Genomic DNA, 142,530 nt, shown 5'->3' with positions numbered 1-142,530 from the left:
CCATTCCAAATGATGTGGGTGACTAATGGGAAACCATATATAACTTTTAAAAAAAAAATACTGGACATAAAATCCAAAGAAAGATTTGTTTCCCTGCAAAGCATGTTTGTTTTTGCTAACGCAGGCACACACAAACACACAAAGTGCAGGAGGATGTTCTCTTTGACCTCTCTGGAGAACAGCTCTATGACCTAAATGGATTCCCAGACGCAGCTCTTAGGATCATTCGGGGTGTTAATAATGCATCAAAGCTCGGCTACAAGAGCACTTAGCAAGAGCTCTGGGAAGAACTCCCGTCTGCTTGCTTGAGAGGAAGAGCAAGCACACAGAGGCAAGCACCATAGGAAAGAGTCCAGTAGCACCCTTAAGACTAACCAACTTTACTGTAGCATAAGCTTTCGAGAACCACAGCTAAATTCGTCAGATGCATCTGTAGCATAGGTTTTTTAAAAAAATTCTTTATTTAAACGGTAAACATAAAAAGTATAAACAATAAACCTAAAAGATAAAAAACACAATATTCTAACGACACGCTAACAATACCTATAGACACACAATAACAAACTAGACAAATAACTAATGATAATAAAGGAAAATACAGTTTTAAAAGTTAGGGAAAGGAAAAGACTAAAACTAAACTACCAATTGAGTTCTGATTTTCTCCACAACAAATATATATTGTTTTCAAAGTCTCACTTATACTGCGTTAAACCTAAGAGGCCTCTTTTTTCTGTTGTTTATGTTTCTTAATCCATAAATCCAGATATCATCAAGTCATTATTATCTATTTCATGTAGAAAGTCTATAAACAGTTTCCATTCAGCCACAAATGTAGATAATGTCTTTTCTCTAATCATGAAGTAAGTTTTGCCAGTGATGCAAACTCCAAAACTTTTATCCGCCATTCCTCCATAGTAGGCAATGTTGGAATTTTCCATTTTTGTTCATAGAGTACTCTTGCTGCCGTAATCATATAGATACAAAGTTCCATAACAAGAATCACAGCTCTCTTCATCAGATGCATCTGTAGCATAAGCTTCCAGGAACCACAGCTCTCTTCATCAGATGCATCTGTAGCATAAGCTTTCGATGCATCTGATGAAGAGAGCTGTGGTTCTCGAACGCTTATGCTACAATAAAGTTGGTTAGTCTTTAAGGTGCTACCGGCCTCTTTACTATTTTGCGACTACAGACTAACACAACTGACTCCTCTGGATCTAAGACCCAAACACAGAAGGTGCGCACCTTCTCCCCTCAGAGCCAAACTACAAGTGACATCTTACACAGGTTGGACACTAGTTGGCTTCCCTCAAGTTTTGATGGGAAATGTAGGCATCCTGGTCTTGCAGCTGTAATGGAGAGCCAAGCTGTAAAACCAGGATGCCTACATGTCCCATCAAAACTTGAGGGAAGCCGACGAGTGTCCAACCTGTGTAAGGCGTCACTTGTAGTTTGGCTCTCAGACAAAAGGGCACAATTTGTTGGGAAGTTCTCCTGCACCCACCCAATTAAAAGGAATGGTGGTACACAACAGGACATTCCAGAGGTTGCAAACCTGTCAGGAACTTCACTGAACCCATCTTGGGCCCCAAAACTACATAACACATGAATGCACCCAGTCACCACTAGAGCAGCGTATCTTGTGGCCTGATCTGTTTTTTGACACTTTGCAGGAGCGGGTCGAATTCTGTGGTTGCCATTTAGAAAGACCAAGAGCCATTTCTGGATCATGACCAGACTAAGCAAGATACCACTGAGCTGGAAAAATTCAAGATAAAGAAATAAACTGATCTTGTGACACCTTAAGTATTATTAGATCTATTGCAGCCTAACCTTTCATATACTACAGCCCATTTCCTCCAAAGCATAACAAACTGAGTTCAGAAACACAACAAATCTCCTTTTAATGTGACACAAGACTCTTGCACACCTGAGTTATGGCTCACTCCCCAAAGAGTGCATAATTCATTCCATCGACAGATAATTCATACATGCAGTCCTTTCCAATAAGATGTGGTCAACGCGGCCCTCGTTGGGTGGAGCCTTGAGGGCCTCTTCTCCCTTCCAAGAAAAAGAAATGAGAAAAAAAAACAAAGAGCACAGGAATCAACAGCACTGAAGATACTGATTGCACGAGACACTTTACTGGAGTTATCTGAGATCTCGTTATATTCTAGCAATGCTGTGAATTTTAATATGTATGGAACTGAGTCCTAACCCAGGGATTCTTTAGTTGTACATTACTTTTTGTTTGTACATTAGTGGAAACCTTTGTGGTTCACCCAATTATTCTATAAATAATGTACTTGTTATATATTGGTGTTATTTACTCCAGATTCTTTGGACTGTATTTGTAATTTTGACTCATATCTAATATAAACTTGTATCTTAGACTGGAGTAATGAGTAGGTTATGGTGGGCTTTCCTTTTGGGGTATTGGCTTATTACTGTAACTTTTTTGTGTTGAGATCTCAGAAGCTAAGTAGAGTCGGCCTTGGTTAGCAATTGGATGGGAGACCTCCAACGAAGTCCAGGGTTGCAGAGGCAGGCTGTGGCAAACCACCTCTGTGAGCCTCTTGCCATGAAAACCCCACCAGGGGTCGCCATAAGTCAGCTATGACTTGAGGGCACTTTCCTCCACCACCGTGAGATATCTAATCACGAAGACTAGAATTACAAAAATTAGAGGAAAATGCAAAAAAAAAGGTCATTGCGAGGAAGGTATCTGACTAGATATGAGATGCCAAATAGTGTGGAGAGTGGAATTACAGAATTAGCACACAGTGCAGTAAGAACAACACATAGCACAAACATTGGCGTTGACTACAGTGCACGTCCCTGTGCAGAAACACCGTCCTGAGCCATTCCATTAAAATACAGCCCTATTCCCTTTGCAGAAATGCTCTCCTGAACAACTCTGTTTCACGGAATGACCAAAGTGTGGGAGGCCACAGGCAGGCCACCACAGAGAACGCCCACGTGCAGGCCACTGCTCTGGTGAATAAAGCTGTCACATTGGAGCATAGCAAGAGAGGGCTTTGTGTAGGGAGAGTTCAATAGTGCTCTCACACCAGACTTTTTCTGCAATTTTTCTGTAATTCCAAATGGGCAGTCTTGTTGGTCTGTAGCAATAGTAGTGGTACCTTAAAGACTAGCAGAATTTATTCCAACCAAAGCTTTTGTCAGTGAGAGCTGACTTCATGCAATGTGTGTAGGGTTGGGAAATTACTGGAGATTTGGGGGTGGAGCACGGGGCAGGACCTCAGCAGGATATAATGCCACAGACGCCACTCTTCCAAAGCAGCCAGATCTCTTTAGTCTGGAGATCAGCTGTAATTCCAGCCTGGAGGTTGGCAAGCCTGCATGAGGAAATCCAAGTAATGCCTAAAGAGCCAGCTTGGTGTCGTGGTTAAGAGTGGCAGGACTGTAACCTGGAGAGGTGGGTTTGATTCCCCACTCCTCCATTTGTAGCCAGCTGGGTGACCTTGGGTCAGTCACAGCTCTCTCACAGCTCTCTCAGCCCCACCCACCTCACAGGGTGATTGTCCTGAAGATAATTATAACACACTTTGTAAACCACTCTGAGTGGGTGTTAAATTGTCCTGAAAGGTGGTATATAAATTGAACGTTATTGTCGCCATCACCATCATCATCATCTGATGAAGTGAGCTGTGCTAGAATAAATTCTGCTAGTTTCAAAGATATCCCTGGTCTCCTGCTTTATTGCTTCGCATATAGAAAGCTACCACTTCTGGGTAATGGATTCCAGCATTCATTTTGCACCTCAACATGTTAGTGTTCTACCCGCAGAGAGAGGCTGACCGTCGGGGACGCATTCAAACAGTCAACCCGTGCCTTCGGAGACTGCACGGTCCCCTGAGCGGATGTGGGTGATGGCTTTTAGACGCCTTCCCGTCCTTGACTCTTTTGTGGCCCATCTGAGGGGGAGTTCCACCCAGCTTTATTAACTCACTTTCCATCCCTGCCTTGGGCTGGCTGGCAAGCATTCAAGATCAACACGGCCGGCTGCCTTTTCCGCTCGGGAGCTAAGAGGAGAGCCTTCGGCAGGGGGCCGTGCCAGTGGCTGTGGGTTGACTGCTTTTCACCAGGTGCCTCTGGAGTCTTTCTCGCTACTGGTGGCAAAGGAGCCCCTCAAGGCTGGGAACAAAGAGCAGATGAACACAGCCGGGGCCCTGCAGGCCAAACACTCCCACATTCCAGAACCTAGTCTCTGAGAGGCTCTCTGCACAAGACATCTTTCACGGGGACGCTCAAGTGTCTTACTTTCTGTATGGCCTTATATTCAAGCGTACAGTTTGGTGTAGTGGTTAATAGCGGCAGGACTCTAATCTGGAGAACCGGGTTTGATTCCCCACTCCTTCGCTTGAAGCCAGCTGGGTGACCTTGGGCCAGTCACAGCTCTCTCAGAGCTCTCTCAGCCCCACCCACCTCACAGGGTGATTATTGTTGTGGGGATAATAGTAACATACTTTGTAAACCGCTCCTGAAAGGCGGTATATAAATCGAATGTTGTTGTCTGTCTTTCTAGCAGTGCATGTGTATCCACAATGGGAGAACAAGCGTAAGATCTTTCAGTTGAGCGTCCCCATGTAAGATGCCTTGTGTAGAGAGACTCTGAGAGGAGCTAACCTGGATATGTCCCAGCATCGGACATTCAGAGATCACAGCCTTATCTATCTTTCCTTTTTGCTGTTACGGTAAATAAACCAGGATAGCTCTATTGTGTAGATTCTGCAATTCAGCACGTGCCAGTTGCAACACAGGGCAGCATCGCATTCAGCAGCCCAGTAATCTCAGCTTCCCTTTCCCTTTCTTCCTCCCCCTTTCGGCTTCCTTTAAACTAACATGAGAGCCTCCAGTCCTTTGAAAGGGGAAGGAAGGCGGTGCGGAAGGTAAAGTCCCATCAGGAAAAGCCAGACGTTTCTGCTCTTCAATAGCAGGGCTTTTTGAAGGCCTTGTCAAATTCTCAGATCAAATTAGAAAACAGATGCTGAGGCTGCCTTCCCTCCTCTTGAAAACGTGTTCAGTGTGACGCACTTCCAGGCTGACTTTGATCATTCTCTCATCGCATTCCATTTTTGAAACTATAGACATGAAAGGGAGGGGAGGGTCTAAAAATGTCTTGTTATCTCATTTCTTTTCAGTTGTGAATGCCCGCTGGTGGGTGCCAGGTTTTTATAAAATTGCACATGTGCAAAGACATCAGTGATTCAAACTAATTGGCAACTATTATCTCACTATGAACACCGAAGGGTAGGATTTTATTAAAACATGGCATTGATTCATGACAGAGTTATATAATTTGTCACTGATTTGTCTATTTAAACAATTGCCTGCTGAGCGAAGCAGTTATGCAGCAAGGATGGGGCGGCAGTAGAACTTGACAGAGCAGCATGGGAACATGCATGCACTGTGCTTCACAGTTAGGAAGGAATATACAGGGAAGCAGCGCACCAAACCAGCCATGAATGGGTCGCTGGACAAGCCATGCAAACAGTGAAAAATCGGCTCCCTGACAGCAACCAGCAAGCACGTCATGAGCCAAACTTGCAGGTAATTCAAGCATCCCTAGCTACGACTGCATCTGCCTGTCAACACAATCCTGCAAATAGGGATGCCAACCTCCTGGTGTGGCCCGGCAATCTCCTGGAATTCCAGCTGATCTCCAGACTAGAGAGATTAGTTCCCCTGGAGAAAATGGCTGGACCCCCAGTCACTTCAAAGGCTCTGGGAACAGCCACGTGCCCTGCTTATGCGGGAGCTCCACACCTGCATCAGAGTGTAAACAGAACTTCAGACCAATGTTTGGGGATATTATTTAAAATACTATATAATTCCACAATGGGATTTTGTGGCAGCCGTGATGAAGTCTGTAACAGTGAGTGACTAGATGAATCGTCCTTATGTCCCCAAGAGGAACAGCAGGCAGAAGAATCTCTGGCTGCCCCGGTCCTGATTGGAGAAGAGGGCAGCCAAAAGATGCCCCGGGAAGAGGGCTAGCAGAGCCTACAACAGCATGAGGCAGGGGCCTGCAAAAACTGCCAATCGACGGAAGCAGAAGGATGGGAGGGTTGGAAGAAGAAGAGGGAAAGGCAGCAGTTTGTGAGAGGCAGAGAGGAAGAGGGACAGGAGCTACAGGGGTGGGAAAGGCTGAAGTGCATGTATTGATTTGATACGGGGCCACGGTATCAACTTGGTCATAGATCCAAAGGAGTTAGCCGTGTTAGTCCGTAGTAGCAACTTGCTCTGCTTTCAAGAAATCCAGATGTCCGGGTTACGGATTTCTATCGTGAGACCCCGGGCTGCTACTGGAGACACCCGTTCTCATCCCCAGCCAAAGGTCACCTTTTCACCCCCAAATATGTGTCACCTCCCTTTTAGTCCTGCCCTCTGCATTCCTAGCTCTTGTCAAAAATACTTCTAAAACTATAAAATAGAAAGCTGCGTACCCCTGCATCCTCTGGTGCCCTGTTTTTGCAATGTACCCTGATGGGAGAACAATGGGTGGGTTTGTTGGCTTAACACAGATTTCCAAGAAAGCTTGTCGATCATTCACAGTGACATACGGGGATCGAAAGGAATAATCCTTAATGAATGGGTGGTATTATTATTATTAATAATGAATAAAGGCCCAGCTGCACTGCAATCTGGGCATTTACTTTGCATTAAAATAAGTTTTCCCATGGACCGGGGCGGGGGGGGGGACACCCTCCTACACCAGGCAGCCCTGAAATAATCTCAATTAGAGGAGCACAGATCCTTTTTAATGGCTTGTTTCCTTTGCCGTGGCAAACCTCCCTGCCAGCTCCAATTAGCTAATTGCCTTCCAGTTGCAAACTGATTCAATAGCCGAGTCCCTTCGTACCAAACAAGTCTCGCCTTCCCCCCAACTCTGACAGCAGGACTAGCAGCATAGAACCTTCAGCAAGGCTCTGATCTCATAAGAGCAACTCAGAGGAGCATGCCGCTCCCGTGAGCTGCAGGGCTGCCACGCAAAGAGCTTTTCAGTATTACCTGTCACACAAACATTTCCTGCAACCCACTGGCTGATATGCTCTTCGTGCCAGTAGCCCCTTCGTTTTGGCTGGCACAACACAGCCCACTCCCTAAAACACCGGCAGACGGAGCGCGTCTCATCCAAGGCACATTGGTCACCCTGGGAATGTTCCAAGTCAGCCTGATGCATCTTTGCAAAATGGCTCAGAGCCGGTCGTCAGCTCCAAGGCTGCAGCACAAGTGCAGCCTGGGCATGCAGCCGCACAACTAGCTATGGTTTTCTATAGCAAAAGAAGTTAAGTGAGGTTTCTGCATGCCACTTTACAACCCAAAAGACTACAGACCCAAAGGGAAGGACAAAGGGAAGGACAAGGAGCCCCAATAGCTAGTCTGAGAAATCCTGGAGAAAGAGGGAAGCTTCCAGGTGTCTTTTAAAAGCAATTGAAGAGGAAGCGACTTGCAGAGGAGGTCTAAGGCACAGGATTATCTGCAACAGCTGCCCTGCTGGGCTCTGAGCTGGACAGGCCTTGAAGGCCTGTGGCTCCACCTTCCCAATGGAGAGGGAAAGGAGAGCAGCCCCCTGCCACAACATGCCCCTGCACCATCTGGGGCTCAGCGTTACTCTACACGTTACTTCTTTTACAAGCTCTCCAGGGAGCCAACCCGTACTCTGCACAATTGCACATCAGCTCGGCTATTGGCTTCTATAAAAAAGAGGGGAGGCATTTCCCCATTTCTGCGGCTCCACATGGAGGTATGATGTGCAAGTGTGGCAGCAGAAAAGAGAAAATTCTCCTTCCCCGCACTGTTTTTGCACGGAGGGGGAAAAGCTTGGGGGAAAGGCAGGAGTTCTTCCCCCAACAGCAGCTTCCCAAGCCCATTTACACTCCCAGGTTTTCTTAATAGAAACCAATCCCCAAGTCAACGAGTGTCTGCACAGAGCATGGGTGGGATCCATGAAGAACTTGTAAAAGAAGTAACACGTAGAGTGACCCTTGGGCAGCTGGTTCAGCGCACACCTGCCCTCAGCAGCTGACTCAAGGCCTGCCCTGCTTGGGCCTGGGGTGGCTCCAGAGGGTGGGAACGAGGGCTGGGCCCGTGGGGGGCAACAGAGGGTACAGCGATTGTGGGCTAGGGTTGCCAGGCCCCCTCAATCTCCCGGCGGGGGACAGGGGCCTGGCACTGCAGAGCGCACATGCGCCCCCCCCCCCCAGGCACGATGACGTCACTTCAGGGGTGATGTCATCACGCGGCCCCGGGTGCTGCAGAACGCGCCTGAAATGGGCCATTCTGCCGCAGATCAGGCCCATTTTTGAGGTGCTGTGGAGTGCTGGACCACTTCTGCGCTCTGCAGCGGCTCCGATCTGGGCCAAAACAGGCCAATCCCAGCAGCTGCGGCACACAAGAGTGCGCTGCGCCACAGGGGAGCGCACAAGGAAGGTGCACCCCCCCACACACTGCTCAGGTAAGTGGGTGCTAGGTGTGGGGAGCGGGGGTGGGAGATCCCCCGCCCCCACCAGGGGTCTGGGATCCCTATTGTGGGCACTATCCAGGACTTTGGATCAGGGCCCCCTGAAAAAAAGGCTTGAAGGAGAAACTCTGGTCATAAAATCAGATATCTACCTTTCTGTTATAGTAAAGATTCCAGTAGCACCTTTAAGACCTTTAAGATGCATCTGACGAAGAGAGCTGTGGTTCTCAAAAGCTTATGCTACAATAAAATTGGTTGGTCTTAAAGGTGCTACTGGACTCTTTACTATTTTGCAACTACAGACTAACACGGCTCACTCCTCCGGATCTCTCCCCACCTTTCTATTTACTTCCTTTGCTTATGCCCAGCCTTTCTCTCCAAAGAGGTCCCGAAGCAGCTTCCATCCCTTCCCTCTCCTCCATTTTATCCTCAGAACAACCCTGTGGAGTAAGTTAGGCTCTGTGTGTGTGTGTGTGTGACTGGTCTGGGGTCAGCAACAAGCTTCCATGGCAGAGTGGGGATTCGGTCTCTCAGGTCCTGTTTCGACACCCTACCCGCTACACCAAACGACCTCTAGGATGCTGGGCAGCAGGCGCCTTGGACAATGCAGGATGATGGGAACAGAACAAAAGGCATCTCAGCTAGCAGCCTTAGTAGCAGGAAGCCCTCCTTCTCAAATTCCCACTGCTAGGGTTGCCAACTCCAGGTTGGGGGTTTCCTGGAGGCTTGGGGGGAGCCTCAGGAGAGACCTCAGCATATAACTTTCTCTCTTTCTCTTTCTGTTTTTATGTATTTATTTGATGTCATTTATAGTCCGCCTTTCTCACTGAGACTCAAGGCGGATTACACAGTGTGAGATCAGTACAGTCAGTATCAAGGACATTTCCATAAACAATGAATCATAGAATCACAGAGTTGGAAGGGGCCATACAGACCATCTAGTCCAACCCCCCGAACAGTGCAGGATCAGCCTAAAGCATCCCTGACAAGTATTCATCCAGCCTCTTCTTGAAAACTGCCAGTGAAGGGGAGTTCACCACCGCCCTAGGCAGCTGATTCCACCTTTGAACTACTCTGACCGTGAAAAAGTTTTTCCTAATATCCAGTCGGTACCTTTTGCATGTAGTTTTAGCCCATTGCTTCGGGTCCTACCCTCTGCTGCCAACTGAAACAGCTCTTTGCCCTCCTCCAAATGACAGCCTTTCAAATATTTAAAGAGAACAATCATGTCCCCCCTCAACCTCCTCTTCTCCAAACTAAAGGCCTTCAGCCTTTCCGCGTAGGGCTCAGTCTCCAGACCCCTGATCATTCTTGTCGCTCTCCTCTGCACCCTCTCGATTTTGTCCACATCCTTTTTGAAGTGAGGCCTCCAGAACTGCACACAATACTCCAGGTGTGGCCTGACCAAGGCAGTATAGAGAGGGGCTATGACCTCCTGCGATTTCGAATGCCATAGATACAAGTTCACAAAGACATAGCATTAGCAGGAATCCAACACAAAGTTGAAGAAATGCCAAAACAGAACATAAGCAACTCTAAGACTGACATTAGACAACATGTCACTACCCAGTAAGATCATACTTGAAGCACAGGCAGCACATGGGAGCACATACTTAAAGCAACAGATGGGACGAAAGACAGCATAGTGGTGAAGTTTATGGTCCTTAACTTGTTCGTGAAGCATCTCTTTGAGACCCCCTCCCTACAATACCGCCCTCCTTTCTGAGTAAAAAGCCCTTTTGAATCATTCGGTTTTGCATCGTTTGCAGAAAGCCGGGAGAGTGGGGGCTCTCCTGACCTCCTCAGGCAGGCCGTTCCACAAGGTGGGGCTACCACAGAGAATGTACCTGTACTGGCAGCTGTTGATTTCACCCATGTGCAGGGTGGCACCTGCAGGAGACCCTGTTCAGGTGAGCAAAGCTGCCGTGAAGGGACATAGGTAAGAGAGGCGGTCTGTAGGTATGCTGGACCAAGGCCGTGAAGAGCCTTGTGTGTGATACCGAATACCATAAAAACGACCCTCCAAAGCAGCTGTTTTCTCCAAGAGAACGGATCTCTGCTGTCCGGAGCTCAGTTGTAATTCCAAGGGATCTCCAGGCCCCGACCAAAGGTTGGCGACCCCACCTACCCCACATGGCCCTAGTCTGAACTGGTATGACAGAGAACCCCAAGTCCGTCTGTTCGGTCCCCGTGGGAGCTGCCCCACAGAACCCGCCAAGGCAAGGAGTCCCACAGACCCAGGGGTCTGATGTTCTCCATCTCCCCTCCACCCCGGCTGTTATCCAGCCAAGCTCCCTGTGGCTGAGTTTGCCATTGGCCAGGGTCGCACGTTTTATCCTCTCACTGGCTTCACAAACCAACCCAGCTCATCAGCTTTCTTGACACCACAGCTAAATGCTTGGGGAGCCTGCCCGCCACACGCCGAGCCCTGCAAGCAAACACCCCCTTGGGCACGGGGGCTCCACGTGCAGAGCACCACTGGCCGACCACAACCTCCCGAAGCCAGAGGCTCACATTCAATCGCCCTTCTCCTGATCGGAGGCGACAAGGAGCCATGCGGCAAAGGTCAGTGCCTGACGCCTCCGCTCCAGAAAGCTCGGAGGCAGAGCCGGGCGTTCTCCTGCTGCTCTTCCCTCCCTTCTCCCCAGTCCTGTTTCCTGTCTGTTCCGCACAGGTGAACGGCCCCATGGAACTCTAGGGCTGGCCTTGAAAGGGGAACCCTGCCAAAATGAATCAGCCAAAGGCCCCGTTGCCATGGACAAACATCCCTGGGTTTTCTTTCCGACCTCTTTACATTGTCTGTCGTTCTCTGTATTTGGAGCTGGAAGGAATTTCCCCAGGCTAGACTGACTTTGGGGTGACACTTTTTGTTTTTTGTTCTGTGGGCCTTTTATTCAGCCACTTCTCTGCCCATAACAATCCCCAAATGCCGCCAAGAAGAGGAATCCCAAGTAGGGGTGCCAGCCTCCAGGTGGTGGCTGGAGATCTCCCGGAATTACAACTGACCTCCCCTGGAGAAAATGGCGGCCTTGGAGTGTGGACTCCGTGGCATTATATCATTCTGAGGCCCCTCTCCTCTCTGGACCCCGCCTTCTCCAGGCTCCACCCCCCCCCCCCCAAATCTCCAAAAATTTCCCAACCTGAACCTGGCAAACCTAATCCCAAGTGAAGGGGACTGAAAGAGAACTGGCAAGCCGTCATTCAGGGCATGAGCATGTGGAAGTCCTCCATCGGGCAGGCCAGGCTCTTGTGCGCTGCCCACACCCTCTGGAGAGCGAAGGGGCAACCAAACTCAGGCTGTGATGGCATTCTAGGCCCTGGATCTATTCTAGGCCCTTATACATGGATCTCCCTCCCTGTGAGGTCTGGCCAAGACTATCAAGAAGGCCCCCAATAACAACAACACCATCAACAACAACAATAATATAAACCAACAAACTCTGATGTGGTCTAAACTGGTAGTAACCGACCAGGTAAGATGTTATCGAGAATGCAGTGGGAACTCTGACTCCACGGACAGCAGCAGTGAAAAGGGCAAATTCCATGTGTGGGATGATTAGAAATAAAACGGCCTGCATCATAAAAGCCAAGAACATGTAATGCATTTTGTAGGACCAACCCAATGACAAATAACAGCACCATAAAGCCTTTTTAGACACCTGTGGAACAGCCACATTTGGGATACTGTGTACTATTGCGCTCATCCCATGCTAAAAAGGGTATTGTTCAGCTGGGGAAAGGGGCAGAAAGGAGCTAAGGAAAATATCAACAGAAAAGAGTTTAAGACTTTAGGCTACATTAAAAAGGGGGGACATTTTAAACTATGCATATGGGGAGGAAAGCATAGAATTTTTTCTTCTCTTAGAACACTAGGGCCGTTTCCAGATGGCTTACCTGCCTCCGGAACGTTGCGCCATCTTGCGGGGAAAACGCGAAATATCGCATTTTCTCGCGCGAGTTTTGTGCGACATCGCACGACATCGCGCAAAACTCGTGCGAGAAAACGCAATATTTCGCGTTTTCCTCGCAAGATGGCGCAACGTTCCGGAGGCAGGTAAGCCGTCTGGAAACGGCCTAGAACTTGGGTTCAACAATGACATTCATAAGCACTAGGTTTCACATAGACAAAAAAATTACTTCCTCACTCAATGTGTAATTAACTTGTGGAACTCCCTGCTGCCAGACATACTTAGAGACATTAAATTCCAAAAGCTTCTCAAAAGGACTAGAAACATTCCTGGAGGATGGGACTGTAAATAATGATCAACCAGGAGAGAAGGCAAATTTCAGGCCCAGATGCAGAAAACCTCTGACTAAAAGATGCTGGGAAGCAAATGGGGAGGTGGGATTGTTCTTTTGGTGAGCTTCCCAGAACAGGTCCCTGGAGACCGACCAAATACATTTTCTGAATAAATGAATATGGTGGGAAACAGGATGCTATAGAACAGGGACCTCCCCTGGGCTGATCCTCTTACATTCTGATTTTAGGGGCACTAAAGAAGCGGAGTACAGCCCAAGAGCTGTGCTCCAGTTGCGCCGGCAATATAGCAGAGGATGCTCCGTCAGAACTCTCAGGCTGCCCTTCATGCCCCGGAAAGAGCTAAAAACATTTAAGGGAAGGAGGGAGTTGGCAGGTAAGTTGAAAAGCAGGCCCACCTTTCACTGCAAGGAAGTTCACCCACACGCTGCCACGTCCTTCCAGAGAGGTTGCTGATGCCGCATTCTTCTCGGTACTTCTTTTCCGAAGCTCTGACAAGCTCTTTTGCAACCCAAGAGAGAAGAAGATGAACTTGTCAAGCTGTTCATTGACATAAGCATGAGATTTCAGCTTCTGGGAACCCTTATTGTGCCACAGGGGCCCAGACCAATGGGAAAGCCACAGTCACACACCACAGCAAATCTTCTGTCTGATGATCTGGTGAGAGGGAAGCCCGGTTTGGAAGAAAACAGGCAGGCAGCAGCTAGGGCTCTGATGGTCTCTCTACACGTTATGAAGGACCTAGGGACGCTCAAGTGAACCTCATTTCACTTGTCCCCCCTCAACTTTCCATGCACTCGCTCGTACAGTCACACTTCAATTTGCTCCATGTGAATACATTCACACATTCTTTATCAGTTCCTCCTCAACTGCTAACAGTATCCCAGTTTCCCCCACATCCATTCTTTGAAATGCAGATCTTGACACTTTCTCACACCTTAAAGAAATGCAAATTGGCAAGTCAAAGGAGCCTGCAGGACTTGTTCTTGTAGCAAAAACTGAGCTGAACTGGTGCTTCGGAATCACTTGCAGATGCAGTCACACAAAGGGAGCTCCCATGAAAGCGGCATTCATGTGCTCTGAGCAAGAACAGCCTGCACATGAATTGAGGAATACACATACAGTCCTGCACTTGAGCCTCCCTAGGTACTTAATAGTAAAGAGTCCAGTAGCACCTTTAAAACTAACCAACTTTATTGTAACATAAGCTTTCGAGAATCACAGCTCTCTTCGTCAGATGCAGGTGCCTGCTCCGAAGGATCAGTTTCCAAAAGTGCCACAAAATTCAGTTTCTCTTTAATATCATTACAAAGGTAAATGAATGGACAAACCATGAAACAGCATTTCAAAGCTGTGGAAGTATGATTTGAAAGGGCCTGCTGTTCGCAGAAAGGTTGGCACCAAAAGCATCAGCAGGGGTTAACCTTTGTGGAGGTTCATATGGGAGGAGGCGCATAGTAAGTGCGTGTGCAAATGAAACAGGTATATGGGAGTCAGGAATCTATTTTAGGGTTGTCCAATTTGACCAGAAATTATTCTATTCTATATTAAAGGCTGGAGTTAAATCTGGGGGGGGGGGTCTGGATATTTCGGTGATGCTGAGCACCACAGCCCAAAGATATGATGTTTATCAACCCACATCTGTCCGTGGCTCAGTGGTAAAGCATTTGCTTGGCATGCAAAAGGTCCCAGGCTCAATCTCCAGGGACTCCAGTTTCAAAAAGAGCAGGTAGGAGGGGAAGTTAAAGAACTTTGCCTGAGATCTTGGAGAGCTGCTACTGGATAGAGCAGACGATGCAACCTTGATGGACTGGACCCGCTTCTCGCTCTTCTACTACTGACCCACATGGCGACCCACCTGAAACTGCCTTAGTATGAGTATCCTCTGCTGCTCCATACAACAAAGGGCCAGATTCAGGTAGATCCATGATCGGATTTCCCTGTGGGATATTTTACAGCTGCTGTAGAGATGGGCGGTGGAGGGGAATCAGGTTGGCAGTGCAGAAATGGGGAGAAAGTTTACAATCCTAAAATAGAAAAATGTCCAGCAGCACCTTTAAGACTAACCAACTTTATTGTAGCATAAGATTTCGAGAACCACAGCTCTCTTCGTCAGATGCATTTTCTGTTTTGCGACTACAGACTAACACGGCCAACTCCTCTGGATCTAGTGCAATCCTAAGAACACTTTCCTGGGAGTAAACCCCATTAACTAGGCTTGAGTAAGATTCAGAGTACACCTGCTTAGGATTGCTCTCTTTATCCTTTGCCCTGCGCTACTTTCCTGGGGCAACCCTCCCCACTTTAGAGTTATCATCTGCCCTGCCGGGGGGAACATACAGGTTCCCCTATATAGGGGAGACACTTGATGGTAGATGTCTCTGGCTTTCCACAGCCAGTACTTGGGGGAGGTGGGGGGTGGGGGTGGCAAGACCTGGGAGTTGTTCTTTTCCTGGGTCTTTCCCTGGGACTCTTTCTGCCGGGTGATTTCTGTGACTGCACAGTGCTTTGCTGATGACAAAAGGACGCTTGGACACAAAACTCCAGTAGGGGGGAATTTAACCAATTTCAGAGACCAGGCATGTCTACTGGAGCCTGCAATTCTTCTTTATTTTAAATAAAAGTTTTTGTTTTTATTTAAATAGAGAATAAACAAATAAAATTTAATATAAACAGAACATAGAAAGAACAGAGAAAGAAAAGAAAGACAAAAGAGGAGGAAAAAGAAGAAAGGAAGAGGAGAAGAAAAAGAGAGGATATAAGAGCCTATAATTATTCTTTAAAGGGGGAACTGTGGAAGGATTCAGATAACAAGGGATGGCCAAGGGGCCAAAACGAAACCCTGGGATGCCCAGAACGAGGCCCTGAGTAGGTGCAGCAGAGAGGACAGACGGTGAAGAGACAGCGGTCAGACAGAGACAAATATCTGAGGCAGAGGGAGGCTGGAAGACAGGCACTCGTTCCTTCAGAGTCTTTGCAAGAAGGATCGGGGCTCATGGTGGCTGTACACTCACACACCACCCCAACTTTGGCAGGTTTTAGTATCCTTTTTAGTATCCTTTTGAAAATTGCCAAACTTCTCTGATGAGTTGGGACCCCAGAAATGTGTGAATATCCCTTGGGTGCAAATGCGTGGGAACTATCCCCCTCCAGAAATACTGGACAATTTCTATCCACAGTTCTGAGTGGTAGATCCAGAAGAGTTAGTCGTGTTAGTTTGTAGTATCAAAATAGAAAAGAGTCCAGTAGCACCTTTAAGACTAACCAACTTTACATTGCCCGCATAAACTTTCGAGAACCACAGTTCTCTTCGTCAGATGCATGGAGGGTAAGAAGCAACTGGTCATATATATATAAGTGGTGAGGGGAGGGGGGGAATAGATGCAAATCAGTTTACTTCTGATAATGAGATCAGTTTGCTTCTGTTAATGACATCAGTTACTTCTGATAATGAGATAACCATTCATAGTCCCTATTCAATCCAAGCCTGACTGAGTCAAATTTACATATGAATTCCAATTCAGCAGCTTCCCGTTGGATTCTGTTTTTGAAAGGTTTCTGTTGAACTATGGTGACCTTTAAGTCCTTAAGTTCTGAGTGGTCATCTTCTTTTCTTTTCTTTTCTTTTCTTTTCTTTTCTTTTCTTTTCTTTTTTCTTTTCTTTTCTTTACTACCCTCCCCAGTAGAGTCTTACATGGTGACTCTCCCCTCTTCCTCTCCCCCATTTTATCCTCACAACTTCATGCTGAGAGTGCATGACCGGCCCAAGATCAACCAGCAAGCTTTCACAGCAGAGTAGAGATTCAAACCTGAGTCTCGCAGGTTCAGCTACACCATGCTAGCTCTAGATTTGAGGCAAAGTGAACAAAGCCTCCCTCCAGACTCACATGAGTTGTAGTGTGCCAGAGCCCACTTCGTCAGATGTAAAAAGTGGTCGGGGAAGTTGATAGCTATTCTGGCATAAAAAACACATGGGCTTTTGAGAAAGTTCCATTCAGTGGGACCAAAAGGCAAAGGAAAGGGGGGAGGGGCAATACCATACATAGGATTGCTCCTTCCACCGACCCCCATGAAACCCCTTACCTTTACTTTGCCTTTTGGTCCCATTGCATGAAACTTTTAAAAAGTTCACACCCATGTATCTTTGTCTGCAGATTAATAACAAAAACTCAGCTTCCACACAAGAGTGCTGATCAATCATTCTTCCAGGTTTCCCTGTGCCTCACAGTACATTTTCCAAAACATTATTTTGGACAATAGTTCTGGGAAGGTCCTACTCAAAGAAAACTGGCTACTTTAAGAATTGTAAGGTATGGATTTGCCAACCTCCCCACCCTCATCTGGCACTATTCCCTCCCTGTTTCCCTTGCACCCGCCATTCCTACCCCTCCACCAGTAGGTACGCAACTATCGTGCTCTGTCAGTTTGTTAAAACAGGTTAAAAGCCTGCGCATGGCAGAAAGGAGAGAAGCGTGCGCAGAAAAGTAAGTGGAGGAAAGGCTTGGAGAATTTCCCTGTGCAGAGGCTCTATCGCCATGGCAAGACAGAGGCTCTGTGCAGAGGCTCTATCGGCATCTCCACATATCGCAGCGCTATGAGAGAACAACCGGGGATATCGCACCACATGGAAGCCACCCGTGTCGGTGTTGTCCCATTCCTACAGCAGCCAGAGGGCACCTTTTCAGACAAAAGAGACATTTTTCTAACCCTACAGACTTTGGATGAGACGCGAAGCAACTGGATTTTAATCATGGAGTCTAGTTAAATATTGAGAAAAATTCCTAATTCTTGGAACAGTTCTGCGGTGGAACAACTCGTCTCGGATGGTTCATAAACTCCTCTTGACGGGAGGTTTTCAAGCCAAGGTAGGAAATGTTTCAGGCATCTCAAGTCCTGCTTGACTAGAGGACCCTCTGGGTTTCCTTTGCAGTCCTTCAGTTTGACTTCCTAGGAATAGATTCTTCTCCCTTCTTATTTATTCTTGCAGGGATGGAGGATGGGTCCCGGGTTCCACCCCCCCCAATCTCTTAGGAAAGGAACAGGCCAAGCCTCATGGACACCTCCCCACCCAACGGGCCCCAAAAATCTAGGAGTCAGGCAGGGGACTCACCTGAGCATCACCAGATCCCCAACTTCCTCAGCGCTGGACTGAAATTTGTCCCAAGTTCAGATGAAAAGGGGGCAGACCCTCCTGGTGGCCTCCCCCTCTTCTGGAGGGAGGCTTCTGGCTGGACAGACAGGCCGGTGCCAGAGTGCTCAGCGAGAAGTTAACCCTCTGTACACTTCCCAGCGTCCTTCCAAAGCTGCAGCGCCCTTAACCCTTGCCCTGCCTCTCCTTCGAAGTGCAAGTCAGCAGCAAGGTCCATAACTGGCATCATAAATGTTCCAAGCAGGATTGCACCGAAGCTTGTCCTTGAACATCACCGTGTCCGTGTGGAATATGCGTTGTATGCACTCCTTTCTTTTGTACTAGTATCATCGCTGGTTAAACAGGCTGGGCAATACAGACCAAGCCCTAAGCTAATGCACTACAAGACCTCGCAACACCACTTTACTGTAGACTGGGGCTGCCAAGTCTGGATTGGGAGATTCCAGGAGATTTGGGGGTGGAGCCTGGGGAGGGCTGGGTTTGCAGAGGGGAGAATGCTGAGCAAGGATGTGATGCCATAGAGCCCACCCTCCAAAGCTGCCATTTTCTCCAGGTCCAGAGGAGTTAGCTGTGTTAGTCTGTAGTAGCAAAATCGAAAAGAGTCCAGTAGCACCTTTAAGACGAACCAACTTTACTGTAGCATAAGCTTTCCAGAACCACAGTTCCACATCTGATGAAGAGAACTGTGATTCTCGAAAGCTTACACTACAGCAAGGTTGGTTAGTCTTAAAGGTGCTACTGGACTCTTTTTGATTTTCTCCAGGGGAACTGATATCTGTAGCCCAGAGACCAGTTGAAATTCCAGAAGATCTCCAGGTCCCACCTGGACGTTGGTAACCCTCCTGGAGACTGGTGGGATCAGTGTGTTCATGGGCCCCCCACCCTCTATCTCATGCCCCCTTCAACTACTCAAGCAGACAGTATGCTGAATATAAAAACCAGGAGAGGCCCATAAAGCAAGGGCAGGCAGGAGGGAATGGAGCCACAGAGGACACATTTGGGCTGGTGTACCAACTTCATCTTGAGGAATGCAACTTGGGCCCAGTTAGCTACGCACCGGTCACATCCCAGTTTGACTACCATGCTGCACTTTTGTGGGACTGCCCTTGACAATTATTTAGAAGCTACAAACATCAAATAAGGCTGTCCCAGAAGCTGTCAATGGTACAGAATGCAGCAGTTAGATTTCTGACCAGGATCTCGTACTGACAGCCAGTTTGGTGTCGTGGTTAAGAGCTGTGGGACTCTAATCTGGAGAACCAAGTTTGATTCCCCACTCCTCCACTCGAAGCCAGCTGAGTGATCTTGGGTCAGTCACAGCTCTCTCAGTGCCCTTTCAGCCCCACCCACCTCACAGGGTGTTTGTTGTGGGGATAATAACATACTTTGTAAATCGTTCTGAGTGGGTGTTAAGCAGCCCTGAAAGGTGGTATATAAATTGAATGTTATTATTCCAATGTTATTGAGAATGGATTCTAGCGAGAGACAGAGAGAGAGAGAGAGAGAGAGGCCATTTCCACATGGCTTACCTTATTCTGCATAATAGCGAAATCTCGCGAGAAGACACTGTTATCACGCAAGAAGACGCAATAACAGCGTCTTCTCGTGAGATTTCGTGCGAGATTTCGCTATTTTGCAGAATAAGGTAAGCCATGTGGAAATGGCCAGAGAGATATTTTTGCTTCAGGCTCCTTACTCTAAGATTTAACTCCTCTTCCAGAGACCCTGTGTTACACAAAAAGTGCCCTTCTGTCCATACACAGATTCTTCAGAGCAAAAGGAGGAGACAGATAAGTGCTTCTTTCAATAGATCCAGAGGAGTTAGCCGTGTTAGTCTGTAGTAGCAAAATCAAAAAGAGTCCAGTAGCACCTTTAAGACTAACCAATTTTATTGTAGCATAAGCTTTCGAGAATGCTTATGCTACAATAAAATTGGTTAGTCTTAAAGGTGCTACTGGACTCTTTTTGATTTTGCTTCTTTCAATGATTGTATTGAATGTTGCAATATGGGTACCCAGTTTTCAAAAGAGCCATGAGTACCAAAGAACATAAAGCTTACAAGCAGTTTTAAAGACTTTTTTTTTTCAGTACAAAAGGAACTACCGGCTGAACAATTCGCAATTGGTCGTTACATACATCTGGGCCGATTCCAGACGGCCCTCCCCATCCCGAAACGTCGCGTGTCGTCGCGCGGAAAACGTGAAATATCGCGTTTTCTCGTGCGAGTTTTGCGCGACGTCGCGCAAAACTCGCGCGAGAAAACGCGATATTTCGCATTTTTCGCGCGACGACGCACAACGTTTCGGGATGGGGAGGGCCGTCTGGAATCGGCCCTGATCTCTACAGTTCTTTCAACTGGCTACTTCTCAGTTCTCAAACTAGTCTCGCAATTTTGCATCTATCAATGTAACTTTTTCATCCTACCTTTGGGGTGGGGGGGTTCTCTCCACCATTGCACTTGGTTAATTTATTTCATTATTGTTTTGTATGTTGATTTTAGTATTGTTGTTTTCTTATTTTTATTGATTTTAACTTGTTCACCGCCCAGAGCCCCTGAGGATGGGTGGTATATAAATTGAAATATAAATAAATAAATAAATTTGGTTACTATCCTTTGCTGACTCTGAATTTCTCACTTCTTGCTGACTTCCAAACCTTAGAATCAAGAGTTACGGATTCAGTGAATGTGCTCTTCTTATTGTATCTTTTCCTCTCTTCTCATGCGACAGTAGCTCAAAGAATGTGGCCTTATCTTAAGTTTCCTAAGCAACTGAGAAAAGAGAAACATTTTCGGCGTTAGTTATGTTCTGTTTCTCTCTGAAAAACAGCTTTCAGCAAAAGTTGAACAATATGTGAAAAAAAAGAGGAGAGTTGCAACAAGGCACTTTGCACTATTAATTCATTCTAAGAATATATGTGTATATGAAAGTATGAAATTCTATGAAACCCTTATAAGAATATTAAATCTTAACTCTACACCTGGAAAGAGGTTAAAACCCTGAAAATTCAGGACAGTCCAGAAATCTGGCGACTCTGTTGCCCCCTTTATGGTTACGTTCTCCTGAACTTATTGACCATTGTGCGGGGACTGCCCTATTCAACACCTGGCTGCTTGCAATGTGCAAATTCTGCAAGCCCGTACCCCAGGGAAGCGTATGGGTTGGGTTGTTGGTGATGCTGAATCATCTCACAAACCATGTCCAACCTTGCCGGTTGGCCGGCCTTGACCTAGATGTTTGCCGTGACAGACAGTTTTAGGTGGGAAGCCGTTTTGGTCTGCAGTAGAACAGCAGGATTTGAGTCCAGCGGCACCGCAGAGACCAACCAGATTTTCAGGGTATAAATTTGCAAGACTTGGAGCTCCCTTCTTCAGATACCATGATGATGCCAGGACAGACAGGCAGTCCACAAAGCATCTCTAAGCAGCTGGCTTGCCCCTCTATCCCTCTTCATTCCCTCCCGTGCCACCTAAGGGCTGAATCCAGACTAAAGCATCCATCAGCAGAATGGAACTCTTCTGGCACCTCCCCTCACACTGCAGAGCTCTGATATGCACAAAACTCTGCTCCTGGGGAATAGGGGACCCCGAGAAATTACATGAGAGGGCTCTGCAGTGGGAAGGGAAACTGGCAGAAATTGCCAGTTAAATCTGGATCCAGCCCTTAAAAGACTATGAAGATTCCTTCAGACACCAAAGCCTGACACCCAGCCTGGCCAGGCCACTTTCTGCTAACAGACTTCCTCTCCCTAGAGCAGAAGGGGCAGCTGCTACTGAACAGCCACCCGCCACTCACGCCCCCCCCTCCTGTCTATCACTCAGGGGATGCAGTCCTGGAGGAAACTGACAGCCAAGCTAATTGTTCCCCTTTTTAAAAAATGCATTTTCATTTTCATTTACATTCACGGAAAGAAAACAGGCCCTGTGGGGCAGAAGGAGGAAGAGAGTCCTTTGCTTCACACATAGTGAAGTTAATAACATAGGATCATAGGGGTTGAAGGGTTCCCTAAGGCCTTCTAGTCCCCCCACCCGGCTGCATCAGTCCATTTATCCAGACTACATCAGACTGAAAGAACAAACCACACTGGGGAAGAGCACAGCTTCGTAGCAGCACACTAGTTGCCCAAGCTCAACTGCTGGTTGAAGGGCAATTCGCAGGTTGCAGGCGTGAATTTCTGCTTTCAAGCTAGCAGAACCTGCTGCCAACCAGACTAGACCAGGCATACGCAAACTGGAAACTAGGATAATTTTTTTAAAATGCGGGCATTTCTATGCCGCTTATGTCATTCCTGTAAAGATCTGCCAAGTAACCTTCAAAAGACTCCACTGTTTTTAGTAAGAGCTTTATTGATAAATTGCTAGTATCATGACCTTACTGAGTTCATTGTCAGGAATGAGGGTTCAAACAGGTATTGGGCATACATATCATTCAAAGACTAACACTCCCCCTTGGCTAATCCCACCCCTTTTCCTAAAAGGTGGCCAATTCCACTGGGAACCATCTATGCAGAGGATGAGACACAGGGAGAGATGACACACAGGTTTTCAAGGTTATGTAGACTTCCTTTCCCATAGCCCAGATGCGAGAGCACAGTCTAGCAGAGATAACTTCGGGAACAGACGTCCACCCTGTGGGAGCGTAAGAGACAGCTTACAGAGTCAACTTACAGTTCAGGCACTACATAACAGATAAGCATAACGTCCAGCCCCACCCCTTAGGTATGGGTAGGGCAGATGCTGCCAGCATTTGACAATTCCATAAAGTATATAAATCAAAATTGTTACAAAGGTAAGAGGGCTATATTGTGATGGAATGACTCAGACAGGTGCTGTAATAAAGGGAATGGGACTGTGGATGTATTATCTGTTTGCTGTGTGTGTTATCTTGCTCTCGCTGCATCGTTTTCTACTTATTTTTCTGCATTATCTCATGCTTATGCTTTGTGTCAGGTTGCTGTAATCTTAGTGCTATGGTTTATTTATTAGATGTCTCCTTGTATTGATTGCATCGACTTACTCTGTGTGATCTGCCTTGAGTCTCAGTGAGAAAGACAGACTATAAATAATGCAAATAAATAAATTCTTAACTTTCACTTCTTTCTCAGTGTGAATGTGTGAACAACAAGGGCTGCAAAACCGCTTGCCAAACTGAAGTTCATAAAGCTACGGCCTTGCTCTGGAGCCTCTCTGTTACTGGTCTCTGCTCTCGTGCATTTAAGGAGGGCGTGGCCTGCAAATGTTAGCAAGTGATTATTCCTGTCCTGATTTTCAAATCAGGCCTTTACTGCTGCTCCTGGGTCTGTGTGATGATGTCACTTCCTGGGAGTGATGTCATCATACTGCCCCCAGAGTGTGCATACGCAAAGTGTATACACATGGTGCAAAAAAAAGGTGAGTGCTGGGTTCCTCCTCCCATTGGGAGGGTAAGGGGACCTGGCAACCCTACACCCCCTGGCACAGCTACCTGTCCTGACTGGCAGCAGCTCTCAAACTGGAGAGCTCTCTCCGATTGGAAAGTTGGAGCTGGGGTTGCTCCCCGATTTCCAGAGGAAAAATAACAGGTTGGACTTGAGCGGGGACAGCTCTCTGGTGGCTGGCTGAACAAAACTGGCAAGGGAGTTCTGAGCATTTCCAGGGTTTCCAGAAGTTGGCACACAAACTGCGACACACACTTAAGCTAATACAAATGATTTCTCAAGACAATCTTCCATTCTCAGAGCAGCTTTCCCAGTCAGATTTTCAGTGTGACCAAAACAAGCACCTTCTCCACTCATATGACAGGAAGGCACACACACGGGCTGGGTCAGAGACCAGCTATTTCAGAACAGATGCTTAAAACAGGACTTCAGGACAGAATAAAAAGTTGCAGACAAACTTCAGGAAATTCCAGATACAAATACAGATCCGGGCTGTTTCCACACGGCTCCCCGCTGCTTGTAACATCCCGGAAGATCGTGCAAAAAACGCGGAAGATCGTGTTTTCTCACGCAAATCACGAGCGAGAAAACACGATCTTCCGCGTTTTTTGCGTGATCTTCCGGGTTGTTACGAGCAGCGGGGAGCCGTGTGGAAACGGCCCAGGTTTTGAGATCTCTCCAGATACAGACACACAGAAGCACAATTGCAACGGAGTTCAAGCAGCCTCTTCACGTCTCGACTACATACGTGCATGCACACAGTCTCTTCCCAAACGGGACAAACAAACACAAACTTCAGAAGCAAACAAAAAGCAAACAGATACAGGCAGATTCTTAATTCTCAAAATAGTTTCAGTAGTGCACACAAACGAACGGGCTTTTTCAGAACCATCTCCCAAGGCAGACCAAAAAAATAAATAAATAAACACAACCTTCCCAGAGGGACCAGCCCAGACACAGATTTAAGAGCAGAGACAGGTACCATCCACAAGCACACAAACAAAGAGAGACAAGCGCACCAATGGGCTAATGTAAGCGTGCAGTTTCCTGATTTTTTCCTTAAGCAATTTTTTCTTCTTCTTCCAACCCAGTATTCAGTTCCCTTCTACAAGGACAACAAAGTTCACAGTCACTCACTTCACACATTCCAACGGATGGACCAGGGCAGGCAGGACGTTCACAGACCATTTCAAAAACAAAACTTTCCACAAAGACACACACAGAGGTTCCAGTCTGGACGGGGGACCCACCCAGGAGTCCAGGTGCCTGCAGGGGACACAGAAGGTCCAGGGTATTCCAGAGGCACGGAAGGATTCTAGTCTGGAGGGGGACCCTTGCAGGGGTTTGCAGGAATCCAGGCACTTACTGAGACAAAGTAGGATACAGAGGTCCAGGCATGTGCAGAGACACAAGAGGAATCCAGGTCTGGACAGCCAGAACTAAACAAACAACGGTAAGGATTCACATGCCCCAGTAATAGCACATGAACAACATACTCTCACTCACAAACGATTAGACAGAGCAGTTAACAACCCAAGACAGACACAATGCCTTTCATGCACAGGTGTGTGTTTTTTTTTTTTCAAAACGGAGACTTCCCAGGAACGTAACATTGAGAGCCAAACTACAAGTGACGCCTGACACAGGTTGGACACTTGTCAGCCTCCCTCAAGTTTTGATGGGAAATGTAGGCATCCTGGTTTTACAGCTTGGCTCTCCATTGCAGCTGCAAGACCAGGACGCCTACATTTCCCATCAAAACTTGAGGGAAGCTGACAAGTGTCCAACCTGTGTCAGGCGTCTCTTGTAGTTTGGCTCAGAGAGAGAAGAGATGGAAGGGCAAGGAAGGAGAGGAGGAAAGGTTTCAGTGCAGTGGAACAGGCACACGTGTGCGCACACAGTCTTTTCCAGGCAAATATACACAGACCAGCGAATCGGCAAACAAGTAATTTCCTCCTCTCTTTTCCCATTATGTCACCTTCCCCAACACACGCACTGCACACTCGGACACCCAGCCAACAATCAAAACAAACATGATTAAAAAACAGATTCAGCTGCAGACGAGCGCTCCCAGAAACAAACTTATGGAACTTTGTGGCTGGGCCAGAGCCAGTTCCTGCAGGCGGAAACCCCTCCCTGCTGCAGATTGGCAATACGCTGCTCCCCCGTCGAGGAGACTGACCTAAGGATTCACATGCCCCAATAATTACCTGATATGCCAGCTTCCTGGCTTGGTCCCTCGTCACAGGACTCTAACTGAAGATCTACGCCATCTTTTGAAAGCACCACTCCTATGAGTGAGCTCCAGAAATCCGTGGGCAACTGAAAACAGTTGAGGTGCACCTTTTTCTCCCGTGGATCCTTGGTCTCACTCAAACAGTAGCGCCCCCTTGTGGTGTGATCTGGTATCTTGGTGGAACCTCCACTTGAACCACGCAAATTCATGGCCTGTTCTGCCTCAGGCCCAATTCAGAAAAGGCAGACAGAGTCCGATGAGGAGAGGAAACTGAGTTACTTTATTCAAATAGAGGGAAGACCGTGGATACAAGGGCAATAAAAGCCCAGTAAAACCAACCGTTCTTCAGAGGTCTGAGAAACATGACATCAACTTTTATCACCTTGGGTTCATTATGTATTCAGTAAGTTATTGGTTGAGTTAGTTACGCGTACATATGACTTCCATTGGTTTAGCATAATTAGGGGTTGTTCCCTTAATTAACACTTGTAAAAGTTGTTTATCATTTCAAAGAACAAACACTCTTTCTTTGGCAACTCTGATAACAGTTTAAGTATCCATTGGGCAGACGTGTGTCATTTTCATGACTAGCCCGGATCTGTTCCCATCCTCGATGTAACTAGCAGGACAACTACCCATTGTTAATTTATCCCATTACATGATACAGGTGCTGGGCAAAGAACATTTCACAGCGTTCCTGAAACAAAGGCTTTAATACAAGTGCCCCAATCTATGGCAGGATGATGGCCATCTATTGCAATGCTGCCAATGAGGGAACTGAGATTCTACAGGCCTGGATCTTAATTGTTTTGTTCTCACAGATTCTAGAAATGCAGTTTCATTTTCTACTTTCAGCACTTTTGTTAGCTTGCAAGGACAAGAAAAAGATGGGCAAGGGGCTCCTCTTAGTGTGGCTGTGTAAAGACAAAAATCATAAAACATGATTACATCTACATTCATATAGTCATCTTTCTGATACATGTTTGCGCTATATCTAGAGTTGCATAAAATATCACTCAGGGCCTCTGAGGGCCTCTGCTTACTACTCAGAATTAAGGGGGGGGGGTCAGGGCTGTATCCCACAGTTGCCAGTCTCCAGGTTGTGTCTGGAGATCTCCCAGAATTACAGTTGATCTCCAGGCCACAGAAATCAGTTCCCCTGGAGAAGATGGCTGTTCTGGAGGGTGGTCCCTATGGAATTATACCCTACTGAGGTCCCTCCTCACCCCAACTCCACCCTATCAAGACTCCATCCCCCAAATCTTCAGGAGTTTCCAAAGCTGGAGCTGGGAACCCTAACTGTACTAAAACTATACTCCCACTGCCTCTCTTCCACCTAAATCTTTGCTCCACAATAACTTTACACCATACTCTTTATCCAGAGTCTTTCAGGTGTAACCCCGCTAACAATTGCTATGCTCTCAATGTCCCTGTGTTCTTGGCAACACCATGGTCAATCGACCCTGAACTAAATACCTGTTTGCAAACTGAAGAGCCTTAGACCATCAAGTATTTATTTACTTTATATAACTTTGGCATAATCCTGGGCCTGTAGGCCTCAAGGAAGGCTGAAGCCTGGGGTAAATTTTCAGTAAACTTAACTGACAATTCTCCTGCAGGCCTACATTTCCCAAGATCCTTTCAAGTGTTTGGATTGGATGAAAGGAAATTGGAGGGAAAAGGAAGGCCAATCAGCGGCAAGGAGGCTGGGCCAGGGGAGAGCTTATATAAGGCTCCCCAGAAGGGCGGGAAGTGCTCTTCACCCATGAGCTGCCAGGCAGAGATGTAGCTCTCAGAGGAGAGGAGTGCTTGCTTGCTTGGGTGGGTGGGTTGGACCCAGGAAGGGCCAGGAACAGTAGGGAACACTCTATTAGTTGTTTTTAGGAGACTTTGTTGTTGTTTTTTGCCAGCTCCTTCATATGGTCGTTTCATCCTGCTTGTTGAAAAGTATTCCTTGTTAAATCTGTTGCTCACAAGGGCTCTTTTTTTCAACCACTTGTTTGGTGGTTGCCCGTCTTGGAAATAAAATAGGGGTTTTTTTAAAACTCTGTAGGGGTTCTCAATGTCTGTAGCTCAACCAGTCATCTGGCAATGCCCTCCCCAGTAGAGGAGTGCTGCTTGGAAGGGTGGAGGAGATGGGGGTAGCCTAGCCCCTCATTGAATGCCCAGAGCAGAGCTGTGGCAGCCAGTCTAATGCCCTTGCCTGCTTCATGTCTGAAGGGGGCAGGAGGCAAAGGGGTGTCTTTGTGGAGCTGGGGGGGCTTCTTTTTTTCCTTTTTATATTTATTATATTTATCTCCCCCCCCCACTTGTTTAGTGATTGCCTATCTTGTAAATAAAGCCATTTGTTTTACTCTGCTGAGATTCTTGCATCTCTCCCTTGACTGGTCATGTGGCTATGTACTTCCCAGTAGAGGGGAACTGCTTGGAAGGGTAGAGGAGATGGTCTCCCTCCACTCCTTGTTTGGTGATTACCCATCCTGTAAATAAAGCAGTTTGTTTTAGTCTGCTGGGATTCTCACATCTCTAGGTCAACTGGTCATCTGGTAGTGCCTCTCCCTGGTAGAGGGGCGCTGCTTGGAAGGGTAGAGGAGATGGGGGTGCTCTGGGATCTCCCTTGTTGAACTCCCAGAGCAGAGTGGTGGCAGCCAGTCTAAGGTCTTTGCCTGCTCCAAGGCTGAAGGGAGCAGGAGGGAAAGGGGAGTCAATGGGACCAGAGGGCCTTATTTTTTTTGTATATTTATTACATATTTTAATCATTTATCCCCCACTTGTTTAGTGATTGCCTATCTTGTAAATAAAACATTTTCTTTTACTCTGCTGGGGTTCTCATGTCTCTAGATCAACTGGTCATCTGTCAATGCCCTCCCCAGTAGAGGGGTACTGCTTGGAAGGGTAGAGGAAATGGGCGTGCTCTGGACTCTCCCTCATTGAACTCCCAGAGTAGCGTGGTGGCTGCCAGTACCAGGCCCTTGCCTACTCCAAGGCTGAAGGGGGAAGGAAGGAAAGGGGTGTGTTTGTGGGCCTAGAGGCCTTATTTTTTTCTTTTTAATTTATTATATATTTATCCTGCCAATGCACACTTGTTTGGTGATTGCCCATCTTGTAAATAAAACAGTTTGTTTTACTCCAGTGGGGGTTCTGACGTCTCTAGCTCAACTGGGCATCTGGCAATGCCCTCCCCAGTAGAGGGGAGGGGTGCTGCACCAAAACTGTTGTTCATCCTCAACTTTGTGGTGCTGCCACTGCAAAAACATGGATCCAAAGCATGAATTCTCATGGATCCACAGGATTTTTACATGGGATCACCAAACACTGTCAAATCACATATCCTGTCCATAGCCACAAATTGCGCCACAAAAATATTGCATCCACTGCCTTGTGACACCACCATGGTACAAAAATGCAGTTCCAAAGCATGGATCCTTGCTTTAGCAAGCATGGCAGGATTGAGCTCCACAGCTGTATTGTGGGGGCAATATTGTCACTGAAGTTGTTCTCTCCTCTGAGTGGGGTACTAATCTGGTTGAGCTGTATATGCAGTTATTTTTTTTAAAAAACATTAAATTCAGCCCCTTCCATATACTCAGAATACTAATAGAGGCAATACATATTTTCTTCCAAATATAATTTATTGGTTAAAACTGATTTTAATGACTAATATTGTGACAATTGTCGTAATTGTTTTTTCCTTGCTTCCTTTTTTGCATTATGCAGAATGCACAAGTATGTTTGGCTTCTTTTATTTGTAACATTTGATGCCTTCTATTAAGTGTAATCTGTGATGAATCTGTGTTTAAACAAAGAAAAACTTTTTAAAAAAAATCAAGTTGTGTGAGTTGGCTTTGCTCTTTGAAGTTTCTTATATCATTCTTTGTATTGCCTCTTTATTTGCAGGTTACCTGTTACATAAGTGATTCTTAACATTTGATATCTGACATTCTGCCAATTACTCTGTTAAAGAACCTGGGTCCCACCATAATAGAAACAAAACATCTATTCCCTCCCCACCCACCCCCCACCCCGAAGGACGTTTGATATGTTTATAGGCATGCCAATATTATATTCATCATGTATGGTAAGCGTGAATGACATAAAAATTGAGATGGCCCATGAGGTGTGCAGGTGAACCCAGGAATTGAGGGAGAACAAAAATTTAGTATTATGAAACCCCTGTTTGCATATCACTGGTTGAGAACCATTGTCTTAGATGAGCCATAATTGCTCTGACACTCCCTCTGGTGGGGGCCTTTTCTATTGCTTTGAAAGTATATGGGAGAATAGTTTCTTTGTCTTCATTTGGTCTGTTCTGATTGACATGAATTGCCTACCCTGTAAACAGATCTTGATATTCTTTTATGAGTGCTCCTACTTTTAGTTAGCATGGTCTGGTAATGAAAATACATGCTTAGCCAGTCAGATTTTCACAGACTGCTAGCTACAATATTTATTTATTTATTTCATTTGTATTCCGCCTTTCTCACTGAGACTCAAGGTGGATTACATAGTGTGAGGTCCATACAGTGCGTATTGGAATCAGAATTTATTGCGGTCTTTAGACCAGCATAACAGGAAACAAAGAACTGCACTTCTCAGCATTTAGTTTAAAATCTACTAAAAGCTAAAAGAGAGTATTTACATACAATATTTTTTTAAAAAAATTATTGCAATAGTATGGCAGAAAAACTATTTTAAAATTATGCTTGCCCACTAATATATATTCCCCCAAGTAATGGTAGCTTGATGTAAATTTACTACTATTCGTTATTGTCTCAATTTTTTTGCCAAGCTTTACAAATGGCTGCGGAAAATTTTGTGGTTGATATTGTTACATGCCCTTTTTCTCCCGTAAGCAACATTTTTACATATACTTTGTTTGAGCGGCCTGGAAATCTTTCAAGTAGGGGAGATATGTACTTTAAACGGATCGATTGGTGGAGAGGGCAGTGAAGTAAAATATGTTCTGTTGCTTCCACCTCTCTTCTGCATGGGCAAAGTCTCTCCTCCCAAGGGATTGTGTACCGCCCCTCTACATCCACTGTAGGGAGGGCTTGCTATCTGGCAAGGAAAAAGGCTCCACTGTTCAGGGATCTCTAATCGCAATAAATATTCTGCTGGGGTGACTATATATTTAACTTGTAATGGAGCCAGGAATGTTAGCGAGCTCCCTACGTCACACTGGCGCCTGATACCAAAAACCCTTTGCTTCACCTGCACGTTTGCTTGATCATATCCCTTTTTTAGAATTGTTTGTAGAGAGAATCCAATTGCGGCCAATTTGTCAATTACAGCCTTCTCCCACAAAAATTTGAAGCTATCCTTAATAATCAGGGAAATTAATCCTTTTGGGTCATAGATTAACCATTGGATGATGGAAGCGAGGGCCACCCAAGCCAAAACTTTTATCATGCCAGTCTCTCAAATGGCAGTCTTGAGATTTTTGTTCCAAAGGAAATAGCACCTTTGACCTTAGCTGACCCAGTTTTGGCCATACTGATGTGTGAAAACGGCCATAGTTTAGGACCAACATACCTGAAGGACAGCATACTCCAAACCCTGACCTTGTTATGTGCTATTGTATCTAAGCATGTGGAAGTGAATGCATACAACTAGTAGTGGAGATATAGAGGAATTATATACTTCCAATTTACCACAGATCTAAATCTTTTAAGTCTTTTGGGGATTTCTTGTTGCTTCATTAGGTATTCTAAGATTGGGTACCAGCTAGGTATAAAGTCTCTTGATGTCACCTGGGGGTCTATACGTGAGAGATTATCTGTAATGGCAGACATATTGTAATTGTCCCATCGTTTTTTATGCCATAGAGAAAGATCTGGAGCATTTACGTTTTTCCAGCAGGTGACGGTGAAACCTTTTGTCATCTTGAGTAGTGTTATTTGATAGTCTGTATGTTTTAATAAATGAATGAAAAATATATTTGTGTTTCTGGTTGAACCTCATTGGCAGTGATGGATACAAAGAATGGGCACCATTTCTCTGTGAAGTCGGTTGGTTTGGGGTGTTACTTTTTCAATTATGAAATGTTCCCGTACTTTATTATACCAGTTTGTTAATGTAGGTGTTTTTTTGTAATTTCCGTTTTGCTGCTATTGTTGTTTTAGCAGCTACTAATAGGGTTCTTATGAGGTCCCGTCTGATACGTAGAATTTTAATTTTACCCCAGTGATCTAAGAAGATTATTTCAGGTTTCATTGGAATGATATAGCTTGTTATTTGCGTTATATGTTTGAGAACTTCTTTCCAGAATTTTTTGATGAGGTTACTAATAAGTATTGTGACTGAAGGGCAATTACAGTGGTTCAACAATCAACTATTTATTGATCAATAATTAATAAAGGGAACAACTTCTGCAGCCATCTCTAGCTGGCTGTAACTGACTCCCGTCCTGACTCCCTCACTCTGAGGAGAACTAGTGACTCCACCCCAAAAACTACAGTGGCTCCAACAGTCCAAATGCATAACAGTTACATTTCCACCAGCAGTGGGCATGGGAGCCTAGTTCTCCACACCCCCTCCAGGATAATGGAGGTTTCACTGATGTTATTAGTGTCATTTTCTGAGTTGTACAGTACCATTGATTCACAATTTTATAGGTTTTTAATTTGGTATTAATTACTTGCAATTTTAATAAGTCTGAGTTGCAAATTAAGTTCCAGTCATCAGCTAATGTGGGTTTTAAAATAATTTCTTACTGTGGGTTTAAATGTAGGTCTCAGAAAAAGAGGAGAGTTGGATAAGTCAGTGGAATGTGATCAGCTTGGATAGTGGCTGTAGCCTAGCGGGCAGAGTGAACCACAGTTTTTAGTTAGTTTCTGGGAGAAAGTGTTCTTTCAGGCTTGAGCTGTCTGTCTGAAGTTGTGAGAAAGTCTTATCAGGCAAACTGTGTGTGTGCCTAAGTCAGTTTGTATGTGCCTCAGATAAAGGATTCAGGCTTTGATAATCAGCCCGTTTGGGGCCATAATTGTCCCCCACGCAAATCGCAGGAGCGCTTCTGTAGCTGGTGCGATGACGTTACTTCCAAAAGTGATGTTGTTGCGCCCCCCGGGAGCATGTGTGCTGCACTTGTACCCAGGCTGCTTGCCGATGGTGGGCGATTGCAGGGCGACTTGCAAGCTCCTGCTGGTCACCAGCGACTGGCAGGCAAAGGAGCAAAATGATAGGAGTTTGCTTTCCACAAGTGGGCACTTGAGAACTTTATTTGTGCCCCACTTGGATAAACAATGTTTCAGTGCTGCCTCTTTACCCTAAGCAAGAAGTGGATTTGTAGGGAAGAAGGCAGGTAAAGGAAATTTACTTGCATTTAAAGAAACATACACTTAAAACTTTAAATCATTATAGTTTCTCTTAAAGATCAAAAAGGTTTTCCAGCCATTGGAAACAAAAACAGAAACTTGGATTGGCAATGGATGAGTAGTTACAGAAATTATTCTAATCATATATAATTTAGTTTGAAATTTATGGACACTTTTCAACAATTTAATTTGGAATGAATTTTTGAACACACGAATACTTGAAATAAACAGATGTATTATAACGAGCAATAATTATTATAAGCAGAAAATTAATACTACAAATAATGAACATCAGAACTATAATAATTACAGTAATATTTCTTAAAGCAAAAGGAACTGCAATATTAATAAATGATAATAAAATCAATATAGTAATAAAATATTAAATATAATAAAAAGAGCATAATAACAGCAATAATATTTATAAATATACCAAACCCAACAGTATAAAGATACCATAGATTCTTTATCATCTAAACAGAGACTGTAATACAGCCCTCACCACTATTACATCTTGAGATGTATCAACATCCACTGCATAATGCCTAATAAACGTATCTGAGGAAGACCATGTAGCTGCCTTGCAAACTTGGGATACAGGCACACCTCTCAAGAAGGCTGAAGAGGATGCCTGAGCCCTAGTTGAATGTGCCCTGACATGGAGCAGGCATTTGACGTCTACCTGCTGATACGCAATTCAAATAGCAAACACAATCCACCTGGAAACTGTTTGTGCCAAGGCACACTTACCCTTATTAGGGCCTCCATAACACACAAATGAGGATCAGTAAGAAACCCGTGTTCTGTGCAAATAAAATAAGACTCTTAGAGTATATGTAGAACAAGCGCGTATATTGAATGAGCATAGGAATCCATGTTATAATGAGATTATTATTCTGAAATGGTTCATTTGTTACGTTTTTTTTAATTATGAAAAATTCAGACCATATTGGTGGTATAGTCCACTGGTTAAATATCATTGACAAAAATGTTAAATTTTCTTGGGAAGGGAGCTTACAGCACATCAACTTTTTAGATGTCACTGTCTATAAGTACAAGGACTGTAAACTAGGGGTGTACCCTTTTAGGAAACGTACAGACGGGTTCATGTTTGCATTTCCCCCTTTTTTTTTTTAGAAGAAATATACCCACCAGTCAGTATTTAAGAATTAAAAGAAACTCCACGAATTGCAAAGATTTTGAACAAGGGAGCAAAAATTTGAATGAAACTTTTTTGGCAAGGGGTTATCCCAAATGTGTTGTCGAGTCTGCTATAAGGCGAGCCACTCATACTCTGCGTGACTCTTTATTAACACCTAAGACTAGAGAGTTGAGTTCAAGTTGAGAGTTCAATAAGGTGGGCAATTGACTATACTCCTCTGTCAATTAAAATTAGCAAGATCATTAATAAGCACTGGTACATCGTTAGTGATTTACCAGGGTGTGAAAAGGCTCCTATGATTGGGTACTGCTGTACCAGGAACTTAAGGGATATATTGGTACATTTAAATTATCTAGAATCTCTGGATAAGCCTACGGGGCATTTCCCCTGTAGGAATTGCAATATATCTGGGTTCTCAGTTAAAGTATCAGCAATTTAAATCCCAGAACAAATAAATCATTGTATGAATTAACCTTTTCCACTTGTCGAACTGCTAATGTTGTGTATGTAATCTTATGCCCTTGCCAGATGCTGTATGTGAGCAGCACTACTAGACCTTTAAAAATAAGGATACAAGAACACAGGTCTAGAATTAAAAATAAAATCATGGACACACCCCTGGTTTCGTTGAGTGCCATTCGGGCAACAATGATTTCAAATTTTCAGTGTTAAGCATAATTAAACCTACACATGAGATGGACATATATCAAAGATTGTTGCAAAAAGAAGCTGAATGGATTTATAGATTAAATACGTTGTCACCGAATGGTCTGAAAATTGTGATTGAATACTCCTGCTTTTTATAAATGTCATTTGAGATGTCTGTTTAATGTTGCTGACTTGTTAATTGCATACAGGTTTATATTCATCAGAATCACACCAGCTCAGTGACATATACTTAATCAGTTTATATCTGTACATAGTAAAAATTTATATGTATTTTTAAATACTAGGTAAGAAAAGATACGAAAATTTATTTAAATATATTTTTTTACAGTGAATGTTATAGTAATTTGTGAGCCTTTGATAAAGTTGAAATACAAAATGGGAATCTGGAAGCCGGCGATAACCATTAGGCTCCGGCCAGCAGCAGTAGGTTTTCTACATTATCTTTTGCTTACTTTTTGAAGATTTATCAGCCAACTGTGAGGCATCCATTCATCTATAAGGGAAGAAAAATCAAGGACAAACAAGTAGGTTTTTCTTACTTACCTCTTAGAACTTGTCTGGAACAGCTCTTCACCAGTTGGATTTTGGGACTTAGCGCCTATAAAAACCATTATGTCTGTTGGAACTTACTATATATGAGTATTTTGTATTTATATATTTAATGTTAAGAAAACTTTTAATATTCATCATATTTATTAGTCTTTACTAGACATGGGCATGAGCCGAAAAAATTTAACGAACCAGTGAACCGCAACAAACTTTTCTCATTGCCAAACCGGTTCGTGGTTCATGGGCATCAGAACAGCCCGTTGGAATTAGAGAGCCCATATTCCCGGGGAGTGTTTAACAAGCTCTCCTCCAGCCAGCACCCAAGTGTGGTCAAGATTGCAAAAGGGATCTTGGAGTTATACCCTCTCCAATCCGAGGCCCCCAGGAAACTCCCACTCGATACAACTGGAGCCACCAGTTGACGGTCCAGTGTACAAGGGGTGTACTCGAAGGCGTGCTACCTCTGCTTAGGGCGGGGGGCCTGGCTGCTCGCTGGCAGCACCCCCCATGTGCTTGCCCGCCAGGCCTCAGAGGAGCGCGCATTTATTCCCGGCACAGGCCGGAAGGTGGGTGGTGACGGCAGCTGCCGGGCCTAGCGGGCATGGGGAGGCGGTGGCATGCCACCTCCCCTCAGGGCGGGGGGGTCTGTCCGCTCGACGGTGGCACCCCCAATGTGCCCACCTGCCAAGCATCAGATGACCGTGCATTTATTACATGACCCCGTGAGGAGGCGAGGGGTCAGTGACAGGCTCCAGCAGTGGAAGGTGGCTGAGGGCATCAGTGTGTCCGATGGCCTTGCCGGGACAGTAGGAGAGCTGGTAGTCATAGGCCGACAAGAAGACCGATCAGTGCAGCATCCAAGGAGACATGAGTTGAGGCGTTTGCTGGTCAGACGCGAAGAGGCCTAAGAGAGGTTTGTGGTCGGTAGCAATCTCGGAAGTGCCTGCCGTAGACATAATCGTGAAACTTCTTCATGCCGGCAACTAAGGCCTGAGCCTCCTTGTCAATTTGAGTGTAGTTGCGCTTGGCTTTGGAGAGAGTCCTTGAAAAGTATGCGATGGGGGCCTCCCACCCATCTGGCAACCAGTGACTCAGGATGGCGCCAATTCTGTAAGGCGAAGTGTTGCAGCGAGGATGAGCGGCTTTCCTTCATCAAAGTGCGTGAGGACAGAGTTGGAAGACAGGAGCTCCTTGACAGCAGCAAATGCGAGGGCATGCTTCTTGCCCCAAGCCCAGGGAACGTTCTTCAGCAAACGATGAAGAGGCTCGGCCATCGATGCCTTATGAGGCAGGAAGGCATGATAGAAGTTGAGGAGGCCCAGGAAGGCTTGCAGCTCCCATTGCATAAATTCTGCCAGGGCTTCTACCACCCTGTATCAAACATTTTTATCTCGTGTCTCCTCCACACCTCTCAGGCAGAGCACGTATTCTTTCTCCCTTAATTCCAGTAAAGCTAAGTTGTCTTGGTGCTTCTTTAACTCTTTGCCCGACACTGATATTTTAGAGTCCAAAGTCTGCAACTGATTATTCAGCTCTTTTACCTCCTCAGAGGTTTTCTTAACAACACCTTCTATATTTTTAATTTGCTTAGTTTAGTCTGTTTTGAATTTTGTGAAATGATCTTCCGTTTTCTTCTCAAAAGAATCGAGTTTATCATTTAGTCAAGACATTTTTGCATTAAATTTGTGGATGATAATGAAATTTCAATTGAATGTTTTCTCGTGTCTTGTGCCATTGCTCCACTAGATGGCTCTATAAGACCTTTACTTAAACTCTTATGCCCAGACCTCCGACATCACCTGTAGTAGTTCGTCATTATCATCCTTGGTATCATAGGCTGCTTGCAATTGGGCAAGTGATGGCGGAGATAGCCATGGCCGCCCCGAGGATGTTGAAGGTCTCAGATCCAAGTGTTGGAAGACCATTGGGCCCCCCGGCCAATGGCAGTGGCACGGAGAAGATACACTGCAGGCATGGTGATGCTGATCTGCCAGCAACCTTCCAGGATCCATAGACTGGTGTTTGGATCTATGTCGACTCCAGCAAGGGGGAGGGGGAATCAGTTTCAAATGGCCTCAGATCCAAAAGCAGCGTAAGTTCTCTACTGGAATCTCTTGCCCAGTCAGGTGGATCCTGTGTCAGATGAGATTCGATCTCTTGCAGCTCGCCCCGACACGGATCTTTCTGAGGAGTGTAGATGTGACAATGGAGTCTGAGGAGGGACCAAAATCACATCATCCAGCTCTGTAGGAAGTTACAGGGGTTGACTCCAAGTGGACTTCGACTCTGATCTCGACTTCAACCTTGACTTTGGTTCCAACTTCGACTCCGATTGAGACGTATGTTAACCTTCTTAGGCTTTTTCATTGGAGGCTCAGAGGAATGCCTCAGATCCGAGGACATGCAAGAAGCACTAGGTTTTGCAGAGACGAGTTCATAACTTGCAACTGAATGCGAAGAGGCCACGGAGCCAGCCCTGGACTGGCGATCGGACATTACTGAAGGCTGCATTATTTTGGAATCCGGCATAGAGGCCTGCTCCTTAGTGGCAGGTGGTTTTGCTGCCGAGGAATCAGCGCCAGACAACCCAAGCTCCCAGAGAGCAGCTTTAAGCCATAAGGCCCTTTCATCACTGGCCTTCAGTGTAAACTGCTGGTATATGGAGCAGGCACCAACACTGGTCTTCACCAAGGCAGAGGAGACACAGCTTGTGCTGGTCTAGATGTGTCATCTCAGTGGAGCACTGGGAAATTTTTTGAACAAGGCCCATGCCTGAGACATAGTGAGGAAACACAGATTCATTCACGCAGCGCCGATATCACCAAAAATCAGTCCGAAATCCAAAGAGCAAGTCAAACACAGTCCAGAAATCCAAAGAAGCCAAAAGAATCACAATATGAATCACAGTTGAATGGAGCAAAAGAGCTAAGTTCCTCTCCTCACAGTGGCTCAGAGAGAACTGAGTGAGGGGGGAGGGTCGCTCTTCCGAAATAATTGCATGCCCATTTAGATGGGAAAATGGGCTCCTATGTGACTTCAGAGAAGCGACCCCTAATGGAACTTGAAGAAGCTATGAAGATTCTTCCAAGCAGCAAGCCTGTGCGCATGCACAGTCCCAATGTGGGACTGCACAGAAGAACGAGCTGGCAATATTAATAAATAACAATAAAATTAATATATTAATAAAATATTTAATATAATAGCACAATAATAGATAATATTAATAAATGTAAGAAGAAGAAAACAATAATAAGTTGACAACTGGAGACCCAAGATCTGCATTAATAATCTGAGAGGGTGGTGTTAGTCCCTCCCTTACTCCATTTTTCATTTCTTCTCTGGACAGGGTCAGATAATGCCTAACTGCAGTGCTGGAGGGGGGGGCAACCTAGAAAATAATGTTAATTAGTATTAATATTCTCATTTATGTATTCTGGACTACTGATAACCACCATTGAAACAAGTGGTATTAGAAAAATGAAGTGTTATTCATTGATTCCATAAAAAAAATTGCTTCCTGTTGGTGGGAGTAGTTTAAAAATTTGAAAATTGAGAAAATAACTTTGAAAATTATAATTTTTAATTTTTATAAAATACTCACAGAACAATTAATCCAATTCATCTACTACAGCCCTTGGCCACTGGGATGGCCCAAGCCCTGGTGGTGTGGTGGAACCAAGAAATAAAAAAGGAGTCTGAACCCAGACCTGCGAGGAGAAGTGGAAAGACTGCTGCCACCGAGACAGACGCAGGGACCAAGCTGCTTTCCAGGGAGCAGCTTGGGGCTCATATTTCAGACTCTCCTAGCTCTTTTGACTCTTAAGGCCTGTGGGGACCCCTTGAGTGAAGGAAGCCGGGATGGTAGAGAGACAGCAGGAGGATTGAATGCAGGTGGGAGGCACCACAGACTTTTTAGGCCCTTTCTTCCTCCTGCCACGAGTAAAGAGCATCCGGAGTATGGATCTTCTCTTTTTCAATTTCTTGGGCTCTGTAGGAACAAAAAAGGAACGCTGACTATTCCAGAGTATGTCACCTACCCCCACTCCTTCCCCTTCAGTTTCCCTGGGAGGGTCTCTTGGGTTGCAAGGGGGAGATTCTTTGAAAACCAAGCCAGTCTGAAACTGGCAAAGAACCCCAGGGATGTTTTTAAAAGTTTCATTGAAATGATTCCACTCAAAATAGAGAAACTTCAAAAGGATCACTTACTGTAACACTCCAGAAGGAGCAAAGCTAAAGGGAGCGCCCCCTCTTTTAGCATTTTGAATTGGGAAATGAGAGTCCTCAACAATGTGACTCACATTTAGGAGCATAAACACGGGAACTGATTGAAGCCAGTGTAGGACATCACAGACCCAGGTTCAAATCCCACTCACCCAGGGGCGGCGCAAAGGTTTTTGGCGCTCGCGGCCAGCTGGCTGGGCGCCCCCCCCCCCGCCGTGCAAGCGTGCTGACATCACACGTGACGTCATCACGGGAGCGTGCACGCCACTGCCAGCTTGATCGCTGCGGCAGGCAGCTCTGACAGTGCATGGGTGGCCCCCGAGCTCTCCCGCTCGGTTGCCTGCGCCACCGCAGATGCCTGCCCACTGTGGCTGCGCCCGGCTGGGAGCGTGTGCTGGCGGCGGCGCGGGGCAGGAGGGCTGGGAGGCTGCAGCTCTGTGGCACGTTCCCTCCGGCACCCCGCGCCTGAGGCCACCGCCTACCTGGCCTCAATGGGCACGCTGGCCCTGCACTCACCCATGGAGTTCACGGAGTCCTATCGCAGCCTACCCTACCTGACGGCTGTTGTGAGGAATAAGAAGTGTACAGGGGAGAATAATATATTCTGCCTTGAGCTCCTTGGAGGGCAGACAGAGAGAACGTTAGATTACCTTCTTCTGAGTTCATTGGAGGTGGCCGGCCAGTGTTTGGGGGTGTCTCACTCTGGGTGATGCTGAGTCAAGAGGAAGAGTCTGGAGAAATTTCTTCCAGGCCTGAGAAAGAAAGGCCATCTCTTAGCAACTACTGATGCTCCAGGAAATACTTCATTTGGATAAGCTCCTGTTACCCAATACTGCCTGGAATAGGCTTCCATTTCATTGAGTGTTAAGAATGACACAAGATATGTCCGCAAAGTCTGCTTTCATTTTTTAAAAAAGCCTTTTTTTCTGGTTGCTGCCAGTGAATGATCAGGTAAATGGCTCCCTTGATTAAGTTGTCTGCTCACCATGGGATCGGTAAATTCATTCTTGGCTAGGTCGTCCATTGTGGGATTTGCGTCCCAGGACATTTCTTCCTCTGCCCTTTCTGAGCTGCTACCGTAGTTGTTGGCGACATTTGTGCCCTCTTCCAGCTCCTCCTTGAATTCTGAGATTTCTGAAGACGTGGACACATCGTTCATTACCTGAGCCACTCCTGCAGTTGTGCGCTTGTGCCATTGCTGCCTGAGTGCAGGATGGACTTCACAGCAATTCTGGAGTCCCACTACACTGGAACTTGGAGGGGGCATCAAGCAGTGGGAACTTGGGGTGACAAAAAGGATTCCAATGGCCTGGGGCTTGCCTATACTTTCCCAATCAGAACAGCTAGTGTCTTGCGCATTTTAAAAATAAAATACAGGCAGAGATTCCCAATAATTTCACTTCCCAACCTAGCTTCCTGTTCTCCTCTGCGATTGTAGCATGTATGCAGTCCTTCCCGTTACAGTTTAGCCTAAACAACATCCAGATCAGTTCCCCAAACTGCAATACTCATATTTGCTTGTTTTATCCCACCTTTCTGCTAAAATAGCCATCGAGGTGGCTGACAAATCCATACAATAATGTCAAAGCAATGGAAATCAGAATGAAAAATAAAAATAAACCTGCCAGGAAAAACATTCTACATCATAGGCAGAGCAGCTTTTAAGTGGTGGACCTAATAAGGTTTGCTCTAAGGAAGAGGTATAAAAGCCAGAACAAAACCAAAAAGATGCACCCCAAAAGCTCGGTTAATATTCTTGAAATTTGGATTGAATATTCACATAATATTTGTCATGACCTTTACTTTCCTTGGGGTAGATGTTTCTTTTAATCTTTCCCTTAACCCTCTGGGTAGTCTGCTGCCACCAGGAATATTTTATTCCAAGATATTTTATTTGAATTTTCCCTTTGGTAACGTTCCTAAGTGTCAGGCTCCTTCGTGGTTCTATGTGGCCCTGAGGATAGGAATGGGATATAACAATGACAGCTACTCTGGGAGATAACAAAACAAAATAAACTTTTATTTAGTCAAGCGTATCGGTTTCATAAAAGTAGTTCTCGGTTCTTAAAGTTACTTCATTTACTCTCATTCACACAGATCTCTTCTAAGGCTTCACACACAGTTAGCCTCTTTCACTAGACTCAGTAGTTCTCACAAATACTTCAATATACTCAGGCAGCACATAGCTAGCCTCTCTTTCTCTGACTCTCATTCACAGAAATATTAAACCTGCTCAGGCAGCACACAGCTGGCCTCACTTTCCCTGAGTGTCCTTTCACAAACATGCTCAGTTCAGGTTCCACACAGGTTATATTTCTCCCATAAATCCTCCAACATACTCAGGCAGCACACAGCTAGCCTACTTTCTTCTGACTACCTTTTCTCTCCCTCTCAGTCTAAACTCCATTCACTCCGCCCACAATCTCAGTCAACCAATCATATCGCTCACTCATTCCTCTCTTTCACCCCTACTCTTCAACTAGCTCAAACCAAGCATTTAAAGATACATGCACCCATTTCTTGAAATCATTACAATATTTGTTACAATTTAACATGCATTGGTCTTGGAAAACAGTCTGGATCTGGAAGGCTGATCTATAATGGTATTTGGATGTGACAGTTAACACACCATTAAGTTTTTCACCTTTGGGATATCGTTAGCCACTTCTTGCTGAAATTAGTATGTGTTCGTCATACTCACCCCTCATGAAAGGAAGGTTTGAGGCTGGCTCAAGTCAGATTTGAAAAAGAGAAGCTTGCGAATAGTCATTTTTTTCTATTCCCTTATCGAATGCTTCTTTGATTCTGCACAGAATTGTCTTGACAATACAAGTAGGATAAATAAAGTCAATAGGTGTCCATTGGTAGGCAAATAACTAGATGGGCTTGATGAAAACTTCTTGGAATCCTGGTCCATGGTAGAGGATGGGTCTGAACCCACTGAAGTTGTATGGATCTGAATGGAACTGCAATTCAATTTTGAATGTAACAAAAGTTTCCAGGTTTGTTACGGAAGTTTCTATGAGGTCATTAGCCAGGTTGGAAGATGGAAGGCTATGATTGCTTTGACTCAGATTGTTGTTGTTGGTTTGAGAGCTCCCAACGGAGGTTCCTGATTCCATGGAGGTCTCTGGACATCTCTCCTGCTTGCTTCTGGGGCTCTGAGCATCAGCTACGGTGGCACATGTGATGGTCCAGAAGATGGCTTTCACTAGCTCATCTGCCAAATTATTAACGTGTAAATTCAAGGTGGGGACCTGTTAGCTGAATATAACGTCTCCTGTTGTGGGTGATTCCTGTTCATGACTATGGAAGCTCAGAGGTGATGGAGGAAGGAAATGGTCATCTTGCCAAATGATGACTTGGCCGTGCTGGCAGGAGGCAATGCTCAGCAAGCCACAGACCTACTGACACCTTATTGGACTTCTTCCTGAAGAAAAAGTTCCAGAGTCTCCATCACCAAGAAAGCCTATTGTTACCCCCCTGCAGAATTTCAGAACAGAGGCTCGGCATCACTTTCACAATTGCATGGCATAGCCACCATACACAAACGTGAGAGAGTCACAGTAATGAACTACAGAAGAAAACTAGGCCATGAACTACTGACTAACAAAAGAAGTAGTAAAGCAATTGAAATTAATAGTGTAGTTTTTTACGTTGTTGGCAAGACCACAGGAAGCACGCAGGTACACCAAATTTAAAGGGGCCCAAAGTCTAACTCAGAAGGACAGGACAGGCTATTACAGAATGAATTACACCTGTTATACAAAAAGCAATACAAACTGTAATGTGCTTATGAGCAGTTATATTCAAAGTGCTTTGTGCCTGTTCCTTAAATAAACAGTATTCTTTATAAAATACTGTGACCCAACAGAAATAAGGAATAAACAATATCAAACTTAATATGTGACAGGGTCTTGGCATCCCCTGCTATACCACAGAGGCTTAACAGCCCCTGGCCTGCTTGGTAAGAGCCTGGGCTAAGGACTGGATTCTAATGCACATTATGCTCACATCATGTCAGAATGCTTAGGCTTGGCCTGACCTCTTGGAAGCTGGTGTGAAGGGCCTGAACTCTAACGTTGGGAACTGTGGCTGCCTGCTCTCTCCCCCTCTCCTGGGAAAGCAGACAGAGCTTATCTGTTTGTCTCTAACTTTCAGCCTGAGAAGAACCATTGCCTCCATGGATACTTAACCTTGGAGCTCCTGAACTTTCTAAAACATTCTTTCCTCTTTGCTTTGCTTTGTACTGTAATTAATAGGGGGAATCTAGCTTGTAGCTAATGGGGGTGGGGGCTGAAGAACTAGGCTGTAGTTAGAAATCTTTATACGCTGGAGGCTTGCTGCAAAGTGTTATTCCTAATAATGAACGTGTACTGGATTGCTGAACTTATAGGCTATCAATAAAGCTTTAACGCATGCAGTTTTGGACTCACGCAGTGAAGTTATTGAGATCTCCCTGGCAGAACCTGACACTTATGCACCATTCTAATTACAAAAAGTCATAATTTGATTTATGAAGCAGTTTCTTCTGAAGTAGTCCAGATAAGGCTCAGTCATAACTGCACAGGGTGAGCCAGCAAAAATCTTTCCGTTTCAGCATTCCTTCTTCATGGCAGTTACGTGCTATAAATAATAGCAGTCAAATTATATGTAAATATTGCCAAGAATAGCATGTTTTTTAGAGTCTGAAATAATACATTGTGGATGACCCTTTAAAGTGAAGTTCCTCTCCAAACATCTACTATTCAAAACAAATCTGTCTCCCATATGGAATTTTGCTTTAACCTCAAAAATTGACTGAGGTAAATTTTTACGTAAATGTATAGGGTGAAATGATTGAGAATGCAAATATGCATTTTTGTCCGTTCTCTTTTGAAATGGATGTACACCCAAAGTTACCCCCCTGCAGAATTTCAGAACAGAGGCTCAGCATCATTTTCACAATTGCTCAGCACAGCCATCAGGCATTGAGGGAAATGTGGTGCAACTGTGTTTCATGGGAAAGGCTCTTTACCAACGCCCCCACAACTGGCAAATGACCACCATACCTACAGCATTTTTGACTGACACAGGAAAGGCCATCACTCAATAGCGCAGGGAATGGAATTTTTTTTTCTAGCCACCCTACACCCCCTTCCCATAAAGATGTACATGCCTCTTGTGTTCTAGATTGCCCTGAGCTTTCTCTGGAGGCCAGATTGGCAAAACATTCCCCCTGTCCCTGAAACTCAGGGGACATCCCAACATTTCGCGCTGAGAGCCACATTGAGAAATGATGTGGTGGGTTGAGCCAGGATGGGCCAGGTCTGCCCCATGTTTTTTCCACATCTGCCCCAAAGTGAGCAGAGTCCACCAGCAAGGAGGAATGGGAGCCAATTGCTCCCCTTCCCCACTCAAAGGGCCTGCTGGGATAAGCATAGCAGAAAAGGAGGCTCCTTGTGAGGGTGGGGTTGTCCTGCCAAGGGGCAGGAGGTTCTTTTGATAGCAATGAACACACTAGTGTCGAAGGAAAATAATTTTATTACACAAGGCAAGTTCAATAATCAAAACAGAGCATATACATAAAGACCCAATGACGGGGAGAAACATATAGCATATAACATAACAGTATATATATCATAACATAAAGCAAAGATGCAACCTGATGAAATCACAGTGCCTCTTCAGTCACCGGGGGACCCTCAGGCAGGAACAAGGCAGACTCCACGGCCAAGTTCTGTCCAGCACGACACTGGCACTCTCGTCTGTACCAAGTCCTTACTAAGATGGTTCTCTCTCTGACTTATATAGTTAAAGCATCTGTATACCCACCTGCAACATCACCCTCCCCAGAAGAGCGATGATTAGAGGGAAGGTGATTAGTCAAAGAAGGAGAGCACTCCAAGGCCAAGGAATGCTTTCAGTGCCAGGCTGCCTTGATTGTCCGAGGCCAGCTGATAAGATACATTGCCTGGCACCCAATCAAGGTCTCATTGCTTGGGCCTCCCTTCTTAATCCCCCCACTACTCTTGTCTCAGGTGCTTTACTTACACTCCTCTAAGCATTATACCCGGGACAGGGAAAATACCAGCCTGAGGTCAAAGCTTGTGTCAGCAGAAAATGGAGCAGGCTAGCAAGGCAGATTCATACGTAGTATAAAACATACATTAGAAGGCATATATAGGCCAAAGATGTCTCTTGAGGCAAGACGGATGGACTATGGCACCACTACCTCCTCAGGCCATTTGTCTTCTTCTCAGACCCTTAATTTGCAGAATCACGTATTTTTTTGTTTTTGGGTCCCTCAACAGCGATATCCCTATCAAACTTAAACAAATTTTTAAGGGGCAATAATGATTTGCATGTGCACATAACAGACATTTCACTTTTTTGCGCATATGCATATGTCATGCCTCAGGTGGGGTGAGCCACCTTACGCTGCCACCACTCTGGGATTTAGGGTCCCTTGGAAAGGCCCAGAGTACCCTCCCAACCCTTCGGACCTCTGTAGCTTGGCCAATAAACAGGCGTGAGGACCCGGCAGAGTAACAACAAACAAAAGGATTTATTTACAAGGAAGTCAGTTAATATCAAAAAACAAACAAAGAAGCAAGGTACATTAGCAACAACAGATGCGTGAAAGCAAAATAAGCAAAAGGCCCTAGCGCAACTGTCCCTCTGTCTGCTAGGCCTGTCTTCTCACCCTACCTGGATGAGGGCCTCTCCCCCTAGCAGAAACCTCCTCTGGCCTGTTCCCTGGGAGAAAGAAAAACAGGGTTTCTCACCTGTAACTGTTGATCGTCGAGTCTCTTCTGTGCAGACACACATTGGGACTGCGCAGGCGCAGGCCAGCTGCGGAGAAGATTCTTTTAGCTTCTAGAACTGTGACGGGGACGTTCGGGCCCACCGCGCACGCGCGCCAGTGTTCCCACCAATTTTGAAAGTACAAGTACCCGAACGTCCCCGGCATTCCCTCAGTTCACCTGAGCCGCCGGAGAAACAATTGAGTAAACCAAGCACTCACAGCGGGGCAGGTGGGAGGGAATGTGTGTCTGCACAGAAGAGACTCGACGATCAACAGTTACAGGTGAGAAACCCTGTTTATCGTCGTCGTCCTTCTGTGCAGCCCCACATTGGGAGAATAGCTAGCATCTCACCAATGGGGGCGGGTGTGAGTGTCTATGTGAACAAAGAATGCAGAACAGCCGTGCCAACAGCGGATTCACGGCGTGCATTCACGTCTATAGAATAATGTTTGATGAAAGTGTCAGCGGTAGACCACGTTGCAGCTTGGCAGACGTCCTGGAGCGGCACTCCTCGCAGGAAGGCAGCAGAGGCAGCTTGTGCTGGAGTAGAATGAGCAGTAATCAACAATGGGCACCGGACTCCAGCTTGCTGATAACAAAGTTTAATTGCAGACACAATCCAGCGAGAGATGGACTGGGCAGAAGCTGGCGAGCCCTTGCGAGGGCCAGAGTAACACAAAAACAGGGCAGGAGATGTCCTGAAACATTTGGTGCGATGTAAATAAAACAATAAAGCACGTTTCACATCCAATGTGTGTAGAGTACGTTCCTCTGGGGAAGAGGGTGTAGGAAAAAAGGAAGGGAGGACCACCTTCTGTCGCAGGTGAAATTTGGAAACCACCTTGGGCAGGAACTGCATACTAGTGTGGAGCATGACCGTACCGGGGAAGAACTGCAGGAAGGGGGGGTCACACCTCAGAGCAGACAACTCCCCTACCCGCCTGGAGGAAGTGACTGCTACCAAAAAGGCTACCTTCTGCGTGAGCAGAGGCAAGGGACAGGTAGACAGGGGCTCAAAAGGGGAGAGCATCAAACGGGAGAGCACCAGGGTCAGGCTCCATTGAGGAATAGGATGGGCCCTAGGAGGAAAGGACTTTAATAGGCCCTTCAGGAACTGTTTGGACAGCCAATGTGCAAACACAGTCTTCCCATCAATCTGCTCATGGAAGGCAGAGATAGCAGCCATGTGCACTTTAACACTGGAGAACGCCAGACCTTGGGAGCACAGGTCCAGGAGGTAGTCCAGAATGACAGGTAGCGGGCAAGTGAAAGGGGAAACCCCTTTGGGGGCTAACCACCTGGAGAAACGTGACCACTTCCTCTGGTAGGACAACCTGGTAGATGGTTTTCGGGCATTCAAGATCACATTAAGCACCCTAGTAGAGAGGCCTACTCTGGGGTGCAGAGGAGCCAGGCAGTCAGATTTAGCACTGCCACATCGTGATGCCACACCCCGTCCCTGAGTAGCAGGTCTGGGGCGTGTGGCAGCGGGAGACACCGCCCCTGTGACAGGGAGAGTAAAAGGGGGAACCAGTCCTGGCGAGGCCACCGAGGGGCAATCAGGATACAATGGGTTCGGAAGGCTCTGATCCTGGAGAGGACCTTGTGAAGGAGTGGGAAGGGCGGGAAGGCATAAAAGAGCCCTGGAGACCAGGGTATCTGGAAGGCATCCCCCAGCGAACGATGGCCAATCCCGGCCCGGGAGCAGAACAGGGGAGCCTGTGTGTTGTGGGTTGTGGCGAAGAGGTCGACGAGCGGGGTGCCCCACATGCGGAAAACCACGTGGAGGTAAGCCCTGTTGAGGGACCACTCGTGTTGGGGCAAAAACACCCTGCTCAGCGCGTCTGCTGCTGTGTTGCTCTCCCCAGCAATATGAACGGCCTTGGGCAGGACGTTGTTGGCAATGGCCCAGTTCCAGAGCGTAGTCGCTTCCCTGCAGAGCTTGAGCGAGACCGTTCCTCCCTGCTTGTTGAGATAGTAACAGGCCGTGGTATTGTCCGACAGGACCTGCACCCTCTTGTTCCGAATGACATCTGCAAAAGAAGCAAGGGAGTAACGGATCGCTCTAAGCTCTAAGAGGTTAATGTGCATGTTCACCTCAAGGGAGGACCAAACACCTTGAGCAGACAGGCGTCCACAACGCCCTCCCCAGCCTAGATTGGAAGCGTCCGTAAAGACGGTGACCTCCGGCAGGAAGGGACCAAAAGGACAACCCTTGGACAAATTCTCAGGGACAGTCCACCGCACCAAGGACCGCTGTATCACCCTCGGGATGGAAAACCCACGATGTTGACTCATAGTGAGGGGGTTGAAAACCCGAACAAACCAGTTTTGCAGAGGCCTCATGTGCAGGCGTGCAAAAAATACCACCCCTGTGGAGGAGGCCATGAGGCCCAACAACGTTTGAATCAGGAGGGCAGTTTGGAACCGGTTATGCACGAAGTGGCGGGCCAGGGAGGACAGCCTGTGCAAGCGGTCTGGGGGTAGATAAGCCCGGCCCAGCAGAGAGTCAAAGTGGACCCCGATGAACCTAATGCTCGTACCTGGGGACAAAACAGACTTCCCCAAATTAACAACTAGCCCCAGTCCGTCTAGCACGGATAAGGTGAGGGCAACAGAGTCCCGGAGGGAGTTAGCGGAGGGACCCACCAGGAGCCAGTCATCCAAATATGGGTAGACAAAACAGCCATTAGACCGTAAATGTGCCACCACGGTGGCCATACATTTTGTGAACACCCTGGGCGCCGAGGCCAGGCCAAAGGGCAAGGCTGTGTATTCATAAACGGCGCCACCACAGATAAAACGGAGATATTTCCTGTGGCCCACAAAGATGGAAACGTGGAAGTAGGCGTCTTTGAGATCTAAAATGGCCATCCAGACGCCTGACTCCAAGAGTTCCAATACTCGTGACAAGGGTAAGCATCCTAAACTTTTCCACCTTCAAGTAGGTATTAAGGGCCCGAAGGTCCAAAATGGGTCGAGACCCCCCATCTTTCTTATCCACAAGAAAGTATCTCGAGTAAAACCCCCAAGGGGAAGTAGAGACATCGACCACCCGGACAGCACCTTTGTTAACCAGCTCCAAAACATTATTTTGTAAAACAACATTACAACAAGAAGCACAACGAGGGGGGTGCGAAAGAGGGGGTGCAGTGGTAAACGATAACTTATAACCACGGGCCACAATAGAGAGGACCCAGGTATCAGTAGTAATGAGTTGCCAACGGGGCAAGAAAGGCCGTAGCCTGTCCAAGAACAAGATATCAACAGTGTCCTTGGAGGCCAACTGGGAAGCGTCCTGGTCTAGTCAGAAGACCGTGGGCTTCTGCGCCGAAGTCGAGGGCTTGGGCGAGGGAGGCTGCTGTCGTCCCTTGGACCGGCCGGAGCGTCTCGAAGAATGGCGCTGCTGGCCAGAGTAGGAACGGTGGCCATAGGATTGGCCCGAGAAGAACCTTCCTTGGCGCTGTTGGAACTGCTGGTAGGGGGACTGATAGGACCGGAACCTGCCGTACCGATATCTCGGACCCGACTGCGGAACCGAAGGCGCAACCCCGAGGGACTTGGCCGTCTGCTGGTTTTTCTTCATGAGAGAAAGGGACTCATCCGTTTTCTCTGAGAAGAGCTGGGGACCCTCAAACAGGAAATCCTCGACCTTGGCCTTCTTCTCGGGGGGCAGGGCTGTAGATCGAAGCTAGGCGTGCCGACGCAAGAGCACTGAGGATGCCATTGCACGTGCAGCAGAGTCGGCGGCGTCCTTGCCAGCTGTCATCTGTTGCTTTGACAACCGGAAAGCCTCAGCCTGGAGAGCCTTGACCAAGTTACGGCGATCGTCGGGAAGGTCAGAGAGGTAGGAGGACAGTCGCTTCCACAAGAAGAGATTGTAGGAGCCCATTATCACTTGGAAATTGGCGATACGGAGCCCCAGGGAAGCCGAAGAATACACCTTCCGACCAATGCCATCTAGCTTTCTGCCCTCCCGATCCGATGGAGCCGAAGAGGAACCGCGTCGGAACCGAGCTTGACCCTCCTCGGCCACGATGGAAGAGGGTTTCGGATGGGTGAAGAGGTAAGGGCAATCCTCCTGTTTGAGCCGATAATATTTCTCGACCTTCTTGGCCGTAGGTGGCACGGAAGCAGGGGTCTGCCAGAGCGCGAGGGCATTGTCGACAAGATCCTCGACAGGGGGGAACGCCACCGAGGCAGGAGACCCAGAGTACAACGGCTCCAGCAGCTTGCTCTTGGGTTTTGAGGTTGTGGAGGCGACGTCGAGCTCCAGTGCTGTGGCCATCCGGACCACCTGCTCCGCGAATACTCTGTAGTCGTCATTAGGGGACGACGAACAGAGCTCCCCCACAGCATCATCAGGGGAAGGGTCGGAGGCCGCGTCCGAGGAGTACTCTGACGGAGACGCCAGGCCCTCTTCATCCTCGGAGTCGGAGAAAGCCGCCGGGGTCTGTGTCGGAACCGAAGGGCGTTCCGTCAGAACCGAGGTACAAGGCTCGGGAGCCGAAAGATGGCGATGCGGCCGAGCGGCAGGCGGAGCAAGAGGCAGAGTCGACGGTGCCGGAACCGAGGTCAAGGGCGCCGATGGGCCAGGCAGGAAGGGGGCGGACTGTTGGATCCAAGCCATGAAATCTTGCCAGGAGGCTACGTTCCCAAAGCCCGGGACAGGCTGCCAAGGAGGTAGAGCAGCAGGCATCGGAACGGATTGGTGAAACGGCGCCGGAACCGACAAGACTGGCTGTGACGGAACGGAGACCTCCGACGGGACCGGAGCGGATGGCAGGGAGCGTTCAAACTCCTGGAACGGTTCCGAAAAACAAGGGAACGACTCGCAGTCGTCTGGAATCACCGGAGGAGGCGTACGAGCAGGCGACGGGGTGTTCAGGAGACTCCTGACGTCCTCGGCAGGAGGGGCTGGTCTGGGAGGCAAACCAGCCAATGAAGTCGGGGCCGGCGATAAAGCACGGCTCTTGGATTTCGACCTGGCCTTTGCCTTTTTTGGCGGGGGCTCCGAAGAAGCCTCGGTGGCCAAAGGTTTCGAAGAAGGCTTCGAAGAAGCACGTTTCTTCGCCTTCCGGCTGGATGGAGCACTCACGGAACCGGAGGCAGTCGAGCCCTCCGGAACGGACAGCCCCGTTGGATCCGAGGGGAGCGGTTCCGGCGACTTACGTGGAGCCGGCGAGGGAGCGATAGAGCTGGGCTTGTTCCCGGACGATCCAGAAGGCTTGGGCGGCAGAAGGTTGGCGTCCCAAAGGAAGGCCCGGAGCCTGGCCTTGCGGTCGTTCCGCGCCTTTGGGGTGAAGGCCATGCAGAACTTACAGCGCTCCACGACGTGCCCCTCGCCCAAACAGATAAGGCACAGGTCATGACCATCCGAGTGGGTCATTTTAGTGCTACACTGCTGGCATTTTTAAAACAAAGAGGATTGGGACATGCTGAAGGTGTTTCCCACAGATGAACGAGGAAACACTAACTCACAAGAGAAAAAACTCCGAAGAAACGAGCGGCAGCTAAAGAACCTTTTCGAACGGCGGCGAAAAAGGAACTGAGGGAATGCCGGGGACGTTCGGGTACTTGTACTTTCAAAATTGGCGGGAACACCGGCGCGCGTGCGCGGTGGGCCCGAACGTCCCCGTCACAGTTCTAGAAGCTAAAAGAATCTTCTCCGCAGCTGGCCTGCGCCTGCGCAGTCCCAATGTGGGGCTGCACAGAAGGACGACGACGATCACAGGCTTTTCTCTCTCCCAGACTTATATAGCACTAGCCCCCTGTGTTCCACTTGGCCAAAAAGGTAGCCAAAATGGCCCAGGGGCTCCTGGGAATTGTAGGCAGGCCTTCTCTCACTGCTAACAGGCTTCCGAGGCCTTGCTAGGCCTTCCTGGCACAGCCAGGTCATGACACCTCCCCACCAGACCAAATCATGGGGTCCAGCCATCTGGATCCCCATTGATGCGGTCTGCAACCAGGGATCTGGGCTGTGCTCTGCCAGCTCTGGGATAAAATGGCAAGCAATAACTTCCCGAGAATGACAGGGCTTCAAGGAGTTTGCATGATAAACCCGGGAGGAAGGTCTGTTTGGTGACTAGACTACATATTTCACCTCCCCCATGCGGTCCTTGATCTGGCAAGGCCCCTACCAGGAAGTGTCCATTATATTGCTCTTTATAGGCTTCAGCACCATAACTAAGTAACCAGCTTTTTAAAAAAAATAAACTTATAACCACCAATACAGAAAAAGAATAAACAAGAGAAACAATAATATTATACAATAACAGCTATAACATTAAGTTACAAGGTTTTCAGACTTGTACTATGATAAACACCAGAAGAGTTAACTTTCCAAAACCATCTGATATAAATGATTTGGAGGAGAGATATCCTTACTAGTGATAAATTCAAGGAAGGGCCACCATTTATCAAAAAAGGATGAAGTAAAAGAATGGTTGATTCTTGTATGTATACTAAATGTTATTTTCTCTAAAATGAACTGGTCCCAAACTTTCATGTCCCATTGCTCTATAGATGGAAGAGTTTTATGATTCCATTTTGCTGCCAGTAACATTTTGACCACAACCAATAAGCTGCCAATCAATCCACGCCTGACTGATGGAATATTTGAGTTTTGCCAGAAGTCAAGAAAAATAAACTGGGTTAAATTGGAGATCGTATCCTGTAATATCCTTTATTTGGTTGAGTATTTCCTTCCAGAATCCCATAACTTTTGGACACTGCCAACAGCAATGCGCAAAAGTGCCGATCTCGTCACATCCTCTCCAACAGGTAGGTGAGCTATTCGAGTGTAACTTGAATAACTTTTGAGGTGTGAGATACCAGTGAGTTAATATCTTGAAAGTTTGAATCTTGGTACTAATTACTTGGGAGGTCATATTTTTGGAGGACCATTGATCTTTTCCATTGATCTTGGCTAAAGACCGTATTGCAAGCACTCTGCCAGCTCTCCTGGTAGGAATAAAACTTTGGTTTTGACAATTCTAGAATTATCCTATAGATCTTAGATATGATACCTTTTCTCTTGGTCTCATTATTCAAAATTACTTCAAGATGAGTTTTTGGCTTTGCATAATTTTTGTTAGATTTATTTGATTGGCTAGATGCTGCAGTTGTAGATATAAAAACCAAGGAATTGGGTTTTGTAAGTGGGTCTCTAGAATTTGCTTTGTTACTAAGCCATTACGGGAGGCAATGTCCACCAGTCTTACATTATCTAGGATCAAGTGCTTATTAAACTGAGATAGACTTCAAGGGAGAATGAATAGTAGAGAATCTGGACATTATAGGTAGTAATTTGGATCTATATTTGTCACATCTGGATAGAAGATTTATTAATAGTATATTATCTTGTACACTTCCTGGGCGTGCTTTACGTGTACACCATATAACTTCTTGCAGTGTTAAAGGTTTGCACAACGGATTTAAAATATTTGACCAAGCATAATCTACTTTGTTGCCCAAGATTTGAGTTATTTTAGCCAATTGAATGGCTTCTAAATATAGAGAGATGTCGGAGTAACTAAAACCTCCACTGTTGTTGGATTATCGTAAGTATTTTAAAAGCAATCCTAGGCTTCTTAAAATTCCAAAGAAAATCGTTAAGAGTCTGCAAATTTTTCAATAAGCTGCTTGGAATTGTTATTAACAGGGTCTGAAACAGGAAAATCAGTTTAGGAAGTGTGAAAGCCTTGATTAAATGTTTTCTATCATACCAGGAGTAAGATTGTTTAACCCAGATTAAAACATCCTTTTTAATATCTTTAAATTTTAACAGATGGTTGAATTTTATAAGATGGTCCAAGTTTGAGGGAATGTTCACTCCAAGATACGTTAAATATTTGTTAACCCATTGAAATGTGTAAATTGATTGTAGCCTATGTATTGTTACATGAGGGATATTAACAGGTAGTATTATTGATTTAGTAGTGTTGATCTTTAGCCCAGCTATTAGTGCAAAGGAATCAAGAGTCTCACCCAATGCAGATAGAGTCTCTTTGGGATTAGTTATATAAAGAAGCATATCATCTGCAAAAAGACTTATTTTGTACGTCCGGGAATTTGAACAAATACCATGAACTGAGTCATTGTTACGAATTACTTCTGCTGAAGGTTCTAGTGCCAAAGCAAAGATCAGGGGGGAGAGGGGACTCCTCCGCCTAGTGCCTCTAGTTAGTCTTATTTCTTCTGAGGAAAGGTTATCGACTTAGACTTTAGCCTTTGCATGAGTGTAGATTGTGGACAAAGCTCGCATTATATTAACCTCATAATTCATGTGTTCTGTGATACAGTGAAGATATTTGATTTCTAGTGGATCGAAGGCCTTTTCCACATCTAGGGATAGCAATAGCTATTGTATTTTTTTCTGCTTACAGGTAGCTAGAAGATTGAGAGTTTTTTTAATGTTTTCAGCCTGGGATGAATCCAGATTGATCCTGGTAACTATACTGATCAATAAAGATATTTATATGTTTTGTGATAATTGAAGTAAATAATATATAGTCCTGGTTTAAAAGCAAGATAAGACAATATGAAGAGGGAGTAAGGTTTTTTTAATTTGCTATAGGAATAAATATAATTGTCGCTTCACTCCATGTTGAGGGTTGGTGACCTGTCTCTAGTAAATAATTACAAGCATTGGTTAACGGCTGGGTAAGCAATGATGCAAATTTTTTATAAAATTCTGACAGATAGCCGTCGGGGCCTGCTGTTTTGTTATTTTTCAAATTATGAATAACTTCTTGAATTTCCTCAGCTGTAATTTGACTATTTAATAATTGTGTTCTTCTTTCAATTTTGGATGTTCCTTTTGAGTGGAATTGTGTTTGGATCCATTTTGCTTTGAGCACAGGATCCCGTCTTATGTAAATGTGTTTCCTGCAAGATAGCTATGTTGGCTTTATTGTGAGCCAGATTTTCTAGGATACGTCTCATCTTGACCACATTGCTAAGCCCTCTTACATTATATGAAATTGTTAAGCCCTCTTACATTATATGAAATAAAAGTGATTTTTGAAACCTAAAGATCAATAGTTTGCTCTTCTCTTCTTTTTTTTAAATGTACGTATAAATTTGCGTCAATTTTTGCAAACTTCCGTTGAATGATAAATAGAGCAGCTATTCTACTATTAAGAACAAAGCTAAAAGGTACTGAAACTTGAAATAATGAACTACAATAACAATTAACTTCACTAAACAATCATAAAATGCTAATTTACTTATGTACCTATTTCAACTGTAATAGAACTGTTTATGAGTCTTAACCAAGTAATTCTCAAGTGGATTTTTTTATCTTGGCCAATAATAAATTATGTGATGGTAACAACTTTCAGTTAGAAATGCATCCTAGCAAAATACAATATTAACTATCAACTATTATGTAATGGTATGAACAACTTTAAACAATTACTCACAGTTTTCTCCCCAACCCCACCCTAAAGCCAATAGTAAGTTTTCCCCCCCACCCAACAAACCTAGATCTTTTTTTCATTTTTAATATTAATTAACCCCCCAAATATTCAAATGTAAAGAGAAAAAAACAATTTATGAAAGTTAAACTCCCCCCACACCCCTTGAATGTTTTAAACTATTGAGTTAAGCAGTGATGTTGTTCTTTAAACTTTATCCAGTCTTGAGTTCCTTATGTTCTGTCTTTATGTAATTAGAAAATTGAGATTAGTACGTAATTTAAACACACACTAACTGTAGTAGTGTCTACTGCTACAGTTAATAAACAGAAATACACTAAGAAGGAATACCAAGAGAAAGTATTAATATGAAATTAGTGGGCAGTCCTTAGAGATCTCACTCTCTCCCCTCCCCAAACCCCATAATAACAGATATTACAACAGAGAGTGAACAATCTTTCCTTTAGAAGATACAAAGTCCTGTGATAAATGTTCAGGAGAAACGAACTGGAATCTTGCTTCCCTTGTATGGAGATAGTTCTTGGAGCATTTTTCTCCTTTGAGAAAGTTTATCTTGGTCCATTGGAGTTTCAAGGTTAAATAATTTGCAGCAGAGCATGACCAGAGTCTAGATCTGTGGCTGTGAGCTGGTTTCCATGATGGATCACTAAGATTTGCACATAGTTGCTCCATCTATATGGGACATGAGCTTCCTGAAGCTTCTCTAAGATTGGTCTCAGTTCTTTTCGCTTATTTAGGATCTCACTGGGTAAGTCTTTATAAACTTGAATCGGAGTACCTTTAAGAAGAATGGAGCCCTTGTTTCTGGCTTCTGTCACTATTCTTTTGCAGGTTCTGGAGTCAGCAAATTCCACAAGAATGTCTCTTGGGGTACTACGTTTATTTTTTGCTCCAATGCAGTGAGCTTTAAGAATTAGTGGGGCAATACCTTCTTCTAAATTTAATTCTTTTGCAAGCCATGTAGCCATAAATACGCAGAGATCTTCTTTAATAGTTAAATCCACTTCTATGCCCCTGAATTTTAAATTGCGCTGTTTAGATGTTATCTCCAGCTGCAATATTCTGTCATGTAAGACTTTGTTTTTGATTTGCAAATCCTCTATGCCACCGTGTGCCAATTTGCTCAATTCCAGGGCTTCCATTTGCTCTTTTATTAGTGTCAGATAGTTCTGCATTTTTTTCTGAGAGCTGCTGGTTGATAGGCTGAAGCATTAGAGCTATATTATGTTCCAGCTCTTTAAATTGGGCTGACAAGGCAGGATCGGGCGTTTTTGCGGTGGCAAAAAGATCGTCGGCCATTTTGTGTTGTTCCTCGCCTTTCCCCTTCAATGCCTGAGCTTCGGCAGGAGCAAAAAACTCTTACAGCTTTCTAGCAGCTCTTGGGGTCGACTTTTTTCTGTTTCTAGTTTTCCCATAATGTTTTTTATTTGAAAGGAAAGTTGATGAAGCTTACCAGCTGGGAATCAGGGAGGGGAAAGACAGAGCTCTTCAGAACGTGTCCATCACCATCGGCACTGTTGCTACGCCCCCCACCCCCAGTCACCAGCTTTGTAAACCCGCTCCCTGGCCTTTTTATCATACCAGGTTTTCTGTTTATATTGAGTTTCTTGCAGCTGATTATGGGCTAGTGTTAAAGCTTCCTTTAGGTAGTTCTGAAGCTTGTCCACAAAGTCCAAAACATATGTCTCTGGGGAAGGTAGGGAACCCTCCCAGTGGTGCTTCACCAATTCCAAAGGTCCATGGACTTCCCTTCCATAGACCAGTTCAAACAGGGAGAATCCCAAGCTGGGGTGTGGAACTGCCCAGTAGGCAAAAAGGAGCTGAGGCAAAGCCAAGTCCCAGTTGTTGGAATGGGCGGTTACAAAGTTCTTAATCATCTCCCGGAGGGTCCCATTGAACCCCCATTGAACCTTTCCACCAACCCATTTGATGGGTGATGATAGGGGACAGTCACTAAGTGCTGAACCCCATGGCTGCGCCACAGCTTCTCCATCACCCCCGAAAGAAAATTGGTCCCAGTGTCTGTGAGAACCTCTAGGGGCCAACCCACCCTTGCAAATATGTCTGCCAAGGCTTGGCAAATAGTGTTGGCATCAATATGTCTAAGAGCCACAGCTTCTGGCCAGCGAGTTGCAAAGTCTACAATAGTCAATATATTTTGTTTTATTCAGCAAGGGCCCCACCACATCAACAGCCACTCTCTCAAAAGGGGTGCAAATCACAGGTAGAGGCTGAAGTGGGGCTTTACCCTTATCCAGGGCCCTCTCCACTGTTTGGCATACCTTGCAGAACTGGACAAACCTGGCAATGTCCTTGCCCATCCCCTCCCAATAAAACTGCTGTCTCAGCCGGTCTTTTGGTTCTTTTTACTCCTGAATGGCTGCTGGGGTTATCATGGGCGAGGCTCATGAGTCGGAGGCGATGTTGGACCGGTACCACCAACTGACAATGTGGCCTCCAGCCACTTTGGGCCGTTGTCACACAGCCAAAAATTTAGCGCCAAACTAGCGCTGTCTCCCGTTGAATGCTCACCTTATTCTGGCTCTGTTGCAATTTTGCCATTCTCCTCAGTTCATGCTTTGTGACTCTTTATGTCGTCCTTGTCTGCCTCCATGTGAATGCCCTGGATCGACTATGAACGCTTTGCAACGCCAAAGCGCTCACTTTCCCAATCATCTGTCCCAACCAACGCTGATTCTCCCGCCCCACACTCCCACAAGCCCCAGCGCGGCCCGCAATTAAACCTCAAAGTATTTTTTTTTAAAAAAAGGTGAGCCTTATGGCGCTATTGCGATATTCTGCCATACAAGGACAACTGAGGCAGTTAACACCAAGTACACTGGCATTTATTTCCTCTAAAATTTTAGCACCAAGTTGCCATGGATTCTCTGGTTCGCTGCCCATCTTGGCCCCCCTTTTTTTATATATGTGTCACCATATTTCACAATTGCGCAAGTCTAAATTATGAGCCGTTACTTTTTGGCATGATAACAAAACTGTTAAATGGAGCGTGCATTGATGGCCAATGAAAATCACTCGTAGGTGTTCACAAAACTGTATTTATGACCAGGAACACAATAACTATTGCAACTCTGCACTTGGAGAAACACCAAGCTATCAATTCCATTAATACAAATGCAATGACGAACCGTGTAGTGATAACACGCATAGAAATCAACCTTCAAAACCCAAAACGAAGAGAGCTCCCAATAGGGAAAAATGCCATTAACTAAGCCTCAAAATCGGATAATGCGGAACGATGTTCAGAGAGTCAACCTATCTCTAGCTTTGCCTACGCATGACCTTTTGGTGGTGGCCTGCTTGTTCGAAACTGGCAAAGGGGCTTGTGACCACTGTGCATTTTCTAGCATGGCAAAGCTTTGTTGACGTTGACTGTAAAGCATGTCTCCAAGTGCCTTCAAAGTGTGGACCGCATCAGTCATGACCGCAGTATTTTGCTTCCATGCCTGAGCAAAATTCTCCCTCTCCAACTTTGCTTGCTCCAAAAATTCATTCTGGAGCTGCTTCTCATCTGCCTTCCACCTACACGTCACCTCTCGTTCAATCCTCCATTCTGCAAGATGAGCATCATGTTCCTGCCGAGAACGGTTCATCATTTGATCAGCCACTCCATATAGCAGCACGTTCCACCATTTTCGGTTTTTGATGTTGCTCAACCTTGTCCCCGGAGACAGTTCTGCCAGACATGCGTTCCCTCTGCCTAAATGGGTAGAAAACAACGTGTGGTCTTCATCCATATCCAAACATACCACTAAACCCAGATCTTATCATCAATCATTGCATTGAGCAGTTTGACGGTAGAATGTGATCAACAGTGGCCCCAAGTAAGGAGGAAATAAGCATGACACTAACACTGTAAATCCGTGTGCCTCAATGGAAAAAAAAATTTAAATGACATGTATCAGAAATTTAGTCCATGCGTATATCACTATGTACACCTATGGATTAATCAGCATTAGTCGGTGGGGTTTGGACACTTAGCATGACAGAGAGGCTCAATTCAAGAATGCAATCAACACAATTCCGTGGTGGTGTGGAAATACCGTTTTTACGAGAATAAATGTTTTCAGAGATGATGGAATCCTGTTGTGTCAGGTTTGTGAGGCCACCAATCTTTATTAGCACATTGATCAACATAAATGTCTAACATATGTGATCATGTTGAGACATGGTTTGATCGCCTGGTTCCTTCTCCAGGGGTTTCACATTTATAATGTTCCATATGAGGAAAAACAGGCCTCAGCAGACATATGATTCAGATGAAATGTATGGTGTCACGAGAAGAGATCCAGGGCCACGCCAGAAATTTTTCATACTGCCCATGAATAATCCACTCACCATTATTGTCGCGTAAACGATAGACCAATGGAAGGTCGGAATCACTGTCTGCGTCATTTTCTGCATTCGCACCTGTGGCATCATTCTCTGCAAATTGAAGCACGTGACATAATGAGAAATTTAAAAATGTAAAACTTGGTGAACGATTACACGATTTATCAGAACCAGGATGCAATAAGGTATTGCAGCAATGTGACAATTGTCAGCACAGCACAGCACAATAACAACACTCAACTCTGGGATGGGAGATATTCCCAATTCTATCATGAATATAAAAATGATGCGTGCTTCTCAATTCATAAACATAGTTTTGGTCTTCTACCCCAACGTTCAATACTTACCCTTGTCATCCAGGCCATCCAAAGTCCGGTCAAGGTCATCATCGGCTACTTCTGTGGACGATGTGGAGTTCTGTTCTGGTGGCGCAATGAAACAAAACGTGTTATCAGTTGAGAACGATGGTAAGTGTGCTCACAGAAAGAGAATGTTTTGTGGCACATAGGTTGACAGGTGTACACTTACGGTCTGCCTTGGGCGTGGGCAAAGAGCTCCTCAACAGTGCAGCATCTACAGTCACCAAATCATGAGTAAATAGCTCTTCTGATCCCTCCATGACCACCTCTGGATAGTTGATCTGCCAGCGTCCCTGATCAAAATTTATGCTTCGTGCGATTCTTTTGGGTTTGACACTGGCGTCACCTCTTAGAATGCTGTCCAGTTCCCTATAATATGGACAGGTAATGGGTGCGTTGCCCGAGGTGGCGTTGTGAGCTATCACACGTTTGTATTCCAAACGCATTGTCTTTGTTTTATTGCGGCATTCCAAGGCGGTGCAACGATGACCACGGGAGGCCATCATCCTTGTGATTTTTTCGAAATTGTCCAGGTTCCTGTGTGAGCTTCTGAGGGCTTCCTGAATTTTCTCCTCTCCCCAAAAAGCAAGTAAGTCCAACATCTCGCGTTCCCTCCATGTAGCAGATCTAGCCGAAGCTGGTGCAAGGGCCATCATATTTTCTATGGTTATCACAACGCTCCTCTCTCCAAAATTAAGCCGGTAAATTAAAAAAAACCCCTCCCCTTACAGCTTGCAATGGAGGCGCAAATTCACGGCTGTGATCCCCACTCACTCTGCATCCGACCGGATTGATGTTCTCCCGCCGGATGTTCAAACGTTTCGCAGACCCTGCGCAAAACAGTCTAATGGCTCCCGCTCAATTCGCTATTATTTTTATTAATTTTGTTATATCAAAATTCCGCTATAACAAAATTTCGAGGAAAAGGAAAAATTGATAGACTTAGCAGAAGCCCCTTCATTGTCATCTCTTGGGGTGGGGGTGGGAATATTAAATTTTGATCTATCAAGTCAGTGTCCCAACAGAAAAATTGCAATAGCTGAGATTAAGCTAATGCCGGGTGTTGCAACAAAGATGTGGATTGTTTGAGAGTTATTGCAGTGATGAATTAAACAGTCCTCGTGTCTGTCCTCCTGGCCATGGGAATTGTTTTTTAAAAGTGAAATGACTAATTGTAACATTTGAGCGGGAAAGCAAGGCATTTGCCAGAGTTACTTTCCCTCTATTTTCAGATGAACATGCCCCATTGGACAAAATTCAAACCACTGACCAATGAACGACTAGTATTTTCGCGCCATTCGGTAGCCGTCGGTTGCTCATGTTCAGTATCTCTATAGCACATTTTTGTTATATCGATCAGAGACGACAATGGCTGGACGGGCGAAAGGAGTCTTCTGGACAGATGAAGAGGTGGAGACCCTTCTGGACCTCGTTGCACGCTCAGGTAAAGCTGAGCGTGTAATGAAGAGCACTCATTTGCCTACCAAGCTGATATTTCACAAGCTTGCTAGGCAAATGAGTGCTCGTGGTTACCAGAGGACCCCCGAGCAGTGTCGCTCAAAATTCAAGAGAGTGAAGGGGGATTTTTATCGGGCGCTGGAAGCTTGGCAGGGCGTTCCTCGCCAAAGCGGAAAGCCCCCATATTTCACCAGCCTCATGCACCTCTGGGATCTTGCCGGGAGACACAGCTGGCAGTCCTGAAGACATGCGGGTAAGAACTTTTTTTTTCTGTTTTGTGTTCTCTAAGTTATAATTAAAAGGTTCCTCTTAGCCTTTTTTAGGATAAATGGGTTCCCTTTAGATCAGGGAATGTTCTTTTAAAGATCATTTTTATGTGTTAAGTAACGTTATGTAGATAAAGTGTTGAGGCGTGCTTGCATATATTAGACAATATGTAACTAAGTACTTGAGAGTCAGAGCAATTGTGTATGGTTGAAATTTTTAAAAAAAATTTTTTTTTTTATTGGATGGGTTTACAAATATAAACATAAAAATCGATGGTTGTTGTGGGTTTTCTGGGCTGTATTGCCGTGGTCTTAAGACCACGGCAATACAGCCCGGAAAACCCACAACAACCATCGTTCTCCGGCCGTGAAAGCCTTCGACAATACAACATAAAAATCATTATCATTGTCCACCCCATTGCATTTTCCCCATCCTTCCCCCCCCTTTTCTAGAGACTCCCAGCAGTTTTCCATCCCCAACTTAATCTAAAGAATATATCATATAAATTCTTAATATCTATAATAATATATATAACATATATCTAATCTATTTACTTGTATTAACTATCTTAATATAGTGCTTATCTAAATTAAGAGTATGAAAGTTATATAAGTATATAATAAGTACATATATATGTGTGTGTAATATACTATTCTTAACTACCTATTATCTATATTATAAATCTATTACTTCTATTACATCCCTAAAATATCATATATACTCCCTATTACCCATACAACCTTGTTATTTAGTCTTATACTTTTCCATATGAATATGCTATCTTACTCTTAACTTTATAATACTATAATACTATAATTCTATTACTCTATACTAATCCAGTAAAATATAATAATATACCCCCTTTTAGCCTTAAGTAAGTTTCTATCTCCCCTTTAACAACTATCCAAAGACCACAATTTCCCCTTCATGTCCCACTTTTTCTTCACATATTTCTTGAAGTATGGTTGAAAATTTTTGCTTTCCCAGTTAAGTGCATGCAACACATGCTTTTCCCTCCACATCAATATTCTTGGGGTTTTTTTATCAATGAAAAGGATTACTGTTTTGTGTGAATCTGAATGGCTTCTCTGATGCTTTGATTGTTTCCTTCCTAGCCATACTTCGGGGAAGAGTGGCAGCCCAGCGTGCGGGGGAGGGAGAAGAGGAGGAAGCCCAGGGAATTCCTCCTCAATCTCCTGGGCCAACTTCCCCTGAGGATACAGCAGTTCCAAGGACAGAGCAACCCTCTGGTAAGCATTTTAGTAGAATTTCTACTCTGTGGCAGCCACAAGACACATGGGACAACATTGTAATAGCACATTGATTTAGCTGGGCTCTTCAGTACGTATGAAGTGCTGTCCATTGACCTTCATTTCTTTTTCCTGCACTGTCTTTAATGATAGAGGTTTTGAACGTGTTAACCATTTTACTGTTAAAACGTGTATCTTCTTTAATTATTGGTTTTCCGGGTATTAAAAATTAGCATTGACCCATACAGGCTCTGAAACATCATTGACAGTTAATTACGATGACAATCAGGACAGTGAATTGTCGTTATGTTATTGCCATGGGCAAAAATTGATTGCATCCATTTCTCAGCAGAGAATCGCGGAGAATAGGTGAAACACGCAACCCCTAAGTCATGCAATTTCTTCAGATTTTTCAGTGCCCCTTTTTCTTTTACCATTCACAGTAGAAGAAAGCACCCACGAAACGTCAGCAGAGGAGGTTCCCTCCACCACTTCTCAGAGACCCCCCACAGCAAGATCCAGGCAGAGAACAGTGGATGACATTCTCACGGCTATGGAGGGCATGGAAGCAAGACTGGGTGCCTCCAGTAAGTATTGTTTCGACAGGTGAAATTAACCCTTCACTTGGAAGAGTATTAAAACTATCCACAGTCACCAACTTGCAGGAGAGGATGACCTCAGTGGAGGGCTGTATGAGAAGGATGGGGCGAAGGGTGACCTCCCTTGAACGGCGTGTCCGCCAAACGGACCGTCCGGCACACACCTGAAGTGTCTGGATCCATGTAAATAGTTGATAATGGTTGTAAAAAGATGTAAATAGTTGTAAATGGTTGACAATTATTGATGTTATTGATGTTATATTTAAACAAAATTAAAAATAGCCTTTCTAAAATATTCTTGGTTTTCGACAGTTCTATTTTTAAATTGTTTCAATGTTCCCATCAAATAAATTTCGATGTTTATTTGTGTAATGTTTGCAAGTTAATGGAAACAAGCCAGGGCAGCAGTAAAGATAAAAAGCAATCGGATATTTGACTGTTATGACTGTTATGATACTTACTGTATGACATACCCGAGGCAGTGCCCCATAGGGAGGGGAAAGAGGTGTTTGGCCAAGTGGCAACAGGACCTGGAGGCATTTTACTAGGGCCAATTTTTTTCTTCCCCGTCCGCCTCTGCATGGCCTTCTCTTGCTTCCCAGAAGACAAGTTTCAGCATACTTATTTTTAAAAAAATATTGTTGAATTTAAAAGCACTCTGGATTTGCTAATTTTTTAGTTTTTTAGTCACGTTATAAAGTTTTTGTTCAGGAAACCAAAATTTTGTTCAAATCCTGCAGTAATTGCTTCAAGACTGCGCGCGCGATTCTCAAATTTGTTTTTCCCTTTAATTTTTTTTCTGCCTAAACTCTGGTATAACGATATTACAATATAATGATAACAAGGTATTCTCTCTATCGCAGTAACGGAGACACAACAATGTCCACGCACATCTTGCGCCCCCTTTTCATGGCAAGAGGTTACGGACTGGAGATACGTCTGTATATGGTGATTTTCAAAGATAACTATCAGTAGTTAACTATCAGGTGCCGGGTTTTTTTACCTTTACTTCGAATGTTTTATTTACCGTTATTTCGATATCAGAGTTATACAGAGAAAAAAAATTAAATGTTTCGATTTTAAACAGGCCATCAGAAGGATAGTCACTCCCCCCCATTTTATTTATCAAACAAACAAATTAGATTTAGATACTGCATAATTAATGGTTTTAACACTGAAGTCGAACACAGCCATTCACAGACCACGGAGCACTTGATGGTTGGAACAGCCAATAGGAACTCTTGGAACGGCAGGAGAGACAGAAGTGGGAAGGGTTTTAAAAAAAAACCCGCGAAAATTGCGGATTGCCCGTTCACATCCACCATGAAACTCCTGCTGAAAACCTGTATCTAAATATTCGGGGAAAATGCGGATGAGATACGTGTGGCTGATCAGGTAATGTGACCGCGGCTCAGGATTGGGGGGAGAATGCGGGGAAAACGCGTATAAGAAGGGGTAATGTGGATTTGGCCATGTCCCATTAACGAACGTGTTCGGTGTCCAGAGTTCATCGGCGTCAGAGCGGCCCTCTTAGCACTTAGGGAGCCCATATTCACAGGGAATGTGCAGCAGGCTCTTCTCCAGCCATCACCCAAGTTTGGTCAAGATTGCAGTATGGATCTCGGAGTTATACATTCCCAAATTCGACGCCCCCAGGAAACTCCCATTCAACACAAGTGGAGCCACCCTCCCCAGTTCACTTTGGCCCCATGCGGTGGTCCTGAAGGTGGGCTGCCTCCCCTCTCATGGGCAGGGGGTCTAGCTGCTCGCTGGGGGCACCCCACATGTGCCCGCCCGCCCGCCCGCCATGCCTCCAGGTTGGAGGCGGACACATCCGCTAACACAGCAAGGTAGTCGATGACTGCGGCCGCTAGGCCTGGTGGGCTGGGGGAGGCGGTGGCGGGCCACCTCCCCTCTTTGGGGCAGGGCACCCCCCATGTGCCCGCCCGCCAGGCCTCCGGGCTGGAGGCGGACGAAATATCAGCCACTGGGCCTGGCAGGCTCGAGGAGGTGGTGGTGGGGCTGCCTCCCCTCTTGGGGGTGGGGGGGTCTGGCTGCTTGCCAGCGGCACCCCCCATGTGCCCGCCCACCAGGCCTCTGGGTCAGAGGCAGACAAAATCTCCACTTACGCAGCAAGGTGGTCCATGACTGGCCGCCAGGTGGTCAGGGAGAGGGAGACCAAGGGGTTCCAGGTGCGGCAACAAGCCGCACCTGGAAGATCTTGCAAGAGGGACGGGAAGACCCTGAATCAGTGGCTGCAGGCATCACCCACCTCCCTGCCGTCACGGAAACGAGGAGACAGGGCAGTGCAAGTGGTTGGGAAGGGACTCGTGGCAGTACCTGGGAGGGAGCGGTATGGACCAGGAACTGAGAGGGGTCCCAGAGAGTGAGAGGAAGAAATAGGGCAGCGGCAGCAGCTGCCATCACCCACCTTCCTGCCTTTGTGGAAAGGACGGGGGTCGTGGGACACATTCATAGAATCATAGAATTGGAAGGGTCCATACAGACCATCCAGTCCAATCCCCTGCCCAGTGCAGGATCAGCCTAAAGCATCTCTGACAAGTATTCATCCAGTCTCTTCTTGAAAACTGCCAGTGAAGGGGAGCTCACCACCTCCCTAGGCAGCTGATTCCACTTTTGAACTACTCTGACCGTGAAAAGTTTTTCCTAATATCCAGCCGGTACCTTTGTGCATGTAGTTTTAGCCCATTGCTTCGTGTCCTACCCTCTGCTGACAACTAGAACAGCTCTTTGCCCTCCTCCAAATGACAGCCTTTCAAATATTTAAAGAGAGCAATCATGTCCCCCCTCAACCTCCTCTTCTCCAAACGAAACATTCCCAAGGCCCTCAGCCTTTCCTCGTAGGGCTCAGTCTCCAGACCCCTGATCATTCTTGTCGCTCTCCACTGCACCTTGATTTTGGCCACATCCTTTTTGAAGTGAGGCCTCCAGAACTGCACACAATACTCCAGGTGTGGCCTGACCAAGGCAGTATACAGAGGGACTATGACCTCCTGCGATTTCGACGCTATGGCCCCTTTGATACAACCCAGGATTGAATTAGCCTTTTTTGCCACCGCATCACACTGACTGCTCATATTCAGTTTACAGTCCACTCTTACCCCAAGATCCCTTTCACATATACTACTGCCCAGAAGTGTATCCCCCATCCAGTATTTGTGCTTCTCATTTTTGTGGCCCAGATGTAATACTGTGCACTTGTCTTTGTTGAATTGCATCCTATTCACAGCTGCCCACTTCTCCAGAGTATTCAGGTCTTGTTGAATTTTAATTCTATCTTCTTGGGTGTTTGCTACCGCTCCCAATTTGGTATCATCAGCAAATTTAATGAGCAGCCCTTCCACTCCTTCATCCAGATCATTGATAAAAATATTGAAAAGTACTGGGCCCCAAACCGAGCCCTGCGGCACCCCACTGGACACCTCCCTCCAATCTGATGAAACGCCATTGACCACCACTCTTTGAGTGCGGTCCTCCAACCAGTTCCCTATCCACCGAACTGTCCTATAGTCTACTCCAAAGTCTTCCAGTTTGCCCATCAGAATGTCATGGGGGAACCTTATCAAAAGCTTTACTGAAATCCAGATAAATCACATCAACAGAGTCCCCCTGATCCAGTAAGCTGGTCACTCGATCAAAGAAGGAAACCAGGTTGGTCTGGCAAGATCTGTTAGGAACAAAACCATGCTGACTTCCCCGGATCACTGCGTGGTCCTTCAGATGCTTACCAATTGATCCCTTTAAAATCTGTTCTAATATCTTCCCAGCAACAGAAGTCAGACTGACCAGCCTGTAGTTTCCTGGGTCATCCTTCCTCCCTTTCTTAAAGATTGGGATAACATTAGCTCTTCTCCAATCTTGTGGCACATCCCCAGTCCTCCAGGAGGCCTTGAAGATGATGGACAGGGGTTCTGCAAGTTCTCTGGAAAGTTCTTTCAGCACTCTTGGGTGCACCCCATCCGGCCCAGGGGATTTGTATTCATCCAGTGCAGCCAGATGCCTCTCCACTACCTCTCTGTCAATGTCAATTAGCCACTTAGGTGTCCTGCCACATTTTCTACTATCTCTAGATGTGCCTGAGTTCTTCAGGGAGAAAACAGAGGCAAAAAAGTCATTAAGCCTGTCTGCTTTTTCTCTGTCCTGCCTCAGAGTTTCTCCATCTACTCCCAACAGCAGTCCAATTGCCTCTTTTATCTTGTGTTTGCTTCTCACATATCGGTAGAAGTTTTTCTTATTGTAGCGAGCCCTCCTGGCCAGACCCAGCTTATACTGAGCTTTGGCTTCTCTGATAGCTGATCTGCAGTACCTAGTAACCCTCATATACTCCTCTTTAGAGGTCTGTCCTTCTCTCCATTTCCTGAACATTTCCTTTTTCTCCCTTAGCTTATTCTGGAGCTCTCTGTGCATCCACATCAGTTTCTTGGAGCCCTTACCATGTTTCCGTCTTATTTATTTATTTATTTATTCAATTTATATACCGCCCATCCCAGGGGCTCTGGGCGGTGAACAGTTAAAATTGATAAAAACAAAAACTAAAATCAATATACAAATAATAAAACAAATTAACAAGGTGCAGTGGTGGGGAGAACCTTCCCCACCCCAAAGGTGGGAGGCCGACATGGTACCGCCCCCTTCAATCACCAAATGCCTGGCGGAACAGCTCTGTCTTACAGGCCCGGCGGAACGATAATATGTCCCGCTGGGCCCGGGTTTCCATTGACAGAGCGTTCCACCAGGCCGGGGCCAGGACTGAAAAAGCCCTGGCCCTGGTTGAAGCGAGGCGGGCTTCCTTAGGGCCGGGGACCACAAGTAAATATTTATTCGCTGATCGGAGCAATCTCTGGGGAACGTACAGGGAGAGGCGGTCCCGAAGATATGCCGGTCCCAACCCACTCAGGGCTTTAAAGGTAAGAACCAACACTTTGAACCTGATTCGGAATTCAACTGGAAGCCAGTGCAGCTGGCGCAGGACAGGTGTGATGTGTGACTGGTAAGGTATACCAGTCAGGACCCGTGCCACTGCATTCTGGACCAGTTGTAGTTTCCGGATCAGGCCCAGGGGTAGCCCAGCGTAGAGTGAGTTACAGTAATCTGTAACAGTAATCCCAGTCTTGCTGGGATAGTGAGGGCCTGAGCTTGCAAAAGCTTGTGTTTGAGAATGGCCCACCCCTCACTCGCTCCTTTCCCTTCCAGCACTCTCCCCCACGGAATGACTCTCATCAAGCCTCTGAGTTCATCGAAGTTGGCCCTACGAAAATCTAACCTACGAGTCTGGCTATGAACTTCCTTGGCTCCCCATAGCAACTGGAATTCAAGAAGGACATGGTCACTTCCCCCTAAGGTCCCCACCACCTTCATCTCATCTACCAATTCTTCCCTGTTGGTTAATATCAAGTTTAGTATGGCTGAACCCCTTGTAGCTTCCTCCACCTTTTGAAAAAGGAAGTTATCGGCCAGGCAGGTCAGGAAATTGCGTGATTCATGACGTTTTGCTGAGCCTGTCTCCCAGCACACAGCGGGGAAGTTGAAGTCACCCATAATTACAAGGTTCTGATGTCTGGATACTCTGCCAATCTGTTCAATCTGTTCAAAGAGGGCAGCATCCATTTCTTCTTGCTGGTCAGGTGGTCTGTAGCAGACTCCAACAATGATACCCTTTGTCCTTCCTCCCCTTATTTCTACCCATATACTTTCCACCGGGCTGTCCGCCCCATTCTCCATAACTTCTTGACAATCAAGCCCTCCTCACATACAACGCCACTCCACCTCTTCTTCTACACTTCCGATTTTTCTTGAACAACTCATACCCATCCACTAGCACATTCCAGTCATGGGAATCATCCCACCAAGTCTCAGTAATTCCTACTATATCATAGTCCTCTGTTTGCAATAGAAGCTCAAGCTCTTCTTTCTTATTGCCCATATTTTGGGCATTGGTATATAGACACTTGTAGCCTTGTACCTTTGTTTGACCTTTCCTACCCAGGTGGGTCCCCACTGTTTTCACTTAGTCATTGAAATCCCCATGTCGATCGTCCCCTGCCCCTTGCGGCATCAGTTTAAAGCTCTCCTGATGAAGTTCTCCAGGTTCGTTCCAAACGTTTTCTTCCCTGCCCTTGAGAGGTGAAGCCCATCATGTGCTAGAAGGCCTTCTCTAAGAAAACCTATCCCATGGTCCCAGAACCCAAAGCGCTCCTGCCGGCACCACCATCTCAGCCAGCGATTCACCTCAAGTATGGTCCGCTCCCGGCGTGCTCCTCTTCCTGTGACTGGAAGGATAGAAGACCACCTGAGCCCCCAGTGTCTTCAACTGCCTTCCAAGGGCTTCATAATCCTCTTTAATTCTTGCAACAGTATTCGAAGCCGTGTCGTTCGTTCCCACATGAATCAGCACAAACGGGTACTTATCAGCAGGCTTGATGAGTTTTGGCAGCCAGTCGGTAATATCCTGAATTCTGGCCCCCGGCAAGCAACACATCTCTCGGAATAGGGGATCTGGCCCAGAGACATGGCGTTCCATACCCCTGAGCAAGGAGTCCCCGACGACTACCACCTTCCATTTTTTTCCACTTCCATGTGGCCCCATGTCTTCTGCACTCCCTCTTCCAGATCTTTGCAGTTCTCCTTCCACTGTCACCTCTGTCACCATCTCTAGCACTTCAAAGCGATTCTTGAGCTCAAGTGGACCAGAGCATCTTCTTCATTGACGCCTTCGGGTTTGTACTGTAGATCTGAGAGGAGGCTCAGAAGGGAGATCGACTCTTTCCCCTCCTCCTTGACTTTCCTCTTCTTGGCTGTGCGGAGCCCCCAGGCTGTTGTCAATAAAATCTTCTCCCTCCTTGATCTCCTGAAGGGTGGGGATCCTCTCCTCCAGGCTCTGAACCTTTTCTTCCAAAAGTCTGACCAGCTTACACTTCTGGCAAGTGAACTCAGTCTTCTCTTCTGGGAGGAAAACAAACATGGCACACTCCATGCAGGTGACTGCGAAGGGGGCTTCAGTAGACATGATTGCCTTCCAAATATACCTAGAGTACTATCAGAACCAGTATACTAGCAGAGTTTCAGGTCCCCCAGGCTAAGAGCCACAGGGCAAGAGCCCTCTGGCGAGGAGGAGACTTTTGTTACAAAAGGTGTCTTCCTGCCTAGCCCAGGAGGGCCCCAGGACACTAGGGGGCGGGGCTTGTAACCACGAGCAACACGGAGGCGTTGAAACATGGACCACTAACTGTCCCAGGGGAAGGAGGACGAACGGTTACAGGCTGTGCTGCCGAGCTGGCCACGGATGATGGAGTGAGGGGTGGACTGCAGGCGGGGACACCACCGAGAGTTTGGGATGGGAACGGGAGGGATGTTTCATAAAACACAAACCATTCCTCCAGGGATCCGTCACCCACCCCCTCCTCAAAATGTTGAGAGAGCTCCTCTCCCCCCAGCGGAAAGACCTCTTTGGCCTCCTCCACAGCCCCCACAGGTGAATCTAGGGGAGCGGGAGGACTCTCCGCTGCCCCCGAGCCACACCCAGTACTGCTTTCCACAAGGAAACCAGGAGGACTGCCTTTGCACTTCACCACAACATGAAGACTCATTCTGCCACCAAACTAGAATTAAGGAGGACAGAAAAGGAGAGAACACAGTGATCCCTCAGCCAAGGTGCCCACTGAGCTTGGCCCCAGGGCCTGGCAGCAGCCCTGGAACCGGAGGCTGAGGCTCGAACCCTAGCCCAGCACACCCAGAAGCCTGACCACCGGATCAGGCACTGATAATAATGTGAGCCTTCAGCCAAGGCGCAGCAGCCCTGGAACCAGAGGGGATAGCTCCCTATCCTACCCACCACACACAGAAAACCCCCCAGCTCTCCCTGTCTCTCTCCCAAAAGGCTATCGAGGTCTGTCCCACTCCACTGCTTGCTGAAAGTGAAAGCCAGAACTGGGAGTGCAGTACCCTTTTATAAGCAGAGATCTCATGGAGAAATACAGGAGGTCTGTGGTTGGCAGTCAGAACTGCCTAACAGGGTTTGCAGGGATGAGATTGGAGTTCCCATGGCCACAGAACATCCCCCTCCTCCCTCCCTCCCCCCTCGTGTCTGCTCCCACGTTACCAATTGTAACCGATTTTGCAGCTCCACGCTTCAAAGGAAGACCTGCCCATCAAGCTAAGACGGGCTTTGATTGGGGTGTCCAGGGCGACAGAGGGAGTGCAGACAGAGTTCAGGCACTCCCTCCCTCCGTTGCTGAGGCAATTGATTGAAGGCGCCTGATTGCCTAGCTTCCCAAACGGTGGCCGACACAACAAACAAGGCTTGCGACGACCACCTGTTTGGCTGGAATGGCGCATCATGAACGGTCCGTTCACAAGCAGCTGAGTGGCCCATTCATTGGGGGTTTTTTGTTCGTAATGCTGTTCGTGCCCATGTCTAGTTACTAGTCAGACATTCTGGACTTAGCTGTCCTCCTGTGTGTGAGTGCAAGGGACATCCCGGTTTTCGCAAAGATCCCCCTGCTTTTAATCATGGTGTGCGTTCTTTTTGCAATAAGGACGATTATGTGCTGAGGTGCGGACATGGTTGGCGCCACTGTCAGGATCCCCAGTGCTGTCACATCGCCACCATGTCTTTTTTCATTTCTGCACATGCCCAATTGCGTTATTACGTTATTACAGCTGGAGGCGCTCAGCACTAAGGCATTGGGGGGGGGATAGAAGAGAAAGGAAACCCAACATGGCGCAAGTGCAGTGCTCGCATAGAGTGACCCCGAACAGAACTTTTGACCCAAACAGCGTAATTAACCTAAAAGAGATCCATGTAACGTCCCTGACACAAAGAAATCATCATTATATTGTTATGCTGTTATGTTTAGTATTTTAATTCTCCTATCTGACAGCCATGCTTGAGTAGGCATTTTTGTTTATGATTTATGACACACACACCCTAGTCCAAAGGCTGACGCAGAACTAGGAGGCAGAGCCTGGCACTGGCGGAGCAAACCAACACAATGCAGTAACACCAACGTTACAACGTTATAACGTTACTAGAAACAGAGCCCGTTGTGCAAATAAATACAACGGGCTCTAGAAAGCTAGGGCTGAGGGGGGGGGCTTTGGGAAGGGCAGGCAGGTCTGGGAAGGGCTGGCAGGCAGGCAGGAGGGATGGCAGGTAGGGGAGCAAGGGATGTCTGGGTAGAGATGAGAGGGTGGAGAGGACTGAGGAGGGGTGGCAGGTAGGGCAAGGGGCGTCAGGGGAGAGGCAGGAGGGGTCTGGGGAGGGATGGCAGGTAGGGGCAAGGGGGTCTGGGGAGGGCTGAGACGCAGGGGGCGACACGCCCCCCGCCCTGTGAGACTGGGCTCTGCCTTGCTGCTCTCGTGGGCAACTGGGCGGGGGGATGATGTGCTCACCACCCTGCGAATCCTGCTGGAGCTGGGTGTCACCCCGGCTCCGCTGAGAGCGGCATGCCCGGTTCTGGCGGGTCTGATGCGGCAGCAGGCACTTTGCCCGCCCGCCCCCTGGCTCTGCGGAGAGTGGCATGCCCGGCTCCGGTGGGGCTCAGAGGGCAGCGGGCACGTCACCCCCGGCCCCATGGGCGCTTGCAGGCACGCTGCTCTCCTCCTGCTGGGTGGAGCCGGGGCAGGGGGATGAAGCGCCTGCCGCCCTGTGAGACCCGCCAGAGCTGGGCTGCGTCGCTCCCGTCGCCATGGCTCCACGGAGAGCGCTGCAGCCCGGCTCCAGCAGGGCTGATGGGGCGAAGCTGAAAGCAGCCTGGCTCCGGCGGGGGTCAGAGGGCAGCGGGCGCTTCGCCTCCACCGGGGCTTGCAGGCGCGCCCACTGTGCCGCCGCTGCCGCCCTCCTCCTGGACTACAAAGCCCTGCAGCAGTGCAGCCGGGTACATTCACCCGGCCCTCCACCACTAGCAGTACCCTCCGGAGGTGGCGTTCCATGGTGCCCTTTTTATCCTGGTGCACCCATGCAGGCGCACAAGGATAAATGTGCGTCGTCGGAAAGACGGCACAAGAATTATGTTATAGGATTACGGTTTCTTTTTTTAAAAGGCATGTCTTGGGAAAGGAGAAAGGGGGGAGGAGGAGCTGAGAGGAGGGGGGAGAGATCAGTCCGCGAGACTTCTATCATTCGGCTCTTGAAGGCCCAAGTTCAAATCCTGCTCAGCTCCATAGAGGTTTTGGGCAACAGGGGTATTGAGCTGAGCATTCCCTTGTGAAATCCAGACTCTCTTACTCTCCTAGCCGTGATGCTCATGACAGAACCTTGGGCAAGGCATATTTCAGCCTTCGTTACCGTGCAGAGCTGTGGAGATGATGGATAACTCTGGAAGAACTTCATGAGCTGATAAATGCTATCCAAGTGTTTAATGCAAATCCATCCCAAGACAGTACAGGCTAAACAAAAGATTCAAAACAGCCGTGCTCTTTGTGCAGGGCCACATTCTTATGATGGCAGCTGATTTTCTAGCATAGCTGCTCTGGAGTAACTTGGAGAGGCGCTGGCTTCCTAACCAAGGGGGTTGGGAGGCCTGAACTTGTAATGAAACCCAAGTGCTTGACTCTCTGAGGAAGGGGTTGGTGGACATTAGGACTATCCAGAGTATTTATTTCATTTATACCCCTCTATTCTCAATGAGGACCCAAGCAGCTTACATCATTCTCCTCTCTTCCAGTTTAACTCTGATGATAAGCAACTGGCTCAAGGTCACCCAGCAAGCTTCCGTGACAGAGCGGGCATTCAAACCTGGGTCACTCAGACCCTGCTGGAGAAGTTTGCCTGTACTTAGAACATGTTCAAGGGAACAGAGTCCAAAGGACTGGGGCCGAGTGAGGCCAGCTTGGTGGCTACAGACTCCGTTGTTTGTGCCATGGCTTTGATTCATTGCTCAGAGCTTTCCAGGTTCCAGTGGTGGCCTCTAGATGTACTAAATGAGCTACTAAATGAAGGTGGATGTGTGACTCAACATCTCAAAATGAGGCAGGCTTCTGTCACAGTATCATCAGGCCAGGATCTCAAGGATCGCTCTCCTCCGGCAGCATCTGTAGCATCTTAATCCCTCTAGTGCCCTGACATGGATGGCCCAGGTAAGGCCAGTCTTGCCAGATCTCGGCTGCTAAGCAGGCTCAGTCTTGGTTAGTAATTGGATGGGAGACCTCCAAAGAGAAGATCAAGGCAGCCACGCAGAGGCAGGCAATGGCAAACCCCTCTGTTAGTCTCTTGCCATGAAAACCCCGCCAGGGACCGCCATAAGTCAACTCTGACTTGAGGGCACTCTCCACCACCACCAATCCATTCAATATCTTATTGGCGACGACTCACTTTTTATTCTGGTGCACCTGCACAGGAGCACCAGGTTAAAACCTGAGTCATTGCCAGTGTTGGCCTCTGGAGGGTGCTGTGGTAATGGGAAGGCCAGGCAAGCCAGCCTGCCCCTCCAGAGGCTGCCACCGTGGCAGCAAGCCCAGCATTCCAGTGCTCTGTTTTCTAGGGCCCGTTGTTGCTAGTTTTCACATAACCCAGTTGACAAGTCTCTATTTATTTTCTGATCTCTGGCGCCCTCTCATGGCAGTGCTATAAAATTGCTCCTGGGAGTTCAAAGAGAGACAAAATATTTTCTTCAGAGAGCAGGAACCACTTGGAAAGAGGGGGAATGGCTTCTCATGGAGTGTGCAGACAACCTCCAGGAATTAATTGGTTCAGCCCAACAGACAGGAAGTCTGTGAGTGGAGGGTAGCAGCACAGGAGAAAATTTCAAGTGAGTGGCCCTGTGGGCCTGCAGTCGAAGAGCAAGATCCGGATCCAATAGCAATTTCCTGGTACAGCTCTTTTGGCCATAGCCTTAAGCCTGTAATAGCACTTTAAAAAGCAACTAGATACGAGCTTTTGAGAGTCAAAGCTCCCTTCATCAGATACAAATCGTAGAAAAAGGAAGGCGTCTTTATAATCCAGGCTGAGGGTGGGAGGGGTATTGCAAAATAGAGTGTCAGGAAGCTAGCTATATATACACGTTGTAATTAGCTTGAAAGAGCAGGGGTGCAGAGTGCAGAAATTAGTATCTGTAATGCAAGAAAAATCATATGTCTCGATTCAACCCTGGGGGACCCATTGTTCCAAATTTGAAAATAAACTCAATATTTTATTTATGTCATTTATAGTCTGCCTTTCTTAGAGTCAAGGCAGATTACACAGTGTGAGATTAGTACAGTCATCATCGAGGACATTTCCATAAACAATGCCATGGGGTAATTAAATACAAGTTTACAAAGACAGAGCATTAGCTAGGATCCAATACAGAATTGAAGAAATGCTAAAGCAGAACATAAATCAGTTCTAGGACTGATATTAGACAACATGAAGCACAGGTAGTACATAGGAGTGCATATTTAAAGCAACAGATAATATGTAAGACAACATAGTGGTGAAGTCTATGGTCCCTAACTCATTAGCAAAGCATCTGAGACCCCCTCCCTACAATATTGCCCTCCTATCTGAAAAAAAAGCCTTTTTGAATAATAGAAAGCCAATGTTTCTGTTTCTCTCCAAGAGACTCCAGATCAGCTCACGGGCTTGCCTTTAGATTGCAGGTTGGAAAGGAACCGAGCGTGCAGAGCTTGACAATAGAGCCCAGGCAACAATGCTGAGGTGTGCTCTTAGGGCTGTTCTGGGGGCAGGGGGGGGTGAGCGAGAAGAGGATTGGCTGCCTGTTCCCAAACGTTCTGATTGGCCATTGTCGGTTTGTTTCGTGCATGCGCGGCATATCACTGTTTCCATGTATTACTAGCATGCAGTTACTAAACATAAAAACCATTCACTGCACACCAGGACACAATTGCAAGGTGGGTGGAGCAGTGAGAGACGGCACAGGCGTCACAGGCAGGTGAAAAAACAAAATCATGCCATTTCTGGGGGGGGGAAAGATTGAGTGAAGGCTTCAGAAAGAACAGTGAAGAAACTGAGAAATGCAACATGCAATATAAAGCTGTGAGCAAACGATGGGGAAAAAATGTAATGAAGGGAAGTGAAACGTTAAGGCTCTCTGGAAGACGCCTTTATCCTCTGCCCGTTCCTGTCCTCTGTTACACATAATGTGTTTTTAGTTATACAAATCTTGTTGTCTTGTTCTCTGTGCTGGAGGGTTTTGACTTCGATTTATTAACGTGCATTGTCTTGCAAGTTCTCTTCCTGATTTAGCCCCACAGAACGTACATGGGCAGAGGTGATACATACTCTAGCTCTGGGCATTTCCACATGCAGTTGATCATCTGGGTCTTTTTCTAGATACGTGTGCAGGAGGGTGCGTCAATCGGAGGAGTGAATCCTTGTTTGGGTTTTTTGGACCTTTGGGCCACTCACAGAACCATCAACCATGGCATTGTTCTGTTGCAAAAATAGCAAGGTTTGTGACCTGGTGGTTTGCCCAATGATTACACCAAAACATGGAGAACTTTGAAGAGGAAAAGATTTTATTCCAGGAATCGATCCAGAAGAGTTAGCCGTGTTAGTCTGTAGTAGAAAAAGAGTAAAGAGTCCAGTAGCACCTTTGAGACTCACCAACTTTATTGTAGCATCAGCTTTCGAGAACCACAGCTCTCTTTGTCAGATGCATCTGACGAAGAGAGCTGTGGCTCTTGAAAGCTTATGCTATAATAAAGTTGGTTAGTCTTAAAGGTGCTACTGGGCTCTTTACTATTCCAGGAATAAAGAGGTACAGAGTTTCAAGCCAGTAAAAATACTCTGAGCCCACCCTAAAATGGTGGGGAGCATCTTTTATACCCCTTGCTCTGTTTTGAGACAAAGCTCGCATTCTTACTGAGATGAAAGACCCCTCCTTTTTTCTCAGCTCTAAGTGAAACTTTCTCCGGTTGTCTAGCTGGTTTCAACCAGTAGTGGCTTACTGCTTCTGGTCTTGCTGGCGAAGCATATCTCTGTACGGTTACGCTCAAGGCCAGGCCAAAGCTGCTTTGTATTGCAGGCTAGCGAGAAAAATGGCTGCGGCGTCGCTCACAGTTCTAGACCGCCGGCAAGGCAGGATGGCTCTATAGGTGCTCCAGTCTTTCCTGGTGGGAGTTTCTCCGATGGTGGTCCAAGGCAAACCACGTGGGCCGCTTTGGGTCCCCGGTGGGGAGAAGGGAGGGGAGGGAACGACCGCTCTGCCCCTTGGCCTTGGGCTTGCAGGGTTCTGTCTTGTCCCTCTGCTAATACGGATCACCTGAAACCACCAGGTGAGGCACTCAGTGCCATCGGTGTGTTGCTGGCATTTGGCTCGCTCTCCCTCTCCAGCCTAAGCCAATTTCTGCAGGCAGGTAGAGTCAAACAAACTGACAGGAGGTGGATCTTGGCGCAAACGGATCCTGCCTTGGAAGGGGTGGCAAACACGCCTAGTGGAGAGAGTCACGTAAAGCAATAACAATCCAAAGGAAAACGTGACTAAACTAACTAAAGAAAAACTCACTTAAAGTATTACAAACACACTCACAGAAATTTACAAAAACAGTGAATTTATATTGAAAGGTGCATTAAAGAAATAAATTGAAACTCTAAATGGGAACCTAGGCAAAAGCCTGATGGCCCATAGCAACGCGAGCTCCTACAAGGAGGTAGCAGCAACGTGCAAGGAAAAGGGAGGGGGCCGAAAGGAAACCACAGAGTTAAAGCTGTCGCTCTTAGCCAAAGGAACTCTAAATGTGAAAGCTGATTCCAAAACAAATCCAAACATCCATTCAACAAAGCATTATTCAGGAAACAAAGATGCTTGTATAACAATAACAAAGATTACAAGCTGCCAGAAAACTGGTCTATCTCACTGAATGCAGAGGAGTTAGCCATGTTAGTCTGTGGTAGCAAAATCAAAAAGAGTCTGGTAGCACCTTTAAGACTAACCAATTTTATTGTAGCATAAGCTTTCGAGAATCAAGTTCTCTTCGTCAGATGCCTGATACAGAGGCATTCTCGAAAGCTTATGCTACAATAAAATGGGTTAGTCTTAAAGGTGCTACTGGACTCTTTTTGATTTATCTCACTGAATGGAATACAAACAGATCCTGCCTTGGAAGGAGTGGCTGCACCCAGGGGACTAACTTTGCAGCTTTGATCTGGATCTTCTGGAACCAGCTCTGTTTCTGGAGGCGCTCAAGGAACTTTTTGTCCACATAGGCCAGCTCCTGAATAGGCATGTCAGTGTCTGGATACGCCCTTGGGCCAAAAGATGTGCCCTCGCTATCCATCTGTTTCCAGGTTCAAAGTTCTGGCTCTCGCCTTTAAAGGCCGTAAATGGCTTTGAACCCCAGGGTACCTGAAGAACCGCCTCCTCTGTCCCATCCAGCTCACCAGATAAATCCAGATAAATGTGGTGAGAAATAACCACAGGGTTGGTTTTGGTTTTAAGAGACAAATCCTCCCGGACCATGACCTATGAACAAAGTTTATCTGAGTGTTATGTGTCATCAAGTCACTTCCGATCTACTGCCACGCCCTGTCATCGACAGCCAGACTTGCTCAGGTTTTGCAAACTGGAGGCCGTGGCTTCCATTGTTGAGTCAGTCAAGCTCATGGTGGGTCTTCCTCTTTTCTAGGGTTGCCAGCTCCAGGTTGAGAAATTCTTGGAAGTTTTGGAGGCCGCGCCTGGAGAGGGAGGGGTTTGTGGGAGGAACTTTGGCAAGATAGAATGTCATAGAGCCCCCCTTCCAAAACTGCCATTTCCTCCAAGGGAACTGCTCTGTGTTGCCTGGAGACTGATTGTCATTCCAGGAGATCTCCAGACACCACCTGGAGGCTGGCAACGCTACTCTTTCTACCACTTTCCACAGCATTACTGACTTTCCCAGTGATTCCTGTTTATATTCTACCCAAAGTAAATGCAAAAATATCCAATGCCTAATGACGCATGGCCATAGATCCAGTGGAGTTAGCCGCGTTAGTCTGTACTTGCAAAATGGTGAGGAGTCCAGTAGCACCTTTAAGCCTCGCCAACTTGATTGAGGCCTAAGCTTTCGAGAACCACAGCTCTCTTGCATGTGCCGAAGAGCCCTGTGGTTCTCGAAAGCTTCTGCTACAAATAAGTTGGGTTCGTTTTAAAGGTGCTACTGGACTCTTTACTAACGACGCCTGGCAATGCCCCGTGGCTTTCGCCTCCGTGTTCAAACGCCTTTGCGATTTTGTACTTTTGTCTAGGCGTTTTGGGGCGCAGCTGCGGGGTCGGAGCCGGCGGCCCCCTGGAGACGCGCCCGCTCGGCAGGCTGCTCCTCCCCGCCGCGCGCCGCCAGGCTGGTGGAAGGGCGCAACCTCCGGGAGGAACGCCGCCCCTCCCCGGCCGGGGGAGGCGCTGGGGCCGGGCTGGCCAGCGCGCAAGCCGCCTCGCCCCAGCCGCTCCCGGCAGGGCTGGGCGGATCCGGGGCGGGCCGCGGTCAGCTGCTGCCCGGGGGCGGGCCGGGCCCGGTTCCGGGCGGCGGCGGCGGCGGCGGTTCCATGGCTGCGCTCTACGGCGGCGTGGAGGGGTGAGGCGGGCGGCGGCGCGCAGGGGCCGGACTGGAGGCCCGGGGAGGCGGGCGGGTGGCCGCGCTGCGCTGCGCTGCGCTGCGCTGCGCTGCTGGAGGCGGCTCTGGGCGTCTTGGGGGCTGGAGGCAGGCAGCTCCGGCCGGCCCCTCTGCGCCCTGAGGGCTCCTCCCGAGGCCGCCCTCTCCGCGCAGGTCTGGGCGCCCGCGGGGGCTGCTGCCTGCCTGCCGGCCCCTTGGCCAGAGGCGCGCGGCTCCCTGGGGCTTTGCACAGTGGAGCAGGGAGGGCCGCGGCGTTTCCAACCTCCAGGCAGGGCCGGGAGTTCTCCTGGCTTGCAGTTGCTCTTCAGGGGGCGGGCTGTGTGGCATTCCACACCCCATACATCTCCCGGAGGGGCCCAAGTCAGAGCTGGCAGCTCTAAGAAGGGGGAGAAGAGGACAGCCCCGTTGGAATCATAGGGTTGGAAGGGACCTCTAGGGTCGTCTAGTCCAACCCCCCCCCCCTGCACAATGCAGGAAATCCACCACTGCCCTCCCCACTCCACCCCCCCCCAGTGACCCCAGAAGATTCAGGGCTTGCTGGTGGGGCCAGCAGCTGGAGGAACTCCTGGCCACAGGAAAGGTGCCCGCAGCTGCGTCTAAGCAGCTTCCCCTTTCTGAGGGTGTGCCTATGAGGTTTCGGTCTTTGCTTTGGCTTCAGTTCCGGTTCTTAGATATGGCTTAGATGGCAGCCCCCCCCCCAAGCCCCAGGGATGTGGAAGAGCTGGCATGGACATTTCAGAAGTTGAAAACAAAGGATAGTACTGAGATCCTCTGGCTTGGGGGGGGGGGGTCTGAGCTCCTTTCTTTTGGCTTATTTTTTCTGCAACAGAGGGGGGACCCATTCCAAGGTGGTGCTGATATCGCAAGATGGCAAGATCCTGGCCGAGGGCGAGGGCCCCTGCACCAATCACTGGGTAAGAATCTGCCCCCCCTCCACAAAAGGGCTTCTGTGGTGATCCCCCTCCCCCGCTTGAGTCTGGGGGCCAAGCTACACATGACGAATGACACTTGAACAGCAAGTGGATTGAGTGGAGGGCAAGTGAACAGGAAGAAATACACTTGCTGTTCAAGTGTCATTCGTCATGTGTAGCTTGGCCCTCAGTGAGAAAAATAATGTAAATAAAGAAATAGCTTGTGGAATTGGAATAGGCCTCTGGTCGTCATGCACGTAAGGAGGAGCGAGTTCTTTTCACATCCATTGCTTGGCATAAAATAGAGAATGCCAAGTACTTCTAAAGAATAATATAAGCTTGGGCGTTTGTTATGCTTGCAAACAGAAGGCTGCCAGTTCTGTAACAGGCTCTCTTGCCTGGGTCTGAACTAAACTGCCACTACTCCAAAGTGTTTAGCAATTAGTTCAAGACGTGTTGAGCAAAATTGTTCTTTGAACCGTTTGCTTATCAGTACATTTATTTGTAAATGGTTCTTTATTGCTTTGCTGCTTCTAATCAAAGTACTCAGACACCTGTTAGAGTGTATTTCTTTTATTGAAAATACACTATTTTTTTAATGAAGCAAGTAATTAAAAATACATATGATTATTAATATAAGTCCTACAAAAATGGAACACAGAAAGGTAATCAGAATTAAATTTGCTAACATTTCCTAACTAACTCTTTAAGTTTAAAATAATCAAAGTCCTTATGAAATGCATTAAGATTTTCATAGCCCACATTGCAAAGATAAGAATCTCACCTAATCTTCCAATCAAATCTCTTCCAATCAGAACTCTTAACTCATTATCTAGATTAGCATGTTTTATAGGTTATCATATGCAAATATCTAAGATCTTTTCATGTAATAGCATAAGCAAACTATGGTTGGTTTAATGCTTCGTTGTATATTCATAATTTCTACTGTATAACCTGTCTAATTAGCCAAAAATGACATCGTAGCTAACTTGTAAAACAAAGCCATAAATCCGTGAGAAATGACAGGAAGAGTTAAGATACTAGATCACTATTGGTCCAGTCTCTGATAAAGAAACATTAATCTAGATGGATCCCACTATTTTTAATTAGCTGTCAAAAGATTAAAGCGCACCTGTTTTAGTTACCTAACACTAAAAAAATGCACAGACAGTTCATGAAAAGTTAAAAAGTTCACCTAGAATACAAGCCGTTACTATGTATTAGCTTAGTATTGGTTAGTATAATGTGCTTTAATATATATTATTACAACAGTTCAATCTACGGCCTCCAATTAAAAGGAGCAGGTAGCCAGGTGACCTTAAAGCCTTCTTCTTGGAGAGTCAGGGCTGGTCAGAGGAGACAGTTCCAACTCTGAGATCGAGGGTCTGACTGAGCGCATATATGCAGCCACACACTATGAATCGATTGGTAATGGAAAGTGCTGTTAAGCTGTAGCCCACTTATGGAGATAGATCAAGATGGTTAGTCTGTCTGTAGCATCAAAAGAAGCAAGAGTCCAGTAGCTCCTATAAGACTAAGAACATTTGTGGTAGGGTGTAAGCTTTCGTGAGTCACAGTTCACTTCATTCTGAAGAAGTGAGCTGTGACTCCCAAAAGCACATACCCGACCGCAAATGTTCTTAGTCTTATAGGGGCTACTGAACTCCTGCTGTTTTCTACAGCCAACTTATGGTGACCCCTAGCAGAGGTGATTCACCTGCCTCTGCCTAGCAACCTCTGGTCTTCTCTGAATAGCTTTACACATTCTATTTAAAGCTGTAAAACAGCATAGCAGTTACCTGGGGGAAAGCAACGTTCAAATCCCTGCTTATCTGTGAAGTTGACTAGGTGACCTGGGGGCAGTCACACCTGCGGCATCACTTGCCTCACGGTGCAATCCTAAACAGAGTTACACCCTTCCATGGCCACGGAGGTCAGCGGACTCCAAAGGGTGTATTTCTGCTTATGTATTTCCTTCGTTCACATGAACCGTTGTGGGGTAATGGCCAGAGTACTGGACTAGGATCAGATCCCCTCTCCACTGTAGAAGCTGGCTGGATGACCGTGGGCCAATTCTTTTAAAAAACCATTCATACCTCACCTTTCTCCCCAAAGGGGACCCAGGCATACTCCATCATTCCCCTGGAAATAGATCCAGAGGAGTTAGCCGTGTTAGTCTGTAGTTGCAAAATAGTAAAGAGTCCAATAGCACCTTTAAGACCAACTTTATTGTAGCATAAGCTTTCGAGAACCACAGCTCTCTTCGTCAGATGCATCTGATGAAGAGAGCTGTGGTTCTCGGAAGCTTATTCTACAATAAAGTTGGCTAGTCTTAAAGGTGCTACTGGACTCTTTACCATCATTCCTCTGTCCTACATTTTATCCTCACAACAACCCTAAAAGGCAGATTTGGCTGAGAGTGTATGAGTGACCTAAGGTCACCCAGCAAGCTTCCACAGCAGACTGAGGATTCAAACTCATGATTTCTACATCCTAGTCTCTCACTGTAACCACTGCTTCACACAGTCTCAAGTTGCCAACATTCCCAAAAGCAGACAGATGTTAGGAGTGGGGGGGGAGGTGACACATTCTCCCTACTTTTCTCCAAATCTCTGCTGCAGGGAGGGATAACACACTCACCTCCCCAAAGCAAATTGCAGTGCAAAAGCTTGCGGAAAGGGCTTTCAAGAATCCTGATGTGCAAGAGTGCTTCGGTGTGACCGACTATAATGGAGATCTCTTCGGTTCTGTTCTCTTGTGCAGCTGGTTGGCTCGGACAAATGCCTGGAACGGATCGACGCCATGGTCCGCGAAGCCAAAGGCAAGGCAGGGGCCGACGAGCAGGTTCCTCTGCGCTCACTGGTGAGTCTCGCTCCCTCTCCCTTCTGGCTTCTCCTTCCTCCGAGGGAGCATCCAGGCCTGTTTTCCAGACCCCTGAGTCTTGGAGGTTCCCTGTGGCCCTTCTGAAACCTCTGAGCCCTGGTTGGGCAGAGGGGTGGGCAAGCAGTTGTCCAGGCTCCTGTTGAGCTTCTCTGGAGAGCAAAATAGTAAAGAATCCAGTAACACCTTTAAGACTAACCAGCTTTATTGTAGCATTGATGCATCTGACAAAGAGAGCTGTGGTTCTTGAAAGCTGACGATGCGTCTGACAAAGAGAACTGTGGTTCTCAAAAGTTTATGCTACAATAAAGTTGCATCTGATGAAGAGAGCTGTGGTTCTCAAAAGGTTATACTACAATAAAGGTGGTTAGTCTTAAAGGTGCTACAGGACTCTTTACTATATTGCAGCTACAGACTAACATGGCTAACTCCTGGATCTATTACCCTAGAGAGCAACTTTCCCATGGATACACTCCTGCAAAGGGAGAGGGGCACAGAGGGAGTCTGGGCATATTCTAGCACCCACCACATGAACTGAATCTGCACTCTTAACTACTCCCTTGAGCCTGCTGTAACCCTCAAGAGTTCCTTGGCAGACAGAGGGAGATGGGGAAGATTTTCCTGAAAGGAGTCAGCTGCATGCACAGCTCCAAAATGGGGCAGGTAATGCCTCTGGGGCCACTTACATGGAGGCAGAAGCCCCTCATCCCCCCACACTGAGGTCCTGACCAAAACTGGGCTCCTGAGGAGCTGCTGTAACAAAGTGGTTAAGTGTTTGGGCTGTGAATCCGTACTCTGCTGGCTCAAATCCCACTACTGCCACAAGCTCAGCAGGTGACTTTGGATCAGCCCCTCCTCTCAGCTGTATTGTGGGGATAATAACACTAACTTGTTCACTGCTCTGGGTGGGGCACTAATCTGCCTAGAAGAGCGGTATATAAGCACAGTTGTTGTTATTTAAAGAGCAGTTCCCTGCAGCTGCAGTGTGGCCCACGTGCTTCTGCCTTGGTGGGGGAGACGAGGACGAGGTGTTTACAGTGGGGACTGGCTGTTGCAGGGTCTGTCTCTGAGCGGAGGGGAGCAGGAAGAAGCCATCCAGAAGCTCATAGAGGAGCTGAAGGCACGCTTTCCACACCTAAGCGAGAGTTACTACATCACTTCTGACGCCATTGGGGCCATGGCCACGGCTACCGACCATGGTAAGAGTGCTGGATTGGGGGAGAATAGTTTCCATAAATGGGGGAATTGGCGGGCAACTCAAGTTTTCCAGGAGGCTGTCTTGCAAGCTGACCCAAGAGTTGTGCAAGACCATTATGTCAATCAGCAAATTTTGAAAGACCTGATCTTGTTTGCAAGTCATAGAAACATAGAACTGGCAGGGACCCGAAGGGTCATCTAGTCCAGTCCTCCACACAATGCCGGAAATTCACAGCTGTGCCCCCCACCTCCCCCAATGACCCCTGCTCTGTCCCCAGCAGAAGGCAAAGAACTTCTAGGATCCCTGGCCAATCTGACCTGGAGGAAAATGCCTTCCTGATACTAAAGTGATGTGAGCAGCATTGCCCTGGGCACGTAAGAAAGGGCCACGAGAGCCAAGCATCAGGTCCTCCCTTCACGCCCTCCCTCTCCTGATCTGCTTGCAGACTGTTGGTATAGCAAGTGCTGGAGCTCTGGCTGCAGGCTGCTTGATTAAGATAACTTAGCTAAACCTCAGCATGCGCAATTGATGCGGCAGCTCAGATTTAGCAAAATTTCTGGGTCAGATCAGGTCAGCGTTCCCAGGCTCCACAGCTGCTCGATTCAGGGTGACTCGGGCACCTGCAGGGTGCAGAAGTTCTCTGGGACCCTTTCCAATCCACCTGGTAGTGCTACTGGGCTCTGCAGCGGTGGAAGCAGGCCCAGGAAAGACCCGCCCACCTCCCAAGCCCTCCGCTACCCAATTGGGGCGAGGAGGCAGCAAGAGGGACGGGCCCGCCTCCCAGCCCTTCCCCGCCACAATCAGCTGGCGCTGCTGCCCTTCCCCAGCCCAGATTGGGGCCCTGGGGAGGGGACAATGTCAGGTCCAGCCACCCAGCCCTTCCCTTGCCCGGATTGGGGCATGGCGGAGGCAGCAATGCCTGGCCCACCTGCCCTGCCCTTTCTAGAGCCCGTTGTATTTTTTCCCCACAACGGGCTTTGTTGCTCTTTTCAGCATAAGCGTTCATGAGTCAGAGCTCCCTTTTGAGCTCTGACAAGAGGTTATGCTAGAATATATTTTCCTGGTCTTTAATAAAAATATGAGTGTGCTCATATATTACTCTTCTAGACAGCTGAGAGTCCACTCAGAGTGGTGGACGAAGTCAGTGTTGTTATTAACCCCACAATACAGCTGGGGAGCTGAGCTGAGAGGAGGGGCTCACCCAAGGCCGCCTGCTGCGCTCACGGCCGTCGTGAGCAGGGAGACTTGCAAGGCAACCACTTCACCACTAAGCTACGGCAGCTCCTACAACAACTCTGCTTATATACTGCCCTTATAGACACATCAGTGCCCTGCTCAGAGCAGTAAACAAAGCCAGTGTTGTTTTTATCCCCACAGGATTCCTGGGAAGTGGTGGGCTGTCCTTTGGGGTTTTTTAAGTGTGGGCTAGATGGCCGTCTGACAGCAATGCTGATTCGGTGAACCATGAGAGGGAGGGCAAGAAGGGTTACTTCAGCGCTTAGTTCTCGTGGCCCCTTCTTACATGCTGATCGCAACTTTGGGGTCAGGAAAGCAATTTTCCCCAGGGCAGTGTGGCCAGGAATCCTGAAGGTTTTTTATCATCTTCTGGGCATAGAGCAGGGGTCACCGGGGGTGTGGGTGGATAGCTGTGCATTTCCTACATTGTGCAGGGGGTTGGACTAGATTACTCTGGAGGTCCCTTCCAACCCTGTGATGCTATGAATGCAGCTGGGGAGCTTGGCTGAGAGTAGCCGCTTAGACAAGACCACCTGCTGAGCTCGTGGCAGAATGCTGATTCACATCCCAACCACTTAATCGTTAGGCTACAGCATTTTTAAGGTGGCACGGGACTCCTGATTCATTTTACATCTAGAAGTATTATTTGAACTAGTGCCTGCCTTGATGTTTCAAACTGTTTTCATCGTAGAGCAAATAGTAAAGTCAGGGGAATGGGGCTTTAAAAACCAAGGTTCCCGGCTTATGCATGGAGCACGTGGCTGTCCCCCTCTCCCTTGCAAAACAGTAAAATTCAGTGACTGCTTCGAAACTCTGGCTTAATGCTGAAGCACCAATAAGATCTTTCCAAATCTACTGGAGTTACATCAAGATGGGTAGCCATGTTAGTCTGTCTGTAGCAGCAGAAAAGAGCAAGAGACCAGTAGCACCTCTAAGACTCACAAAATGTGTGGTAGGGTAGGAGCTTTCGTGAGATGCAGCTCAATTCTTCAGATGCAGCTAGAATGTAGGTCCGTCTGTCCTTTCCACTCTCCAAGATGTAAGGACAGATGGACTCATGTTCTAACTGTATCTGAAGAAGGGAGCTATGTCTCACAAAAGCTTACATCCTACAATAAATGTTGTTAGTCTTATAGGTGCTACTGGTCTCTTGTTCTTAATGAAGGCCAGAAGTGAGTCCCAAAGGTGGGGAGGAGCTCAGCCAGGTGGGACTTGCCCGTGCCTCACCCCCTCCCGATCATACAGCTGATCCACATCACCATGGAGGCGCCCCCTTCCAGAGCTTGATATCCAGGGGACACACTTGAATCTCCCGTTTGGAGAGGAGGCATGTTAGGTAGAAGAATAGGATGCGGCTAGTAATGCTGTCCCTTCAAGACTTGACCCTGCTGCTGCTTGCGAAGCTCGTCTCTCTCTCCCAATGCAGGAGGTGTGGTGCTCATCTCCGGAACCGGCTCCACTTGCAAGCTTATCAACCCTGACGGGTCTCTGATCAGCTGCGGAGGATGGGGGCACATGATGGGCGACGAGGGGTCAGGTGAGAAACGGGGCTTGGTGACATCAGGATTGGATGTTGTTCCCCACTGAATTTAACGGGCGTCTTGTTTTGGGGTAAAGAGCTTTTCTGGGAGCATTTGGATCTGCTGGACCTCATCAGTTAAATCAAATCTCACTATATACCACGTTGGTCAGGCCCCACCTGGAGTATCGTGTGCAGTTCCGGAGGCCTCACTTCAAACAGGATGTGGACAAATTGGAAGGGGTGCCGAGAAGGGCAGCCAGGACGAGCAGGGGCCTGGAGGCCAAGCCCTGCGAGGAAAGGCTGAGGGACCTGGGAATGTTCAGTCTGGAGAAGAGAGAGGAGGTCGAGGGGAAACATGATTGTTCTCTTCAAGTATTTAAAAGGTTGTCACACTTAGAAGAGGGGAGGGGGCTGCTGGACATGAGGAAAACTTATTTTCTTTAAGAGCGATCCATCAGTGGAATCGGCTGCCTAGGGATGTGGTGGGTTCCCCTTCATTGGCAGTCTTCAAGGAGCAGCTGGGCGAATACCTGTCGGGATGCTTTAGGCTGTTCCTGCGTTGGGCAGGGGGTTGGACTAGATGGCCTTTATGGTACCTTCCAGGTCTGATTCTAAGTTCATACTAACCTGGTCAGATCAATAGCCTGACTCCGATTTAAATCAGCTTCATGTGGTCGGTGCTGCATGACCAGAGGGTGTGTAGTAAGATCTCATTAACAACACGGAGCGGCCCAAGCTGATGATGCCCCCACCCCGTGTTTTAACATTCCAGAAGCTTCCATGCCTGTGCAGCAAGGCCCAGCAACGCTTGGGGATGTTCCTAGACATCCATAAGAACTGGTATTTTTTGCAAGCCAATGAGTTTCTGGAGGCCAAAGAGGAAGATTTTTTGTTTAATGACCATGCTGTGTTTCTCTCCAATTCTGGGTTATATTAGCAATGGGCCAGGCTAAGATATCTATGGAAATTTGATTGTGCAAGATCTCTGCTCAGGCTCTGATGGGAAGGTTGGGCTAAGGAGGCAGTTTGGATGATGGGAGACGGAAGGCTAGTCTGTCCCTTGTTGTATGGCAGCATACTGGATCGCCCACCAGGCAGTGAAGATCGTGTTTGACGCCTTGGACAACCTTGAAGTGCCGCCCCATGACATCAGCTACGTCAAGCAAGCCATGTGCGACTATTTCCAGGTAATTGTCTTTCTGACTGGTCCCCAAGAAGCCTGTTGCATTTTGTCACCCAGTCCTGGTGCCGGCAACAGAGTTGTGCAAGAACCCTTCAGGCCTGGCTTAGCTTGAGCCTCAAGGATTGTGGCTTCTAGACCCAGAGGAGGACTTTCAGGAAACAGACCCTCCAGGCTTCTCCCGAAGATCCCTCTATGGAGCACCTGTTGCAGTTTTAGCTTGATGAAATCTTGGCATTCAGAGAGGAAGCGAGAAAGGAGCTTGGTATGTTTAGCCTGGAGAGGAGACGACTGAGAGGTGATGTGATATAACCATCTTCAAGTATTTGAAGGGCTGTCATATAGAGGACGGCACGGAGTTGTTTTCCACTGCCCCAGTGGGTTGGTCCAGAACCACCAGGTTGAAATTAAAAGCGTTTTTGGCTAAACTTTAGGAAGAACCTGACAGTGAGATCGGTCCCTCAGTGGAACAGGCTTCCTCGGGAGGTGGTGGGCTCTCCTTCTTGGGAGGTTTTTAAGCAGAGGCTAGATGGCCATCTGATAGCAATGCTTATTCTGTGAACCTGGGCAGATCGTGAGGGGGAGGGCAGGAAGGGTTCCATCAGTGCTCAGTTCTCATGGCCCCTCCTTACACGCCCAGGGTAAGGCCGATCGCCACCTTGGGGTCAGGAAGCAATTTTCCTCAGGCCAGTTTGGCCAGGGATCCTGACAGTGTTTTGCTATCTTCTGGTCATGGAGCAAGGGGTCAGTGTGTGTCCGGGGAGGGGGGGAGGTATTTGGTAATTTCCTGCATTTTGCAGGGGGGTGGACTAGATGACCCTGGAGATCCGTTACAATCCTGTGATTCTGTGAAAGATTGGGGGTGGGAGTGGCTCTGTCGCTCTGGAGACTGTTTTGCTCCTTTCCATGATGAGCAGAACAAAAGATACAAAACAGGCGATGACACACTTTAAACTGGAAGCAATTGCCTCATTGTGCAGCTGCAGAGCTGAGCCGCTCTTGGCAGGTAACTTGAATTACCTTCGAGAACAGAGGGGGGTTTTTGGCTGGTCTGGGACCGTATTAATAAAGATTGAGAAAAGCGTTTTGCTTGATTTTAGGTCCAGAGTGTACTCCGAGCTTTGCTTATGTCTCCTTGCACACCAAAGGAAAGCACAGAGGGGAGGGGCTAGCCAGTCCCCCCTCCCCCCATCTCTCTTTGACGCTACTTACAGTCGGATGCCCAGGTGTGGGTGTGGTCTTGCCGTCACTTTGCCCCTTTCACGCAAGACATCTTTCCTTCACCAGAACCGTTGTTAATCCAGTTGAGTTCTTACCTTGGCCATAAAGCCACTAGGTGCCCCCAGGCCAGCCACTCGCTTTCAGCCTCGGTGCTCCAGCCTCCCACCCCCACCCCCCGTCCCAGGTCTTTGTGTGACTGGCCTACCTTATGGGGCAGGTGTAAAGATTCCTGCAGTCGTGCATGCAAAGAGTTTTGAGTGCTGCAGGTGTCAAATGGATGCTAAGTATCATTGAGACACTGTTGTGTTCTTGGTTTTCACAGGTCTCTGACAGGATGGGGCTTCTGACACATCTCTACAGGACCTTTGAGAAGTCCAAGTTTGCAGGATTTTGCCAGAAGCTGGCAGAAGGTAACTAGGAGAGGAGAGGGTCAGAGTTCTGTCTGTTTCTTATTCCCCCACCCCTTCCTCCGGGGAACTCAGGGCAGTGGACGGTGTTCTCCCCTCCTACACTTCATTATTAAAACTTTGCTAGGTACAGAAAGAATGGCCCAAGGTTACCCTGTTAGCTTTATAACAGTGTCGAGCCCGGGTCTTCCCTATCTGAGACCAGCCTTTTAACTTCGCTGTAGGTGTGTTGTTTTTGAACTGTCCTGCAACAAAGGTTGCAGTGTCTGGTGCAGCTCCTGTTGCCCAGGACCAGCTGTTGGGGGATCATACCAGAGGTTGCAAGACTCTCACAGCCACAGAGGAGTTTGCCGTGTTCGTCTGTAGTCGCAAAATAGTAAAGAGTCCAGTGGCACCTTTAAGACTAACCAACTTTTATTGTAGCCTAAGCTTTCGAGAACCACAGCTCTCTTCGTCAGATGCATCTGACAAAGAGAGCTGTGGTTCTCAAAAGCCAAAAGCAATGTAAGCAAAGCTGCTGTACTGGTGCAGCTGCAGCATCTTGGGGTGTGAGAAGGAAAACTTAAATGAGGCTTTTTAATCTTCAACATAACCACGAGATGGTTTCTGTTCTGAGCTCTGGGATTTGGCCTTGTAGGTGTTTGATAAAACTCGGTTTTTGCTGTCGAGTTTGCAGAAATGAGATTAACCCATCCTGAATCTCTTGTTAGAGAAAGGGGTTTTAAAAAATGTCTTAATTTCATGCTTCCGAGAGCTGCACGTTACATGGGCCTTAACGTTTTCTCTACTGCTTCGGAGTTTGGCTGAATCTGCATTCTTTTTCTCTCTCTACAGGAGCCCAGGCGGGGGACCCCTTGTGCAAGTATGTTTTTGACAAGGCTGGGGCAGTCTTGGCACGACACATTGTCGCTGTGTTGCCCAAAATTGACAAGGTAACTTGCAGCCTTGAGCGGTTGGCATTGGGGCGGAAAGTGGTGCTAGAAATCTTCTGCACACGGTACATCTCTTGCTGAATCTTTTAGAGAGCAGAGAGGAAGGATCTCCTAAAAACTCCAGCTTGCAAATGTGGCAACAACATATACATGCTTGTGCAATCTCAGCAGGATCGTTGGCACTTCCAGAGGTGGATTAAAGGTGTAATAAAGGACCTCTGGGTAGGAGGCAGCTACCAAGTCCTCCTGTCTGTGCCCGTTCTCAAGTTGTGAATTTGGGAACAATAAGCTACTAAATGCCCTGCCATCTATCAAGTGTACCTGGACTGTCAGGAAAATGTACAAAATATCCTCCTTTCTCCCATCTCAGCTGCTGCTTGGATGCCTGTCTTTAACTTCCAATGCATTTGCAGCGTGGGATAAAAGCTCAGGCTGAAACGACACAAGAGTAGGTCAAATCGGCCCCTGAATGGCCAGCACTCAGGCCAAAAGATGGGATGGAATTGCGCCACCTTCTAAAAAGCACCCTTCTCTCTCCCCCCCCCCTCCCCAAGAGCCTCTTCCAAGGCCGGCTGGGACTACCCATTGTCTGTGTGGGATCGGTGTGGAACAGCTGGGAGAAGATGAAAAATGGTGAGCAGGGCTTGAAGGTGGGAAGGGCCAAGTTTTGCATTTTGAGGGCAGGTTTGCTTTGCAAGGCTAAAAATAGTTCAGGACAGTCCGTTCTGTACTTACGGGGTGGTGGTGGAGGGTCTGCAGCAACCCCCAAACGGGGACCGTAGTAGTGTGTGGTTTAATACAAGAGTTTGCACCAGAACAGAATTGCAGTGCTCAAGGCTGCTTCCAAATCCAACACAACCAGGGGTGAGCTAACCACAGAGACATGGGCTAGAGCGGTTTCCGATTAACAGCTGGAAGGGTAGGAGTTGGTTCCGTGCCTATCTTAGCATCGAAGCACCAGTTTGCACCCTGGAGAAAAGCCTCTGCCGATGCCTGCTCTGACTGGGGGGAAGCAGAGCACTGGCTTGTGCTTGTTGCCCGCAGAGGTTCCCCATTTATCCATCTTTCTCGAGGTCCACTTTTTCCCTTTAACCTCCGTCTGCTGTAGGCGCCAGCTGCGGAAGACAGGCTGCGCATGTTCCTCTTCTTGCAGAGACAGTAACTGTGTGGAGACTGCAGAGCAGGTGCCGTTCTCAACGCTCAGACTCCACCGGTTCTCTTTGCTTCCAGGGTTCATCGGTGTTCTCGGTCAAGCCCACCAGGACCAGCGTGGCAGCGCCTTCTCCAAATTCAGCCTCTTGAAGCTGAAACAGTCCTCGGCCCTGGGCGGGGCCAGCCTGGGGGCCAAGCACATCGGACAGGCCCTGCCCTTGGACTACACAGCCAACGCGGACGTCTTCTACACACACTCCTTTGCCTAAGGGAAAAAGCCTGCTGCGGGGAGGCCTTTTTGTCTCTTCTCTAGTTCAGAGGGAATCCTGTTGGGACTTTCGGGGGTGGGGAGGAAGTTTCTTAAATTTCATTAATAAAATGCCTAATTTTTACAGCGGGGTGACTGCACAGAGAGTGATGTTCCACAGAGCCTCTCCTCTGCTCCCCGTTTTTCTGTGCACAGGATGCTGCCCAGACAGACCAGGCCCAAGGAGTTCCAGCAGGGCCTTCCCCTCCGACCCAAAAGCTGGTGTTGGAAGAGGGAAAGATGCCTGGCCTGGCCAACGACTGCCTCAAGAAGCACAGCTAAGGCCACGGAGAAGCAAAGCAAGGATTCATGCCACTTCCCACAGCGTTTTCACCAAAACTGGACTAGGGATACAGGCCGAGTGGCTGCTTAGCAGTTCAGGAAGGAATTTGGGGACAAATGACAGAGCGTCGCTTGTTGGGGATTTAGGATACAGAAATTCAGCCCACGGTTCTTCAAGTCCCTGACCTGAGCTCCTGCTGAGAGCCAGTTTGGTGTAGTGGCTAAGAAGGGCAGGTCTCTAAACTGGAGAACCGGATTTGATTCTCCGCTTGAAGCCAGCTGGGTGAACTTGGGTCAGCCACAGCTCTCTCAGCCACCCCCACCTCACAGGGTGATTGTTGTGAGGATAACAACACACTTTGTAGCCTGCTCTGAGTGGCATTAAGTTGTCCTGAAGGGTGGCATATAAATCAAATACTCAGTTCAGCATCTGCAGCCATTCCCATCATGCTCCACCTCTAGCCCTCCCTTTTGTGAGACTGCAGTCTTCTACAACTTTTGCCTCCTTTTCTTCCATGAACTCCTGCGAGTTCGTCCCTCCCACTTGGCACTGGCTGCCTGGAAGGGTACCCCCCCCCTTGAGGAGGCCACAAGGCCTCCAGGCAGCCCCCTCGCTCTGCAGGGCCCAGGGCCCCCCTCTGCCCCCTTCAGAAAGAACTCATCGCACCCAGCTCAAATCCGTTTTATTTTTAAGAATGCATTGTAGTAAAACTGGACAGCACATAATTGCAAGGGCTTCCTCAGAAAGAAACCAGATGCTGCAGAGTAGAGAGGAAAACCTGCAATTCTGAATTGTAGCAGTGAAGGCCTGGAAGAGGTCTGGCTTGGAGAAACCAAACAGCCACAAAGGGATTCAGTAAAGGGGCTGACCTTTTGCCATTGACCCTGCAGTAGGAAGCCACTGAAAAGGGGGGGGGGCGACCCCGGAAGGGACTCCGTGACCACCAAGTCTGATCCTCTTAACGGCAAGTTGGGGAGCCGCACTTCATCCAAGCAGCCCAGACAGCGGGCTCGCTCTCTTCAACCAAACCTGTTCCAATTGACGCTCAGTACACAAACATGGGGAGAAATGATAACACACACACACAAGGGGAGAAAGTAACAGTCTGCATTGAGGAGGAATCGGGTTTTAGGTGCAGGAGAACAAGCAAGCCTGAGCTCGCCTCCCTTCTTTTAAGGGCAGGGCCGTTCTAAACGGAGCCGCCCCCTCTTCCAGTTCCCTGCAGCAGAGATTGGTTCTGAGGGCGAGGAGCCCTGGCTGGCCCCTGGCAGTCACAGGGATGGAAAATGGGGTTGCTGTCATCCCCCCCAAAAGAAAGCAGCCCCCTCCCCCAAAAAAGTAGGGCAGTTTCAGGCAAAGCGGCCAGTCGGTTGATCTGGCTGAGTTGGCTGTGCTGATGGGGAACTGCTCCCCTCCCTAAACCTCTTCGGAGAGGCACTCCTGCCCCCCCCCCACCCATATATCCCTCCCTCCCCTCACCCTCCACTAGAAGATGCCGGGAGAAGGAGCAGGGTGGGCATGAGGGGTGGGTTAAGGACACGGGGTTAGGGGGGGGATGCGGCAAGGGATGCTTCTGCTTCCAGATCAAGCAGAAAGGGAAGAGCCAGACCTGCCCGGGAATTCATTTCAGCAGAGGAGGGCGCTGTGGCAAGCTAGGGAGGGGGAAGTGGAGGGCCGTGACTCCAAAGCCTGCTGCTGGAAGAGCTGCCCCACAGAACTCCAGGCAAGCTCTCTGGGGCAGCCGAACTCGGGGTGACCTGCGGGTAATTCCACGCTTGCCCAAGCAGCTCTCTCTGTGTCTGTGCAGATGGCAGCTTTCCAACCTGCAGGGGCAGGGAAGGGTGGGATGCTGGCAGAAGGGCAGCTACGGCAGCAGGCAGACCAATGGAGGGTCTGTGGCTTCAGCTCGTATTGACGAAGCAGCTGCCAGGTAAAGGAAGTTACCCTGTTGTTCCCGATTAAGGGTATTCTGTTGTGTGGGAAGAGGGGGGAAAGGAAGCGGAGATGGAGAAGGGAAGAACAGAAAACTTTCCACAAGGATGTACCCTCTCTCCCCCTTGGGGTCAGCATCTCTAGAACCTCCTGGAATCCGCCTGCCTCCCTGGGGTTAGGGGCAGTGTTCTCCACAGCCAGCAAGAAGAAATGGGGAGCAGGGACAAGATTCAAGCAAATCCCCCCAATCCCTCACACTCTCCACCCAAACTCCCCGAACAAGTTTGGCAGTGGGCACAGGCCTGTTTCCAGCCCACGTCCCACGCAGCAGCCACTTCCCCCAGGGCACTCAGCCTGCGCAAGAAAAGGGGCTGCTCCAAAGCCGGAAGCCGAAGCGCACAGAAGCCTGCTGAGGCCGGTCTGGCCTGCTAAGCTTTGAGGACTTCCGCCAAGAAGAGAGGCATCCCGGGCTCCTTGTCCTGGGCAACGTCCAAAGCATATCCGGTGGAGGGGGCTGGCGGGACAAGGGGGCAAGGATCCTGCTTGCAGCCAAGTCACACTCGTTGCTGTTTTAACGGAAGAAGAAAAAACCCCAAACCCTTGAAGGTGCCCCCACAGGACCCGGCCCCAGACTGCCACGCCCTGCTGTGGGCCTAGCTTTTTTGTCAGTTTGTTTCAAAATGTCCGCGATGCAGCAAGAAAAGAGGGATTAAGTAGCTGAAGAGCCCCGCAGATTTTCCCATGAGGAGTCTCTCTCCCACCACTACTTGCAGGGCCTGCTGTTCCCCACCCCACCCCACCCATCAAGGGGAAAAAATGTCTTTGTGAAGTTTGTCGGAAGGTTCAGTACTTCACTCCGGGGATGAACTCCTTGGCGTCGGGGTTTAAGGTGCTTTTGCTCTGAAAAAGAGGAGGGGGGAAAGGGGGAAGTGAGAAGGAGGCGCCCGCTGTTAATCCACCTCGAAGAATACGTTCCTGCAATCTGCAGTCCTGTCCTCTTCCCCCAAGAAGGCAGATGGGCTCTTCTAGTGGCTTAAGGTGACTTTTTAAAAATGCAGTTCTGCTTTGTTCAGGCTGCAGACCACAGCGCAGCCAGTCACACGAAGAATTCTGCGCAGAAAGCAATCGCTTGTCAAGCACTTCAGGTGTCCCCTCTTGTGGTGGAGCCTGACCTTCCCCTAAGGGAGCAGGTTCGCAGCTGGGGGGATCCGCTGGACCCAGGGTCTCCTGTTGGATAAGCAGCCGGAGGCAGTGGGGAGCAATGCCTTGCCACTGAGGTGCATGCCCCCATTTAGACTACCACAATGCACTCTGATATGGTAGGCTGCCTTTGAAGTCTATTGGGAAGCTACAGTTGGCACAGAATGTGGGAGCAGCTCGCGGTCTGCCTTCTGGCCCAATTCAAGTTGCTGGTATTGATCTTTAAAGCCCTGCGTCGCTTTAGGCCAGTAGAACTTAAGGACTGCCTACTCCCGTATGAACCTACCTGTTTACTCTGATCATCTTCAGAGGCCCTGCTTCGGGCGCCCCACTACCTGAGGCTAGACGGATCGCAACCCCAAAAAGGGCCTTCTCAGTCATGGTGCCAAAACTGTGGAACTCCCTCCCCGTCTGGTTTTGTTTGTTTCCCTCTATTATCTTCCACAACCAGGTAACGACTTCTCTGTTTTATTTGGTATTCCCTTACTGACCATCTGCCTGTTTATGTTTTTAGATCCAGAGGAGTTAGCCGTGTCAGTCTGTAGTTGCAAAAGAGTCCAGTAGCACCTTTAAGACTAACCAACTTTACTGTAGCATAAGCTTTTGAGAGCCACAGCTCTTTTTGTCAGATGCAACCGTCAGGTTGCATCTGACAGAGCTGTAGCTCTCGAAAGCTTATGCTACAATAAAGTTGCATCTGACGAAGAGAGCTGTGACTCTCAGAAGCTTATGCTACAATAAAGTTGCATCTGACGAGGAGAGCTGTAGCTCTCGAAAGCTTATGCTACAATAAAGTTGCATCTGATGAAAAGAGCTGTGGTTCTCGAAAGCTTATGCTACAATAAAGTTGCATCTGGCAAAGAGAGCTGTGGCTCTCGAAAGCTTATGCTACAATAAAGTTGCATCTGATGAAGAGAGCTGTGGTTCTCGAAAGCTTATGCTACAATAAAGTTGCATCTGACGAAGAGAGCTGTGACTCTCAGAAGCTTATGCTACAATAAAGTTGCATCTGACGAGGAGAGCTGTAGCTCTCGAAAGCTTATGCTACAATAAAGTTGCATCTGATGAAGAGAGCTGTGGTTCTCGAAAGCTTATGCTACAATAAAGTTGCATCTGATGAAGAGAGCTGTGGTTCTCGAAAGCTTATGCTACAATAAAGTTGCATCTGGCAAAGAGAGCTGTGGCTCTCGAAAGCTTATGCTACAACAAAGTTGGTTAGTTGGTTGTTGTGGGTTTTCCGGGCTGTATTGCCATGGTCTTGGCATTGTAGTTCCTGACGTCAGGAACTACAATGCCAAGACCACGGCAATACAGCCCGGAAAACCCACAACAACCATCGTTCTCCGGCCGTGAAAGCCTTCGACAATACAAGTTGGTTAGTCTTAAAGGTGCTATTGGACTCCTTACTATTTCCGTTTTTGATTACTGTTTTATACACACGTGCTCATCTACATACGTATACATGTGTAGGTACAACTGAGCTTCCTTCCTTTGCCCTCGCTCAGCGTCTTGCAGCCTGATGAAAGGCCCTGTAGGTGCTGTGCTACCTACGGTAGGTGATCTGGCCCAACACAGTCAAGCCCACCACGCAGAGAAACGGGCACCACGGCCTCGCGATCTGCAGCAAGGGGTTCCCAGGAGCAAACTCAAACAGATTTTTCATCCAAGTGCCTCCCAGCTCAGGAACAGAACCCAAAGAGCTAGAAGGGAACAGACTCTAATCCCTCTACAGTGAAAAAGGTAGAGAAGCATTTCCAGCCTCCCACCTGGCAAGGGTCTCTCTGATCTAACAGAACCAGCCCATCAGCAAAGAGGCAGGTGGGCCAAAGAGGCCGGCTCAAGAGGGAAAGGAAGATGGGAAGGGCTTCCTTGGAGCGGGTTCTCCTCTGGCTCAGGGCCCCCGAGCCTGGTGGAGACTCCCGAGTGAACGCTCCTTTCCTTGCCCCAGCCAGCCACCACTGAGGACTCCCCCAACCTCTTCTGCTTTGCTAGCAGTACCCGAACACACCTGGCCTCCTCTCTCACACACACTCAAATGCGTGAACTGCAGCCAGCCAGATCTGCGCCCCCAATACTCACCAAAATGTCTTCCGATACGTGGCTGTCACTGACCGAGAGCCCATTTAGCTGCTGCTGGAGCTGCCCGATGCCCTGGGGCAGGTCACGGGAGGGGATGAACCAGTCCTGGTCCTCTTCGTCCAGCATCTCCTGGAAACAGCGGTCAAGGAATTCCTGCTCCTGGAGCTCTTCCTCCACCTGTTTGGGAAGAGCAGCGGCAAGGAGGGTCACGCCAGCCACGCCGGAGCACGAGCGCGCCCCTCCCCCTTCTCACTGTGTGGCTCAGGCTGGGCAGCTACCTGGCCAGCAAGCGGGCAGCGGCTACTGAGAAGCCCTCCAGGAGGCGGCGACGGCCTGAACTACTCGAGTGGCCAAACCTATGGAATTAGCGAAGGCAGGCGAGGGGCACCTGGACGCTGAACTGGACGGAGCTTCCTAGACCGGACCTGGGAAGGCACTCGGGTTCTTGATGAGGCCCTATTACATCCCCACATTTAAATTCCCTGAGCACATCTTGTTCTAGGCTCCGTGAGAATCAGAAATACTTCCTGAGAAAGTGCAAGTGTCACAGAACACTTCCTCAAATACTCAAAAAACTGAATTGAACACACTAAGAATACAGAGGAATCACGTGCCGAAACCAGTCTGGGGCCGGGGAAGTTAAGTGTTCATTAGAAACCATTGTCATAGATCCAGAGGAGTTAGCCGTGTTAGTCTGCAGTAGCAAAATAGCAAAGAGTCCAGTAGCACCTTTAAGTCTAACCAACTTTATTGTAGCATAAGCTTTCGAGAATCACAGCTCCCTTCATCAGATGCATCATCAGCTTATGCTACAATAAAGTTGGTTAGTCTTAAAGGTGCTACTGGACTCTTTGCTATTTAAAAACCATTTCGGTTGAAGTGTCTTAGGTCAAGAGTATTCAAGCACCCACCCACTTTTCCTGGCAGCACCAAGGGCTTTTAAAAAGTGGGTAGAGCCCAGCAGGGCTTCTGATTGGCCACTGGAGATCTGGCTGAGCAGATTAAAAAAACACACACGCACATTGATTTCAGCTGCTGCTGCCACCACCACAGCACAAGGATCTCCACTGTGTAACTGAAGATAACGGCAATTCTCAACACGGCTGAATCTGGAGACTTGAACCATGAACAGACAGCACAAACTCCCGAATAATAGCAGCAGCACCTGTCACTTTAAGAAATGAACAGCTTCCGTGGTTACTGCCGGCCTTCAAGCCCTGGTCTCTGTCAGTAAAAGGCAGGGGGAGGAGGCAGGGTCCTTTCCAGGGCTGTCCTGGCCTTAGAGAGAGGATTCACCAGGGCCAGGCCCACCAGCAACCTCTGGATGACTTGCCACCACACCACTGGCATGTCTCATCCAGGTCCAGCTGCTCACGACCCTTCAACAGCAGCCCTTCGCAAAAGCCAGTGTGGTGCAGTAGTCAGGACTTCCAGGCTAGTTCCTCATCACCACTCTGCGTGGCAGCTCCGTGGGTGACCTTGGGCCAGTTTCACATTCGCCGCCTAACTTACCTTACAGAGTTGTTGTGAGTATAAAATAGAGGAAAGGAGAATGATGCAAGCTGTTCTGGGACTCCATTCTGAACAAGAGTGGGGTATAAATGAAATAAAGACAGCTGAAGATGAGGGCAGGTAAGAGGTCGGTCGGTTGGTGAGGGGGAAGTGGGACTCACAAACAGCTTGCTCAGGTTTGTTGCGACTCCGCTGAGAGTGTGCGTGCAAAAAATAATGGTCATTTATTTTTGTTCCTCATACGTGTGCCGGGGGGGGGGGGGGGGAGCTGCAGGGCAAACACTGGCTTCTCAAATGTTTTCTAAAAAGAGTACTTTCTGCTTTGATTACTTGCATCTGTGTGAAGAGTACATTCAAACACAGAGCTAAGGCACATCTGCCTTTGAGCTAAAGCCACAGGCAAAGGCAGCCACAGAGCCAAAGCGTGAACGATGGAACCATGATTCACGGGATCGGTGCCCAAAGCTCACAAGCAAGACAAGGCGGCTGTGGCCATGCCCTCATTTCTCTCCAGCACATCCTGTTCAGCAGCACACTGCCTCAGAACAAGGAGGCTCCATTCAGCCGTCCTCACTAAAGGCCACTGAGTGACTTCTCCTCCTCCCCCACTTCAAGGAATCTAAACTATTGGTCTTGTGTCAATGAATCCCGTATGCCTCTCCCGTAAACCGAATGAAGCTGATGGACCAACAACCAACAAAGGGAAACCTTCTTTACTCAACAAGTAATTAAATGGTGGAATTCACCACCAGTGGATACGGCGATAAGCACAAGCACGGATGGCTTTAAAAAGGCACCAGAGAGATTCACAGAGATGGTGGCCATCAATGGCTATGAGCCCTGGTGACTAAAGGGAACCTCCGTATTCAGAGGCAGTAAGCCCGTGATGGGATGCTAGAAGGCCACGTCAGGGAAAAGCCTCGGACTCTGTACCCTGTGTGTTGGCACGCCAGTAGAACCAGTTGGCTGCTCTGGGAAACAGGATGCTGGACTAGATGGGACTACTGGTCTGATCCAGAAGTCATGCTCTTAATTATGTGCCGTGTGACTGTTCTTTTGCCTGTCACACACTCTTCAAACACTCTTCACAATTCAAGCCCCCCTGTTCTGAACAGATTACGGGCCCTCTCCCTGTTCTTCTTGGGATGGGGCCATCGGAAACGTCCACAACAGTCCAAAATGTATCCAACGCTCTGGAGGAAGAGCAGCATTCAGGCCATGAGATTCTTCATCCTTTCCCTAATCATTCCCAAAACAGTGTCAGGCTTTGCCGGAGACTGCCCGGCAACAGTCCTTGACCCCAGATCAACAAGCTCCCTTCACCAGGAGATCCTTGGGATGCCAGTAAGTCTTCCCTTTTGGCCGTCAGGCACCATAGTTTCAGTGCAAGAACCACCAGCAACTACTTGGCTCCCACATTATGGAATGGCCTGCCCGAGGTTGTCAGGAAGGCTTCTATCGTTTTGCAGAAAGTGCAGAACCAATTGTTCAGGAGGGCGTTCTTGTAGAGGGAGCACACTATAGTATAAGGAGGACACTGGAGCCTATCGCAATGCTTATTGTACATATCACCCCTTTTTTACTGCAAGGCAACACCTTCTAGCTTCGCAACCACTCTTGCGTTGCAATATGTTAAGCCTGAGACCGTTTTTGACAGCATTTTTCCCAATTCTGTAATCCTAGCCCCACTGCATTGCTTCTTTATTAAAGTTTTTTTCTGTTCGACTGAGCTTCTTCTTGTATTGTAAGGTGGCTTGAGTCTCAGTGAGGAAGAAAGGCTACAAACTAAGTTAATAATCCAAATTTCACAGCGATTTAGCAGATTTTTAAAGGCGGTGTTCCTAAAAGTGCCACATGGTGGCAGCAGGCTCTCCCTTTAGGACATGCGATAGACCAAGTGTGAAAAGCCATTCTGGCCCCACCAGCCTTGTCCATCCTGGACAAAAATCACAAATTCTGGCATCCAAACTGCTCCAGGATGGGAAACAAACATGATGTGTTTTTCTGTCTAGTCACAGTTTAAAAAAAAAAAAACCTGCTCACTTATTCGACATGGGAACACCAGAGCTGTCTCAGACAACCCCCATCCTGTTTCCAGCAGTGGCCAGCAAAGTATTTAGGAAGTCCATCAAGAAAACACACACACACACACACACACACACACACACACACACGAGTTACTGGCACTGGAAAGTACACTGCCTCTGAACATGACGATGTTGTTTTGCTGTCATGGCTAAAACAGGGTTAACATACCTGTAACTTATGTTCATCGAGTTCTTCTGTGCTGACACACATGGGGACTGCGCAGGCGCAGGCCAGCCGCCGGAGAATTTTCTAGAGCTTCCATGGCTCCGAAGGGGCCGTTTGTCGCGCGCCTCAGCGACCGTTTTCCCGCCCAAACGGTCACGTGATCCTCCAGCGACCAAAGGCCCCTTCCCTCAGTTCTCCCTTGCCGCCGCTTGACCAACACACGTCAGCCATAACACCTTAAAAACACCAATTTCCGTTACAGCCAACACAGTATTGTGCATTGGAGTTCACAGCGGGGTAGGAGGGAGGGTTGTGTGTCAGCACAGAAGAACTCGATGAACATAAGTTACAGGTATGTTAACCCTGTTTTCATCTTCGTTCTTCTGTGCCTCCACACATGGGAGTGTACCAAGCTTCACACAATAAGGAAGGCGGGGGTGAAGTCCAACACAATTTTATTAAGCAAACAAGATCAACAATAAATAGATATGCATATATACATCTATGTAAAAATACTGTGTAAGGACACACAAATACTCAATATTTACATATATACACACCCCCAGGTACATATATACACACTTTCACTCAAGGGTACCCAACAGGTACGTCAAGGAAGTCAAACCAAAACTCCCTCAGGAAAAAAGGGAGTGTAAGACAGCCTTGGCCACAGATACATCCTGCTCCGCATTGACATCAACGGCGTAATGCCTGACAAAGGTGTCTGCAGAGGACCATGTGGCTGCTTTACAAATGTTAACCAGGGGCACCCCCCTGAGGAGTGCCGAAGAGGATGCTTGGGACCGCGTGGAGTGGGCTCTGACATGAAGCGGGCAAGCCACCCCTGCTAGGGAATAGGCCTTGCTAATGGCCGTCACAATCCACCTAGACAGGGTCTGCGAGGAAGCCCTGTTACCCTTGTCCTTGGCCCCAAAACATACAAACAGGTGAGGACTGGAGCGGAATCCCTTCGTCCTATCCAGGTAATAGGCTAGGGCCCTCTTCAAGTCTAGGGTATGGAGGGCCTTTTCCCCCTTAGAGGAGGGTTGAGGAAAGAAAGCAGGCAGTGAGATATCCTGCGAGAGGTGGAAGGCGGACACCACCTTGGGCAGGAACCCAAGGCAGGGACGCAGGACCACCTTGTTGGGATGAAACACAAGAAAGGGAGGGTCAGACCTCAGTGCAGACAGCTCACTGACCCTTCTGGCCGATGTGACGGCCACCAAGAATGCTACCTTGTAGGATAGCATATCCAAGGGGCATGTAGCCATCGGTTCAAATGGAGGCAACATGAGACGTGAGAGCACCAAGGACAGCGACCACTGAGGCACTGGCGCTGACACAGGTGGGTAAAGATTGTACATGCCCTTAAGGAACTGGCGGGATTGTGGGTGAGAAAACACCGTAGCACCCTCAACTCGGGTGTGAGCAGCTGATATCGCTGCCAGGTGGACCTTGAGGGAGGAAGCCTTCAAGCCCAGGCCACGCAAGTGGCACAAATACTCGAACACCACCCCCAAGGGACTGTTGTCAGGCACCACTCCTCTGGCAAGTGCCCAGAGCTCAAACCTGCGCCACTTGGCCGCATAAGCGCGCCTAGTGGATGGCCGACGAGCATTCAGGAGGACCCTCTGTACCTCGTCAGTAAAGCCTATCGGGGAGGAACGATCCGCCAAGCCGTTAGATGCAGCTTCCTTGGATCGTGGTGGACCAGGCTCCCGTTTAGGAGAAGGTCTTGCCGAGAGGGCAGACTCACATACGTCCGTTGGGACATCCGCAGGAGCTTCGGGAACCAAACCTGCCGTGGCCAGAAGGGGGCCACTAGGATGCAGTCCGTCCCGTCCTCCTCTATCTTGCACAAGACCCTGGGAATCAAGGGGAACGGAGGAAACATGTAGTGCAAGCCCTGCGTCCACGTAAACTGGAAGGCATCCCCAATAGAGAGGGGGTCGCTCCCTGCCCTGGAACAGAACGTGTGGGCCTTGGTGGTCGCCGCAGTGGCGAACACATCTATCACTGGATGACCCCACATCTGGAAGATCGGCCCAACGCACTCTACGTTCAGTTCCCATTCGTGTTCCAGTAAAGGGACCCTGCTGAGGGCATCTGCCCGGGCATTGTCCGACCCAGCCACGTGTATAGCACGGAGCGACACGCCGTTCTTGATAGCCCACTGCCAAGTGAGTGTGGCTTCCCGGCACAGGGCCATGGACACTGTGCCCCCCTGCTGATTCACGTAGTACATGGCAGTCGTGTTGTCCGTCTGCACCAAGACCTGACGATTTCTCAGCAGTGCTGTAAGAGACACAAGTGCGAAACGAATGGCCCTTAGTTCAAGCACATTGATATGGAGGGTCTTTTCCCTGTCAGACCAGACATCTTGCACCGACACATCACCACAGTAAGCCCCCCATCCCAACAGAGAGGCATCAGTGGTAACCGTGATGTCATGGTGTTGATACCCGAAAGGGGTCCCTCTAAACAAGTTGTCATCAGACAGCCACCAGTCCAAGGAGGAGAGGATGACCCTCGGGATAGAGAATTTGAGGGACGGAGGGTGCAGTAGAGCATCATACCTCCGCACAAACCAGTTCTGTAGAGGGCGCATACGCAGCCTAGCGAAAGGCACCACAGAGGTGGCCGCTGCCATATGCCCTAGTAAGCACTGGATAGTGCGCACAGACTGGAACCGGTTCCTTTTAAACATGGACACTAGACCCCTTAGGGACCGAGCCCTCTCCAAGGGGAGCAGGGCCTTACCCTCCACAGAGTCTAACAGTGCACCAATGTAGGACACCTTGCAGTTGGGCACCAGTTTGGATTTCTCCAAGTTCACCAGGAGCCCCAGGCGTTGGCAAGTGCTAAGTACCAAGCCAATGTCCTGCACCAGCCTAGACTCTGATTCAGCCACGATGAGCCAGTCATCGAGGTACGGAAAGATGGTACAGCCTTCTTCCCGTAGGAAGGAAACCACAGGGGCCACACATTTAGTGAACACTCGTGGGGCAGTGGACAGGCCAAAGGGGAGCACCTTATACCGGAAAACCCGTTGCCGGTAAACAAAGCTCAGGTACTTCCTGTGCTCCTTCCGTATGCCCACGTGAAAGTATGCGTCTTTTAAGTCAAGAACCGCAAACCAATCCCCCTGTTTTAGCAAGGCGATCACAGCCGCCAACGTTACCATTTTGAATTTGGTCACCTTGAGGAAGGCATTAAGGCCCCTCAGATCTAAGATGGGACGTAAGCCCCCATCCTTCTTAGGGACCAGGAAGAACCTAGAGAAGAATCCCTTTACAGAGTCCTCATAGGGCAATTCTTCCACAGCACCCTTGGCCAAGAGCGACACGATCTCCGCATCCAGCTCGGCCATAGTGTTATTGACAGCTGTCAGGGGTGAACTGCATCTAGGCAGCTCAACAAACTCCAGCCCGTATCCCAGTTCAACAATAGTTAAGACCCATGAGTCAGATGTTATTGACTCCCACTCAGAGAGGAGTGGACTAAGTCTGTCCGAAAAGTTCGGGGATACGGCTGGCGTGACCCGTCAGTACTGCCTCCCGGTGCCCTGCTGATCCTTCTGCTGGGCCGGTTGTTGTGCCGGACGAGGCTTGAAGGGCCGACGCCTCCTCTGCTGTTGTGCGGGAGGGTAGGGCCGCTGTTGGTAGGCAGGATACTGCTGGTAGCCCGGCCGCTGTTGATGGTATCTGCCCTGGTAATGGTAAGGGCCAGATCGGGGAGCGTACCGTGACCTGGAGGAGGGCTTGTCCGCTGGAGCCAGACCCAAAGACCGCGCCATCTGCCGGTCCTCCTTCTTTTTCTTCAGGGTCTCGTCGGTCGCTTTGGAAAAGAGCGAGTCCCCCTCAAATGGCATGCTCTCCACTCTGGAACGCACCTCTTGGGACAGGGCCGTAGACCGCAACCAGGAGTGGCGCCTGAGGACCACCGCCGAAGCCATCCCTCTAGCAGCAGTGTCAGCAGCGTGGCTTCCAGCGTTCATCTGCTGCTTAGACAGCCTCACAGCCTCTGTCTGCAGCAGGGACACCACAGCCTTCTGCTCAGGAGGGAGGTCTCGTGTATAGGATGCCAACTTCTCCCAGAGGTACAGCTGGTACCCTGCCATGATGGTCTGATAGTTGGCAATCCTCAGACCCAGGGAAGAAACAATGTACTGGCGCCTGCCCATGGCATCCAGTTTCTTGCCCTCCTTATCGGCAGGTACCGAGGAGTGACCCGATCGCCTGGGGTTGAACTCCTCTGTGACCAAGGAGGAAGGTGGAGGGTGTTTCACCAGCGCCGGCCAGGTACCCTGCTTGATCTTGTAGAGCTGCTCAATCCTCTTGGATGTTGGAGGTTGATCGCAGGGCACCTGCCATACCTTCTCCACGATTTCCTCAAGACCCTCGAGCATGGGGAAGCCAACGTATGCCGGGTTGTCTCCGTAAATGCGTTTGAGGAGCTTGTCCTTGGTCTGGGGAACTGCCGAGGAGATGTCCATCTCGAGAGCCTTGGCCATCCTTGCCATCTGGTCGGCGTAGATGCGGAGGTCCTCGAATGGCGAGTCCGCAGATGGTACCAGCTCCTCAGCTGGCGATGGTTCGGACCAGGACTCCGACTGGTAGCCGCCAAAGCTCTCCACATCCTCCTCATCGGAACCGAGCTGGGATTCCGGAACCTGGTGCGGAGGGGGAGCCCACGTCGACCTCGATGTCGAAGGCCTCGGTTCCGACACGGAGAAACCCGCAGGTGCCCCTTCCCACTGGCAATGGTATGGCGAGGGGAGGTAGGAGGCCTGTCGATGTCGGGACGCAGTGGACCGGGCCGATCGGACACTGTCCCCAGACCGACGTCGCTCACGACCGGCAGCTGGTGAAGATGGACGGGCAGGGGAAGGACGGCTCCGACGAGGAGACGGGCTCGGTTCCAGCCTCGGCGACCGAAGAGCAGGCGATGTTCGGATCCGACGGCGCGGGCTCGGCTCCGGTCCCGAAGAGAATTCTGCGGGCACCGTCTCGAAGGCCATCGGATCCGGCACCGGCACGGAGATGTCTTCTGGCTCCGGGGAATCCAGATGAGGGGAAGGCGTGTGAGGAAGCACGATGACCTCTTCCTGGGGAGCGGGATGCGGCGACCGGTGATGTTTGGTCTTCTTCTTCTTCTTCGCCGGTTCCGAAGAAGACCTCGGAACCGACGCGCTCCTCGCCTTCGAAGGGGACCTCGGCCTCGATCTCTTAGGTTTTACCGGAATCGACCCGGTCGTCGGTTCCGATCGGGGACTCGGTAGACGGATCCTCGGTTCCGATGTCGGTCTCGGATCCGACCTGGTGGAAGATGCGCTACGGGGCGGCCGCACCGGTCCCTGCGCTGGAGAGGCCGTTCTCGACGCCGAGGCACTCGGGGGACGCGGTTTCGACCCCGACCTCGCGGAGGCCACTGAGCCAGCTCTGGAATGCCGTTCGGCAGAGGGGCTAGGGCCGGCCTTGGAGGAGGGCAACGGGGCGCCTCCGGACATGACCTTCTGCCACAGGGAGGAGTTAAGACGGGCCTTGCGCTCCTGTCGGGCCTTGCTGGTGAAGCCCTGGCAAATCTTACAGGCCGTTACATTATGGGTCTCCCCCAAACAGAACAGGCACAGTTCATGGCCATCGGTCTTGGCCATTTTAGTGTGGCATTGGAGGCAATGCTTGAAGAGAGCCTTTGAGGCCATCTTCAGGGGCACGCGAAAGGAAGGTCAAAAACAGTCCGAGTCAAATTACCGAGTCCACAACAAAGTCCAAACGAGATCCGAAGAATAGTCGAGGTCACGAAGTCCGAAGTCAAAAGCCAAGCAATCAGTCAGAATAAAGCACGAAGCACAAAAGCACAGAGCAACGAAGCTCACGTTCTCTCCAAGCGGCGGCAAGAAGAGAACTGAGGGAAGGGGCCGTTGGTCGCTGGAGGATCACGTGACCGTTTGGGCGGGAAAACGGTCGCTGAGGCGCGCGACGAACGGCCCCTTCGGAGCCATGGAAGCTCTAGAAAATTCTCCGGCGGCTGGCCTGCGCCTGCGCAGTCCCCATGTGTGGAGGCACAGAAGAACGAAGATGAACAGCCAGTCAATAGGCCTACCGGCAAGATACCTGTGGGCTGCTGCTGGAACAAGGAACTGTACCTGGGCACTTACATGTACACAACACATGTACACAGCACATGTACACAGCACATGTATTGAGCTACTGTCCCCTCTCCTCTCACCCTTTCCAAGTGAGAAATGCAGGGCAGCGTGAGGCTGAGAGACCGTGACTTGCATTCAGGACAAGAATTAATCGCCTCCTCGCTGACCACAGCTCTGTTAAACCCCTCACCAAAGACCACTGCTACCATCAGCTCCAAGGACAAAAAACCTCAGAAGATCTCAGGCTCCCACATTCCCTCCCTCTCCATCCTGCATGGCTCTGACAAGGAAGTCTTCCTGGTTCACAACAAGCCACAGTTGTGTCTGTCCCAAACACAACAGCTTGCTTCTCAACAACAAGCTGTGGCTTGGAATCCTAGCTCAGAGGCACGAAACAAGCTGTACTTTGGTTTGCATGCCTGGTGCAAACCAGAAATCAGAGCTACATGTGAGGGAAGGCAAGAGGGAACACGCAAGCCCGGGGACTACCAAGGCCCATTCACGTACCATATACCAGCATTTGCTATTACATCTGAAGGCAGCTTGTAAATTCGCTGGCAATCTGTAGCGCACACAGCACGTAGCATGCCTCTGCCGGCACATTAAGTAGCAGCCACCTTTATGCCAAAGCTGCTCCCCGCAAATAAACACCTGTCCAAAAGGTTTCCATTCCAGCTCAGGAGAAATCCTTTTTGTATCCCTCATCCTTGAATGTCCTAACGCCTGTACTTTGCTCAGTGAATGCCTTTGCGATTATATTGCATTTTCAGTCACACTGCATAATCCGTCAGATCTCAAGGAGGACGGTGGCCTATAAATAAATGATAGTAAATACTATGGGGCTGCAGCTGCACTACAGTCCAAAGGCTCCTCGCCCGCCCCTGAGCACTTCGGTTTCTTAGGTGCTGCACAGAACCCAGTAGCGATGGCTGCTTGGGAAAGAAGGGAGTTCAGCCAAATGGCAGCAGAGCAGGAGAGGGGGGGCTGCAGAGCCCAGGAGACACCAGACGGAAGGAAGGGGCACCGCGGCAGCTCAGCAGGCAGGCACCTCCTGATCGGGGCTGCGGGGACACACCACAAAGGGGGCGAATGCCAGAATTAAAGGCATCTGCAGGTAGGGGGCAGCAGGGCCCAGAGCTTAAGAGCTGCCCCCGGGCCACACACTCAAAAGGCTCTTCCGAAGAATGAGAACTAACAAGCCAAATTCGGCTGCATTCCCATCCTGGGGGGCAGAGTGTGATCTGCGGACTGAGTTTGGAGCCTGGATTCCCCTGCCTCCCGGGTGCCCATGCTGCCTCTTCAGTATTTCTCTGAATGATCTTTCAAGTTCCTTCCCGTCATCCACTCCTCAGTCCCGATCAGGACCGCCCAGAGTGCGTGCCGAGGGCATGAGATGAGCGCCTGCTTGTGGAGCCCAGCCAGAGGCTGCCTCTTCCCTCCCCTCCTCGCTCCAGTGGATATTTACGCATCCTGCTTTCTGGCAGGCAGCAGAGATCTCTCCCCTCCACCCCTGCTGGTTTCAGGTTTCTTGTTTTCTGCAAACTCTCCCTGCCCAATGAGAGTCACAAAGGAAGGAAGGCGGGCCCGTCTTTCCCATCCTGGCAGGACTCCTCCTGCTGCAGAGGCTTTCCCTTCCACACTGCCACATCGCAAGCTTGGCATGCGGACAAAACCAGGGGAAAGCCAGGCGGTGCTTCCAGGGCCTGCCTCCAAGTGGATAGCTTAAGCCGTTCCAGGCCGCCTGGTTCACAAAGGCAGGAGGGAGAGGAACAGAAAATAGAGACAGTGGTTGTCTAAAAGGGGAACTGGCTAGCTGGACTCCATCCAATTTCATCCCCGTCCTTGGCCCTCTCTGGCTCCCTCACCTAGACTCTCCCTATGGACAAAGGGGATGAAGAGGGTCACTAAGAGGCAAGCAAGCTCAGGGCTAAGGTCTATGGGGGTAGAAGAGTCGAAAAATCCAGGCAAGAAGGCGTTGAGGGGAAGGGATAGCGACAAGAAGGGGCTCATGTGTCCCCTAGCGAAACAGCAGAGAAGGCTGAGGCTCCATGAGCCACGGAAGGCCAAGAACAATCTGAGCTTGGGGTGGGGGAACAGACAAGCACCGATGAAACAGACAGACGAGAACCCTGCACTGCAGAAGTGGGCGGGCAGGCAGGCAGGGAAAGACAGCTCTCCACCCGCTGCTCTGAAACCAAGCAGGGACCTGCTCCTGGAGAGATGTGGCTGGCTGCAAAGGAGCTGCCCAATCCCCAGCCGGCTGCAGCCCCCTCACTCAAGCACAGCCTCCCCAGCAGAGGAGCCTCTCGTCAGCTGCTGAATCTGGTGTCACTCTGGAAGGAGGCTCAACATGTTACCTTCCTCCACAGCTGTTTGGCAGCAAGCGCATCAGCGGCTATTTGTTTCCAAGTCCTGTCCAAGAGGCTGCTGCTTAGCTTGAAAGCCCTTCACAGCCACGGCCCTCCTTACAGCAGCCTCGGGGGCAGTCACAAGCAGGGGGCTCCAGGGGCTTCACTGAGGCAGGAACAGCCATTCCGGGCACAGAGCAGGACCCACAGTGACGACTGCCTCCCCCCCGCCCCGCCCCGAGGAGGGGCGAGCCCTTCTCCTTTCCATCTGGAAAGGGCATGCAACTCTGATCCTGCACTGGGCAGGGGGTTGGACTAGATGGTCTGTATGGCCCCTTCCCACTCTATGAAGTCTATGAACTCCCCGCACTAGGTTCTCTTGACACCAATCCCATTTTTCATGCCATTTTTAATGGGATGGTTTTATTTTTTTCGGGATTATATAGTGTTTACAATTATAGAGCCCAGGAAAAACAGGATAAAATGGTTTTAATTAAACCAGTTAAAAAATAAAGTTTATTATTATTATTATTGTTTTTACACCACTCCTCTTCCAAGGAGCTCAGAGCTACAGCGCAGGACAGTGTACAATAGTCTCCCCTCCTCTATTTTATCCTCACAACAACCCTGTGAGGTAGGTTAAGCTAAGAGGGTCTGACTGGCCCAAGATCACACAGGAAACTTCAGGGCAGAGCAGAGATTTGAACCCAGGTCTTCTGCGTCCTAGGCCAGCATTCTAACCACTACGCCACGCTGGCTCTCAGTTTCTAGCAGTCCAGAGACTTAGCGGTGCATCAACAGAGTCCAACAGAAGGTCACAACTCAGCAGAAAAGGAGGGGAGAAGAGCCGTTGAGTGGTTGGGCTGCAAATCAGAACTCTGCTGGTTCAACTCCCACCCCTGCCATGAGTGCAGCAGGCGGCCTTGGGGAAGCCATTCCTCTCCACCTGAACTCCCCAGCTGTATTATGGGGATAATAATAACTATGACTTTATATTGTCGAACAATGACTTTGTTCACTGCTCTGAGCTGGGCACTAACCTATCTAGAAGGGCGGTATACACGCACACTGATGTTGTTGTTAGAGGGGAGCTCCAGTGGTCTAAGGAAGGGAGGCTTTTCCCCACTTCACAATCACGCTTTCCAAGAACACTCCAGTCACTCTGCATGCGCTCTCTCAGCAACCGTGGCAACAGTTCCATAAAGCAGGCTGAGCTAAGAGTGAGCTAAGAGGCGATAACTTGCTCAACGTACTTGTGGCCAATGCGGAGGAGATCTTAACTGGGATCTCACCAGCTCTCCCTGCATGTACTTCCCTCCCCCTCAGAGTGAAAAGTGCCCCCAGCAGCAAGCAGATACAGATCAGAGAAGCATCCACGGGACAAGCCACCTGGGATATCAGCCATGCCACACCTGGCTGCCTTATTACCTGCCGGTTGAAGTCCTCCTCGTTCTCCATCCACATGTATTCCGCAAAGGGGTTGTTCTCCTTTTCATCATGTCCATTCACTACCTGGTCCTCCTTGGATTTTGCAGGTGTGGTGGAAGTCGTGGTGGTGTTCGCCACATTCGAACCATTCATCATTATGGAATCTGGCAGAGAAAAGGGCCAGGAAAACAACAAGAAAGAGATTACGAACCCCCATTAAAATTCTTCCTGCCTAGAGAAGAGGAGGTGGGATGGTATGCCAAATCCTTCACAATTAAAATGGCTTTGGTATTATCGAGAGCTTGTTCCTAGAGAGGCAGCAATTCTGGAATGATGAGAGGTGGTCTTGGGCTTAACAGAGAGGGAAGCAAGCCAGAAAGAACCATCACTGATATTTTGGAAAATGGAAGATAACTAAGATGGACTTCATTGTTTTTATGCGTGTGGCAGTAATACTTTGCCATAAACAGAGCTGGAGAGGAGGAAGCTAGAGACCTGGTTACCACAACAACCTGTGTGAACTTAATCATTCTCATTGGCTGGACCCTGCAGACCCCACTCAGCCAACAGCGATATTCTCCTTTGGCACAGGGAGCCTCTGACATCAGCAGAAGGAAAGCACCACCATCCGCAGAACAGACCCAGGGTTCCCACCCGGCGTGTCACAGGGGCTTGCTCCTACAGAACTGCGCTCTTCCCCCCACGACCTCTCCGGCTGACTCTGCACACCCCGGCTCCATCAATCTGCAGCCGGCCTTGGAAAAAAGCTGTTATCGCTTGCCCCAGCAAAAGCCACCTCCAGGGCGGCAGCAGCTCCCAGAGCAAACGCCACACTGCTGCTCTGCTAAGGTACGCTGCCAGCTGTGCCCTCTCCCTCTTTGCTCTCCAGACAGGAGGCCAGTAAGAAGCAAAGGAAGGCGACGATCCTGAGCGTGGTCACATGACAGTAAGCCTCCGAGTGAAGTCAATGGGCCTGACTTCTGAGCCTTGCGAACAGCCTGCCTACTCATGAGCAAACTGCCGGAAAGGAAGTAAAGGCCAAGCGAGGAGGTGTGGCTGAGAAGGGTAACAAGCAGAAGGTGGAGGAAGGTTTTATCTTGCTCCATGGCCATCTAACCAGAAAGGGAGTTGGGGCAAGGGACCAGGACCACTCACCGGGACCAAGGGGCCTCCGTGCCCATTTCACACTCTGGTGAACACCCTTCTTGTGCACAGGGAAAATGCCAGGTGCTCTGTGGTGCAGTTCAGGGCTTCCCTTAAATTTTGGATCTGGGTGGACTGGGAGGGAGACCGACTCATTTCCAGACCCTTCTCTTCTACACCCCCCCAATTATCCAATATTTATCAAAGCCGCGCCCCCCCCCCCACTTCCTATGAGTCGAAGCACTTCATTCAGCAGCAGAGAGTGATGGGAGGGGGCTCTCCGGGCACACTTCCCAAGGATCCTGATCTACTTCTGATGGCCAAGCAAAACCACTGAGAAAGAGCCTGAATGGCGGCCTGCTGAAAAGCCACTGGAACCTCTTGCTCAGCCATGAAGGCTCCGGTCCAGATCTTCCCAAGGTGGTCATCCAGTATCTGGGCTGAACTGCTTCAGACTGCAGAAGGAGGATCAGCTACTCCACATGAGATTCCTAGTATGTCAGGGGAAGAGTGCTGGTCTGGCCTTCTCCCTGATACGCTAGATTTCTATGGCATGACAGACAGTTCCAGCTCCGCCTCTCCCAGAGAAGGCCAACGGGAGCAGACGGGGCAAGGAAGGCAGCTGAAAACAGCTGAGAGCAGCAGTTAGAGGGGACAGAGCGGGGACCGTCTCAGGAGAAGCGTTCCGAGCTTGCAAAGGAAGCAACGTGAGTTAGAGATGATTTTGGAATCGATGAGTGATGCAGTGGTCTGGGATCAGAAGTTCAATTATTAGGAATAATATATCTCTGTGTTTGAGTCGTTCAAATGTTGCTGAAGTTGCAAATAAAGTTTAATTCCTGTTTAAACCCTGTTGACTGGATGTCTAGTGTCAGGGGGGAAATGTGTGCACACACACACCCTCAACTTTTCTGATTACGGCCAAGGAACTGAACTAACGACATGGCAGCAGCGTATAAAGGAAACAAGTACTGGGCTGCCAGACTCCAAAAGCCCTGCGCTAGCTGAGCAAGCGATGGCAAAGAAAGGAAACAGGGCCGCTCTGTCTAGTGACATCTCTGGAAAAGAGGAGAGAGGGGACGCCCCGGATGGGGAAGGGTCAGGGCTCTCTACCTGGTAAAGAGAGACAAGACGGGTGGCAATCGGGGGGGCTGCCTTAGCAGCCGGAATCCGTGAACCTGTGAAGAGGGATTCTGGGGGGGGGGGGGAGCAGTGTGTAAGGGCTCACATATGGGGAAGAATTTTCTTTTCTATCGAGGAACATTTAACTATAGGATCCCCATTTCAAGCCTGAAGTGGTACAGTCCAGACACTGTCCGACTGCCTTGGAGAGACGTACGCCTTCCAGCTGCTGCTACAAGGGTCCCCCCATTCCTCACTTCTGTTGCCTGCCGGCACTGTTTGTTTCCTTCATTTTTATCGCCCCAATGGGGATCCAAAGGGGCTTTGCTCATTCTCCTCTCCTCCATTTTATTCTGACAACCCTGTGAGGTAGGTTAGGATGAGAGTGTGTAACTGGCCCAAGGTCACCTGGCAAGCTTCCATGGCACAGCAGGGATTCGACCCTGGGTCCCCCAAATCCTAATCTGAGACCACTACACTACACTGTCTCAGTATGACTACAGTAATCAGGCAGCCTACCTCACAGGAACGTTGAGCAAGAAATTTAATTACTGTCAGGAACTCTACAAAGTGGTACAGAAATACAAAAATCTATCGCCAGATCCGCACGCGCGCACGCACGCACACACACACTGGATAAGCCTAGCCTCGTCCCCACAACATTCCTGCCTTCTCAGGCAGGCCAACAGCTACACAGCAGCAGGAAGCCAATTCCAGCTGAAAGCCTGAATCCTGCCTACACGGGACGTATCATGCAAATTATTATGCATGCCCACATCTGCTGAAGCCTAGTTTCCATGCTGGAAAATCCAGCTGCTGCGCTCCAAATTAAACAATGCCTTTTATTAATATTTATTCAGGCTAAGCAGCCCCAAGGAAGACCGCACTCCCAACAGACAGTGTATGTGAAGCACTAGAGCTAGAGAGTTTGAAAGTGAAAAACACACATGGCAGAGAAAACTGCAGCAGAATGAAAACACCGGGAAGCTGGAGGGAGCACGTTATTCATGCACAAAGTGCAGGTTTTTTACAGACACGCATCAGCTAGAACTTGAGCTACAGATGAATCCTGGACACTTTGCAACAGCGGGATAAGCTGCAGCTCCCACCCAGTGCGTGGGACGCAGGAGACCCAAGGGCAAGTAGCCACCTCAGCTACGGACGCTTGGGAAAAAGTCAACCCTCAGTCACTCATCTGTAAAATGGGAACACAGCTGCCTACCCGACAGGGGCTGTTGTAAAAATCCACACAATGAGAGAAACAATACTTCTCCATTGTCAGCAGGCTCTAGAAGCCTTAAAGTGAAATCCATAAAAATGCCTCCCTTCTAGGTGACCTATTCACAAATACACACCTGGAAGAGAGAGGGGGGCTGGACTTGCAGTCTAAAAGAGGAGGTCCAACTCCCCCCACAGCAGCCTTTGAATCTTGTGCACAGGGACCAGGTGTAAAAGACTCTTCCTGAAACATTAAAACTATATCAGAGACTACAGAGCTGTGACTAGTTTCACCCAAAAAATTTATCTCCAAAGCCACTGTTATTTCAGCCAAATTACGCAATGCATACTCTCCTTTGACACACACACCCCTTACACACACACACCATCTCACAAGACATCTGTACAAGTTCTAGTAATTGTTCTACACTGGGCTCTATTGCACATTAGAGAACAGCCTGGTTGGATCAGGTTGTTACAGATACTTGATTTTTATCATGAATACTTGTTATACACGCGTATGTTAGTAAACTTTGTATAGCCTTGAATGCAGTTTATTAGCAAGTTGGAGGGAAATATTGGTGTCTTTTTCTCTTTGACAACCAAGTACAAGTAGTTGAAAAAGACTACATAAATGATTTTTAATTGCCAGAAAAAATCTGTTAATCTAGCACCAAAGCTCTTTAAGAAACTTATCTATGCAAGTGTGCAACGATAACATAAATTAGCTTTAGTAAAACATCACATGATTAAAAATTGGAATACTTGACTAAATTCAAGGCCAAGCACATTTTACATTATTGTCATACATAACACATCTTAGAGATGTCTCTATAGATAGCAAATGTCATTAAGTATAAATGGATGTCACCAAGATTTTTTTAAAATGAGGGTTTTGATGAAGGAAATCTCATGCAGATTTTCAGTGAGAAATGTATGTGTCTATGGAAATTCCAATGCATTTCATATTAGATTAAATATGATTTGATTTTTAAATTATTTATATTTAGTTAGGTTCAAGAAATGTTAAGAGATTTAATTTTTTGCATGCATATGTTTATCACTAGTTGAATCGGTGCTTATATTTTAATATCCTGCTTAACTAAAAAGATTAGAGTTTAAAGAATAAAGATTTAAACTCTAATTTAAACTCTTCCCTGTGATGGGAAACAGGAGAAAGATACTGAGAAGCAGGTTCTCAAAAGAGATTCTTTTTACTAAGCCTTATTTGAAGCTCTTTGATGCTATCCAGTTTTACAAAATAAATTTTGCATACTGGACAATTCAGAAGCTATAATTGGATACAGATAAATTAGCTGGTTACAAGATCGAAGCACGCCCATCTCTTCCAACACTCTGTACCCCACAGCAGCCATTCAACCACTTAGAGGAAGCCCACAAGTACGGCATGAAGGCAACAGCTTCACCACACAGCCCGTAAAGGTATGGCTGCCATCTATATGAATAAGAGGCAAGCAGGAGACAAAGGAGGAGGGCCACAGTTGCCTGCTGCGCAAGGAGCTTCTCTCTCACAAGCAGCTTATTTCTCTTGCTGGGCTGAGTGAATGAGCAGGTTATGCAGCCAAACCACAAGATTTGAGGCAACCGCACTAGTAAGCTCCAAGTGCTGGCAAGGAAGTTGCCGCTCTTCTGCCAGAATAAACTCCCCCAAGGCAAAGAAGAGGCCACACCAACCTCCACGCTGACCTTACAGTGAAGTAGGCCTTGCTGGGGCAACTCACAATTAGAAGCATGAAAGCTTCTTTCTCTAGCAGTTTCAAACAAGCAAGCAAGCAAGTTTCTGGGGATGTTTAAGGCTGCATGCTAAATCCCCTCAAAAACCGTGCTCTCAATGGAAAACCATGCCAATGGTCGGCTGGACTGCATGTGTTTGTCCTCATGAACATACTGGGGCCACTTCTCACACACGTTTTCCTAGACAGATGTCACTCTTCTGCAGGAAGTCCTGCTAGCCCTTCGGGTATACTATCACCCAGACTGCTCTACCTTGCTGCGTGCTCCAAGAACCCACCACCAGCTGACCCACCACTCCAGGCAACTGTTCAGAGCAGTTGTTTTCAAACTCCAAGGCTTCCTGGAAGTTTCTTCAGAGTTTCTCAATGAGGTGATCTAAAAGGTTGTTTGTCTGCTGCAACTGGCCTTGCAACACACAGCTACTGGAAAGTGGGCGGAGGCTCCCTCTCTGTTCAGACAGGGCAATGCAGAGACCCATGTGAAAGACGTGCTCCCGAGAACACAGCCCCAAATCCTTGACAACATGCAGGGATCGCACAGTAAAGGCAAGGGGTGCTCAGGGGACAAGCCAAGAGGCTTCCTGAGAGGAGACAGGCTGAGATCCACTGCTTAGGTAGGCTAGTAAATTCCAGGAAGAGCAAAGGAGGTCAGGGGGTCTCCCCCGGCTTCAGCACGAGGAAGAACCCTGCTTCGAAGCGACTTCTGCTGAAAAATCAATGGTAGAGCACACAGATGGCTTTGCACACAGAAGCTCGGTTGTTAGAAGACTGATCTGCCTCCCAAATCCACTCTGAACATCGGAAATAATCTCTGGGACACATTAGTGGTACTCTGCACACATTTTGATGCAATAAACACCAGCTACTATGAACCGAGGGCGAGGCTTCACAGCAAACCTGGGCCCCAGTACCTGTCTCTTTAAGGGCCAGTGGGCTTCTGGCCAGGTACTTTGGGGCTAACCCTGAGGCACACAGTCAACACCGCCCCCCCCCCCAAATCCACCCAACCTCTCACTCTCCACAAGGCTCCCCTGCTGCCGGCTTTGCAGCCACTTCTTAACCAGCCAAAGGCTTTCCTCATCACGTGCCAGGTGCTTTGCACCAAAAACTGCAAGCTGGCAGCAGCACCTGCTGTATGGGCCATAAATCTGTCCCAAGGCGAGGAGAGTCCCCTGCTGAAAGGCAACTGAGAGGAGAAAAAGAACCAGGTCATCTGAAGAAGCCACAGGAAAAACACCACTGCCAATGAGATAAATAGCTAGCCTGACTCAGAGCAGGGGCTGGGTGGCTTCTAGCCCAGGGGAATGAACAGATGGAACCATGGCTGCTCTGGGGAGGGCCAAGCCACACCTCTCCTCCCCCCTCCAGTTTTGCGGTGCGGATTCAGCACATTTCAGGCACCTCTTGATCCCCACCACTTCCTGGCTTGGAACACTTGCTCTGGAGGTAAGTGAAATGCTTCCTCTAACCCAGTTCTTGATTACAGAAATAAGAAACCCAGCAGCCAGCTCAACAGGTACTATCCAGTACAGGCCTGGAGATTGATAGCTGAGTTGGATCAATCATGCACCATGCCAAGTTCATTTCAGGAGAAGCGACTGTGTCAGACCCATATCTTATGGGATGGAAGCAGGAAAGAGCAGGTCCATGCAGCCACAGGTTGGGAGCGTCACCTGGCCCACTCGTGTCTATGGGCACATAGAGGCTTCCTTGGTTGGTTTCTCTGCGGTTCCCAGTTCCGGCCAAAGGATTATGGTCTCCAGAGGAAACCCTCAGAGAAATATTTCTCTGTTCACCAGTTCAATACTTGCCTGCCAGTTAAAGAGTCCAAACATTAAGATTTTTTTAAAAAAAGAAAAAACTAAGCAGCGAGATACTGGGGGTGAGATCCAGGGAGGTTGCTTAGAGGGAGGATTAGGCAAAAGATGACTGATGTCACAGCTGGTCAAGTCAGTCCAAATCCCAGCTTACCGACTCTGGTCTCCAGCAGGATCACCGGTCCTGGACTCAAGCAGGGATCCAACCCACTCAGGTGACTGTGTTGAAAGCCAGCAGGGCTTGGAGCACTCTCTTTAGGAAAAGGCGGCGCTGGATCCATTAGCAAAATCTTAACAGATCTCCATACCAATAAGCCTGGTCTGCTGCAGTGAAGTCCGAAAGAACTGGGTAGAGGGAAAGTGTAAGGATATATCCAGATCACTCATTTTATATCCCACCTTCCCCCCCCCCCACGGGGGACCCACAGCCACGTACACTGTTCTCCTCTCCTCTGCTTTATCCTCACAGCCACCCTGTGAGAAGGGTTAGGCCCAGACTAGATGGCTGCGCCAAGGCAATACAGCAAATTGCCCTGGCAGAGTAAGGATTTGAACCCGGTTCTCCCAGACCGTAGTCCAACATTCTACCCCCTGCACCACGCTGGATCCAGTAGGGTGACCTCCCGCCTTTCATCCTTAAGATACTGTGTTGCTTTTTTCCTTTCATTTTCGCTTTGGAGGATTTTTTGAACTCTGAAAGGCAACAAACGAGCGCTCGCCTCCAGACTGGCCAAGGATCTGCTGCAGCCTAGCCCTGGGTGGCTTTCCAGCTGGGTAGACTTAGCACTCTTGGTTTTCAGGAACCATGAAAGTTGGGATTTTGGAACTGTGATGTCCAAAGATGATTTTTATGACTTTCAGAGCCTGCTCCTAGAACAAAGCCTGCTGTATCAAAGTTCTCTCCAAGATCCAGCCTACAGCTCCCTTGAAGATCAAGACTACCAGCCATCTAGGGCCACTGCTCAGCAAGCCCACTCTGGCAGACCTTCTGAGGTTGCTCTGAGGGGAACCAGGGGGGAGCTTAGTGGGTGCATCATAACCTCTTCTGAATGCTTCCAATCTCACTGCCAATAAGTAGAGGAGGATGGCCAGCCAAACCTCTGCCAAGGATGTGTGAAGTTTGAATCCATCCTCATGGACTGAATAAAGATCTCCCCAAGGACTCATGGCTCACATGAGACTTCCGTTTTCCACAGCTGCGCACAAAAGATCCTTAGCTTGAAGCACGTACTGTCCCCTCTGCCTTCCATTTCACAAGCTTGTTATCATGGGGAAAATGAAACCCTCCTTTGCCACTCAGACAGGCTTCGATCAAAGCCCTGATCAGGAGGAGGCCTCTCTGTAGATCCCAATGACAAGAGAGCAGATCCCCTTTGTCAGGGATGCCGGGACTCCATGATTTTACACAGTGGAACAGGCTTTCTCAGGAGGTGGCGGGCTCTCCTTCTTTGGAGGTTTTCAAGCAGAGGCTGGATGGCCGTCTGCTAGCAATGCTGATGCTGTGAACCTGGGCAGATCATGAGAGGGAGGGCAGGAAGGGCTGCATCAGTGCTCAGTTCTCGTGAGGGTCAGGGAGCAATTTCCCCCATGCCAGTTTTGCCAGGGATCCTGGAGGGTTCTTTGCCACCTTCAGGGCATGGAGCAGGGGTTGCTGGGGTTGCTGGGGGGGGGGGCGGAGAGAGGGAGATCTGGACTTCCTGCATTACGCAGGAGGTTGGACTAGACGACTCTGGAGGGCCCCTTCCAACTCTACGATTCTATATGCAGAATTCACACTTCTGAGAACCTCTTGTATTTTACAAACAAAACATTAGCCACTACAGCTGTAGAGACCGGGTTGAACATGCACAATCCTGGAAAACCAAGGAAGATTCCTAGAGGTTGGGAAACGGGATTGCTGTACCCCGTGACCAGCAAAAGCAAGCAATAGTAAATGGTTGCGATTGTCTTGATCTATAAAGGGCAGAACATCCAGCTCCTCTTAGTAACTAACCCGAGTCCCTGGAGCAAAATTTCAGCACAATTTTTTATTTACTTATTAGGGCATTTCTGTGCTAGTTTCCCCCTCCCCCATACGACCTACAGAAGTTTCCAGAACCACCAAAGTCAGTAAATAACAAGCTGGCCCTCATTCGGGGCTGGCTCCTGGGTTGGGCACGCAGACACATCTCAGAGGGGTCAGTTATAAAACCGGCCACCCAATACTTCCGAACCCTCCGCGTGCGCGTTCGTGTGCTCAGGACACTTCCAGGAGCACAAAGGCATGGACTTTGCCCACGGCTTGCAGAAGTGCCTTTAGGGGGGCCCAGGCAACCGCAGAAGATCAGCTGAGCCAGAGCTGGTGGAAGAGAAAAAGGCAGCTGCTCTTAGCACAAGCCGAGCCCCAACTAAAGAAAAAGCCAAGGCCAGCCTTTCCAGGCTGTTCAATTTACAGCATGAGGGCGAGAAATAAAGCCGCACCCAAGTTCCAAAGGCAGGTTGCCCAACCATCCGCTGCACACAGCCCACAAAGCCTGGACCGGTAGGCGGGGAAGATATTTTAAGGTCCCTTAACGTACACAAGGCTTTTGCACGCTATTTGCAGAGGGCCCTAAAGACCACTTTCTGCTCCTCCCCTTTGGCCCCCAGACATGTTCGCTAGCACAGCCTTGCCATCAGTCCAACTCGCAGGGGTGCCTGCTCAGGGAGAACTTTGACATGCTATCCTGACACAGCACCGTGTCTCCATTTGTTGACCAACCCATCGCGTTGGGCACTCTGCCCTGCCTCCTAGATGCAGAGAAAGGGGGGAAAGGAGATGTGGTTCTTCCCCTCCTTTGTTTTATCATGCCCTCCCTTTTAAGCAGATTAGGCTCAGGGCACAACTGGCCCGAACTTCCCCCATGAGTTTTGTAGCAGAGTGAGGATTCGAACTCAGATCCTCTCCTTCACCACAGCAGCTCTGACTGATTATTATTACTATTTCATATTTATATCCCGCCCTCCCCACAAGCGGGCTCAGGGCGGCTAACAACGTTTAAAACAATTTAAAACATCTTAAAACATTTTGTATTGTGCGGCGGCAGCGTCAGAAAGACTTGTAATATTTTGCATGCATACTGTGGTGGGCAGTTTTTCACGGGGTGGTGGTGGTGAAATTTCCTTCCCCCCCCCCACCCCCCGGTGGAGGCCCAACCTTAGCCATGAGCCTGGCGGAACAACTCTGTCTTGCAGGCCCAGCAGAAAGACAATGAATCCCGCCCGGGCCCTGGTCTCAGTAGACGGAGCGTTCCACCAGGTAGGAGCCAGGACCCAGTAAGCCCTGGATCTCGTCGTGACCAGGCGAGCCCCTCCTTGGGACCGCGAATAGCTGCTTCTCTCTCGATCGGAGAATCCTCCAGGGAATATATGGGGAGAGACAGTCCCACAGATACGCTGGCCCCAGTCCGCATAGGGCTTTATAGGTCAATACCAGAACTTTGAATCTGATCCGGTACTCCACTGGCAACCAATGCAGCTCGCGCAGTGTCGGTGTTATATGCGCTCTACTTGGCGTTCTCGTAATAACACGCGCCACTGCATTTTGTACCAGCTGTAATCTCCGGGTCAGGCTCAAGGGCAGTCCCGCGTAGAGAAAAGTACTGAACTCACCATGGGCAACCAGGTGAGTTCTGACAAGCTGTCTTTAGCCTTGTGCCCCCTCCTGCCAAACACAATGAGAGAAAGGTTTGTTGCTCTGAATTATAGGAGCCGCCACATGCCTCGTGACATTTCCATGCACTCTGGAATGCCCACGTCAACAGAATGAGATGCGGTGGGCAGGAGCAAGCCCTGTAGGGGAATGAAATGGAGCTGCCCTTTGGAAGGGCCAGGATGGTGCCTTCTGTAAGTGGTCAGCCAGTCAACAAACCCAGCAGTTCTCCAAACTATTTATAGGAGCTGCAGCTGGAACCCAGTCACAGGTGGCCTCCTCCTTTGCCTCACCCTCTACATTCCCTGCCTGGAAACCTCTCTGCCAGAACCACAGCCTGGATCAACATCCATCCGGAAATGGACATCTGAAACCCCCCCCCCCCACCTGCGGCTGAATGACCCCCTGCCCAGCCTTCCAAATAATCCCAATGAGGCTACTAGTTTACAAATATATTTATCAGAAACAACATCCACAGGTGGCCTGGGGTGGCACCACCACCAAATAAGTTTGTTATGTTTAGCCTGGAGAGGAGACGACTGAGAGGTGATATAACCATCTTCAAGTACTTGAAGGCCTGTCATATAGAGGATGGTGTGGTGTTGCTTTCCGTTGCCCCAGAAGGTTGGACCAGAACCAACAAGTTGAAATTAAAGCGGAAGAGGTTTTAGCGAAACATTAGGAAGAACTTCCTGGAGAGTTACAGTGGTCTCTCAGTGGGACAGGCTTCCTCGGGAGGTGGTGGGCTCTCCTTCTTTGGAGATTTTTAAGCAGAGGCTAGACAGTCATCTGACAGCAATGCTGATTCTGTGAACCTGGGCAGATCATGAGAAAGAGGGCAGGAAGGGCTACATCGGTGCTTAGTTCTCGTGGCCCTGTCTTACACGCTAAGGGTAATGTCAATTGCCGCTTTGGGGTCAGGAAGCAATTTTCCCCAGGCCAGTCTGGCCAGGGATCCTGGAGGTGTTTTTCCATCTTCTGGGCATGAAGCAGGGGTCACTGGGTATGTGTGTGTGTGTGGGGGGGGAGGTAGTTGTGAATTTCCTGCATTGTGCAAGGGGTTGGACTACATGACCCTGAAGGTACCTTCCAACCCTAGGATTCTATAACTTCTACAAAACTTGTTCATCTGGAGTAGATTCTTATTTGCCACAAGTGACCAGGCAGGGGGGATGTTTACAAGCCAGCTTTCATCAATTTTTTTTTTTTTATGACTGGAGCAACGCGAGTCCAGCTGAAGGCAGGTTACGGGAGGCCCAGACAGAGAACTTCACAGCCCGACATTCTCGAGTTTCCACAGTAAGAACACGGCAGTTTCTTGCAGAAATGCAACAGGCAGCCAAGGCCAGCTTCATGCCGCAATCCACAGCCGCCAGCAGAAAGACTGCCAGCTGTATTTCCAAGGGCAGGGAAGGGGCTCAGCCTTCACTGTGCTTTGCTTACTCCCCCAAGACTAGTTAAACCAATTTATGCAAAGCAAGCACAAGCAAGTATTGTTATTCAATAGCTAGCTCCATTTGATGTGTAATTTGGGCACAAGGGTCCCTAGCTTTAAAGGTAGGCACTCACCAGTAGCCAACAACAAAATTGTATGTTGGCACAACTTTAAGCTAGACTGTTCATGCCACATACCAGGAATGCGCCAGTTCTTGAGTCAGCCCATAAGGTTGGCAAATCAATACTTGTGGCAACTGTCCTTAGCACATAAAGGTTGAAAGGGTACTTAATTTATGCACATTGACTCCAATGCTAAGTTAGGAGCATCAGCTTCTGTAGTATTCAGAGTCGCCAGACAAAGCAGTAGACCAAATGCAAGAGCACAGGCTTGCAAGGGCGGATCCTTCTCCGATACATTCGCTATTGAGCAGGCTACAGACCGTAAGCCCCTTGCTTCTGTGGTGACCTCCAAAAGGGGGAGTCTAGCCAACCAGCCATGGGCAACAATACCTGGCTGGGATGAGATAAGGAACAAGGCCTGGACAGCAGAGTGGCTCAGAGCAAAATGCCACATCATCTAGAGGCAATTTTACATGCCTCAAGCAAGCAGCAAAGTTTTTATTTCTAGGCTTAGAAGATATGGTTGGATGCCCTGGGAACAGAAAAGTTATTTACAAAGAGCTTATAATGCATTCTGCAAGGTTGTCTGATTCTCAAACGAGATTCCACACTAAGATCTAGAAACTTGATTTAAAATGTATGTGACAAGAAATCCATGAGGAACAGTGAAGGACAGGTCAGTGATGGCATTAAACTTGAACCCTGGTGAGCAAGGCTCCAACCACTGCTCACTGGAGGAAGCATCCATGTCTAAGTGGCAGGCCAGATGTTCTGCACAGAGAAGGCCCCAGTGCAGTCCTAGAATCTAGATAGCAGGTGCCAGAAAAGGTTCTTCTCTGCAAACCTGGAGAGCTGATCTGCTCAAGAGGCAATACTGTTTATTCTGAAACCATAGTCTAACCTGGGAGACGAAGGTAGCTTCACACATTCAATGCTGTGCTAGCTGTAGCAAGTCAACTTCTCCTGTACGTAAAATAGGATTATTCATTACAATTCAGAACAAGCCAAGATTTTAAGCTTTTAATATTCAAATTAGTTGTGGCTAGCCAAAACACACTTGGCCAGCAGATGTCATGCAACCAACTTACCCACTCTACCTAGCCATCCTAGGCCTCCGCAACATACCATACCTAACACAACTTCCAAATTTTATCACCTTCTTCCAGTCTGTAAGAAGCAGTTCAACCCAACATGGCACCCGTTCTCAAGCAGGCTGTGCCAACATCCCAAAAAGCTGCTTGCCCGTCAGCTGAGCTAAGGCTCACAGCCTCACCAGATGGCCAAATCAATCATGCTTTAGAGATATTTAGACTGTCACACAATTAGATCCTATTTCAATCTCAGATGCAGATATTAATCCGCTCACTGAGAGAAGTTTAATCAGCTTGAGTACCAACTAGAGTCAAAAACCCCAAGAGAAGTAGAACAAAGCAAGGAGCAGATGCCCACAGAAAGAGAGCTCTCATACATGATTAAGAGTCCAGTAGCACCTTTAAGACTAACCAACTTTATTGTAGCATAAGCTTTCAAGAACCACAGCTGTCTTCATCAGATGCATCTGACGAAGAGAACTGTGGTTCTCGAAAGCTTATACCACAATAAAGTTGGTTAGTCTTAAAGGTGCTACTGGACTCTTTATTATTTTGCAGCTACAGACTAACACAGCTAACTCCTCTAGATCTACATACATGGTTAGACACGCACACATGGTTCAAAACCAATTTACTTACTATTCCAAGAACTGGTTTCAAATGCATATCCAATTATGTTTATTATTGATTCTACTCAACAAAAATCTGTAAGCCCCAAAGTTAAACAAGCTTGCGCTCGACAAACTTGTAAGAAGGCTGCAGTCATCAACTTCAGAGCTTCAACCCACATTTTCTAGATGAGATTACAGCTGTTTAAAATGCCTACTTTCCAACACAACAAAGGTTGTATTCTTGGGCACACTTACTTTTGAGTAAAATTAACAGATGGATTCACCCCCTAAATAAATATGAACCAGAGCGCACAGCTAATTCTGTTATCTAAGCAGATGGACTTGCAGTGGCTTCGGTATTTTGGTGAAGGGACAAAGAATGGATGACATGGATTGAATACAGCTTCCTAGACAACATGCTGTAACGAGACACCACCTGGACAATAAAATTAAGCTGATGGCCTGCTTGCATCTCACAGAGAATGTATGCAATATCAGGTCTTCTGGCCTGAAAAATCTGCTTTCTACCCTTCTATTTTTTTTTACAATGTTGTAATATCCAGCCCAATTATGAGTTCTGATGGTCTTAGGTAGTTGCATAAAGTTTTGTGTCAATTTGGTTGGTCCTGGTAAAAAGTATTACTTGGATTATATTCTTGGGAGGGGGGGGGGGGGTTGGGGGGTTGGTTCTAAATGAGAGAGAGGAGCAGCAGTGGTTCAAACACAACTTAGATCGAACCATGGAAGTATTTTGAACCACAAGATTTACTTCTGCCACTCACAATGCAGATACTGCCAACTCAAAACCGTTTGGAACTTCTTGAATTGAGCAATGTTTTGATAGCGTCAACGCACGCACACCCTTCCCTAGTCAACATGCACATGCTCCCCCCGAAGAATAATGCCTCGTACGGAAAGGATCAGTCGGGCACCAGCATCAGCACGCTTGTTCAGGAAAGGCAGCACAACGGCAGAAAGCAAAATGGAAATAACTACGGAGGAAACACAGAACCAACGGGAATGGCAGACACTTTAGAGGATGATACCATCACACACTCTCCACCCCCAAGCCTCTATTAGCACCTCCGCCAAGCTCTTTTCTAAAGAAAGCGCCCCAAAATGTGCTAACCTTTTTTCAATGATAAGGAGCTCCCTAGATGACCTGGGTTGCCCCTTTTCTGTGCTTTCAGCTGCTTTTTGATTCTATCTTTTAAAAGTTTTGAGTATCCAAAACTTCAAGCAAGGGCCTGTATTCAACCATCTGTGCACAGGAAGTGGCATTTTTTTCACATTCTTCTCCTTTCCTGTTGCCCCTTCCAGCATAAGGAAATCTCATCCCTGGTGTCATGGCATGCACATGAAGGAACAGCAACACGGGTCAGAGACCAGAGAGGAGAGCACAGGGGATGAACCTGTTCCTTCTTCTTCCACAAGTGCAGCTCTGCTGAGAGAAGAAACAATCTCATTTCCATGCCCATCTACACACTGGCACCCTGACACACACAGCTTCTCCTGTATGCAAGTCCTACAAGCCCAGAAATGATCTGGGGTGGGGTGGGCGGCTGGAAGGGGACAGAGGAATGCCCGAAGACTCTGTGTGTTCCATGCAAGCCACAGATCCAGAGGAGTTAGCCGTGTTCGTCTGTAGAAGCAAACTAGTAAAAAGTCCAGTAGCACCTTTAAGACTAACCAATTTTATTGCAACATAAGCTTTCGAGAGCCACAGCTCTCTTCATCAGATGCAAGCAAGCCAGTATTCCCAACATGGCTGCACCCAATGTTCTCATTAACAATAATAAGAGCAATGGAGACCATCCGTGGTGAAGCAGTTCTTCTGTAACCCCCCTGACACGTTTGTGAATTGGCAAGAACACAGGAGAGACATTCAAGCAGAGCTCTGCTTCAAATGTGTTTCTGCTCAGCAGCAACAAGAATATTCAGGTCTGACCACCACGGCAGGAAGTTGCGAACAATTCAGGATATTGCTGTGAGGATGACGAGGAGCTGAAAATATGAGGAAAGGCTGGAGGAGGGCGATCTGGTTAGGCAAGGGAAATGCTTTTTGGAGCAGGGGAGAGAGGAGGGGAAATGTACACTCTGGTCAACAGGGTTGCAAGAGGGGAACAGTCGTCCTCTCAGACAAGCTGCAGCAAGCTTCTGTATTAAGATGGTACCCGTGGGATGACTATTGGGAAAGGCCCCCAATTCAGTGGTGGGGAAAGTGCAGAAAGGAGCACGTTCCGTCCCCAGCACATTGAGACAGAAAAGGTACTTGGGCAGGGCTGGGAAACTCTTCCCTCCGAGTTCCTTACAACCACCCGGTGAAGTAGATTAATAGCTCCAAGCTGCAAACAGAGAGCTGAGAGTCAGCGGCTTGCCTCAAGCCACAACGAAATCAGTGGAAGGAAGATTAGCCCCAGGCTTGCCACAGCACCCCCTCCCCTCACCTATGAGACGGGCAGAGCAATAATGCAAATCTCTCTTACTGGGCAAATGCAGGGATTACTCAGAAAATGTACACAAAGTGCTTTGGCAGTCCTACATTAATATGATTCTTACCCCCCCCCCCCCATCCTCGCCTCCAAGAACACTGAAGGGCTGGCCAGCAACCTTCAGCCAGCCCCACAACCCATGGATACTAAGAAATGGGGCCCAAATCCACAATGAAGGGCATCTGTACCCCTCCCTTCTCATGGACAATTAAGCTCATTTGAATATAGGACATTGCCTTATACCGACACAAGCCTCTGGTCCCAACAGCCCTGCCAATTCCAAAGGGTAGCAGTTCCCCAAGATCTCAGGCACAGAGAGATCTTGCTAGCTACATCCTCTTTAAAAAGATGAATGTGAGCAACTAAGATTCAATACTCAGAAGGTCTCTGCTTGCTTCAGAGCGGCTTGGAGACCAAGCAACCCAGCAGCATAGCCGAGGAGCCTGCTGTTGAAAGAGGCTGCACAGGGATATAATTTGCAACTCTCAATTTGGCATGCAGCCAAGCTGGAACCACACTAGGGAGGCTTCAGCGGGCCGCATCCCCAGACATTCCCACCCCCCCACCCCGATGGCAAATCTGTCCTGCTAAATGCACAGCATCAGCTCACCCTCCAGAATTCCAACGCATGGGCCCCTGACGCTGGATTCAAACCCTCTCATACGCAGTGTTCCAGATGCCTCCTGGCCTTTGGTTGCGGCAGGCGGCCCAATTCCATGTTGCTGCTACTAACCAAGCTCAGAGTTCTTTTTATTTGTAAACAGATGTGACAACTGCGCATTGCTGCTATGCCCATTTTACCAACAGGGGCCAAGACGGAGCAGGTGAGCTCATGACATAATTGGAATCCAAACCCAGACCTCCCAGAACCTCTGCCTATGCAAACAACATCCTCCAATTCAAAGGGTTGCTCCCCAAGAAGGTACTGTTTAATGATCAGCACTCCAAGCCTTGCATCAGCCAATGAATGCACAGTTGAAGAGCAGGAGTCAATGACCGTTCCTCTCTACGCCGCAAAGCAGCAGCACACCCATGCCGTCAGTGTGACGTTATCACACGGATGCTGAGCCCACGCATACCTGTACATGCATGTGATGAAGACACTGAAGCAACCTTCACTGGATAAATCTGTTCGACTTCCCAGCCCACAGGAAAGGTAACACGTTCTCCTGTGCTAGACTCCAAATCTTCTAAAGCTTCCCTGACAAATTGCCTTGGGAAATTTTGTATTTGTTCTCAGCTTACAGGCAAGTGGTGATGTACAAGTAAACATTTAAGTACCTTTTGAGAAATTTTACTCTGTTCACAGCTGCGGAGTCAAATCAGACTGAATGGTTCCCAGAGGATAGCAAGTACGGTGCTAACTAGGCCGTCTGGGGTCTCAGTTTCAAATAATAGGACCAAATTTACTTAAAAGGAAGGTGTGCCTGAGTATAAGAAGACCCTCCCCTTAAAATGTTATATAAAGTTTTTTATTACTATACATACTTGTATGCAAATGTAAAACAGTCCCCTCTTTTTTCATGATGGCACACTTTGGAAAAGAAAAACCTAGCATTTCTTTTGGGTAGACAGACTCGCATCTGTAACCCAGGCTGCATTTTGAATATATTTTGCAAGCCATTATTACTTAGCAACATTCCTATCATTACTTAATTTACTCAGCTATTTAACGGCCTACCCAGTACAATGAGGAAGGTGTGTGGAGGAAGGGCTTGAATTCTGTAAAAAGTGGTGGGCCCAGTGCAATAGCCAGGCCGCCTACTGGCAGGGACGAAGGGAAGGCACAGCTTTCACTCCAGTAGTGTTCCCCATGCAGTTCAGTCTCCCCACGCAAACGGATGAGAGCCACTCACATGCAGGACAGAACGGAAAAGGGGACAACTGGGAACACCGTGAAAGGGGGGAGGCTACTTGGCATTTCTCAGCAACCTCTTCCTTAAGAAGTAGGACATGAGAAGAATGACCCCTGGGAGGCAAGCCTGCTCCAACCTGCAAAAGCCCAGCACGTGAGTGTTTTGGGGCACACCAGAGTGTGATAGGAGGTTGTTTCAGGTAGGTAACCATGTGGGTCTGCAGTAGAACAGCAGGATCTGAGTCCAGTGGCACCGTAGACACGAACAAGATTTTCAGGGTATGAGCTTTCAAGAGTCAAAGCTCCCTTTGTCAGATACCTTCTTCATATCTACTGAGACTGAAGGTTGGCTCTGTGGTGGCTCCATCACCTCTGACACCCCTCAGAGGATGAAGCTTTTCACCCACACCAACACTTGGGGAAGCGGATTAGATTCTCTGCCTGGTGAATGAGGTGGAGCAGCCGCAAACGGAGGCTGCGTACGTCCAAGCCCCAAACTCTGTACTGCACTAGACTGTGTGGGGTCTGTCACTTTGTTCCTCTGTACAGCAGGGGTTCCTGATCAGAATGAGACTGCAAGTCCTTCTGGAACTGGGGGTGGGCAGTGGTGCTGTCATGGACCGTGAAGGATCACATGATGCTGGGATGTTATCAGCCAAGCACTCGCCTTGGGTGCTCCCTGCATTCGAAGGTGGGTCTTCCTGGGCCCTTCTGAAGCACACTCTGCTCCAATCAGGTGGAGAAAAATCAGGACCGGCTCTTTGGTTTTAGGAAAAAGCAGGTGGACACTGGAAAACCAAGCGGCAGGCATCATTTTGGAGGTCACCGCTCTAAGGCTTTACAAAAACCAAGAGTGCTCTAGAATCAAAGTGCACAATGTACAAACACAAACCCTCACGAGACAGTGGCTGTGATGTGTGACAGCAACGTACAACCAGTCACTGAAACACTCACTGAAGTACTCATACAATCCAAAGTATTTTCATAAGAGAGAAGGGGAAGCTAAGAGTCTTCACTTATCAACGCCCACAAACAGGTTATATTTGAGGCCTGGTTCTACACAGCAAGCACCATGACACTCTATGCCCTTCTGCAAACCGCAGGATCTCAAGATAAGGCAACAGCCAGCTAGCGCCAGGGCAAAACTCAGGGCACAGCACAGCCCACAATTAAAGCTCCCTTTGACTCAGGCCATTGTCACACTCTGTGCTTATGGGAAGGCCACACAATACTGCTGGAGGAACAGCTTTTGCCCTCCTTCTCCTTGGTCGCCCCAAGCTTTAGAAAACACAGCCAGGGGGCTGGAATGCACTAGCTGTTCTCTTCATTTCCCTCAGTCTGGGAGAGAGTTGACAGAGTTCAGCCAAGGGAGACGCAGCTGCTAGCTGGGATGTTCCTGTAACAATATCCAGCCATGTTGCTGCATGTTTTGCTGTGAAATCTGACAAGGCGGTGGGTAACAAATCCCTGGAACGTCAAAGCAAGGGAACAGGGCTCCGCCATGAGAAGCCTGGGCAGCGGGACGGAGGTGAACTGTCTGACTGGCCAACTCCACAGGCTCACTGGCTTCCCTCTCACCTCCTACCATACAACCTAACACTTTGCACACACACAGAACAAGATATACAGCAGTCTCATGCACATGAGCACAGAGGGCAACAAAAAATGGCTGATTAACACAGAAGCAAAAACCAGACCTGCACGCTTCAGCCTTCTCTTAGCGTGCCCAAATTCCAGAGGTTGGTTACACTAGTAACCATGTGCAAGACCAAGATGGAGAGGTCCGGGGGGGGGGGGGGCACAGAGTTGGAAACTGCAGACAGACAGCCTCACATTCTACATCTGCAACTCAACTTCTCATCCACACTACCTTTAAGACCCAAGACGGGCCATTATTTTTATAAACATCAACATATATTACTGCACATATTATGCATTGTCGGTTTGTTGTATGTACTACTCTGCTCTCACTGCAGTGTTACTTTCTTCTTTCATTGTTCAGCTTATTTACTAATAGCCAACTGCCCCACTGCAGATACTTACATTTGTGGATCAGGGCCAGTACACTAGAAACCAGATGCTTCTGCAACCTTGGGGGACCCCCTGAGTTGTGGAAGAATCTTAAATCCCCCCCCCAAACCAGTTACCTGACTATTGCACGTGCATGCTTCTCCATCGCAGCCGGGTCAAAGTGGTGTGCTGCTGCCAGAGAAGTGGGGCCCATCCCTCCCACCTGCCCTTACCTCTTCCTAGCCTGTGCAAGGAGGTAACGAGCCACCCCAGGCCTGGGAGAGGAGGCAGCGAGCGGCCCGACACCACCTGACAGCGCTCTGTGCTGATCCTGCAGAAAGGCAGGCAAAGCAGGGCCAGCTGATGCGGGTAGGAGGAAAGTCTGGTGCAGCTCCCTACAATCCCTCCCCATAATTTTTGCAGGGGCCCCTTATATCACGTCTAATACTTATGCTTCGTTTCAGATGGCTGTAATCACAGTCCTATTACATTGCTTATTAAGATGTCTCATCCTTCTGACTGCATTGACTTAAAGTGTGTAATCCTCCATGAGTCTCAGTGAGAAAGGTGGACTAAAAATAATAAATACAATTCCTAATGAAGCACCGTAATCCAAAAGGCATGCCCTTGCTTCGATCTAAACTGGGGTGGGGGAGAGTGAAGGGCAAAGGGGGTGCAAGTAACGAAACAGACGGATGCTTTAGGCTCCTTTTCTGTTGACAGAGTTGACAGAGGCTCAGGCAGACACTTCACCAAACAGCTGGTGTATGATCTGGCCTGGAAAACACAATCCTCATCAAGAGCAGCAGATAAAGTATGAAGCTAAATGACAGTTAACCGGCAAGATTCAAGTCCAGTAGAACCTTAAAGATCAACATGTACTCCAGGGTATAATAAGCTTTCAAGAATCAAGGCTGAAGGGGACGTGGAAATCATGTGGGCCTTTTAGATGCTACTGGACCCAAACCTTGCTCTTCTGCTGCAGACCGACACAGCTACCCACCGGGTTAACTGGCAGGTGTTTCATGCTAGCCTCTTGCGCTGCTTGCTAAAAAAAAAAGCTTGCACGGTGAGGAAAAACAGGAGCTCCAGAGATGTGGGGCAGCCCCTAAGAATTCTGCCATTCGTCCCTGGAGCTGAGCCTTGGTGCGTCTGCATGACCAGCCAGAGGGCAGCCTTGTCTCACTTATTAAGGACATGCATGTCCCTCCCTTCCTCTGTGAGCTGGAGATAGGGGGGGTCTCACGCTTCTGCAGCGACCTTAAGAGAGAAAGAGTCTGTAGACAGAGTTCACCTTCCCGACAGAACTGACCACATTTTAAGCTTGCAGAATCAAGCAAGATTTTATTTCAAATATGTTACAACACACTATGTTTTTTATCAATCTATTCGTGGTTTTTAACTGTATAAATTGATGTGTTTAAATATGTTGTAATCCGCTCTGAGCCCTTCATGGGGAGGGCGGAAGAGAAATCCAAAGAAAATAAATAAATAAATAAATAAATTGACCCCCCCCATCATTTGAAACCTACAAAAAGGATGACTGCTGAAGAGGTCTTAGAGAGCCCTAAGCCACAGTGCTGGCATAAACATAAAGCCAAGAGAGGCTTCACAAAAGCTCTAGAGCGCTGCTTGGCAGAGCCTTCTCGATGGACATTTGATGGGCACTGCCAAGCACTAAACAGTCAAGGAAAGGACACAGCCAGCAGTGGCATCGCCAGCATCTTCTGGGATGGAAAAGAACAGGAGGAGGGGGTGCTATGGTAAAACGTACTGCTCCAACTGCTTGAAGCAGTACAAAAATCCCCTAGGCCCCCCCAAAGCCCTGGGACAGGCCCACATCCATGAAGTGAGTCAAGTGCACAGCCTACTCTGATGCAGTCCTTGTCAGCTGTGTAGAACAGTGGCGCTGAAGAGAGAAAACACAGACATCCCCAAAGCACAGGCAACACATCTTAAAGCTCTGCAGGACTCCTCAAAGCAGCCCACACACACACACACACACATGCAAATCACCAGAGGCAGATGGTTCAGGTGACAGCCCCAGCTCTGGGAACGCAGACGAAGGGAGAGCAGCTGCAGAAGCCCACCACAGACTTGCTGGTCCCTCTTGTAGACAGCGTTTTCCAGTTGTACCCCCCCACTTCCCTGCCACGGGCAACTCCAGCTCTCCACCTTCAACTCGTTTCCCGCCACTTGCTTCTCCGAACACACCACTCCAAGGTCACCTGCTACACTTGTTTTCAAATGTTAGCAATCTATACCCTATTGTATTGTTTATTGAATGTCCAAGCTGTTGATTGATTTGATTTTTATTAAACGCCACCCACTCTCCCCGGGAACAGGCTCAGAGCAAGTAACATCAGTTAATACAAAGAGGAATAAAACAACAACTTAGAATAAAATCCACCAGCACTATAAACACATTAAAACAATTTCTCAATTCTCTATTTCACGACCCCTACATTTAGATCCCATAAAAGGGGGAGTGGCAAGCTGTAGAACACAGGCAACACGATGGGGGGGGGGAGATCACAGCCCGCCGACCCCCCCACCCCCGGCTGGCTGGATAATCCGCCCACCTCAACCCCCATAAGCCTGGCAGAACATCTCTGTCTTCCAGGCCCAGCAGAACGACAAGTCCTGCTGATTGTATTGAATTACACTGTGTAACCTGCCTTGAGTCTCAATGAGAACGGCAGACTATGAATAACATTAATAAAGTAAATAAATAAAAATATTTATTTTTAAATATTTATCCTCAACACTGTGCCTTTTGCCACGCTGGCTCAAACAGTCACTTCTACTTCCATCTCCTCCTCTAAATCTCTTCTCAAGATCCACTTCTTCAACAGAACCCGGCTAGAACCACAGGGACCTCCAGAGTTCTCCTCAATCTCTTTTACTCTGCTCACTGCCTCCCTCCCTGTCTACAGTACACTTAAAGGTCCTGGGTCAAAGAGTATACGGCACTGCCAAGGTCTGTAGAGCACCTACCGTACTACTAAACAAGTGAATTTTTATCTTCCAGCCTCAGGCAGCAGAACCCTACACAACTGAACTGCACCTAAATTCAGTGGGACTGACACCCAAGCAAGCATGCACGCCAGAATTACAATCCTAGGCATGATCTGACGTACACATTCTTGGAACCACATTTCAATTAAAGTTAATGGCATTTACATCCAAGAAGCACTAGTCCTCCTAGGTATAGTCACCACATCAGTATCATATCCCACATTTCTATCATTTTTCAGAAAATGCAAAACAAAAATGTTCAGGAGAGCATTTTTACAAATGTATTAGAAAAGTAGTATAATAGAACAGCATAGGAGGTCACTTCCACAAGGGACAATAGTGTAGGCTATTGCATCTATTGCCTCTTTTTTACCGTGACGTCTTCTACTTCTGTAATCCCCTTTCTGCATTGTGTTGTGGCATGCCTTCGACAGTTTTTTGTTTGCACTGTTCTCCAATTCTGTAATCTGAAGTCTACTGTGTTGATCTTTTGGTTTGTGTATTTTGTAATCTACTTTGATTCTCGGGGGGGGGGGGGGCTGATTCAGTCATTAAAACTGTGCCCAAAGTCTTGCTCCATGCTATACAGAGTTTGTGTATGTTATAATTATAAGAGAGCCAGTGTGGTATAGTGGTTAGTGCTGAACCAGGATCTGGGGGACCCAGGTTCGAATCCCTGGTCTGTCATGGAAGATTGCTGGGTGACCTTGGGCATCGTGCAGCCTAGCCTACTACACAGGGTTCTTGTGTGGATAAAACGGAGGAGGGAGGAACAAAGTGAGCTGCTTTAGGTCCCCACTGAATAGAAAGGAAAAGTAAAAATAAATACATCAATAGCTGTTACTTTAAAACCTACCACATTATAGGGGTGCAAAAAAGAGGGGAGGAATCCTTAAGGACTGCATAGTGATCAGATGGAGGGAGTTTCTGTCCTCAACTCAGAACCTTTAAAAAAGCCCCACAATTTACCATTCAGAATTCAAGTTTAATCTCTCTACCATCAGTCCCAGATCCAAGGAAAATATCACATTTAGAAAAAATACAAAGTCCCCTGCCAAAAGCTGCATTGCGCAATCCAAATGGCGAAAGCAAAAGACGTATATGAACATTAGGACTGCATGCATTATTTCTTCCAGCCACAGCCTAAAAAATGCCTGAAGCTTTTAAATCCCAGAATTCGGAACACTTTTTCCACACCTTCATTCCAGACCAGCTCAGAAACTGCCAGAGTTCCCACACTGTTCTGGCTTGCCCCAGCAAACTTGCCCAACACACCAGCTTTGCTCAGGGGCTCTTTCAGCACACGCCAAACAGGGTACAAGTTTTTCTGGCTGGGCAAGCGTCAAGAGGCACAAGCTCTTACAGCATCAATTCCTAACTAGATAGGGGGATCCCCTCCCAGAAGCTCCAGCACCCAAACAGGCGCCAGGTGCCAAAGAACAGATGTTAAGCCACTCCCCCTACCGAGAGTCACAACGCCTCTGCCTGCCAGCTGGATTGGGGCCTCCCAGAAAAAAACCAGTATGTTAAGCACATGCCTGTCTGAAGAGCTGCAGTAGCAAGGTTGATTGAGACACGCAAGCTTGGCTACAATTCTCTTGTGAGACACACAAACCACGCAGAATAGATCTAGGTCAAGCTTTTAAAGGAATCCCTCTGGACAATTTTAACTCTCTCATCAATTCTATTTGCCTTGGGAAGAGGCAGAAGAACTGGTCAGCTCCTTGTGAGGCAAAACGAAAGACCTCACAGAATTCCTGCCCTGAAAGAACAGCAAATCCAAACAGAGAGAATGAGGCCAGCAACTCCAGAGTCAAGAAAGAACCATCTATGAAACAGTCCTTCCACCCTCCAACAACCCTCTAGCCATGCCTTCCAGGCCACAGCATGCCAGGAGAAGGCAGCAGAAGAGAAGAGCAAAGCACTTCAGGCGACTGGTGTATGCAAGCCAGGCCACATGCTTCAAATAGAGAAGGCCAAGAACCACACAGCAGGGTCAACAACTATGGAACTTTGGCACAGTCCCAAATGCAGAAACCTGGAATGTGCATACACACACCCCAAGAGGTTCAACAAAACCCATCCACTAAGTCTCCTCAAAAAGAACTATCAGGGTGACACAGAGAGCAAATCCAAAGTATCCTGCTGAGTTCCAAAACACCGTAGTTCTGAGTCGGTGGACGCAGAGAGCAAGGCCTTTCTGTCAAGTTGACTTATGCAGGATCATGCCAGTACACCCCACCCACCCCCAGCACACTGCTCCACACCTGACTGAATGTCGCTCCAAAGCCAATCCCAGCAGGGGTCGCCCCACTAAAGGCTCCCTAGAAAAGCAACAGCCAAGCAAGGGATTCCAGGGGTTTTCACCCTGTAAGAGCCGTCATCCCCCTCCTTGCTGCTGCTGCCCCCCAGCCAAGAAAAACTCTCCAGGCCCTACCCCCACAAGGCCATTGAAGGGGCTCAGCGGACAAGCGTCATTACTGCCCAGGCTTCTGCAGGAAGCTCAAAGGTTTCCATTGGCTATGTTTACAGGCTGGAGCATGGAACTCAAGGGCAGAGCCACACCAGAGTCAAGCAGGGTGGTGTATTGATTAGAGTACCACACTATAGACTGCTCTGTACTGTCTGTTACTGTAAGTACAATCCAACTGGGTAGTTCCTATGTTGTTTAATGTCAGTCTTAGAATTGCTTATGCTCTATTTCAACATTTCCTCAACTCTATATTGAATTCTTACTAGTTTCAATCTTTGCAAGTTGCGTGGATCTACCCCATTACATGCCCTGACGTGGATAGCCCAGGTGAGCCTGATCTCATCAGATCTCAGAAGCTAAGTGGGGTTGGCCTTGGTTAGTAATTGGACGAGAGACCTCCAAGGAAGACCAGGGCTGCAGAGGCAGGCAATGGCACACCACCTCTGTTAGTCTCTTGCCACGAAAACCCCACCAGGGGTCGCCATGAGTCAGCTATAACTTGAGGGCACTCTCCACCACCTGTGACTGTACTAACACAGTTGTGTCACCCCTCCTGAGTCCTAGTGAGAAAGGTGGACTATAAATAACATAAATACGTTTCAAGTTTGACTAAACCGTGCTGGAAGAAAAATGACAAGTGATGTGAATGCCAATTCGCCATTCACCAGTGGAGCGACTGCAGGACGGGAGCGATATTCATGCCTGTTTCAGCATTTCTCCACCTCCGTATTGGATTTCTGCTCGCTTTTAATATCGCGAATGGGCATGCAAACACCCTATGACACGTGTATCGCAAAGCCTTTGAAACTGACTGTACCACCCCATGCTGCCTAATCCGCCTTGAGTCTGGGTGAGAAAGGCGGGCTATTAAAAACCCAAATAATTTGTTTTAAACAATAAACTAAAGCCCTGGGAGACGCGGGTTCGAATCCCCGCGCGGCAACGGAAGCTGGCCGGGTGACCTTGGGCCCCTGTCCGCCTGGCCGACCTCACAGGGTGGTTGTGAGGAGGAGAAGGATGGAGGCCGCCTGGGTCCACATTGGGGAGGAAGGCGGAGCACGCAGAAAACGAACAATGACACCTCGCCGCCGGGAGGGCCCCGCCGCCCTCGGCGCCGCCGGAGCGCCCCCGCCCGCCCGCCCGCCCACCGGAGCCCCCGCAGCGCCGCCACCCCCTCGACGCCTGACAGGAAAGACCGAGGCCTCCCCTCAGGCCAGGCCGGCTGCGTCGCCCCCGCAGGCCTCGGGCGCGGCGTTACCTTCCGGGGGCCGCACAGGGCCGCTCGCGCCGCGATGGCCGCCGCCTCCGTCCCTTCTCGGCCGCCTCAGCCCAGACCCGCCGGAGGCTCCCTCACGCACTCGCGCCCGCGCCCTCACGCCGCTCCAGGCCGCCGGCGCGCCATTGGCCGCGCCGCCCGTCACTCCGCCCGCGCCCCGCCCCGCTGCGCGCGCTGGCCCCTGCGCCGGCTCGCCCCTCCGCCCGCCATTGGCTGTGGCGCCTCGCCCCCCGTCATTGGCCAGCGCCTCTCTCCGTCCCTGACGCCGCATCTGTTTGCTCCTGGGAGGCAAAGGGAGCTTCTATTGGTCGAGGCTTTACGTCCTCCCCTCCCCTCCCAACGCGCTTGCCTGATGCGTCCCTCACGTGGGACGCGACGTGCCTAGCTGGGAATAGGCATCCTGACCTTTGATTGGGTAAAGCAGGCTGTCGCTCAAACTGGAGTGTTAACCAATCAGAGGAAAACGTGTGATGACGCCCAAGCGGCGAAGGTCTCCCTTTTGTCTTTTGCAGGAGCTCCCTAGCAAGCAGGGTTGCCAGCCTCCAGGCGCTGGCTGGAGATCTCCCGAAATCACAACTGCTCTTCCGGCAGAGGATATTTGTTTATGTATTTATTTATTATAGCACAGAGTCCAGTAGCACCTTTACAACTAACCAACTTTATTGCAGCATATGCATATTGTAGCTACAGGACTTTTTGCTATTTTGCTACTGCAGAGTATTTATTTATTTTTATTTTTATTTATATCATATTTGTATTCCGCCCTTCCTGCAGCAGGGTCAGGGCAGATAACAACCTTAAAATCATTTTAAAATGTTCCATATTAAAACATTAAAACATCATATAAAAATAGCAGCACTCTTTGCCTGGTGGCAGCAATACAACTATTAATGAACAATACAGCAGTCCAACTAGATACAGCAGCACAGTAACAGCAGCTGAAAAACAAAAAGTGATGGGCAGCTTTCACAGGGAGGGGGGTAGATGTTGCATTCTCCAGCCAGCGGAGGCCCAACCTCAGCCGTGAGCCTGGCGGAACACCTCTGTCTTACATGCCCAGCGGAAAGATAGTAAATCCTGCCAGGCCCTGGTCTCAGTAGACAGAGCGTTCCACCAAGTAGGAGCCAGGACTGAGAAAGCCCTGGCTCGAGGCGAGGTGAGGCGGGCCTCCTTGGGGCCAGGGACAGATAATTGTTTTTCTCCTGACTAACACAGCTAACACCTCTGGATTTATTTATTATGGTTCAAAACCGGCATATACCAATCAAGCAAATAATATCAAAGAAAACCAGTGACGTTTACTGGCATGAGTATAAAACAGTATAGGTTAAAAACAAGACTCAGGAATAGAAAATAAAACATGGACCATAGTGAACTCCCATTTAATATTTCTGATAGCTTCTGTAAGCCATCCTTGCAAATTCTATAAACTACAGCAAAAAATCTGGCAGAAGCCAATGTAAGCTGAGGAATTGTGTCAGATAAATATTTATTTATTTATGGTCTGCCTTTCTCCCTGAGGACTGAAGGCAAATTACACCCTGTGAGTCAGTGCAGTCAGTTTCAAGGATATTGCAATAAACAATCTACCAGTATGTAAATGCAAAGATTTAAATGAGCAGAAATAAAATACGCAGAGTTGAAGAAATCCTGAACAGAGCAGGGGCAGTTCTGAGACTGAAATATACGGGCGGATTTGGAGGGTGGGTTCTATGGAACCATACACCCACTGAAGCCTGTCTCCTCCTCAAACTCCACCTTCCCTGCTGTCCACCCTCAAATCTCTAGGAATTCCCCAAGCTGCAGCTGGCAACCCTACAAAGCGCAGCTGCTTGGAGGGAAGCCCAGCTGCAAGTGGAGTCGCCCAGACGGAAGCCCCCAATTGCAATGGGTTAAGGAGTGCATGCCTTGTGTGAACTGCAGTGGAGAAGCAAGTACTGCGTTCACGCATCCTGCCCTGCAGTCTTAGGGCTGCCAACCTTCAGGTGATGCCTGGATGTACCCCAGAATTACAACAGATCTCCAGGCCGCAGAGATCAGTTCCCCTAGAGGGGACTTTTGCTTTGGAGGGTGGAGTCTATGCCATTGTACCCTGCTGAGGCCCCTCCCCAAGCCCCACCCTCTCCAGGCTCCACCTCCAAATTCTTCAGAAATTTCCTAACCTGGAGTTGGGGCAGTTAGTCTTACTCCCCCCACCCCCAAACTAAAAAGCCCACGCTTTTTTGTCTTTCCTTATAAGTAAGGTGCTTCAAAGCCTGAAATCCTTCTGCATCTTTCCTTTTCAATTGCTGTGATATCCTTTTTGGAAACCAGAACAGGAGTCAGCATTGTATTTCTAAGGCTTTTTTCTGCTCCCTCTCCTGCAGTGTAACCCTGTTAGCCTTGCACCAAAAACAGGAATCTTGTTCTATCTTTACAAGCACCACGTTTTAATTCTAATAGAATCTTCCATTGACTAGCAAGATCCGGTTCCAACAGCACCTTAAAGACCAACTAGATTTCCAAAGTATGAGCGCTGACTAGATCCAGGTTGTGAGATGGAAGTAGTGGGTTTGCACTAGGCAGCTCCTCTCTCTTATCATTATTGTGTGTGTGAGTAGATGGAAAAGAATCGGGTCAAAGAACTATGAAATGCAAGCAGAGCAAAAGCTCTGGATATCTGGACAGCCCCACAGTATGTAAACCTATTCAGGGGTGACTCAGGGTAATGCTTCCTCAATTCTGAGAAGGAAGGTCTGCTTTACGGACCAAATCAAAGACAATTCTACGTTC

The 142,530-nt window shown here is 48.3% G+C and overlaps 2 protein-coding genes across 3 annotated transcripts; one reads left to right on the top strand and one right to left on the bottom strand.

Annotated features, from left to right (window-relative positions):
• The first annotated feature begins 80,360 nt into the window (after positions 1-80,360).
• On the top strand, positions 80,361-93,550 carry NAGK (N-acetylglucosamine kinase). The gene is made up of 10 exons (XM_054989482.1): positions 80,361-80,480; positions 81,349-81,433; positions 84,194-84,292; positions 85,368-85,509; positions 88,171-88,281; positions 89,341-89,453; positions 90,990-91,077; positions 91,909-92,006; positions 92,561-92,639; positions 93,237-93,550. The coding sequence occupies exons 1-10, from the start codon at positions 80,452-80,454 to the stop codon at positions 93,425-93,427; spliced, it is 1,035 nt and encodes a 344-aa protein (XP_054845457.1). The 5' UTR covers positions 80,361-80,451; the 3' UTR covers positions 93,428-93,550.
• An 863-nt stretch (positions 93,551-94,413) lies between these two features.
• PAIP2B (poly(A) binding protein interacting protein 2B) lies at positions 94,414-139,874 on the bottom strand. 2 transcript variants are annotated; one of them, XM_054989940.1, is made up of 5 exons: positions 139,741-139,874; positions 119,860-120,050; positions 112,652-112,815; positions 98,960-99,136; positions 94,414-96,580 (listed from the first exon to the last, which is right to left on the bottom strand). In XM_054989940.1, the coding sequence occupies exons 2-5, from the start codon at positions 119,984-119,986 to the stop codon at positions 96,524-96,526; spliced, it is 525 nt and encodes a 174-aa protein (XP_054845915.1). In that variant the 5' UTR covers positions 119,987-120,050; positions 139,741-139,874; the 3' UTR covers positions 94,414-96,523. The 2 variants fall into 2 exon arrangements, with proteins under 2 accessions (XP_054845915.1, XP_054845916.1); XM_054989941.1 differs by lacking the exon at positions 119,860-120,050 and having other exon boundaries at positions 139,741-139,873.
• Between the last annotated feature and the right edge of the window lie 2,656 nt (positions 139,875-142,530).

The sequence above is a fragment of the Eublepharis macularius genome, chromosome 10 (genome assembly GCF_028583425.1).
Source record: "Eublepharis macularius isolate TG4126 chromosome 10, MPM_Emac_v1.0, whole genome shotgun sequence".
NCBI classification, from domain to species: domain Eukaryota; kingdom Metazoa; phylum Chordata; class Lepidosauria; order Squamata; family Eublepharidae; genus Eublepharis; species Eublepharis macularius.
The sequence above is the reverse complement of the archived record's forward strand: the minus strand, read 5'-3'. Positions and strand labels throughout refer to the sequence as shown.

Bases quoted from the DNA above. Each gene is read 5' to 3' on its own strand.
- NAGK (XM_054989482.1), top strand. From the start codon at position 80,452: ATGGCTGCGCTCTACGGCGGCGTGGAGGG. The intron at 85,510-88,170 runs GTAAGAGTGCTG...CTCCCAATGCAG, and splicing joins GGCCACGGCTACCGACCATG to GAGGTGTGGTGCTCATCTCC. The intron at 92,640-93,236 runs GTGAGCAGGGCT...CTTTGCTTCCAG, and splicing joins CTGGGAGAAGATGAAAAATG to GGTTCATCGGTGTTCTCGGT.
- PAIP2B (XM_054989940.1), bottom strand. From the start codon at position 119,986: ATGGATCCAGCGCCGCCTTTTCCTAAAGAGAGTGCTCCAAGCCCTGCT. The intron at 112,816-119,859 runs GTAAGCTGGGAT...TTTCTCTGCCAG, and splicing joins CCTGCTGGAGACCAGAGTCG to ATTCCATAATGATGAATGGT. The intron at 96,581-98,959 runs GTGAGTATTGGG...CCTCTTTTTCAG, and splicing joins ACGTATCGGAAGACATTTTG to AGCAAAAGCACCTTAAACCC.